Here is a 133,859-nt window from a genome sequence, read left to right on the forward strand (position 1 = left end):
ACACTGCAAGGACGCCAATTAGCTGCTCGTCGCCTGCGGCTAAGGCCTCCGGTAATCACTGAAGCTACTGAGAATTTCTGTTTAGTGTGTAATACAACGTGGCAATCAAGCTCAAGATAGAAGAAAAGGAAAATAAGTGACAGGACGACGTGAAGAATACATGGGATTTAATTTAAAAAAATTTCAGTACCATCCACGCCAAAATTAAGGGTGTGTTTAGTTGCACGTTAAAATTAAAAGTTTGAAAAAATTAAAACGATGTGATGAAAAAGTTAAAAGTTTACTCTCTCCGTCCCAAAAAAAGATAACCTAGTACTATGATGTGACACATACTAATACAATGAATTTGGATATAGAGTATGTCCAGATTCATTATACTATAATATATCACATCGTAGTATGAGATTGAGTTTTTTTATAGAGGGAAGGGAGTATGTGTGTAGAAAAGTTCGATGTGACGAAAAAGTTGGAAGTTTGAAAAAAAAATTAGAATCTAAACAGGAACTAACCCAAAAACTTACTCGCGCCTCCTCTCGTGCGGAGGCGGGAGCAGAGATGCCGCCGCCGCCGCCGTTCCCGTCGCTGGACGCCTTCTACCTCCACCTCCTCCGCGCCTGCACCTCGCTGCGCCACGCCGCCGCCGTCCATGCCCACATCGCCCGCGCCCACCCGGCCGCCTCCCTTTTCCTCCGCAACACCCTCCTCGCCGCCTACTGCCGCCTCGGGGGCCCACTCCCCGCGCGCCGCCTGCTCGACGAAATGCCCCGCCGCAACGCCGTCTCCTTCAACCTCCTCATCGACGCCTACTCCCGGGAAGGGCTCGCGCCCCTCTCTCTGGAGACCCTCGCGCGGGCGCGGCGCGCGGGGGTCGACGTCGACCGGTTCTCGTACGCGGCCGCGCTCGCCGCGTGCTCGCGGGCGGGGCACCTGAGGGCCGGCAGGGCCGTGCACGCGCTGGCCATTCTTGATGGTCTCTCCAGCGGGGTGTTCGTCTCCAATTCGCTTGTCAGCATGTACTCCAAGTGCGGCGAGATGGGCGAGGCGAGGCGTGTGTTCGACGTTGCCGAGGAGAGGGATGATGTCTCCTGGAACTCGTTGGTCTCAGGGTATGTGCGCGCCGGCGCGCGCGAGGAGATGGTAAGGGTGTTTGCTATGATGCGCCGCGGTGGAATGGGTCTGAATTCATTTGCTCTTGGGAGTGTCATCAAGTGTTGCTCTGGCCGTGGAGATGGAACAATGGACATCGCTGAGGCAGTTCATGGATGTGTTATAAAGGCTGGGCTTGACTCTGATGTGTTTCTTGTGAGCGCCATGATTGACATGTATGCCAAGAAAGGTGCCTTAGTGGAAGCTGCCGCGCTCTTTCGGTCGGTGCAAGAGCCCAATGTGGTCATGTTCAACACTATGATTGCCGGTTTTTGTCGTACTGAGACTGTAATTGGTAAGGAAGTTGCAAGTGAAGCGCTAACTCTGTATTCAGAGGTGCAGAGTCGTGGAATGCAGCCTACTGAGTTCACATTCTCTAGTGTGTTACGGGCTTGCAACCTTGCTGGTTACCTTGAATTTGGAAAACAAATACATGGCCAAGTGATCAAGTACACTTTCCAGGAAGATGATTTCATCGGGAGTGCGCTTATTGACTTGTACTTCAACTCTGGCTGTATGGAAGATGGGTTTAGGTGCTTCAGATCCAGCCCCAAGCATGATATTGTTACCTGGACAGCAATGGTTTCTGGGTGTGTTCAAAATGAACTTCATGAGAAGGCTCTGAGTTTGTTTCATGAATCTTTAGGTGCTGGATTGAAACCGGATCTTTTTACTATATCTAGTGTGATGAATGCATGCGCAAGTTTAGCTGTTGCAAGGGCTGGTGAGCAGATCCAGTGCTTTGCCACGAAATCTGGTTTTGACCGGTTCACTGTCATGGGGAACTCTTGCGTGCATATGTATGCTAGATCAGGGGATGTTGATGCTGCAACTCGGAGGTTTCAGGAAATGGAATCACACGATGTTGTCTCTTGGTCTGCAGTGATATCATGCCATGCACAGCATGGTTGTGCAAGGGATGCTTTACATTTTTTTGATGAAATGGTGGATGCAAAGGTGGTGCCAAATGAGATCACTTTTCTTGGTGTCCTTACTGCCTGTAGCCATGGAGGATTGGTTGATGAGGGACTCAGGTAAGCCAATTGTCGTTTCTTGTCAGTTCATTATTTTCATTAGCAATACAACTTTATTTATCAAAAAGAAACAATATGTTAATGCATTTTTCAAGTTTTTGTGTTTGTGGGGTGCATGTAACCTCCTTACCAATAGTTATACTTTCTTCTCATATGTCACTTCCTTTGACATTCTCATGCAGGTATTATGAAACTATGACTAAGGATTATGGGTTGAGTCCAACCATAAAGCATTGCACTTGTGTTGTTGATCTCCTTGGACGAGCTGGGAGACTAGCTGATGCTGAGGCTTTTATAAGCAATTCAATCTTCCATGCTGACCCAGTCATTTGGCGGTCTTTGCTGGCCTCATGTCGAATTCATAGAGACCTGGAGAGAGGTCAACTTGTCGCGAATCGGATAATGGAACTAGAACCCACTTCGTCAGCGTCCTATGTAATTCTTTACAACATGTACCTGGATGCTGGGGAGCTCTCGTTGGCTTCAAAAACTAGGGATCTGATGAAACAGCGAGGTGTGAAGAAAGAACCTGGCCTGAGTTGGATAGAACTGAAGTGTGGAGTTCACTCTTTTGTTGCTGGTGACAAGTCTCATCCAGAGAGCAGTGCAATATACACAAAACTGGAAGAGATGCTTTCCAGGATCGAGAAGTTGGCGACCACTGATACTGAAATCTCTAAAAGGGAGCAAAATCTGATGAATTGCCATAGTGAAAAACTAGCTGTGGCATTAGGAATGATTCACTTGCCTCAGTCAGCACCTATAAGAGTAATGAAGAATCTGAGAGTTTGTCGTGATTGCCACTCAACAATGAAACTGATATCAAAGAGTGAAAACAGAGAGATCATATTGAGAGATCCAATTCGCTTCCATCACTTTAGAGATGGTTCATGTTCTTGCGCTGATTATTGGTAGTGACCCATACAATGGTTTATAAAGGAATTATTGGATTTTGTACTTTTCAGGCTGCCCCAGTAAGGAAATGGGACACTTGGGAAGCGTTGAATATGTTCAGAAGAGATGCTAATTGGTATCTGTCTTGGTTTCTGGAAAGAGGGCAATCAGCATAAACAATTATTTCTTGGGATCTACTTGACAACATGGATCATGTTTCTGTAATTAGAGACACCGATGATATATACTGTATTTGATCTGCAGCATTCTTTTGTTGTTATCTGACTATAGCTTACTAGAGTGATTAGCTCAACTAATGAAGCTTAGAGTGCTTTTGTAGTTTTGTACAGGCGAATGATACCTCAATGTTCTCTTTTTCCTGACTTGATTGTAGTTGTCCTAACATGCCGACCGTCAGTTTGCAAATGTTGTACGAATTGAAAACAGAGTTCGTTCTATAAACTTTATACGCACTTAATTCCCCTTCCATTTACATTTCACAGGATAACGAAAACTGATTGTTCAATGTGTGGAGCAAATGTTCTCCAAAAATGAAAAAAGTGTGGAGCAAATCTTCCTATATCATTGATAATAAAATAAAATGGAAGCAATATATCAAATCAGGGGATGTAGCTCAAATGGTAGAGCGCTCGCTTTGCATGCGAGAGGCACGGGGTTCGATCCCCCGCATCTCCATTTTCTTCACTTTTTTTTTCTTTTTTGTATTTTTTGCCCTTTGCATGAGCATGAAGCAGGTGGTCAACCAGCATACTGTCTTTCGTTTTCAAAAAATTAAAGGAGAACTGATTGAATTGATCAAATCCTGGTCCATCGTTGCAAATGTCTGCAGCTCATCGCAGAAAGGTCATTAAGTCGCAATCGGGCGATTAACTATATCACACTCCCAGACTTGTCAATCCTACCAATGTTCACAGGTCACAACGGTTGTGTTTCAGATTAAAAACGAAACGTATAGATTTTATCTCGATTTTCATTAGCACGTTTCAAACCACAAAACGTATATTTCAGGAAAAGTTTTTGCATATAAAAAGTTACTTTAACTACTTTTAAAATTATAATGATTAAAACTTAATTAATTATACGGTAATGTTTTTCGTGTGTGTTTGTGCGCCCTAACTTCATCTTTATTTTCATTAGAAATAAAAAGCCACATAATAGTATTACGCAAGTTCCCAAGAGCTTCCACCCGGCTTCCGCCGGAAGAGATGATTGGCAGGGCTCTCTCAATCACGACGGAAGTAGTATAAAATTTCGCAATAACGACGAAAGTATTAAACGGACAGAAGAAGTTGTAAAAACCGGGAAGAAACTTGCTTTCCAAGGAAGCTCTCACTGCACTGTTCTGTTCAGTAATCGGTCAAATTAAGCCACAGCTTTCAGGACAATGTACCATACTCATCTTTTTCGTTTATGCTTATACCTATCAACTAAAATTTAAATTTTTAAATTTAAATTTAAATTTAATTTTGAGATTTCTTTTCATCGTAGTTTTTTCCCATACTTTTATTTTAGATCGTTAAGAACATGTATATAAAAATTTTATTTATAAATTATTTTTCATCTGTAAATATATCGTTTTGCTTATTACTCTGATTAGCCAAACAATGGGGCTGGAAACAACGAGTAAAATTAATCAGCCAGATACTTGCACCTGCTCCGCTCTATCTCCGACGAAAGCAAGATCACGTGGTCAGATTATTTATTCTTTTAAGAAGATACTCTTTCCGCTGGACCTGTCCTTTTTTTTTATATTAACAAGGGCTGTGTTTAGTTCACGCTAAAATTAGAAGTTTGGTTGAAATTAGAACGATGTGATGGAAAAGTTTGAAGTTTGTGTGTGTAGGAAAGTTTTGATGTGATGGAAAAGTCAAAAGTTTAAAGAAAAACTTTGGAACTAAACACGGCGAAGGATAGAATTGAATTGCAATCTTCCCCTGGAAGACTGGAGCCACTCTCCTAGTCTCCTTACCCTATAAAATGGCCGTGTGACACATCCCAAATGCTACCAGTCTACCACAAAGCTCAAGAGCAGACAGAGCTGCAGCAGCAGCAGCACAAAGTGTCAGTGAGCTCAACTAAACTCTGATTAAGGGTGAAAGCATGGGTTTGTTATGCTGCATGTCGTCGCACGCCGAGGTGGTCGTCCCCAAGAAGCCCGGCGACTGTGACGACGACGACGATTGCAGCAAGCAGGAGTAGCAGAAGAAGGTGAAGCAGCAGGGGAGCAGCAAGGAGGAGGAGGGGAAGACGACGACGAAGGCGAAGGAGAAGGAGAAGAAGAAGATGAGCAACCTTGATGGCGCCGGCCTCGTGACGCCTCACTTCCCCTTCCATTTCCGGCCCGGCCTACTGTAATTCTGTAAAGATTTCATCATGCAGATTATGTTTTTGTAGCTTCTGTGGCAGATTAGGTGATGGTTAATCATATGGTTATGCTTCCGTAGTGTGTAATCTCTTCTTCTCCAGAAATTTACTTCCGCATATATTAACTCTGAATTGGCAGTTGTGTACTTGTGTGGGAGTTCTTTGGTTTTGTTGCCTTAATTACTGCAGCGAAGCTTTGTTTATGCTCTGCACGGTTCTTGTTTCCAATGATTGTTTGTCCAATCTACCTTTTCTTTAGAAAATACTACATCTTGATCTTTTTATGAATTTCCAAGACAAACCGTAAAACACATGAGGATGGTTTATTATTTAAAATAAAATTTAGGTAACACATGGAGAATTATACCATGCATGTTTCTGTCAAACAGCCCAGTCAAAACATCAAAGAGGGTCACAAAAATCCCGAAAGAGACAACCAATTGGCAAGGGGATAAGGTGAATTTGTTGGGAAGCAACCCTTGCCTAGCTAGCTACCAAGGAATTGGTGAATTTGTTGTAATACGTTCAAGCTCTTTTCATCGGTCAACAAGTCAACAGTGACCACATGCCAAGGGCGATACTGTCCTACCATGCATTCTGGACCTATGACAATGCACCCAGTGGTGATCGGGCCCACCTGCCAGCAAGTCTCTCTCACAAAGACGTCTCCTCCAAAATAGGAATATCAGGCAATGCACTGTGTTCGTTATGTGTGGACGTGTGGTTGGGAACTTTTTCTGTCCGCAGTTGGGAGCCTTTTTCTCTCCGCATGGAGAAGCTTGTTAGACCATGATTACACATGATTAATTAAGTATTAGCTTTATAAAGTTAAAATATAGATTAATATAATTTTATAAAAATAATTATACTACTCCATCCGTCCCCTAATATAAAGGATTTTGACATTTTGCTTGTACTGTTTAACCACTTGTTTTATTCAAAAAAATTTGTACAAAATATAAAAAACGAAAAGTTGTGTTAAAATACTTTCGATAATAAAGTAAGTCAAAAAATAAATAATAATTCTAAACTTTTTTGAATAAGACGAATGGTTAAACAGTGCAAGCAAAATGTCAAAAAAATCCCTTATATTTTTTTATCTCTTATATTAAGGGACGGAGGGAGTATTTAGTAGTTTAGAAAACGTGTGCGTAAAAAATGAAGGATTAGAAGTTGGGAAAATTGGAGAGAACTGAAACGTCAAAATCTTCCACTGCAAGTTTGGATCCAGTAATAAAAATTGTGTGGTTTTGTAAACCCACTGCTTTTCCAACACAGGCAAGAAAAGGCTGAGATGATATCTGTTGCCGGTGATTAAACAGCTGAGTTGACAAAAGGTGGCATTAGCAGTGCTAAGCATCACTGAACACTGATTAACTGTAATCCTAACAAAGATACAGTGACTGTAAGGTATGGGGGACAAAAATTCAAACATGAATCGTGTCCCGATGTACATTTTCTTTACAGAATTCACAGAGTGGATCCAATCATCCAAACAAGAAGCCAACTATTAACACAACCTATTGAACTAACATAAGCATGGAAGCTGCTACTTTCAACCTTTCTTCGTGTCATCCTCGGAAAAAAAAAACTTTCTGCATGCAAAATATTGGCACATCATTCAAGCGAACATTTCTCTAGCTCTTGAGGTTGCAGATCTCTGTTCCTTGTGGAGACGCCCAGTCTCATGCCGACGGAGACGAGAGTTTCCAGTGATCTGGCACTATTGGCCAGAAGATCAGCGTCAAATTCTATTGCATCCTGTCATGAAAAGAATGATACAATTTGAGAAATAGATAAGGTGCATGGAATTTGGATGTGTAGTCGAATTCGGCTAGATGTTTTAGTCAGCAGAAGCGAGAAATAGAAACCTTCTCAAAGACGCATATTACTGTGCTCCCTCCAAAAGCGAAATATCCAAACTGGGAGAAAATATCATGCATTAGATAATCTGTGGACACAAGCGGTACAGCTGTTGCATGAAACAACAAATGCGTAAAGAAAACCTCATCTCCTTTGTGGACGTAGTCACCCTCTTCTTTCAAGAACTCGATGCTTCCAACCATTGTTGCTCCAATGGCCACGAATGCCACCTGAACCATGTTATAAGCAAAGCAGTGCACAGTGAGCGGCGGCAAAGTTAAAGGCAGTGTTGTGTAATAAGGATTATATTGGAAATGTAAATATGACAAGGCCCAAGGCTGCTTTCACTTCACAGTGCATGGTTATACTTGGTGTGTTCGTGTAATTCGAACATGCGGTAAAACATTGAAGCTTTCAGCCAGAATGAAGGGGACATCCTTTTCAGTTAGTTTGTTTCGAAAAACAATAAGTATTCCAAAATTTCAGCATTATAATATATAAATGCCCCTAATGAAGTAGTTTTTTTAAAAAAAAACCTTTTTTTTTTTGGAAATCAACCGCATACTGATGTTTGACAAAAGAAACAGAGGAAGCGAGAGGCACGCAAAGCAGTAAGCTGGTACCTGGTAGTCTAGGGGGAAAAGAATAGAAGTACAAACCTTTCCAAACTCTGAAGTTGAGATTATTGAAACAACTCGTTTGTTCTCGGTGAAAACATTACAATATTTGCTGTTCACAGCAATAGGATTGACCTATCAAATTTAAAGATATTTGTGTCAGTCATTTAATGACGAGGAAGTGAGGAATGATGAACAGATCACATGACACAAGACATGGTCTCCACGAAGAGGCACAAAAGCATGCTAAGATGAGTATACTATACCGTGTACAAGCATCCAGGAATTTCCACAAATTTCTCCAAAGTTCCTGAGACGGGAACATGAAACCTATGGTAATCCTGCAAAGCACAGAATTTGAGTAGCAAAACTACAGAATGTCTTTTACAAAAGCGTGAGTCTTTTGGAAGCAAATAGTTTGCTCCATATTACAAAATAGCCTCCATAAACATGGAATGGCAAGGATATTAAAAGCTTACCTGAGGCGCAAGCCGAAAGATTACCAATGATCCGTTGCACAAAGCATCAGAGTGTACATCCTTCCCAAGGAGACCCTCGATAGAAAATTTGCGACCCTAGGAACAGAAAAGAAAAACTGCAATAAGACTTCAGCTGAATAATCTACCATTAAAAGCAGAGATAATTTGTCACTAAAAACAAGATATTTTTACTACAACATTTTATAGTACAATAGTGCGAACAACAATGTCATTTCAAAGTCGATGTGGTCCTTCCATTTATAGTGTCTTATATGATTGACTATTGTTTCCTGGCAAATTATGTTATGTTCAGTGTGCTGTAACTTGTAAGCACCATTTCAGACGTGGCATTCTTCCAAATGGCTTAAATGCAATTTCCTATGACACTACTCAATTCACCTTGGGAATTGTAAAAAGTACAGGAAAGCTACCAACTGTTTGCTTGATTCAAAGTACGCAATAAGTCTATGAGTGCAGTTCACAAAAATTAGCGAAGGAATGCATTACCTTAATCCATAATCTTGTGCTTTCATCAACAGAACTGAAAGTCATTAAACGACTATCAGCAGCACAGGTAGCAATTGTGTCTTGCTCATAGCATGCAATTGGTCTGGCCCCAGGCTTCAGTTGTCTTACGAAGAATTCATTAAATGTCTGCAAAGAACAAGTAATTCAGTGCATATATACACTTTATGATAACTGGTGAGAATCAACTTCTAGTGAGGCTCAAAATCATTTCAGGTACCATTGGAAGTCTGAGAGTCAAGGGACCTATTTCAAAAATAATCAGTAAATATATGAACACAAGGTCACAAGCCTATAGCAAAAGAAAGTGACCTTACTTAAGTACTGTGTAAGTATAAACCAACAAGACTGCAAATGGGTAATACCAATCCAAAGTTCCTAAAAAATATTAGCAAGATTGCTGCTATATGGAAAATATGAACAGACACTTGTAAAAACAAGTAATAGTGCTAATGGCATTAGGAAAAGGAATTCAGTAACCACTAATGCTCATTTCAAAAAGCTGGTCTGCTGGTATGCTAGGTGATCTGCAATTGCATACTTTAAAAGTAATGACCAAAGGACCATGAGCATCACTTTGTGCGACAACTGTCTAATGCACAATAAAATTTGGTTCCTTGACAAACCAAGAGTTCATCAGAAACCTTCATAATATGCAATTAGAGAGATTCTGATTCTTTACAACCAAGTGTTAGCTTCCCATTCATATTTAAGATCTCAAATCATCATTGGAATTAGGCAATTAGTTATCACGAATCCCTTTTATTCTTTCATGTCAACCCCCCCCCCCCCCCTAAAAAAAAAAAACTGACGATTACAATATTGCCTGCACAGACGTAGAAAGCTGCAAAAGCAGGTTCTGGCCATTAGTGGATACAAGTGGAGGAGCCAGACATTGATACCATACCTTGAAACTTTCAAGAGGATCCTTGACTTCATCCAAATTAATTTGATCCTGCATTTTGTGCAAAGCATGGCATGGATTACATATAGTTATGTGCATAAAATATGCAAACATTTTTAGTGGAAGTAAAAAGGGCAGAAACATGCAGCTCCCAGACACTAAAAAAAGCCAGAAGCCTTCTATAACGGGTACAAAGTTCTAAACAGTTCTGGCGAGAACATGCCTGTAGCAAGGTGGTAAGTTCTCCAGTTGTGAGGTTACTAATCACGGTTCAAACCTTGGTTCTCACAAAAAAAAAGAGGGCCCTCACTGTGTGTTCCCCTAAAGTATGGGTTAAGACACGGCTGGGGGCAACGGAGTCCCCGTACGATAGTACAAGTAAGAGCCAGCTTTCAGGCCCTTTTCTTGACTTTGAATGCAATGCCTTCAGGATCTCTCCCGTTGGATGGATTTTTTTTTTTTAAAAAAAAAACAGTTCTGGCATTAAGACCCCTGTTTGGAGTTCTTTTTACTGAGATATTAAAAGTGAACTTCTTCATGTTTATGGACATAATCCATATGTGTACAAGAAAAAAAAGGGGCAGTCCATAATCCATACCTTAAACAACTCAAGGAACTTTGGAATATCTTTGGCAGATTCAGGTGAGCTCATCTTTTTTCCTTGCTTCTCAGATAGGTTCTTCAAGAGATCTTTGACACCTGCATGGCAAAAATTCAAAAGAACACAGGCATATCAATGTAAAATGTTTTCTTTGGCATTAGCGTCTATTGAGAAGTCCACATAGGTTAACACATTAAGTAATCATAAAGACCATCCATAGAAAGATTAAAAGAAATGCTTGTTAACACAGAACATTATAATATAGTTATTCATAAAAATAAACCATCACTCTTGTGTCAACATTTGTGTAAGGATGGGTTCTCAAAAACTAGCAGTAATTGTTGCTTTCTTGTTTCCAGCTGCATGCAAGCAAAGGTGCAGGGACCATAAGAATTTCAACAAGTGTGTAGTACGCAGCCCAGGAGAAGTTCAAGTCTGAACTCTAGCTCACAGAACAGTTAGCTTCTTGTTCATAAAATGGTAACTGCTAAACATAAACTCTAGAGACATTGTAAAGTTGTAATGCCCACGGTAGTTAGATTCATAAACCAACATTCTTGAAAATAAAGCATTATGACTTGTGTTGCATGTATGTACCAGTGAGGGAAAATCCAGAACATTTGAATGAACAATGTAATGTTTTTTGGCATTCTAGGTATATAAATGGCTAATGGGAAAATATGGGACAAACTGCTCTGCTTCTTATTCCAACATACCTGTGTCAATAAGAGTTAGCCCTACTTTTGATTGGTATAAAGCTCTCATAGACAACACAATCTTTCCGTCTATAACTTCTTCAACTAGTCTCTTAGTTCGCCGGTCGAAAACCTAATCCATGTATTGAGTAAATGAAAGAAAGGAGAGCAATTAAAATATGCAACTTTAAGGAGAAAAAACCTTAAAGCAGACCCAAAAGGACCAGAACAAGCTCTGTTAATAAGCCCACATAAATAGAGAATGGCAGTTAATCTAACTAATGGATTAGCTGAAACATACCAAGATATGAGAAGCAGTAGAGCCCGAGTGCAAACCAACATCATACGAGGAAAAATGAGCCCATTCGCTAAGCTTAAACATCCACCTACACATGGAAGATGTATGACTTGGAATATAGCTTACTAATTTCATATGAAGTTTCCAAAAGAACAGAAAAATATTGTTGTTGATAAGTGTAGAACTTTACCCATATGATGCTTGCTTATCTGTTAGAAATCCTCCAGTCATAATCTGATTACCAGTTCCCTCATCAAAACAAAGTGTCATGTGTATCATATCATTTATTTTGTCGTGTTTACCAAGAATTTCACCACAGACAGGACAGTTACTGATAAGTGGTTCTCTGAAGAAGAGGACAGAGATTAACTAGTTATACCATTACGTTTTAGAGCTAAAACAATGATTAACTTTGGAAACAAAACTAAATATGCTAAGGTAGGGGTTAGTTACTTCTCTTGTTGATTAGCTAGAAGGGCTGCCAGTTCATCCATGTCAACTATACCATCACCATTTTTATCAGCTTGACGGAAAAGCTCTTCAATCTGGTATATGAGAGAAACTAATATGATATACTAGGGAGAACTGCGGATAGACCTGATTACAACTACAACGAACAAAATATTAAAAAAGAATGGGAAATATGTCATACCTTTGCAACTGCTAATTTATTACCAAAAGCTTTCATCAGGTCTGAGAATTCAGATAATGATAGCTCTCCATCTTCATTGTAATCCTGTTGTAAAAATAGCACATTTATGCTCTGTAGACTGGAATACAAAGAAATGAAGGCAACACATGCAATGCAAATTGATAGGCAAGGGTTTTGAAAATAATGTAAATTATGTGCAGGTGACTAACGAGTGTTTCAAGAATAATATTAGGGCTAACTAATAGTGTAAATAAAGCAACCAGGGACGCTAAAAGGTAAATGATCCAAGCTGCCATATTCAACATGCTTCTTGAAAAATAGTGTTGGTCATATAGCCTAACAGCCCATGAGATGACCAGGGAAGTAATCATTATATCCAAACATTATAAATTCACAATCAATCGAAACAACGTGAAAACAATAACGTTAGTGTGCTCTATAGTTCAATAGAAGATTATCAGGTATTATTCAGAATTTCACATATGAAAAGAGCAAATGTTTAATCAGTATTGAGAAAGTACCACTATAGCCAAGACACGGCGTGCAAAACTTTGTTCTGTTTCAACGGGATCCTGCAACAGAAACAGTGGAGAACAGCTTTACTACTTGGAAGATGTTCCGTGAGTGCCACACTCAAGATAAAGGGGGAAAAGGTGATTACTTCAATGTAACATGAGATGGATATGCTGCCCACAATAGTAGCTGATGATGATGGGTCCAATAGAGAAAGGACCTCAGAGTGTTCATCCAGATCCTGTTATGGAATTTATTTTTGTCAAATTAATATTTATATACAAAGTTGTGAATATTTCTAGAAATTTGAAGGTATTGCTCATATTTCTGTTAAGCTCCAGTCTTAACTGCATCATCCAGCCATCCTCATATTAGGGCAGATATGATAGGGATATACATATAGATTTGAATCACGATATTTTACAGTGTGCCACATTCTTAAATAAAACATGTTCATAGGGTTTTCTCGTGCAAAAAAACATTCAATTATTAAAATGTAGAGAAAATATGACTTTTTCAAAAGAATCTATGAACCAAACTGAATAGAAAGGCACTGTACCTTAGTGAGCAATTCAAACAGATCAACTTCACAGTAACCAACCAAAGTATTCTTGGAGAATCGGTTAGTCTACAAAAAGAAAAATAATTAACATCATTAGGCGCGACATTGGTTTGACGAACACTTGCTATCAATTCAAGTTTCTTAAGTCACATATTTATAGTCGAAGGCCAACACAAAGGCAAAATACCTCAAAGACAGATATGCGTGCAATGTGAGGTCCATTTGTTTCTACCACAACCTTCTTTTCCTGCACATTTGTAAGCATTGTCAAACTAATGTTTACATTGGTGGAGCAGCAGTATGATACAACACAATACAGCTTCATGGGGACCAAAAAGGTAACAGCTTACTCACAGAGTTCCATACGGGCGTGGAAGTACTGTTGAAATGTAAGCAAAGACAGGGAAAAGAAAATAGCGTTAGATTCCAAATATGGACCTATGTAGGATAAACTTGATAACAGAAGTAAAAGGAAGTCAATTCACAAGATGAAGTTATTGTAGTAATTTGACTACCTGACTTTTTGATAGGTGGCTTTACAGGTGGAAAATTGGCAATTAAACATGGAATTAAATTTCAATAAAGGCCTGGTAAATAGGTTTGGGATTTAAACAGATTCCAATAGCAAAAGCATCAATCCAATTTCCTGTACTAATTCCTCGTTAACACAAATCGTACGGACTTTATAAGCTTTTAAATTTTGCTAACGCAAAAAAGCTGATCAGAGTATAATATTCAAAATCTACTGCATCGACAATGAACAAACCACGAGTATGTTCAAAAATGGGGAAAATGAAGCGAAAAATCTAACACAACAAAAGAAATATATTAGATGAAAAATATGCTCAACTTGTCAGACTTCTCGGTGCGGTACGTGCGCTCGCCCAGCGAGAGGCACGCGATGAACTTGTCCTTGAACTGCATATCCGCCTGTGGCCACCAACCAAATCAAAACAACGCGTACAAAACCACAGCAGCAGCGTACACAGACGGAATGAATCAAAACCACCGATCCCCAATTCCACCCCCCTCCGCTTCGCAGCCGCAAGCACACACACCCAACCCGGCCCCGTACCTTCACTATCCGGATGCGCGCGATGCCGGCGAACTCGTCGACGGCGATGGCCCTCCCCGTCCCCGACTCGGAGGCGTGGGCGTCGCCACCGGGACGCCCCGCGCGGTCGCGGTGGCGCAGGCGGAGGCGGCGGCGGAACCGCTCGAAGCGAGACGGCAGCGGCGAGGGCGGCGACTCGCCGTCGCCGCCGCCGCCGCCGCATGCATTGTGGCGCGAGGGCGAATGGCCCATCTGTCAGTGAGATGGAGTAGTTGGACTCGACGGCAACGCGCAGGCGCAGCGAGAGACTTGAAAGGCGATGACCTTTTAAACGCGAGGCAGAGTAGGAGGAAGGGTCATCGGGTGGTCCCCACATGTCATACAGATAATAATTAATGGCAGTTTCCACATGGCAGTTGTTATACATCTGGGAAAGGCAAAAGGCCGTACCCAAGCAGGAGTCGCCTGGGTGTTCGTTAGACTGACATGTGGGGCCAGGATATGCTCGGATCATTCACTACCTGGACATGCGGAAGAAGATTCATGATTTTTTTTTGCTTTTTTCCAGCGCAACCGTCGCAAGACAAAATAATGGTACGCGTGGGGCCGGTTTGATCGAATATTTTCGAAGGGTTGCTATGTTTTGCTAAAGTAGAGGTCAAATGGGATGGATCATGGATGGATGGGGACGTTGAAAACGCGGTGGATTCATTTGAGGAGGAAGGATCCTTGGCATCGGTCAATTGTGCATGTTACGACAAGTGCCACAAACCAGCAGAAGCAAAGGTAGAAGATGACCATTGCAAAAAAAAAAAAAAAGGGGGGGGGGGTGTCCTCCTAAGCTTAAGCTAGGCTTTGCATTGCTCTCAACGCTTTTCTCCCTTCCACTTGCCGCTGTTGTTTACTCTTTCCAAGCTAAATAGCGACATAAAACTAAAGCGGAATTCCTCATTTGCTCGCTCATTCGCTGAGGTCGAGCATACAACAATCTAAGACGGTGTCATGATCCATGACCTTGACTCCTCCAATTCTCCTTTATTTTTTCTGTCTATCTCTCTCTCTCTTTTCTTTTGCTAATTCATTCATATAATATAATCATCATATATGGGCCTTACCCAAATGAGGTGAGCTGGGCCTGAAGCTTTGTGACAGTTGGCCCAAAACTGAGAGCGCTAGCTCAGGCCCAGTGGTCACCTTATCTGCCGCGTGCAATTCATGTGGCACATATTTACGTGCACTTCGTCACTTTGCTTTTTGCCATTGCCATTGCCAAAGCTAAGCTTCTCGCCATGGAAGCTCTCCTCTCCTCGCCGCGCGCTCTCTTCTCCGTCACGCCAACCGCGTGCTGGCCGGCGTCAGCCAGGAGGAGGAGACGTGTTGCTTCTCCTGTCAAGGCGGCCGCCGCCGCCGCCGAGCCGGCCGGGGAGGAGAAAAAGCCCGCCACCGGCGGCGCCGCGGCGGCGGCGGGAGACGGCCAGGCGGCTGCGCCGGCGCCGAAGAAGATCCTCAAGAAGAAACCTGTCTACTCGAGTAATGAATACGCTTTGCAACTTTGCATTTCAGCTCTGAGTTCTGAACAAGCATCAAAGCCATTTAGCTTCTTGTTTGTTTTTTTGTTTATACTTGATTAACCAATCCATTTATTTTCATCCAATTGATTTGGTTGATGATGCGCCACAGTGAAGAAGGGCCAGATTGTGCGCGTCGACAAGGAGAAGTACTTGAACAGCATCAACGTAAGCACACTGATCGATGCTACTGCATAGATGCTTCATTCATTTCTACTCTTTGTGCTGTAATTTCAGTCTATGATTTCCTCCCCTGCACATGATTTTTTTTAAAAATTTGTTTCATTGATTCAGTATCTGTCAGTTGGACACCCGCCTTTCTTCAAGGGGCTAGACTACATATACGAGGACCGTGGCGAGGTAATTATTTAGCCCATCTTACTGAACCTGAAGTTAATTTCAGCTAATTAAACCTAGCAGTAAGAACATCTTCGTTCTAGCTACGGTCATAATCTTGTTCGTCATTACCGTGCAGGTTTTGGACATCAGAATCTTTGAAACAGGGGAGTATGCCCTGGTGAGTCACCTGCCACTTCATTTCTTCTGTATATTTTGTAGATTTGGACTTCTGAATCTCATTCATATGTTTGGACAGATCGCTTGGGTTGGAATCCCAACTCCACCGGCATGGCTGCCAACTTACATGCTCATCAAGGTAATTACAGTATCTCTAAGTCCATCACACATGCAGCATTGCCAAAATGCAGAATGTACCATCATTTGACCACTTAATCTTAACACTATTTTTACAGTCGGATAAACTCGACTACGAGAGAATATGATATGCACAGGATCGAAGGTTGCGTTCAAGCTAGCTCAGCAATCGGGTGGGAGATCGGTCCTTGGCCTGCCAGACTAGCGTTTTTTCAGTTGTTTTCTTCCCTGCATTGCAGATTCTTCCCCTATTTCGGTTCTTCCGACGATTAATCTGCAGATGTTTTCAGTCGGTTCGTGATATATGACAATGTGTTGTATATAGATGTCAATATGAGGCGATTTGCTGTTGCCTGTTGCTCCGCATCTAAATTAATTATACTGAACTGAAAAATTTAACAAAAGTTAAGTGATGATATTCAGAGCTATTCAGATTCATTTTTTGAGATGGCTAATTATCGTGCCATCTGATCGTATTCTGTAAGCTTCAAAAAAAAAATGTTAGAGATATACTGATATAGAATAGGCTAACGGATGCACATACCCATGAGAACGTCTCTTTTAAACACGTTCGTAATGCATGAAATAACTAAAAGTTCTACTGAAAGAATACTCATTGTACGTGTAACTGCGGATATCAGAATTTAAACTCTAATGAACATACTTCTTCTGTACGCACAAATCCATCACTAGGCCCCGTTTGAATCCTCTAGGAAGAGAGGATATTTTTTTTTTGATATTCGTGGCACGCTTTTCAAACTGTTAAACGGTGTGTTTCGTGCGAAAACTTTCTATACGAAAGTTGTTCTAAAATATTAGATTAATCTAGTTTTTAAATTTGTAATAATTAAAACTTAATTAATCACATGTTATTACCACCTTGTTTTGTTATGAAGCTCTTTTGGAACGCATGTTATTTTTACGAGTTAATCCCATGAAAATTTGAAATATGTATGGATGGTTCACAAGAAACACAGGGATTTGCTGGCTCGAAGTAAAATAAGATAGAAGTAGAGGGTAAAATGAATGATGCATTAGATTTGTTAGAAGGAAAAATAATAATGAAATGACAGTTGAGATCATACATGTTCTTTCTATTGAAATACGTTAAACGAAAGCAATTCATATAATTTTTCCAACCATAAAACCTTATGCTTTTCAAACAGTCATGCAGGGGGAATTTATAAATATTTGAATCTCTTAAGACTCGCACGAAATTTCCTTTTTGATCCAGCGGAACCCGGAGTATAATCAAGTGAATTTTCATCCACGTGCACAACCAACCATTTCTTTGTTGGGTTAATTAATACTCTCCGTTTCATATTATAAGGCGTTTGAACTTATTTTTAATTAACTTTAACTAAGTTTATAAAAAAGCGCAACAACGTTTTTTAACACAAAACAAATATGTCATAAAAGTGTATTTAATGATGGATTGTGAAATTAATTTGATGTGATAGATTTCTAGGTTTTCTTTGTAGTAAATTTCATAAACTCACCTATTCTGGTTCAAGTTATACAATACCATATGGATTTTAGCAGATGGACATAACCTCGGGTATTATAGTCCTGAAGTTTCATAAAACCACACCTTAATCAATTTACATACTCCTATATCAAAATTTTAAAAGGCTTTACTTACAAGCATGTATTATATGATAAATAAAAAAACTCATAAATTTAAGATGTGATTGAAGAACTCAAAAGCCTGTAATATCAAAATCAAAATGATCGATAGTGTTGTTTTATGAAACTTTATAGCTATAATACTGAGGGTTAAGTGGCACATGCTAAAATCTATATGATTTGTGCAATTTAGACCACAATACATAGGGTTAAGTGAAAATTACTCTCATTTTTATAAATTTGGTCAAACGAAATTTGATTTAGAAAAAAAAGTCAAAGCGTCTTCTAGTATGAAATGGGGTTCTTCAGTACGCGTACAATACAAAATACCAAGCAGGGTAAAATTAATTTGAAAGATTTTTAAGTTTATGTGACGTTTAATTTAAAATTATACTCCCTATAGATTTTTATGATTACGATTACGATGTACAGTAGATTTAGATTTAGAGGGGCACACAAACAAAAAGGAGAGAAGTAGCGCGGAAGGGGAGAAAAGAGGAAAAACAGTGATGGAGGCAAGGGTTGCCGGAGTGCCCGAAGACGAGGAATCCGGCCTCCTCCCCCGCCCGTCCGCCGCCGGCCGCCGCCCATCCGTCGCCGCCGCGCGCCGCGCGCCTCCGCCTCCAGTCTGGGCCACCGTGGACGGGCCCCTGGGGCTGCCGCTGGAGGAGGCGGAGGGCCACGCTCGCCGCTTCTTCCTCTGGGGGTTCGCCTGCCTCCCCTTCCTCTGGGCCATCAACTGCTGCTACTTCTGGCCCGTCCTCCGCTCGCCGGCGACCTTCCCCTCTTCCGCCGCCTTCTCCCGAATCCGCCCCTGTGAGCCGCCGCCTCCTAAGATCTCATCATCTATCACCTGTGCGATTTCGTTTGCGTGGTTTGAGTTGCTCTTGGATCTATCTAGGTCGTCTCGTAGGTTTTGTAGTAACCCATCTTGTGAATCTGTGATGCAATGAAGTCCTTATTATTTATTAATCAGAAGCTGTTAACTGATATATTGCCATTGTATCTAATTTTGTGCAAACATGGGAGTGCTACTCTGTAATTTAGCGATTCTTCAGAAATTAGCTGGTCTTAAGACTCTCCGTACGATCTTGATTGGTGTAGAATTTAGTGCTATAATCAGAGGCTGCTAACGGAGCCTTGGAGGGTGTTGCTCCCTACTTGTTAGTGGCAACTGATTACTAAAGATCGACTTGGTCATGTTAATGATTTGTTGTAGTTGTTTTGGGGCACATTCGGTGTCTGCTACTCCCTATCTTGGTTAGAATATACTGATAGGATATGGTTATTTCCACTCTGAGAAGGGGGTTTTGAACCATTTTAGTTAGTTAGTTATTATTATTCATCTAATGAATCTGACCACTAGGCTCTCTTTTGACCTTCAATTATTTGGTTGGCATTAAAAGAATTTCTTGTACACCAGAATAAACGTCACTCTGTTGTAAGCTGTTGATGCCTATAAATCTGAGCAGTGTGTGTACTTGGTAATTGAATTTAGGATTAAAGCTCACTGATCAAAGTCAGTAAAGACAAGATACACCAAAGGAACAATCTGCGATCCTTGAAATCTAATGTTGCTGTAATTTAATCTAGGGAAACATTTGCTTCATCTTGACACTTAGGAAAACAAGTTGGAGCATCAACATTTAATCAAAATCTGTCCAGTTTGTAGTAAACTAATTAGGTCGTGATAGTGCAAATGTGCAATGCTTTGAAATCGGGGATTGCTTGAAATAGCAGCATCATTCTTGTGCGATCATCATGTCGTTCATCACATTACCAGTTTGCAGAAATTTTTAGCTAATTTTTTAAACTAGAGTAAAGAAAAAGGATTATATAGTAATGAGAATTTTGTGGCATCTTAATCTGGACCAACTTCAACAGACTTTGAAGTAACTTTTCAGTGGCATTGCTGGGTTATTCCAGATGCTAGCAGTAAAGATGAGATATTTCACCATGATACTATTACTATCACATACTTTGTAGCGAGAAGAGATAATTCTATCAGTTTCTCTGTGCTGGCATTTGCTTTCTTACACTTCTAGAGGTTATAGATATATTTTCTTTTTGTAGTCATAGTATTCATTTGTTGATGAGGCATGCAGACTAGAAATTCGATGATTCCCTTTCAGACAATAAGGGATAAAATGCCTCAACTAATTGGGTATCCAGTATCACAATGTTTCAAAGTGATTGTTTTGGTTTAGTCAAATGCCATAGCCTTGGGGTAATTTCTGAACCCTGCAACCTGTAAATGAAATACAGCGTTATCCCAAACCCTTGCCAAGATGAGGAGCATATGTCTTTTCATCTCTTGAGTTTTCCATGTCTTGCAAGTTTTTCTACTGCATATGTTATCCTGACTAGCATAAGATGTTATGGAACTTCGTGGTAACCGTGTGGTCTACATTTTTCTTACACATTTTAGCTTCTTTTGCAGATGTTGTCCGGTCAGCAATTGGCTTTACCATTTTCTCGGTGGTTCTACTCACCTGGGCCACAACATTTATAATTGGTGGCGAGCGATTATTTGGGCCAGGGTGGAACGATCTAGTGATGTACAACGTTGCAGACAAGCTTGGTATCAGTGGGTTCATGGGATAGCTTCCATTTTATGCCTCGTTTTGAGCAGTCTTCATCTGACCATTTGTCTCAGTTCCTGTACTCTGTAAGACGATGTTTCCATCTGGTAAAGGTAGTAGCAGGTTTCACCCACATTGATAGACTTCCTGGTTCTTGATACAATTTGATGTAGTGTAATGTCAGCCATCAGTTCATCACTAGTGGTTAGACTGAAGATCGCTGTGACTTGAGTTTGTAGAGAAAACAGATTGTTCCTAAGTGCATATGTTTGTCACAAGATTATATGTCTATCTAACCTGAAACCTGTGCTAGCTTTGAGATAACAAACAGCCCAGACCTGACATGAATGTGCTTCGTCTTACTGTACTCTTTATTATGAGAGGAAATTATGTGTGAAAACAATGAGTTTTGTATTCGAAGTTTCGAACCCTTGTTCAGGCATATGTAGCAACTGGACTTATAACCAAGCCCAAACAGGAGCAGCAGATTGAGCCCAGCAACGGCCGATCAACCATTCAACCATCATGCCGTCATGGGCATGAGCTCATCGTGACGAGAGATAGAGAGAGATTCAATAGCGAAGAAGAAGCGCGGAAATACGCTGGAGAATTCACGTGTTTGGCCGCTGGGACTGGTCTGTTCACCGGTCAGCCACGCCGTCGACGACGATGACGAACAAGATAGCGGTGAATTCCAAACACGCTAGTGGTGGAAAGAACGGCGAATTCAAATCCGGTGAACTGAAATTTACATTAGTGACAGAAATGGGGAAAAAAACAGATAGATGGCAAAAGACATTAAAAATTCAAATGCGGTGAGCGTGGATCGAACACGCGACCTTCAGATCTTCAGTCTGACGCTCTCCCAACTGAGCTATCCCCGCACAGTGATTAAGTTATCTGGTTTGTTCACTACAGCGAGAGAAAACACACAATGACACTACGACTCGTTCCCAAAATGCCAAGATGCAATTGCCGATGATAATCTTTGTCAGCTACAAATCGTCGTGATTAGTGGTTCAAGTTGCTAACTAACTAAGCCAGCAACGTACACACATGTACAGCCAGCCACAAACCAACCGCTGGTCAAGTCATGCTCATGCCGTGTGTCTTCGATCCACTTCTACTGTTCTACAACTACTAGTAGTTTTTTTTTTAATACTTGAGGTATAGAATTAACCGCGTTAACTTGCAACTTACTCCAGTGATTTTCAAGCAGTAATTATATCTTATTGGTCCCAAACTGCCACATGCCAAGAGTCTAGAACTAGCTAAACGCCACACAAGGGCCATCCTTTTTGTAGGAGTTGCTAGCTAGCTTTGGGCAGATAAACAAGAAAGAGCCCAACAAGTAGGAGCTCCCCAGCAAATAGGTTCAGTTCAATTATCATGTTTTAAATTGGGTCCTAGTATTATAAGTAGAAAGTGAAAACAAAATAATCTAAACTTTTTGATCGGTTAAATACTTAACTTAGTTGACTCTATAAATGGCTGACCATTTTATAATTTTCTTTATTCCTGGATTGACAATACTAATTATTTGCTCCTAGATAACTATAATTATAATCCGTTCGAGAAAATTTCTTTTTAAAAAAAGTCAGACTCGTCGATGTAAAGTTAAAATATAAAGTCAAAGGCTAATATTGTTAAGGTCAACTAGCTAGTATAGGCAGTTGGATCCACGTAGATGCAGTTATGATGCGATAATGCTTGACTTCTTCGTCATTGGCTCTTTGGCCTGCGAAGAAACTCTGTAACCACCAGATATATTTGAGGAAAAATTAGAGAAGCACGAACTAGCCTAATTCACTGGCAAACTCTAGCTAGACCAAGTTTGATTCAATTAGAGTGAGAAAAGGCTCGGGGTGGGGTTCTTCCGGCTAAAACCATAAGGTGTGAGATAGCCGATCCCCATCGGTCCTAATAAGCCAAAGCAGAAGTTAAAATTTGAATTTTCAAATTTAATTTTAAAATTAATTTTAAGATATTTTTAACGTATTTTTTTAACATTGGTCTTCAAGTCGCAACAAACAAATATATAAAAATTTTACTTACAAATTAATTTTTATTCTCTAATAAACCGTTTTGACTTTTCAGGGAATATGGACAACTAATGAGCTCCTAGGTTCAGATCTCACCCCCTCTATTTTGATATGCATATATCTCATATTTAGCATTTTTTTAAATTCAAACAGGAAGCCTTAAACCATTCTTTTTCGAAATCCACAATAATTATTCCTTCCTAACTAGCCAGAGTAGACCAAATTATTAACTTGTGTTCCATATCATTGCGACGGAGTTGGCCTGCATCATTAAGCATCACTAATCCAGCTCCACAGCTTCACGTGCACCAACACAGAAACACCGTGATAGCTAATCTTCGATTGCATATATGATGCTCTGTTTTGCGCATGTCGGAAGTAACGTATGATAATATATAATTTATTCCGCCTTTTGCTTAGAAGTTACAACTAATTATACAAATATTGCAAGATAGACGACTGCAAACTACAAAATAACAACTTAATTACTCCTTAAAGACAGAGATAAGATCTATTGCTAAACCTTTAATTATGGTTGGCAATAATATGCATAACCATTGTTTCTTCCAAGAGTGGTTTATAAGTTGTATGTACTCCTTGTCTTAAAAAAAAATACAATCTTTCAAAATCAACGACCGATCACCTGTGTGTCGATCGAATTTCGCTGGGCTTAAATATTGTACACGTGTTTATTTCTTTAACTTGATTTATGTTGTACTAGATATATATCCTAATAGCCTAATCAGAATGAGTAGCATGAAATTAATTATTTGATCATACGTGTATAATGTGCACTCACTTTCAAGCTGTATATCAGTCGATCGAGATCCAGCCGGACTGAGGGGTAGATAGTACATTAGTACTGTACTTGTACGATAGTTGAGCAGGGATTACTCCTAACCATCACCCAACACAATCTGGGAGTAGTTCACTTCATTATCAGTGAACTACTCATCAAATAAACAACCGGTACATCTATCAGTCACACCTATACAAAAAAAAAACACATTGATCATTAGTTATCCGTTAATTAATATAGTCGCTACGTGTATTGAATTCATGTCTTGATCGATCGATGGTGATAGTAGATCAAATGTGTCAATAATGCAAATTGCTGGACTGGATTTTCTGGTATGTGTTATATATATACTACCAATTTTGGATTTGCACGGCTGTTTCAAGAACACATTGAGAAACGCTCGAGGGTCTTCCATCTAGCTCCACAAGATGGTGAGGTAGCTGCCTAAGTTTGAAGCATCACATCTTCTGTTTATTTGATATTAGATCATTTCCTAATTTTTTTTTCAATAACATACCGTGATGTTTTCTACTCCCTCCTCCGTTTTATTAAAAGTCACTTTAGATTTACCCTAATTTAAAACTCTTCAAGTTTAACCAAATTTATAAGAAAATGTAGAAACAATTAATTATAGGATTGATCAAATTTGTATAGTGTATTTAGTTATTTTTTAAAAACTTGGTTAAACCTAAAGAGGTTTGACTTAAGACAAACCTAACATGACTTATAATATGAACTGAAACTAATGGAGTATTATTTTAGAGTGATATTCGATGACGTTTTGTCCGTTTTTCCATGATAATTGAGAGATCGAGACTGATTAGCAATTTGTTCTTCAAATATAGAAGACTTGAGAGACCGAGTGATTGATTCATATGATTAAGTGGGATTAACTGACAATTGATCAGATTTGATGATCTGAAGCAGACAAGCGAGCCATTTAGGGATTGTGTGATTGAGATGATTAATAACAACACAAACACACAAAAAAAGAGACATATAGGCCCCGAGCCAAAAAGAAACTTGTGGGTTGGTGACCTAACTCTCTAACTGATGAGACACCAATTAAGGCCAATAACAGCCAGCATATGTACTCCCTCCGTCAGAAATAAGATTGTTTTTTTTTCCTTTTATTTGTCCAAAACAAGATCATCTTTAAGTAGTCATTTTATTGTTTATGGAGTTTTAAAAAGTAGGATAATTATAGTGGAAGGGGTAATCAACTGAGAGACAATTATATTAAGATTTGATAAAGTGGAAGGTATTATAGTTTTTATTATTATTTTCTATTGGTGTGTGGGTTGCATAAAAGATTAAGTTATTTTGGAAATGCATAATCCCTACATGTGTGATGTCACTTGGACCTGGGGTAATTAGTTTTGAGTTTGACAGGTAGGCCACCATGCATCCATCACATCTACCCCTCCGTCCCAAAAAACTTAACCTAGAAAGGGAGGTTGAGTTTTTTTAAAGAAAAAACGGAGGGAGTACCAATAAAGGATAGGATCCGCACGAAGGCTGGTCGACTTGAGATTTGGGTTTAATTTGATCGAAATTAATGGTCCTACAATTGCATGACATGTTTTAAAATACTCCATTCATGGTGCAATTATGAGTTTTTTTCTCCAATGTTTGATCATCCATCTTATTTAAAATTTTCTTATTTAATATCTGATAAAACATGAATAATAATCTATGCTTGACTTATTATTTTTATTTTTTTATAAATTTTTAAATAAGGAGGATGGTCAAACGTTGGATATAAAAACTTATAATTGCATTTAAAGTGGTACAGATGAAGTACAATTTACAACTGATATAGTAGTACTGCTTCCTCTGTTTCACAATGTAAGACTTTTTAGCATTGCTAATATTCATTTAGATGTTAATGAATCTAGATATATGTTTATGTCTAGATTTATTAATATTTATATGTATGTGGTCAATGTTAGAAAATTTTACATTGTGAATCAGGGGGAGTACTAACTAATTAATGGTGAAGCAAGCCGACGCCGGCGCCGCATATATAATCGCACTATCTAGCCTTTTTCCATTTGGTCAATCGATCGTCAGATAGAGCTGGGCTGTCGTGCAGTAATTCGTTGGATGATCTTATATATCGATCTGGTTCTGATGGGTGCCCTTTTTGGCTGGATTCCACACACTGCTAGCTGCCGTACGTGTACACCGACGTGTGTTTTGTGCGATGCATACCCCGTCGCCGTGTACTTGCTTTTGCGTTGCATGAGCGTGAGACGATGGCGATCGATGGAGCACTGCCCTTCACACCAGGACGATTCTCTGATCCTCTTAAGTCTTAATCCTATGGCTACAATCGTAAAAGCGTGTGGTAGTAGTAGATTAATTGTGGTTGTGTGATTTATTGGAGTTTAAATCCTAATGCACGTAAATATAGTTGCGTACATATTTAACGTATAGGTCCAAAGTAATACATACCTTTTATTTTATAATATTATAAGACATTTTGATTTTTTTTAGTTAAACTTATTTTAAGTTTCATCAAATTTATAAAAGATATAACACTATTTTCAACACCAAACAAATATATTATCAAAATATATTTAAGTTTAAGGAAACTAATTTCATACTTCCTCCGTTTCACAATGTAAAACTTTCTAACATTGCTCACATTCATATAGATTTTCATAAATCTGGACATATATGTGTGTGTCTAGATTCATCTATATGAATGTACACAATGCTAGAAAGCCTTACATTATGAAATGAAGGGAGTACTATAGAGTTGTTATATTCCTCTACAAACTTAGTCAAACTTATAAAAATTTGACTTAGAGGCTGCGTTAGCTGTTGCAAAACAACTGAGCTATTAAGTTGCATGGAAACTGGAGCAATCAATTAGCGTATGATCAATTAATTATTGATTTTTTATAAACTTAAAATAAATTTATTTGTCTTTTAAAGAAACTTTTATATAAAAAGTTAATGACATTCCATTTAATAGTTTAGTGAGCATGCTTATAATAAATGAGGAAGTTACAAAAGTGAAACAAGAAAAGAACACAATCTTAGAAAAAGTAAAAATGACTTATAATACGAAATAGGAAGAGTACTTCCTTTATTAAAAAGAATAATAATAAAAACACACTCAGGTAACAAGCAAAGCACAGTGTGCCACAAGGGATACCATATCAACCTCATACCTTTTAAGAGATCCCATATCCTTTTCTTGCTACGGATTTTTCAAGTCCGTACAAATCAATAATACTAGGACATGTCAATTAACAAAAACTTTAATAAGTACTACTACTAGTAGTAGTATATAGTACAGTATATACCAGCAAAATTGAGGCAATGCCCTCATAATTTATTTAACAAGTGTATGCCTTTTTTTATATATCATTTTTCTCGTTTTCCATTTTCTTCCCAAAAAATGAAGGGATTGCACTTCTTGTTCTTGTTCTTAAGAATAGCAGTAGGTGTAGGCAAGCTTTAATTCCCATTATCGTCATCAGCAGCACAACTAACACCAAATCTTATTTCCTTTTTAGTATGTCCAATTGTTCTTGATTATTACTCCAACTGATGTCAGGTTCAACTCACTAACAGATCGATCGAAGGAGAGATGACTTCAGATCATGCGTCAAAGTCTTCTCAGTAATTCACTTCGATTGATTAGCTCTCTTTTTTTTCTCGCGTAACGAATTCTATATTGTTCATATATACCTTTCATATGTTGAGTTTCTACTTCTTGATGTGGCTTGTTTGGCCTCTAATCTGTTGACTGAACTTGTCTGACCTGGACAAACTAGATCCATTTGGAGGTTTATACAGAAGACATCGCATTTATTTTTTATACCTTGTTGTAGCACAGTTGTTCTAAACCGTTAAAGATTTAATAATGTTTAATTAGCACTAACTAGGTGTAGGCATAGCTGTTATACTAAGTTGTCAACACGAGCAAGAACGAGAGAGGAGTCAAAACACCTTTGCCATGAATTGTTCCTTCGTTTCAAAGCAAGGACGACGAAGAATTGGCTCTGAAATTCTCCATCTGTTTTTGAAGAGGAGTTCAAATCTGTTTCGAAGAACATGTCTGAAAAGCAAGAACACACGTACTGCAGCATCTAGACGACGCAGCCTGGTCCAATGGATGGAAGAAATTGCGTAATTTTCGCTGTTGATTTCGGCGGCGGCGTACACGAAAATCTTGAGGTTTCCGCGTCCATGCGAGTGATCGATCGATCGCGGAAGGAAAAAAAAGTACACCTGCTACAATAAATTTTGCATATGCATCCTCCCATTGTTATGTAACCTTAAAAAGGGCCCTCACTTTTATAGTTTTATATATATCTAAAAAATACTACTTTTTTTTTGAAACACATTAGAGATGTACTAACATAAAATGTATTTTTCCAGGCAAAAATGTATACTACTCTTGTTTCACTACCACATTCTGCTAAAACTTGGACACATTGGACAAGCCATGGAACCAAATGTTTGTAATCAAAACGGTGGTTGCGAAGTGTCATGTCTTTTTTTTAAGCTATGCTTATACTTATTAGCTTTTTTTTTGCGTAAGTGGGGTTATCGATTCGTTAGTCACAAGTTAAGATTCGAGAAGAAGGTGTATACGGCAGTGTTTAAAAATAAAAACAACGTGCCTAAACACATGATACGGTGGAAAACTTTTCATGATATCAATTTATGAGCATCAAAAGATTACCATGCAACTATTACACAAAATTTTGCTACTACGTACTCCCTCCGTTTCGAAATGTTTGACGCCGTTGACTTTTTAGCATATGTTTGACCGCTCGTCTTATTCAAAAAAATCTAAGTAATTATTAATTCTTTTCCTATCATTTGATTCATCGTTAAATATATTTTTATGTAGGCATATAATTTTACATATTTCATAAAAGTTTTTGAATAAGACGAACGGTCAAACATGTGCTAAAAAGTTAACGGTGTCAAACATTTCGAAACGGAGGGAGTATTTGTCTTGTATCATTCCAATTGATAGAGGGCTAACCACATTCCAAACATGTCCTAATATGTAAAGGCAACCCTTTTACTCTCGCCGATCATTTAATGTATGTTCTTTTGAACGTCGATATAGCCTCCAAATAGTATCACTTTGATTAATTACTAACCCTACTAGTATCTCTATGCAGCTTGGAACATGCACAATCAATTTCGTATATTTTTCAAATCCATATTTCCCTAATCAAACTATTTCATCAAATTTTGTCGGTGCAATCTGGGCAATTTCAGTACTTTGCGAGCATTTATACTTATACAAGAAATACTCCGTATGAAAGAAATCTCAGTGGTCAACCCTAAATTAAATGAAACACAAGGGGGTGAAAGCGAAAGGAGATGAACATAAAACATGAAAACCAAGGGAGAGAAAAAAAAAAAGGTTCAACTACTCTTTCCATTCTCGCTCGCGGCGCCTCCTCCTCCTCTCCCAATTCCGCCGCCAATTTCCGGTGCCGACGAGGAGTCGGAGTCGGAGTCCGCCTCGCCGGCGGCGTCCGAGTGTGTGTGTGTATGTAATGGACGCCGACGAGCCGCCGGAGCACAGCACCGACCCGCTCACGCGCCGCGCCTGCAGCTGCTGCTGCAGGTAGGGTGTTCGACGCATGGGCTGCACCACCTCGCACGACGCGTTCGCCGCAGCGAGGGCGCGGGCGCGGGCGTCGTCGTCTTCGTTGGAGCGGCCGCGGCGGGCGCAGGCCGACCCGGCCGCGCTGTGCCGCGAGCGCGCGGCGCTGATCCGCGCCGCGGCCGACCGGCGCTACGCGCTGGCGTCCGCGCACGCCGCGTACTTCCGCTCGCTCGCCGCCGTCGGGGGCGCGCTGCGGCGGTTTGCGGCGGCCGCGCTCGCGCCGGGCACCCCGCCGTCCGGTTCCTCCCCGGTGCTCACCCTCCCGCCGTCCCCGGCGAAGCCGGTCGACGCCTCGGCCGCCGCGGCCAGGTCGAGCCTCCCGCCGTCGCCGTCCTCGTCCTCCACCGTCTCGCCTCTCTCGCACACCCTCTCCGACGAGGACCTGGACGCGCACGGCGCCGCCAAACACGCCACCGCCGCCGCCGCGTCATCGACGAGGTATCACTACCACTACATGAGGAACTCTCCCACCGTGCCCACCACGGTGTACGAGGACCCCAATGGCGAGGCCAGCTATGGTGGCTACGGTGGCTACGGGTACACGTATTCGTACGGGCCCTACGGCGAGGTGGTTGCGGAGGAGAGGCCGGAGACGGCGACGCCGCCGCCAACCGCGGAGGTCGCGGCGTGGGACTTCTTCGACCCCTTCACCTCCTACGATCAATTCATAGAGGATTACAAGGGCCACGACGGCGGCAACTTGCCTTCCAATAGCCCGAATTACTCGGAGCTGAGGAGGGTGGAGGGGATCCCGGAGCTGGAGGACGAGGCGGAGCTCGAGGCGGCGGAGGCGAAGGCGAAGGCATCCAAACCATCAACCTCCGTCGTTGCTGATCAAGGTGGGAAAGGGAAGAGACCAATTTCTTCAGACGTCAGCTCGAAGGGGGAGGCTTCTGATGGGAAGCTGCTGCAGAGGAAGGGATCCGGTGGCAATGGCGAGCCAGAGAATGCCAGCTTGAAGGGCAGTGGTAGTGGTGACAACAATGGCAGCTCCACCAGCAAGAAGAAAGGTATAGCCTTCGATGGCATTGAGCAACCGATTGCTGCTGCTCAGGGGGAAGGTGGGAGTGGCAAGTCTGTGCAGTCGACTGCTGTGAGCAGTGAGTCGTTCTCGCCGCTTCACCAGGGGAACAGGAGTGTCATGGAGGCCATGGACGAGATCAAGGAGAGGTTCGATGAGGCGCTGAACTGCGGCGAAGAAGTTTCCAAGCTTCTTGAGGTGGGGAAGGTTCCCCCCCAGAGTTCCACGCCCCGAGTTCTTAGATGTGGGTAATGCATTTGCATTGTGTTTCTTACTAGCTACCAGTATCATTTTGATGCAACTAGGTAATGTGTGCTAGAGCATTTATAGATTTTCTCGTGTTGTCTCTGCAGATTTGTCTTCCAGAGTGATGGATCCTCTATCTCTGACCGTGCCTTCATCTTCGTGCCTGCCGAAGCCACGTAGAAAGTCAAGAACATTGAGCGGAAAGGCCAGCACTTCATCAAATCCATCAGTAGCTGGTAGAAGAAACAGTGCTGGAAGTCTCTCATCAACTCTGGAGAAGCTATGTGCTTGGGAAAAGAAGCTTTACCAGGAGATTAAGGTACACACATAATCTCTGCACCAGTTATCGCATCATAGAACAAAGCATAGGTGTTAATTCATATGCTATATGATTTACCGCCGAACACGTGTTTGATGGTTAGGTGGTTGTTCTAGGATGAAGAGAAGCTGAGGATTCTTTATGAAAAGAAGTACAGGAGGCTAAAATCTCTGGACGAACGAGGATTAGATTCAACTACGATCGACGCCACCAGGTTATCAGTAAGGAACTTGCAATCCAGGATTACCATCAATATTAGAACAGCCAATGCCTTCTCATCGAAGATACAGAATATTCGAGATGAAGAGCTATATCCTCAACTCGTTGATCTCATCATTGGGTATGAAACTTCATGATTTCTAATTGTACTACTATTCTTCAACACTTCACCCTGATGACAGTTTCATCTAATGAATACAATTTGTTGTCTTGAGTGCAGATTGAGAAGAATGTGGAAAGCTGTTCTATTGTGTCACGAGAAGCAGCTATCGGCCATTCAGGACAGCAAAATGCACCTGATCAAGGCAGTGACCATTAGCCAATCCAATGCTGCTGCAGTAGCCACAGTAGAATTAGAGAGGGAGCTTGCAAAATGGTACCGCTGCTTCAACAAGTGGATCAGCTCACAGAGGTCTTATGCTGAAGCACTGAACGGATGGCTGAGGAAATGGCTCACTGAGCCTGAGGTGCAGGAGGAAAACACACCGGATGGCGCCCCGCCTTTCTCCCCAGGCAAGCTAGGCGCCCCGCCTGTGTTTGTCATATCAAATGATTGGCTCCAAGTGATTGAGATGGTTTCCAAGAATGAAGTGTTGAAGACAATTGACCAATTCTCCAAGCTTGTGCATGAGTACAAGAAGACCCAGGAAAAGGAGCACAGGCAGAAACGAAAAGCTGATCATGCTTCCCGAGATTATAACAAAAGGCGCAAAGTTCTGCAGAGGGAACTTGGGTTGAGTACCAGTCTTGATATGGTTGCAGTCATGGAGAACACTCACCACAGCCATGACAACCGTGTAATCGAGCTAGAGAAGATGAGTAGAAAGAAGGATGAGGAGAAGACCAAGCATGATGAGATTGTAAAACATGCCCATCTTGCAGCTTCAGCTACTCTACCAGTCGGGTTGGTCCCTGTGCTGCACCAGATCGTCAGCTTCTCCCAGGAAAATGTGCAAAAGTACACAAGCATCAGAACCCGAGGTGCCCGGGTCCACTGACTGCCGAGAAATGGGTTTTACACAGAAGTGTGTGATAGATGATCAAAGGTTCAACAGCTTGTTGCATGCACAAAGGAGAATTTTTTGGTTGCTGTCCTGAATGAGGACAGTGCTGGGATTCTTTTTGTAGAGTAATTGGTTTAATTTGGGGTTTAGGCATTCAGTTCTTACAGTGGACGGTGGTAGATAGAAAGTTAGTGTTATCCATAGATTCTTACTGATATCCAACTTACCTATGATGTTAATGTTATCGATAGACCATATATTCTTACTGTTGTCTGACTCTTTGCTAAATTGCTGAAAGCTGAGTACAGAGAGTAGACTAATGATGTATTATTGAGAAGTTTCAGATGTTACTCATTTATTCTGTACATAACACTTGCCTCATTAAGTGACTTGTTCATTCTAGCTTCAATCTGTTTTACGTTCTGTTTTGTGTTTACCCTGTCAATTTGATTTGAAATAAAGCTTGCGAACTGGAAAAGGTGATTTACTGACTCTTTGCTCATTTCATGGTATAATTGATTACTTAGTGTATCCATGTGTTTGTTATTCAGAAGTTCCAGCATTTTACTCATTCTGCACATTCCACTTGCAAACTAGTAGCGTTTTGTTCAGTTCAGCAATGGTCAATTGACACAAAGACACTGCAACCTCTTCTGTGATAGGACACAGTGATACTGCAACCTCTTTATACTCATTCTGTTTACAGATTACATACACCATTCACTTCTCTGTAAATGACATTGCTCCCTTGCATTCGCGAATTAGATGTATATATACATAAACATTGCTACTCTGCTCTACCACTTTCATTTTTGTCGCTCTTTACATTCTTATCCACTATAAAGATATAGTAAATCCTACCAATACGATCCGACATTCTAAAACCACATCAGCAATTCAGCGTCGTAGGGGAGAAACACCATAACTGACAGAGGCCACCACCAACTTCCTTCAAGTAGCAAAAGGTGCCTTGATGCATGTCCTGTATAACTCTTCCACAGGCGTCTGGAAATTATCTTCAGAGAGTACACATTTTTGGCTCAGAAAAGTCCAGTGGTCCAATTCAGTTGGTTGATATAGTCGGGGGGCGCTCAATTATGCATTGGTGGCACTGGCATGAACCACTTCGTCTGAAGAATCATCTGCCTTGGTCGCAGCAGATCTCAACGTGCTTTGCTGTCTCTTGTAGTTAGCCATGCGACGGTTGCTCTCCATCCAAATGAGAAGAACAGTCATATCAGCTGGGCTCACCCCGCCAATTCTGCTAGCCTGGCCTATTGTTTGTGGCCTTACCTAAACATACCACATAATATAAATTGCATTGCACGGTGAAAAAAATTAGTTGTATTAAATGCAAATCTAGCAGCTTGAATTTCTTACAGATCATGAATGATATTCAGTTGCCAAATTGTAAAACTTAGATAACGTGTGCACGACACAATTTCAGGCAAGATATGATCACCAGAACCTTCAGCAGCTGATATATTGAGAATTCTAAAGCATTTTAAAAACAAATTATCTCAGATGACTGAGGTGTAGATAACATGTGTCAACAAATAGAGAACCGTATAATGCATTTCATTTATATATGTTGACAGGTCATCTGCTATATAAGGTTCTTAACATGAAGAAGATCACACACCTTTGAAAGTTTCTCACGAGCTTCAAGTGACAGGTTTGTCATTGAATGATAATCTAAGTCTTCAGGAAGCTTCTTGTGCTCCTGATTTACAATCTGATGAAGAGAAAAAAATAAAACGAGGGGTCAGCATATCTTCTAGGTAGAAAAAACAAGAGGTGTTAAACAAAGGAATATGAAACAACATCAGAATTCTATATTACATTGCTGAATATAAATAATCAACTACATCTCTCAAGTTAGGAGGCCCAACAGAACACAGCTACACAAAAGCTGATAAATAATCAACTAGTGCTCCCAATTTGGGAAGCCCAACAGAATACAGCTACCAAAGAGCTAAACAAGTTCCTCAATATGCATTGAATTACATCTTAAATGTTTATGCACATTTTTTCTTTCAGTTCAAAGAGCCTCCCTTATAAGTGCATCTTAGGAAGTAGGACAAATGCACATGATCCACAAAGCAAATTACCTGCTGCAATTGACTTTGCTGCCGTGCTATAAAACCTTCGTACTTAATATCAATCTCCACACATTCTTTCTCAATTCGAGACAAATGTTCATTTCCATATCCATGTTTGTCAAGAAGTTTATACTGTACATGTGGCTTCTTCAGTATGGCTTCAAGTGTAGATGATTCTTTTACAGGTTGGTTGGATACAGAGGTAACCGCAGCAGCAAATTCACCTCCTGAGAACGGAAATACCGAGTTAGAGCATCTGAATTCATGCTAGTGACTATACTGAGCAAGTGCATGTTGGTACTAGCATTTTAAAACTTGGCATGAATTCATGAAGCATTTCAAAAAAGATAGAATTTACCTGGGATTTTTGTAGATTTCAATCGTTCTTTTTCCTCTTTAATCCGGGCTTGCTTTGATTGATAAAGCTCCCATCGTCTATCATCTATCAAACCAATATCTCGTCCCAAAGGAGTCAACCGACTATCAGCATTATCAGCTCGAAGCAATAGACGGTGTTCTGAACGGCTGAATGTATGTATGTAGCAACAAAAAAAAAAAAAGGTCAACAAAGTTATGATTCAAGAAATCATAATGCTACCAGTACCTACTGGTAAAGCCACTTACCGGCTGACTGTTTTTCCCTGATCATATTGAACTAGTAATGTGTTAAGTTTCTAGTTTCTAATGAATTACACAATGTACAAAGCATAGCATGTTTCTGATATTTAGCCGAAGAGAGTATCAAAAATTAACATCCTATTGCAACACATCTCTAATCAGGTTACCATTGGCCCCTCCATTTAAATAGTTCATTTGATTACACATTATCTAATGAGAATTATGACCATTATTCTATGGCAAATTGGCGCCCACAGACTCTTAGCTTCTCAGAGTAACACATAATCTAGTACTAATTAGGATACACAGTTATATCACCAATTGCTTCAGCTTAATACAACCATCATTGGCCGTGCGTCACCTTGTGTGATGTTTTTGTGGGTGTGTTTGGGTGGAGGGCTTGTGAGCCCTGATTGTATGGGTGTTTGTTTTTTCCTTCTTAATGAAATGAAACACACCTCTCCTGCATTTTCTAAAAAAGAAAAATACAACCATCATACTAATAGCATTCGTACAGAAAAAAAAACATACCTTGTTAACATGCGATAAGGCTCCCTAAGATCTTTTGTGACAAGATCATCAATCAGAGTCCCAATATAACTGCTTTCTCTCTCAAGAATGATAAGTGGCTTTCCATCAGAATGCCTAGCTGCATTTATTCCGGAAATTATACCCTGTAAACAAAAGTAAGCAAGCTTAGGATTCAAAAAAACTTGTTGAACAACCATATAAACACAGCAAAGAAAATAAATTAACCTGAGCTGCAGCTTCTTCATATCCTGTTGTTCCGTTAATCTGGCCAGAGAAGAATAAGCCCTCAAACTTCTTGGTCATAAGTGATCTTGAGCACTGGTAAGCTGGCAAGTAATCATATTCAACAGCATAAGCCGGCCTTAGCATCACACAATTCTCCAGTCCCGGTAGTGTTCTCACAAGTGATAATTGCAATCGCTCAGGAAGCCCAGTGGAAAACCCCTGCTTACGATGTACAAATGATCTTGAGTGGTCGGAATTGGGATAAACAACAGTGCAGAAGACATTATTTTCAATAAAATGGGGGATAGAATATTGGAGAACCACAATAGATGATTAATAAATATGACTAGAGAGTGCAAAACAGTGCAGAAGGCATTATTTTTAAAAAATAGGGGACAAGAGAACCATAATAGATGATTAATAAATACAACCATGATATAAAATATGTTGAATGGATAGAGGGAGTTCTGGATGTAGATTGACCTGCAGATAAAGCTCAGGAACATCTCTGCCCTCTGGTTCAAGAAATACCTGATGGGACTCTTTGTCTTTGAACCTTACAATCTGAAGCAAAGATAGTCTGGTTATCCTCATGATTGTGCCATAACGTGAACAACCTCTTCCTTAGCAATAATAAGTTTGATTACACGTACTAAAATAGAATAATCTGCCATTTAACAAACTAAAAAACTCAGATGGTAGAATTATACCTTGTCTTCAATTGCTGGACAGTATCTTGGTCCCTTTGCTTCTACCCAACCACCATAAGTTGGTGTTTCATCCAAGTTATCTCTAACAATTTGATGTGTCTCTTTTGTAGTCCTTGTTAAATAGCAGCACATTTGGTCCCTCTCAATATGGAATTCAGGATCAAAACTAAACCAGCCAACCTGTTTAAAGAGAAACCATCTTTTGAACATTTACATATATGGTCAAAGCAAACTTGAACTGCAAACTTAAGCAGCTGATAAGTCATAGATTCATAAACGCAACTAAGTGCACAAAGTATGCAGCAGATACTACAGGTGCAGGAAATGTTGTTCAAAGTCTATCGGAGAAAATACCACATACATTTGGAAATATTTGAACAAGAAGGTTCAAATTGTGCAAAGTCCATTCAATCTATTTTCTGTGCCAGATCGATAGCAAAAGAATCAATTATCCACAAGGGTTCACAACTTTGATCAATCATTACATAAAACGAACACTGTATTCAAGGGGTGCTTTTGAAATTTTGACTTCTAATCAGAGAGAAACCAAATTAACTGTCACAACAGAAGCACAGTGCTTCTAGATCTTACTAATAAGAGTACAAAAGGCGTTGCTTTAACAATGAAATGTAAAGTGGCAAATGAAAGAGAGAAGCAAAAGTATATAAGAATGACGGAATTTGCATTTTCAGATACAAGTGGAAGATGACACTTGTATATAACGAATAACAAAAAACTTCACTCATACATATTGTCAGATGTTCCATACCTCTTCATCACCATGCTGGGGTTCCAATCCAGAAAAGTTAACAGTCCTGCGATCAATTCGTGGTGGTGTGCCAGTTTTTAAGCGGTCAGTTTCAAAACCCAACTGCTGCAAGTTTTCAGTGAGTCCATGTGAAGCTGACTCTCCAGCTCGCCCGGCAGGCATTGAAGTCCTACCTACCCAAATCTTACCACTCATGAATGTTCCAGTGGTAAGTACAACAGATGGTGCATAAAAGTCCATGCCGAAGAAAGTGCGGACACCCTCAACATTGTCGTTCTGGCCTATCATAACCTCTGTAGCCATTGCCTCTCTAATGAAAAGATTTTGTGTGCTGAAAAATAGCATATGCAATAATCAGTAAATAACATGAAAGATATTACACTAAAGTACCTGCATTCAACAACAACATATTTCTAGATATCACAAGAACACATCAACTATATTTGTTGAATTTATAGGTAAAAGATATGCAGAAACAGATTCACCTCTACTCAAGAAATTAGAATTAACATCTAGTCAATAGTCTTTGGTCAGGACCAATCAAAACACATGTCAAATGAATGAAGTTGTCTTCATAGGTTAAACTAATAAAACACAAGCCTTGTGACTCTGTGGATAACCATGTACAACTTAAGAATATCTGAAACGCGTGAATAACTCCAGCCAATTCAGAATTTACACAGCACGCTCGCTCTTATTCAGAAATCAGGAGGGAGTAGTTTGGTGTCTTTTGATTTACCTAAAAGGCAAACAAATTCGAATATAGTTTGTAAATTCTGATAAAAGACGAGAGTGCATATTGACCTTTCAACAACTTTCTTCATCTCTACTGCATACTCCCTCTTGTCAGTCTGAGCACGCAGTGCACGTACAGCAGGGCCTTTTGAGCTGTTTAGCACACGCTTTTGTAGGTAGCACCTAAGAGATGAAGTAATCAGTATGACAATAGATCTTTGAGGATTTCGGTGCAGGTTTCATCTCTCAGACCTACACACCAACTAAAAGTCCAAAAAGTAGGGGAAAAGAAAATCTATCTATCTAAAATAATGAACCAATTAAATGTACCTGTCTGCAATTTTCCCCATTTCACCACCAAGGGCATCTACCTCATGAACAAGTTGAGACTTTGCAGGCCCTCCCACGGCAGGGTTGCAAGGCTATGCAACATAAGGAATAAAAGAAGAGTTAGGACAGGTAGCCATATTACAATAGTAACACAATGTTCCCTTTGTTAAAAAGGTTGATTTGCTAAGATCCTTATAGCCTAGACTGAGGACATACCACGTTGGAAACTATCCTTGTACTATGAGTTCCAAAAATGTATGTATGTAAGCATTTCATCCACTATACATGCCATATCATAATTTTCTAAGAAAAATCCGTGGATTTGACATGCACTTATACAAGTCTTATGAAACATGGTTCAATTGCTTGCTTCATGTTGTATGGGGTATATGATTGCAGATTTTAACTAACTATGCCACAAGGAATCAATGACCACATATTTTTAGCATATGATCTTTTACTACCTAACTTTGCTTTTGTAACCAAGATACAGGAATCATAAAGAAAGTACAATTTGGTCTAATGGAAGGATATGGTAGTACACAAATGAAGAAATCTAGTAAGTGAAAAATTGCAATGGAGCTCAGTGTTAGACCTGCCACGCAATCCGATCAATGTTAAGCGTAAGGAGGAGGGTGCGCGCACCAAGACGAGCCGACGCAAGCGCGGCCTCACATCCGGCATGGCCTCCTCCAACCACAATCACATCGTATCGCTCCTCAAGACTTGTCGAGACTAATGCCAGAATAGCAGAAACCCATCCATCAATTAGAATCGTTTTCGCTTGTTTCATGTGGTCGCGAATACTCAGATCCCCATCGACCACTACGAGGTGAGCAGCGTTACCTTTGGAGGAGGAGGAGGAGGAGGCGACGGCAGTGGAGAGGAGGCGGTGGCGGCGCGGAGGAGGAGGAGGAGGAGGGCGCCAGGACGGCGAGTGGAGGAAGCGCCTGAAGGGGGAGAAGGGGAGGAAGGATGCGAGGCTGGCGGCCGGCTGCGGCGGCGGACGGAGGCGGAGCAGCATGGCCGCCGATGAGGTCGACGAAACGGCGGCGGCGGAATTTTTCGCGGCTCGCTGTGGCTCAGGATGAGGCTGGAACGGAAAGTCGCAATCCCATTCTTGGGCCGCACGTGAATGAAATCCAGATACGGCCCAGAAAATATGGGCCAAATCGGGTATAACGTATCCCACATCTTTGAAAACCGGTGTAAAGTTCATGTGTATAAAATTGGTATATTCATACCAAAGTTTTATGTACAAAGTTTACATGTATAAAGTTTCGTATATGAGGTTGTATGTATAATTTTTTTCCAGGGCAAACAAAGTTCTGTTTGTTGCCAAAAAAGAAAGGCCCATAAACGGTTTAAGAACAAATGCACAAGGCACTAAGGCAGACAACATTTGGACCGGACGAGCACCACACATATGCCCGATGTGAGGAGGTCAAAGCCATTCGTACGTCTAGCTATCACAAGAGCAAAGTAGTATATTGTACAGGGAGTATTATCGATCGTACAAGTACAAACTTGACACCATCTACAAAACTAATTTTTAACTTATAAACTTCTCATACACTATATAGAGTTTGTAGCAACAAAATTATAACATATGAAAATATATTGAAATACCAATCCAATGATATTATTTTCAGCAAATAAAATTCGATTTACATTACACTACTTGTTAGTCAGATGTTTTTAAAGTTAAATCTTTAAATACATGCGTGTCTTACACTATGGAGTATATAACAAATAATGTTCAGCGAGGATTGATGCTAGGTACAACACCGCTGAGGAGGTTACTGCCGGAGACATCGGATGATGACATGTTGTAGTGATGGTGATCATCATTTCCAACCCCAGATGACGATGAAACCATCATCCTGGATCCCGACGATGGGGTGGCTGTGTTGCTAGGTTCCAAGGATAGTGAGGACATGCTCCCGGTGTCCGGTGTCATTTGCCATATCTTCTCCAGCTCCCTCATCACCTCCACTATGGACGGCCTTGCGTCCGTCTCGTCTCGGCAGCATCTCAGTGCCAGTGCAGCAAACTTCTCCACGCATTCTGCTGGGTACGATCCCATCCGGCTGTCAACCACTGACAATATCATCCCACTCTGATTGGCCGCAACAACCTACACGCACAAACATTTATATATGTAATTAGTTTCAGGGCATCAAATCAATTTACTACTTCTAGTGCATACTCCCTCCGTCCCATAAAAAACGAATCTAGTACTGAATGTGACATATCCTAGTACAACGAATATATATAGTAGTAATAGGACTATTCAACCTCTTCAAGAATTATGTTAGGAGTATGATCCCAAAACACTACACACTTGATTCTTGTAGTTTACATAAATAATACTCCCTCAGTCCCTAAATATTTGACGCAGTTGATCTTTTTTAACATGTTTGACCGTTCGTCTTATTCAAAAAATTTAAGTAATTATTAATTATTTTCCTATCATTTGATTCATTGTTACATATACTACTACTACTCAAGTTTTTGAATAATATTCACAAAAGTTTTTGAATAAAACGAACGGTCAAACATGTTTAAAAAAGTCAACGGCGTCAAATATTTAGGGACGGAGGGAGTATAAATTAAGTATATTGCACATTGGGTTACTTATTTTTACCTGTGTTTCACTTTGGACCAACCCTCAACCAAACTTTTCACTTTAGACTACTATTTCTTGCCTTTTTGTTTTATTTTGGACCCTGTTCTCATCTAGCTCTCCTCCTATATCTTTCTTCTCATAGAGCTAGAGCAACTAATGGTAGCATGCCTTCAATCTCTCCACCACATGCACTGTTGACCTCTCCACCACTCGCCTATAGCAGACCCTAACATAGCGGAGTTGGAGAAGAAAGATAGGTGTCCAAGATGAAAACAAAAGGAAAAGAAAGATGATCTAAAGTGAAAAGATTGGTTAAGGGGTAGCCCAAATTGAAACGTAGGTAAAACTAGGTGCCCCGTTATGCAATTCACTCTAAATTAAGCATATTGCACTTCCAAGAAATAGCCAAATATTGTGAAACGGAGAGAGCATAACATTTGGCCGGCCATGTCTTCAGCCGACCCGGCAAAGAAAAAAAAAAGAAACAGAGGGAGCACTTCAGTCTCTTTCATGTGCACCGCATGTGATTTTCCAATGAAATATAAGCAAAATTGTATGCAAGGAAGCATGAAATCTATACCTCTCTAACTATATTTCTTCCATGAGAAATAGGTTGCATCCCTGTCAGCAGTTCCAGAAAAACAACACCAAGGCTGTACACGTCACTTTTGTCTGTCAGCTTATGAGTAAGGAAATACTCCGGATCAAGATAACCCTGCGATTGTAAAGAAAGGAATATATACCATCAACACCATTGCAGAACACTGTGCTTTAAACAATTTATTATTAGCTGGAAACTTAAAACAAGGCAAAATAGTTGCTTTTGCTTGTGCTAATCCTTATCAATTGGTAATAGTAAGAAATTTCGCTCAAGAATCCCTTAATTAATCAAGCTTTGCAATGACATTTAACTTATAGTTCTCTTTCCATTAATCAAATTAACCTAAGTTGAACAAGTTTCTGGTCACATTCACCATATGCGGTTGCACACAACACCGGGATCAGACATCAGAATATGAACTGAAGTAAAAACTGATAAAAGTGCTGGCAAATGTGGCAGACTTCTGCTCAACTAGTTGCTCACAGAGCATGTACAAACAGATGGCATAGCTACTCACCGGGGTACCCTTTATAACAGTTGACACATGACCAGGAGCAATCCCCTCTGATTCTGGCTCTGGGGCAAGCCGAGAGAGACCAAAATCAGCAACTTTTGCGACAAACTTTGAGTCCAGTAAAATATTGCTTGCTTTGATGTCACGGTGAAATATTGGAGGGTCTGCTTCTGTGTGTAAATAGAGGATGCCTCGCGACGACCCCAGCGCAATTCGTAACCTCGTGGGAAAATTTAGGGGCTCTTTTGATCGAGCTGCTACATGAGACAATTGTTAGGGCAACTAGGTACACAGAAATAACAGCAACATAACTTCAGAAGTAACGATATATAGCACTGCCATGGAGCTTAGCACAAGATGCTAATATTCTTCTACTAGTAATTAAGAACGTGCTAGCTAACAAAGAAACTGCGGGTTTATGATATTTTTATCTGTTGACTTCTGTTTAATGAATATTTAAAATTTTATGAAGAGCAGCTTTGTCAGTAGGTACAGAAATAAAGTTCTAACCTGAAAGATGATCACGTAGAGTACCATTAGGCATAAACTCATATACCAGCATCTGCAATACATGCTTAACAGTATGAGTTTATATCATAATTAATGTTGAACCAAATGTGAGGTACTATCTATTCACAACCAACTCCGCAACAGAAGTTGATAGGCAGCTGTTCAGTTTCTACCGTTAAAATTGGTCAAATATGAACTTTCAAAAATAATATACTAGCCAACAAAAATAATGCACTGAACTGCTCTACCATTTTCCAGCACACCTATCTGAAATAGGCTGAACTATGTTCTGTTTGGCTTTCTCCCAAAGCCAGGTAACGAAAAGTTACCTGTTCTCCAAAATAAAATCTGATAGCGGCTGAGAACATGTGCATGCATATTTATGTACTTCAACGCAGCGAATGTATTTCAATGAATTTTGATATCAGCCTTTTATAATCCATTTGAAAACAAGAAAGAACTTGAATATTTCAACGCTCGACAAAACTAATGCCCTGGACTTCTATTGAAAAAAAAAAGTACCAGGAACAACCTGCTCATCTTCTTCATCACAATAACCAAGCAATGAAACAAGGTTCCGGTGATGCAGCCTGGACAGCAATTCTATCTCTGTGAAGAACTCCTTCGAACCCTGAAGAGATCCCTGCTGCGCACGTTTTATTGCTACTATTGTTCCATCAGAGAGAATACCTCTGTACACTTTCCCATACCCTCCTTGACCAATTAGTGCTGAGTCACTAAAGTCGTTTGTACCATGTGACAGTTCTTGAAAACTGAAGTCTTTTACACCATCAATCTTCATTGGAATTCTTTTTGCTGCAAATGCGATAAAAAAATGACATATTGAAGATTGAACAGAAGATAACTGATAAAATATGGAAAACATAACAATAAAAAAAGAAACTGTTTCATTGAAGATAGCGGAAATGGAGGGTTTACCAGAGCGTCTTTTTGAAGAATATCTTGAACGTCTTCTCAGTATAATGAGAGTAATGAGGGATGAAAGAAATGCTGCTGCAGCAAACGCTGCCACGACAATACCAACAATGGCACCTGTACTTAGGCTGGACTTTGCACGATCTGGAAATACTGGATAGCATAAGAAAATATAAGATTACTCTCTTGAAAAATTGTTAACAATTATGGAATTAAACTTGAACTGCATGGTACTGTAACTGAATCATTAGACTCACTATATCTTGACCATACACAAGTGCTTTTTGTTTAGTAGTAAATGTGCACAGTGTATTTTTCCTGTAGTGTAGGACTGTAAGGTGTTTTCTGTTAATTCATCTCTAGTATATCCAGAAACCACCCATGCATGCTTCTTGTTAAGTAGTATATGTGCAGAGTGTATTCCCTGTAGTATAGGGGCTTTCTTTCTGTAAAGCCATCTCTTGTATATCCAGGGATCCAGCCCCTATGGGTACATTGAAACACAAGTTACAAGTAATTGAAACTTCTGGATGATGGAAGAAATCAAGAAATCAATCCCAGCTACAGGCAACAACCAGCAAGTGTGGCGGTGTGGCCTGGCATGTCGTGATGCAAGAGTATACCACCTTCTGATGCAGTGATGCTTACATCTTACTCCCCTGATTCCAAATGTAAGATGTTATAGGACTTAGAGGCACTTTTCAATGTATAATAGTTCCTCTTATTCCAAATTCCTCTTATGCTAATTAAGTTCTACCACTCATGTACAAATGAGGTATCATTTTAAATGTATAATAGTTGCAGGGCAACAAGGTCATTTGAACAGCTTTCTTAATTCATGTCAACCACTCTAAAACGACCTGACTTTGGAAACAGAGGGTTGATACAAATTATTAGGGAATAGGGTATCTGACACATCAGTAAGCATCTACTATTAATGGGGACAAATGTCCTCCTCAAGCTATGTGTAAATGGTGAATTTGGTTTCTCTACATTATAAGGTCCAAATCAGCCATCCTAGTCTGAAAACTTATTATTCAGTTTACCTCATCCCTTATATCGCCCACTGTCCCAATGGCATCTGGACCAGGAGCAACCTTGTCATTAGGAGTTTGGGACAATGAGAAATTTTGTAAACTTTTTGTGGCATATAAGAAATAAAACTTTCTTTTAGATGGATGGATAAAAAAGAAAGTAAAAGAATTGTCATGATTCACCACTCCTTTGGGTGGTCCTTCAGGATTTGTATGAGAACCTCGTTGAAATGTGAATACTAAACCAAATGTACAATGATATGGGAAATCCTGAAATGCCAATGAATGAATGGAAATTCATTGACTCTCTGAATTGAATTTTGTGAGTCCCTAAACTTAGATTAGCTAGGCAGGGTATTAAATTTCATTGGTTGTTCCTGTTAAGTTCTGACTAGACATTACACAGTGGAAATAGTGCACCCATTACAACCGACATCATTTTTCATAACTTGGTTACTTAGATCAAACCAACTGTTTTCACATACTTATTCTCACAGTTACTGGTCATTTGCATGTTAACTACCATAGACATCCTAATCCTGGTGAGATCCAGAACTATACTTGAAATCAAATATTGAATATTTAAAACCCCTACAAATCAGATAAATGCCAATACAAGAATAAGAAGGAAATGTATAGAGTCAATATAGCATACAATTGTTATACCACCCTGGATTGAAGTTGAGGAGCTCATAGGGCCCGAATATATCAGAGTCTGGAATCAGCCAGCCTGTGAACATTCCTCTCAGTCTTAACACCTCGCTCTTATTAAAATAAGCAGTGTTATTTGGAAACAGTTTCAGATTCATCTTCACCCGTGGGCCTTCTTCCCACATAAATTGAGAAACTTCTAATTGGTAAGAAGACAATGAAAGTCCAGATGACAAGTACTGTTGAAACTGTCCTTCATATGGAACAAAATCCCAAAATCCAGGACTCTTTAGCCGGTAATCAACATAAAGTGGAATAGCACATATACATCGTATTGGTGACATCAGTATGTTTTCAAACGGAAGGTCAGTAGAGCATGGCGGACAAACTGTGGCATTACTTGCAGAACCGTCAGGCACAATAACTGGCACTGATTGACAGTACTGAGTAATGTTCAGTTGATTTGGAGATGTGCAGATGGGGTTTCCAGATAACCTATACATGAGATGTTAAGAAAATATAAGGTACTAGAAATATATCTGAATGATATCAAAACTCCAACAGCAAATGCATACATGCTATCATTTTCTTATGTGACTTACATGTTCTGTTTCATATCAACCTTGGCCAAAGTATCCATTAGTTTATTTAGAAAGAGCAAAGTTGCAGAGTACATCACAATACCATCAATACAAAAAAAATCCTTTAATTATCACATCAGTCATGTCCCCAATGTTACTACTATGTTGATTCTTTTCTCCCAGACTTTCACCTCACCAAATTGCAACAAGTGTATTCAAATTTTGATAATAAAGGTTTAGTTGGTCATTCATATTTTATTGTTTCGGGTGGAACACCAACCAATGATCACCAGATTTGAAATAAATATAGATGAGAAGTAGACTTCTGATTTGCTTAATAAGCATTTGAATTAGTGCGACCATGCTATCCCAAGGAGCATTTGCACGTCTCTATCAAATCACCTATTGAGTTTTCTTAAGACTTCTCCAGCATGCATTTGCTACTTCACCAGGTTACCGATCAACCTTATTTTTCTGACTCTCACATAGCAGGATGGACATTTCTCCTCCATGAAAGAAGACTTGAGAAAGCCATTCTCGGTTCTTCTGATAGATGGTTTAAAGCACTAGTAACAGGCCCATGCATTGCAACAGCCCATACCACTTGAAATGGGCTGGCAGTTTCTTTACCAGTTTGGCCATTTTTTCCTCACGCTGTGCACGTGCGGTGGGAGGAAGGGACGGAAGGAGGACAAGTCTGCTTTTACAGTAGTAGATAAAAGCTTCCCCACAGCTGAACACCGTGTTAACCCTATTGCATGTATGACTTTGTAAATTGTAATTGTCACAGCGGGCATAACTCTCTTTAAAGAGTAGCACATTAATCTTTACCCACTCCATAGCATCGCCTCCATCTTCAACCATGTTAACATTAACTAAAATAACTCCAGTTGAGCATTACGTCAAGGCTTGAAATTACACCTATTCATTTATCAGTTCGCATCACTTTTCTATGATACTGGCTTAGAAGGGTCTTATAATACCTACAGGCTCGTGCAACTATCCAATTTCACAATCCTAAAGAGTCATGGCATTAGTAAAGATATTCACAACGAAAACCAGGGAGATGATTCCTTTGTTGCATTCATTTAGTTATACAGATCATTTATCCAATAAGCTAAGGTTTGTGGTTACAAGGTAGTCTACTTTTAAGTTCCCAAATACAAACAAGAATAGTCTTCAGTTGTGCTTTCCAAACAGTATGAAGAAGGTAAACTACAATTAAAAAAAAAGATAGGCCTTAGATCAGGGCCCTTTGTTTCCTCTACTAAACAAAGATCATCAGACCAATCTCTGACTGCCAGCATAGCATATTTCCAATAATGAAATTAATGGATTTGGTACTTTGCATTTTAATTAACAAGGAAACTAATGAAATAGAAGTACATACAGGATGGTAACATTGGCAGGTGGTGAAAGAGGATTTGATAGATTGGTTAGAGAATTGTTCTGGAAATCCCTACAAAATATTGACAGAGAATTAGATTATCAATTAACTAATTCCAGAGAAAGTGAAAAGAACGGTAGATTATGCATGGTCTTACAATATAAGACTTCTATTTCCACTGAAATCAATATTCCGCCAGACATCTGATGGAACAGAACCATCCAAATTGTTATTGTCCAATGACCTGAGCAAAGAAGGTACAATATCACGCAGCTATTGTTTAAGACAGAAAGATGAAACCAAGTTTTACCTGTTGGGTGTCATATCAGTTTGGCTAATATTATGCATAATTATCATAATATTGTAATCGTCACTACTGAAAAGTTATGAAGTAAAAAAGTGCTAGTCTTTTCTCCCCTGTAAAGTTATTCCCTTTTACTCTAGAGATCTATCCTATTATTCTGCTTCTACCAATGATACTCATATACCTATTGTACTCACCGAACTTGAAATAGAATAAAGAAAGATATACTATCATACTTACAGTCTTTGTAGATTGGGAAGGCCAGAGAAACTTCCAGGAATTGATCCATTTAGAAGATTGTGGGAAAGATCTCTGCACAAATTGTACGAGCATGCATATAAATGATAGCTTGTTTGCCAAATACTTAGTAAAATAGAATAAACAAAAATGACAAGTTGTTAGTAAGGGCTCTATTTTTATACATTGTGGTTATGTTGCTTGCTGGTCGGCCAGATGGTATTGAACCCCTTAACTGATTCCAACTAAGATCCCTGAACACAAATAAGACAAGGATCAAAGCTGCCACACATGATATAATTTTTGCTAACTACGAATATGGTAATTTTCTGTTCCCAAAAAGGTGAAGTTGCAGTGTTGGAATTCGACACATACAGATAGCCAAGTTGGGGTATTCCACTGACATCAGGAACAGGTCCTTCCAAGCTGCAGTTCCTCAAACTCCTGATGAAGATCATATCCAATAGATTAGTCTCTAACTTTCATAATTACTTCCTATCTTAATTTCATTGAATGACCTCCTTCGGTCATTCCGGCAAAAAAAACTTTCATAATTACAGAGAGAGTAGAAGTCTGAATTAAACCTGTATTCTTGAAATGCAACTTTACCACTTGATTTGCAAAGCATTCAAAATGCAACCTTTCTAAGATGCCAGCCATTTGTGAACAAGGGAAGCTATTTTTGGATGTGTCTATCGAGCAGGTTCCCATGGATAATTATAATATCAAGTAATGATAGTGACTTGGATGCATTTCTAAAATAAGTAAAAACATGCTAACATGGTCATACTTTTGCACAGCAGAGCTGGCCTTTGTGTAGATTGAAATGGCAAAAAAAAAACATATACTTAAACACCTTTCTACTGCCATAATATGCACACTGATACAGGTTTGCTTCTGCAAATATGTTTTGTTATGAATAAGCCAGGTCAACCAATGTTAGCCAAACCATTACCTAAAAATATTCAAGAGAAAAAAAAAGGCGAATATTAGGGAATGATCTAATATCAAATAAATAGAAGGGGTGAGACCCGGCTAGCCCACCACCTTGTGGAGCTAGCCGGAAGACCCCTGGGCGGTTCTCCTAAAAATATTCAAGAGACCAGACAATGCGTAAACATCCAAGATTGACATCAAAGTTCATCTCAGCACTATGCTCAGAATGTGGAATCGCAGACATAGGTAAAGCGTACTTTCAGAAGTATAGTAATTTCTCTTAGATAATAGAAGATTTATTGAACTCGGTCAATTACATGATACGATTACACTGAGAACACTCAGCCTCTGCATGACTAGGATCCACACAGCCAAGAAGTAACTACACTGAGAGGTGGAATTGCAGATAGAGGTAAGAAAATACTTACAGTTTCAGAAGTGTGGTGATATTGCCATAAGATGAAGGAATTGAGGTTCCTGAGAAATTATTGTTGTCAAGCTGGCTGAAATTATTTTGAACAGATATTATTAGAGAGTGCTGTATATGTGTGTAATTCTAATATCAGAGACTATCCTTTAAAAGAAAGTGAAGAAAATGATTGAATAAAATCACAATGGTCAAGAGACACACCAGTAGCTACTTTTCAGTAAATGAGAGCAGCACAGCGAAGAGCCGAAAGACTCTTTCTCTAAGCTGCTAAATTTCTAGTTAAATTTTAGTAAAGCAACACATATAGGCAAAGGTCTGCTTGTAAACTTCATGCAATAACAAGACACAATCTAGTTCTTGGTTAAAGACTGACATTGAACCCAACCAAAGTAACCAAAAGAAAGAAAGAAAGAAAGAGCTATCGCAACACAGAAGTTTACGTACATGATAAGTAGTTTTGGTAACTTCGATAACTCTGGAGGAAGATAGCCCGACAAGTTATTGTTATCCAACAATCTGTAAATTAATTACATTGTAAGTAGAGTTTAAATAAAGAATACCGATATGGTAGACGCAGTTGTCAGAAACTTACAAGTGAACAAGTGAAGGTAATCTGGATAGTTCAGGTGGAATTTGACCACTTAATGAATTGTTGTTCATATGACTGGATGAAAATTGGAAAACTATTAGGGTAAGGATAATAATTCCCTGATGCTTGGCATAGATGTAAAACCAGATGCTACTCACAAGTGCTTTGTTTTGTTCAGATTAGCAAATGATTTAGGTATGGGTCCAGATATGTAGTTCTGGTCGATCTGAATCCTATCCAGATTAGGAAGGAAACCAATCTCCTCTGGTAGAGAACCAGTAAGCTGGTTTCCATTTAAGAGCCTGCAAAAATAGGATGGGCACATCCGCACATACTTACCTATAAGTGACAAGAAAACACAGATTCCATTCCAGATAACAGAGGATACAACAACAATCACACCTCACCTACCAACAATTTATCTCAAAGAAATAATTGTTTTCAAAAAATATATATATTATGAAGGACATGTTACAATGGAAACATATATATTCAGTCAATTACAGCTGTATCATAAAAAAATAATCTGAACAAACAACTCATGAAAAATGCTAACATCACCATCCAACCAGAAGGACATGAAGATACTGATTCAGTTAAACTACAGTTTTATAGCAAACAAAACTAAGTTGAACAAGAAGCCCCAGAAAGAAGATAGGCTCAATTCTAACCAAAAAGATGTGAAGGAAACCCGTATTGGTGAAATTGAAGTAATACGGGTTTCAACTTACAGTAATTTCAGAGAAGTGATGTTGCCAACCTCCTTAGGTATGCTGCCACTGATGTTATTCCACATAAAATCCCTTCAGTGGAAAGAACAAAAAGAAAAAAAAAAGTTAGCGCCCTTGTGAGTGGGCATCCAACCACCTAAAAGCTAACCCATTAACAAATCAATGATCCAGTTACTTGTCCAACTTACATTATTTGCATGTGAGATAGCCGACCAAGCTCAGCAGCTAAAGATCCAGATAAATTCAATTTTAGAAGTTGCCTATAATCACATAAATGCATCACGGCAATTAGATCCACTTGGGAAAAAAAAAAGAGATGGGATCTTTAGAGAGAAAATTCGAGCAAAGTTTATCTTTTTGTACTGCACTAATTGCCCCATCAAGGCAATCAATATTCAAATAGCATGGCATTTTTTTTCACAAGGCAAAAAAATAAGAACATAAAGAACACAGTAACATTATTCTACTTCTAAAAAGGAGAAGCTATCAGCAGCAGTGGAAAGTATCTGGTTACATCTCGAAAAAATGCAGAATATATGAAGGCGGAATGTGATCTATTATGTTATGACATTCAACAAATTCATCACCAAAAGCACGCCTAACATAAGCTAAACACCAAAAGCAAACCATAAGATAAGCAACGGAAAAATGTGGTATAATAAGGACACAGTTAACAAGGAGATCACTTATGCTCATACAATTCTAATACATGGAGATATCCATCACTTGCTGTTTCATTGTAACAGTGAACATAAGACCAATTTCCCATGCACGGATCTCCACGGTTCCAGTTGTTTAGACGTCCTTGCGGATCTATCAGATTGCCTTTGATAGCTTTCAGAGCATCAACTGCAGACCAAATGTACCGATGTTACACCTAGTTAGCTTCATAATGCAAGGTAAAAATCAATAACACTCAATAACGTAACCATAACAACTAATATATTTAGAACCATGGCTTGTGCTCTCCTATGCGTCTCAAGTGAGCAGGCCACGCTTATGACACAAAGATTGAAAGAGATATGTGCATGTAGACTGTAGAGATCAGTCTCAATAAGAGGAGTGGAGGTAAAGTATGGCTAGAATGATGGATATTACCTTCCCAAGGTGCAGTGATCTGTGCTTCTGTTCTTTGCACCAAGTAGAACATGAAGATAATGGAGCAAAGATAGAAGAGTCGAGACTGCCGCATGATGCTACTACACAGAAAATTTGCTCAGTTTGGCAGGATATTGAGAATTCACCGATGTAGTTTCCCTTTGATAGCATAATCCAGTCCCTGAAATGGAACAAAGGGGCAACGGTTACTTGTCCAGACCCAAAAGTGCACAGAGGACCATATAAAGTCAGGGATGCACCAGATTACTGCTTAAATTTTGAGCAAAGTAAAGTTGTAAAAAAAAAGTTAAGCATAAATTTTCACCAGTGTAGCTAGGAATTTTTGAAAACTCAGAGGAGCATCTTTTTTTTCTTATTATTTTTAAACAGCAGCTGAGAAGCGACTGCCGACCACCAACACCAATAAAACATAAATTTCAACCTTTTCAATTAGAGATCAATAAAGAAGAGATGTTATGAGATGAAAGCTAAAATTTCAACGAAGTACGTGTTTGCTGATGAATCCCTTGCAATCATGCTGCGATAGCATATCATACCATGAATGAAGGGAAGAATTGAAGAAAGCCTGCTGTACTATCTTGTTTATTATGGAAAAAGAACATGTGTGCATAACGTCGATTGAAACACCGATGCAGGGAAGGAATCGATAGATACAACAAGCATACCACTCAGCAGAAAATTAAAGAGAGAAAGAAGGATGAACTCACCAGCTGGTAGGAGGCAGCAGAAAGAAAGAATCAATCGATCCGCCACACCAATGGAGGATTGTTGTAGAAAAGGACAAACCTGAGTAGTATTAGTCAAGCAGAGATAATAATCAACCGAATATTAACTATATAATGGGGATTAAGTTGGGCTTGGCCGCTTGGGTGTGAAAATGAGCGAGCAAAGTACAGTATAATATTATAAATAAAGCCATGAAGAGGTAGGAAAGGGATAGGGGGAAGTAGTACACTACATCGAACTGAATCGATTGACCTCTTCCAGTTTCCTACCAGCTGCCACAACGCAAACTCTTAAATCTCAAATCCCAAATCCTGAATAATTTCTGCTTTTCGCCACGGCCCACGGGTGACACGAGCAGTGATGACAAGAACATTGAAAAGGTGATGGAAAATGTCGTAGTAAATTCGGGGTTTGGTGATGGTGGACTTGGCAACGCCCCTCTCCATCCATCCATCCATCAACCAATCTGTCTCCCTCTGACCTCAGCAGCGCACGCAAATTCATTGAATTCGACTTCGCCACCCCACCTATCTATACGGAAATATCTATCGATCTATATCAACAATATTAAAGGCAGACGACTTCCAGATTGGATTCTTGGACCAAGTAAAACAACAGCAAGAATTGAGGCAGACGGAGGAGGAAGAAGAAGAAAGGGTCAAGCCTTCTGTAGCCAAGGAGGCCATCCTCTTCCTGTAGCCACCAGCCGCCATCCCCATGCTTCGCAAGCTGCCGCAACCATATCAGATTTCTCCCCGCGCTGTAGCGTCGCCGCGACGCTTCCGATCCCCCAATTATTTTCTTCTCTCCGCTCAACACAAAACCGCGTGTTTATATTTTCTGCATTGAATGAATGTGCTACAGTGATTTGCCGTTAATGTTGATGGTTTCGATTTAAAACTGATTTTAACGGAATTTTGTTTGGCTTATATAGGTGGGGGGAGAAATGAACTTTATATACTTCGACAGTAGAGCGGGCGTTTCAGTGCGGATGGGCTAGGCCCATACTGTCCTCGGGCCGAGGAAAGCAATCCCATCCACCCAAACCAGCTAGGGTCGGGGCTGCTCCAAGTCGGCTGCCGCGGCATGTCAGCCCACGGTGAGGAAGCCACACGGCCCACGGATCTTGGGATGAGCCCACGGACATGAAATTTCTACACAGATACCATGTTGTCTGTTATTTGCATGCAACTTAAATAGTTATAGAAAAATTTAAAAAATAGTAACATCAATTGAGATGATATAAGACTATAAACAAACATGCAAGATTATATTTGATCTATAACTAGAGAAACAAAAAAAATGAAATTAGGCGGTGAATAGTAACTGTACAACGCAGAACAAAATGTTATTCTTGTTTCATTATGTGTGGATCAAATTTAGACTTGCATATTTGTATAGTGTCTTACATCATCATAATCTATCTTATCAAATTTTATAAATTGTTTATATAATTGTTTAAACTATGTAGTCTATATTCATACACTGTCTATGACCCCATGAGACTACTGTCTACGATGTATAAAGCGGCCCACCTATGATGTCGTTGGCCTCGTGGTTGCAGCGCCGGCGATCGATGAGGGTCTCCTCCACAGGTACTCTCATGAGTGCGGCGATGGTGGCGGCGGCATGGACAATACCGTACGAGGAGTGAGAGACCCGGCAGATGTCGTGGAGTGGAAAGCCAAGTACGAGAAGACCTACAAAGACGTCGGCGAGGAGGGGTGCCGGTACTTTTTTACTTTTGGTATATAGGTTTGCCGGTGCATTGTCACGGAACTAAGGGCCTCATCTTTTCGCTTATACTTATGCTTATCAATCAAATTTTGAATTTTCAACTTTGAATTTGAAGCTCATTTTGAGGGTTTTTTCATCGAAATTTATTTTTCAGCCTTTGCATTTAGATCATTAAGAACACCTATATAAAAGTTTTATTCACAAAATACTATTCGTTTGTAAATATGACGTATCGCTTATTCCACGAATAAGCGAAAAGGTGGGTCTCTGAAACAAAGTAGAGAGAGTCTGGAGGTAGCGCCATCCCTGGAGATGAAGCAAACATGTGGGTACTCACTTGTGTTTTTTGCCGGAGAATTTTACAACAAATAAAAATGTTGCTAATGTAATATGGTAAATTTTAGATGAGAATGTAATCATTTCCAACCTATGATAAAGAAAGATTGTCTTCTCATGTGTGTGTGTTTTCGGCTATTTTGCTTTGTCCAATTGGTCAAACGTCCCGTTACCGGGAAAAATATGTTGCGTACCATATATGTACCGTTCGATTGGAAAATAGACGTCTGAGATTCGTTCACGTCACCATGAGTAAAAATTAGAGGCCCTAAAAATTAAGGACCAAAAACTAGGGAGTAGAAATTGAAAAGATGAAGTAAATAACACAATCAGCTGCTAAAATAGATTACAACGAGCTGAGCACGTAACGTAGCTGATCCATTCAGATCGACCTCCATTACGAGTTTCAGAATAAGATGACTGGTACCGTGTGTTTCTCCCATTGTTTCACACTTTTATATCCCTGCAATTAGAACAGGTCGATTGCAGTCACAGGGAATTTGATCTGCAAGACAAAAGGAAAGGATGTATTGGTACTTCACTACTTGAAATCGTCCCAATTAGGATTGTCTCTGAAGATCAACAATGCAGCAGCAAAGCCATCTCCGCAACTGCCTTCGGTAAGTTCTTTGGGCCAAGCATCACAGGTCAGCTTATTCCTACTACATACAAGAAAAAGAAACAAATACAATATCCCAAAGGATATACCTGTCCTTTGAAACTGAAACTAATCCAGCATAGTTTAATTTAGCCTTTTTTTTCACATAGTTTTCACGCCATCCGCATCTTGGCATGAATTGAGAGTCCTTGTGCTTCCGAGTTCTTCATCTCCTTACTGTTCGACACCATATACACTATACTGATTGAATTGAGTCCTTTGTTCCTGCATTCTAGAAGGTCAGATGACCTCACGAGTAGAGCCTTACACGCATCGTAATTGGCACGCGGCATAAGGGGCATGTTGATAGAGTTGGGCCACATTCCTTGCATGTCTTGAACAAACAGAAGTAAAGAAGATCTGTTAATCCCTCAAACTACTACTGATTTAATCATTTCAAATTTTGGAAAAAAAATACGATTCCACTATGTTCACCTACAGTTTCACTAGAAATATAGTTATACATATGCCAGCATAGATTTCATAATTTGATTTCACCAACAGAACTCATGCCACAGCATAGAAAACCTTACCAGGTGACCGCATTGAAAAGCCATGTCCTTTGGATTGGTTAAGCAGATTGGGCAAACCTTGATGATGCCATAAAAGAAAATAATAAGAGTTATGCCACAGTTCTGGAGAAAAAAAAATGTTTAAACTCATCAAGAGCTACTTGCCCAAATTGTGCCTACCTGCTCATCAGTGGTATTCTTTCCGAAGCCAGTTGACTGGGAGCTTGCAGTTGGAGGACGTGAGGCTGCAGCGTTGTCGTTCTCAAGAACTTTGTTTGGAGGAGGAAGAATCCTCAGATGACTGGCCACATGACCCGCATGCTTCCTGTTAATAAAAATGAAGAAACAAAGTGTGTGATAAGGATGCTATGAAACTAATGCAGGGCTGCAATGAACTGAGAAGAGCAAGTACTCCAGTGGTCGGAGGCCTTGAGTTGCTTTATATTGAGAAGGTATTTCCATAAGGGCTGCAAGGGCAAATGCAGCCTCTTTCTTTGGCATATCCTTACTTGTTGACATAATCTCTGTGAAGTTCACAAACTGCAGTAGTTTATTAGTAAGGTTCTAACTTCTAGCTAAATAAATAGATATGAAATCACTATACAAGTCTCTTCTAGTCAGAAAGTAGATTATTTACATTCAACGTAGTATGATTTCTCACTGGAATCATCAGTTTGCTCATGCATAAGTGGAGCAATGTTGAAATTTCGGAATTGAAATGACAAAATAGTAGTATTATAATCACCTGAAAATTGTCAAAAGCTCTGTCAGGAATACAGTCATCGAAGTGTTGCATCGCATCCCATGGCCCATCTCCCACCCCAACCATCACAATTGAAAGAGGATAGTAGCTGAGCAACCAAATGGGTTTCAGTAAAACTTTAACACCAAGTTCTAACCAAGGACGAATTTAATTTACCTTGCATCAACAATTGCTTGTATAGTTGCTTGCTCTTGCGGACTTAATTTTCCATCCTTTGTATTTGAGGTGGTCACCTACAGTTTTTGCTTAGGTAAGTCACATGCTGGCAATGCTATATAAGTAATTTTCAGTGGCTGTAAACAATTACCTGTCCATCAGCTATGATGACGAGGACATGGTATTGCAAGTTACTATTTTCGACAACAGAAATTGCTGCGTAGATAAGAGGAGCAAAAGAAGTCGGTCCTGCACACACCGGTCGAACAAAATAATGAACCAGGCAAAAAGCACAAAACAGCAGTGCTAGTGGAGTTACCTACTACTTACAAACAGCTTATTGAGTTATTATTATTCGGTGAAACACAGCAAATGAGCTACATTAGACAATACCTTTCATTTACAGGAGTTATTCAAAATTCAATGAAATCAAGACCAAATAATAGAACAACGAAGTATATAATCATGATGCCGTGAATAATGAGCAAATAAAGCTGCAAAAGTGATGACTGAAAACTAGTTTCCAAATTGCTGAGCATTCTCAAGGACAACTCTGTGTGTACTATGCTATAACAATTTGATAGAAGAAATATTGAATATTTTTAAAAACAACTTGTACAAATAAAATGGCACACCAAAACATTGGTTACTCTAAATCATAATCCATGCTAGAAGAAAGAACAGCTAAATATTCCCCGCAAAAAAAAAAGAACAGCTAAATATTGACTGAACTGTTCTTTGGTGGTTACTGAAATAAAATAGTAAGTGAAAATCATAACCTGTTATCATTCTACAATCTGAACTGAATAAAGGGGGATGATGCCCTTCTTACCTGAAAGGTTCAAATGTGGGACAATTTGCCTATATCTTTCAAGAACCTCTTCAAAACCACAGCAAGAACGACTGTCTTGGTAGAAGCTGAAGACGGACTGATCATGCGTAGAAGCTACATAATGAATTAGATAGTAGCAGTTCATACAGGAAGTATACTAGTGAAAACAAATTTGTAAGGGGAAAAGAGGAAATCCAGATATAACTTACCATCACCAAATCCAAAACATGGTATCAAGTTGTCATCATCAAAAGGAGACAGTGTTCGCCCAATTATAGAAATTGCTTGCTCATATGGATTAGGGGTGGCACTAATGGCATGCAGAGATTTTCTTCCAAAGGAATATCTGCCTACAGAAATTCAGCAGGGAAAAAAATGTTTGTTTAAACCAAAACGGATCCTCGAGTAAAATTGATAGCAAGGCTTAAAGGAAACAGCCAATGTATGTAACATCAATACAGAAGTAGCATCACCTGACCATTCATTGCTTTTGGTGAAGTCAATACCAAGAATCAGATTTGATGACTCAAGACCAGCGTCTCTCAACGCAGCAGTAACCTTCAAAATCAAAACAGGTAACAGGTTACGTACAAGCAGATGCTGCAGGCATCATTTTCCTGTAGTGAAGAATATTCGAGCTTGAAAAATATTGGTAAGAAATTTTGGAGAATAAACTTATATCTAAAGGAGAGATCAAAGGTAGCAGATTAATTTGTTTAGACTTGAGACATGAACACAAGAATACTAATTAAAAGATTTGCTGGTAAGTTGGTCACCTCATCCACTGAACTGTAATTGTCAGGAATAAACTTCGGTTGCCCTTTGGCCTGGAATTTGTCCTTAGAAGTTCCAGAGGGAACATGAGCTTGATTCCAGTGCTTGTGATGAGTCCGATCGCCCCACATGACCAGTAATGAATGATCTGCAAGCATATCCACAAGTAATTATCGATGTCAGAAGAAACTAGGAGTACATTTTTCAGCTAAATTTGCAGACATTTAGTAGTAATTTGGATGGAAACAGAGAGAAAAATCGATTCGAGAGAGAGAACCGTTCTGGATTGACCACTTGAAATATGGTGCGCTACAAATTAAAGGCCAAATCAAAAGGGGGACAGGAGAGGCACTTGTACATAAGCAAACGTTGTAATAAATTTATAAGCTGCTTAACCCTAATTTAACAACAATTATGATGGGTAGAAATCGATAAGGCGCGGCGAGACATGTTGGAACACAGATGGAATGAAACTATATATAAAATTCATGTTGAAATCATTCAGCTAGTAGTATTACTCGTCCAGTTACGAGCTCTAAAAGCATGATTTACATAGGCCCAAATTGAATTGGCGCAGAACAGAGCAGAAAATAATTCCTAAATAATTAAGGAACAGAAACAAGGAATCCCGAAGAAAGGGAAAGACGCATATGTTAGCACTTACCAGGGAAACACAGACAGAGACGAGACCCGCGGGAGCAAGAGATGGATGGAATGGAAATCGGATCCCCGAACCAAAGCAAAGAACAGCAAAGCACGGAGAGGCCGGAGAAGGGCGCCGCTGCTAGCTGCTGCTGGTGAGGAAGATGGCAGCGGCTGGACGGCACAGCCACCACCACTACCAGCGAAGCTAAGCTAAGCTTTGCCCTTGCTTGTGCGGTGGCAGTGGAAGGAGAATTTTCAGAATATAACACCCAATACGTACGTTGGGGGACACTCGAATTAAGCTTGCTTTGCCCTTTGCCCTTTGCCCTTGCTTTGCCCACCACCACAGCCACCACCACAGCCAAGCAGAAGGAAGAGCAAGGAAAAGATACTACTGTACTACATGGGGGACACTCGAATTAAGTGGTGTGAAAATTAAGTGGTGTGAAAATTAAGTGGTGGGAGAATTTTCAGAATATAACACCCAATACGCACTACTTTCAGGATTTATCACCCAATTCGCACTACTTTCAGAATACACCACTAGAGTGCGAATTTTCTTCGTTCCGTAACACTCCGTCCTCCCAACGACGCCCGTCGTCAGTTCATCCATCTCGCGCCGTTTGCCCGCACAAATCTGGCCGCCGGCGAGCTCATCCTCTCCCACGCCGGCGAGCTCGTCCTCCCCCACGCCGGCGAGCTCGTCCTCCCCCACCGGCGAGCTCGTACTCCCCCCACCGGCGAGCTCGTCCTCCCCCACGCCGGCGAGCTCGTCCTTCCCCACGCCAGCGAGCTCGTCCCCGAGCTCAGCCGCCGCCGCACCGGGCTGCCGCCACCGCGCCCCGAGCCGGCGCCGGTCCAACCTCCGCCGCTGGAGCTCGACGCCCTCCGCCCTCCACCGCTGCTCCCCTCTCCGCCGGCCCTCCACCGCGTGCGCCGATGGTGGCGACGGACGAGCGACGGCGGGGCTGACGCGGGCGACGACGGCGGGCTGACGCGGGCGGCGACGGACCGGCGACGACGGGGCTGACGCGGGCGGCGATGGACCGGTGATGGCGGGGCTGACGCGGGCGCGAGCGGCGGCGAACTGACGACGAACGGCACCGGGAGGACGGAGGACGACAGGCCGACTGACGCTAGGGGACGGAGTGTTACGGAAAGAAGAAAATTCGCATTCCAGTGGTGTATTCTGAAAGCAGTGCGAATTGGGTGATAAATCCTAGAAGTAGTGCGTATTGGGTGTTATATTCTGAAAATTAAGTGGTGGAAGGAACCCACGAGGGCTGGAGTCTGAACTGGAGAGAGAGAGAGGAGCTGGATTAGCGAATGGTCAACGAACAAGGCTGCTTATGTGGTACTCCTCCCTCCGTCCCATAAACCCTAGGTTTCTAACCGTCCGTTATATTTAAAAAAATTAACAAGATAAGTAATGTATAAAGTATTAATCATGTTTTATCATCTAACAACAATGAAAATATTAATTATAAAAAATTTTCATATAAGATGGACAGTCAAACGTTGGACACGAAAACCTAGTTTTTTTTTTCGGAGGGAGTACTCCCTTGTTTATAAATCTATATTTTTGTTAGTTAAACATCTTTAATTTTAATTAAATTCATGTAAAAATGTAATTGTAATTTAATACAAAACAAATATTTTCAATTTTAGATTAATAAAATTAATTTAATATTTTAGATGTTGCTAAATTAGTTTGATTGAGATACTCCTAGGTGAACATTGCGTGAAAGCAACCATCACGAGAGCGATGATGACATATTAGACGACGCCGCACGTCGCAAGATGATGGCAAAGACGACACACTCGTCGTGTCATCGTATTAATCTTCTTACCCGAAAAAAGTAGTTCAAGAAATTCGCTTTTTTTGTGGTACACTCAACCCGCCCCTACCGTCATCTTTAATTACATTCTCTTTTTTTGCTAGATGGTACTACTAAGTAATGATGATGTTTCGGGAGCACAAAAAAAAAGTAGAGAATATTAGTATCAAACCCACAAAAAATACACGCCCTCGATTTGAAAAAAAAAGAAATAAAAAACACCTCGATTTAAAAAAAAAGAAATAAAAAACATTCAAACCCACAAAAAATACACGCCCTCGATTTAAAAAAAAAAGAAATAAAAAACACGCCCGGTGGGACTCGAACCCACAATCGCCTGATTAGAAGTCAGACGCCTTATCCATTAGGCCACGGGCGCTTATATGACTGAAGGCGAACAAAAATCATCTACAACTAACTATTGCGGCCTCATCTTTCCTCCCCCTTAAATTTGAGTTGATTATATTGTTCTTTCGTCCAAAATTATTTTTCAGCCTTTACTTTTAAATTATTAATATATATATATATATATATGTGTGTGTTTTATTCATAATTTATTTTTAGCTCGTAGATATGTCGTTTCGCTTGGTGACCATAACTGCTGGATCGTGATGTGTAGTTAAATGATTGCATCTCATGCAGGAAACCACCACGCCAGGAGCACCCCTAGTGATCAGGGCTCGTTCAGAATGGAGGAAATGTGTACGAAAAATAGAGGATTGATGATTTCTTTGAATTAGGTACTGCAGATGCATTCATTTCGAAGAATTGGCTACCTTCAATTCCAGAGGAACACTATTCCTTGCCCATGTTTTCACATGAAAAAAGGAATCCACTCTAAAGTTTTTTTGTTGTAAAAATCCTGTGCACGAGGAATATATTGGTTTACACATATATTCCTATCATATTTTTATGCCTTTTCTGTTCTTACGTTTTTCCTATCCTACATCGTGAAGAAGCCCTGAAATTATAATTACTGTTCAATTGGTGGATACATTGGATCACACTACATTTGCACCTGATTCTCCATGTCAAAGGCAGGAATTAAGCACCACGATGTGTATCGTGTCAAGTGCTAAGTGAACCACGTCCCGGCATATAACCAATTAATTTATAACACACCGGCAGATTGATCAATTTGGTACCCCAGATCTTAAAATGCAAGCTAATCTACCGAGACCTCAGCTAATACAGCTCCCATAGTCCCATTCTTAGCATTCCAGATTTCCAGTGACATATGGCCAATGCATAAATTTCAATTTACATCGGGATGTAATATAGTTGCAGAGTGTAACAATGGATAAAACTACAGATAATAAACCGTAGCATCAATATCCTTTTTCTTCTTAGTACTAAAGAAAATAGTTTTTCGGCCATCTTTTTTTTCGCGAACACAGCAAAAGAATTGCACTTTCGGCCACCTTTTGCTTAGTTGTCCATGGCAAGCTTTGCTTCACTATTGTCTCCCCTGTTTTGTGCAGTGACCTCTAGGATCTTGGCTCTAGTCCTGTGTACCTACAAGTAAATAATACAAGAAAAATTAGAATCCACAGATTTGTCCCCATTATAAAGATGTATATAAATCATGTCCCACTGTTGAGAAGTGTATGCGTACTTTTGGTGATCAAACCGATATCTTGTGCGATTTGCAACTTGTTCCTGGCGTAATCCAAATAAGTCTCTGGTTTTCGATTCTGAAGATAAAGTTCGCCTCAGAATTAGCAAAATAGGACCGATTCGGAGAAGGCACTCAACACCATAATCAATTAGGAAAATTATCAACTACTACCCAGGATAGGTTTGCTTGATAGGGAAATAAATCCACTAACCATTTTTATGACGGCCTCTTTGATCAATTGACGAGCTTCATTTTCTGGCACCTACACATAGATGTTCCATCAGTGTGATTTATGTGAAGAACATATTCCAGTTGAGGGATGAATCTCATGCAAATGCAGGCTTACCGTTTCGTCAATGCAAGCCACGTAGATGTCGTACTGGACAACAGAGAAACAAAATTGTGATAAGGATGGATGGATTGACGAAATGATTTGACGAGTTCAAAATCATCCTGATGTAACAAAACTGAGAAGAGGAACCTACATTTTCCTTCATCGAATGGAATCCCGCTCTCACTCGAATGTTGTCAAGCTCATCCTTAATATCAACATTGCGCAAGGGAAACATATCTTCTCTATAGAGTTCCGACAGAGCATCAGTGAATTCCATCTGATAGAAGATGAAATAGCATAATTATACGTCACTAAGTAAGAATATAAAGCAAATGACGGACAGAAAAAGAAGCACCATAAGTTGCATGGTTGTGCACATTGAAGTAATCTAACCTTTTGCTTAGCAACCCGCTTCCAAACCTCAAAATACACACCATCAAAATCCCTGTAGTTACAACAATCAAACCGCATGCTCCATATATATTCCTAAATTAGAAGATAGTACTATTGTTAAATACCATCACCACTTATGCTTGCCAATTAAAATTAACAGGAGGCATTACCTGGAAACCAGCCATAATTTGCATTAGAGAAACAACACGAATGCGTAGTGCGATCTTCAGTGCTTGAAGGTAAACTATATTTTTAACTTTGTCCCACTAAACAATGGAAACAGTTGCCATCAATTGACGCATTATAACATAAATATACATTGCACAACAGTTTATTAGGCACAAATGGCTTTTGGGATGGTTACCTGACCAATGGTTACCTTATCCTTAACAGCAATGAGTACCAAATAATCTTCAAACCACTGCCATGTGAATAAATGACATCAGACAAGGATGATTAGATGGCATATGGCCAGTATTTTCACCTTGAGTCAGTCATACCTTAGTCTCATTTGCTAGCTCTTCACAGAATTTGACATATGCTAGATCACTCTCGTAGGTACTATAATTTGAGTGGTATTGATCCCAGTCCATGTACAAACCCTACACAAAGAATAATACATGGTCCATTAATTGCACAAGCGGCCATCTACTATGGCATCGTCCATTATAGCAACACAGTTGGTTGTACCAAGAACTGACAGAAATAAGCAAGCATTAATTTCTGTAGTTGTCATGGAGGAATCAAAATTTTGACACGACGATACCTACATTATCACAAAGCACTAGCCTCTGGTAGTCATCAAGGCTAGTCAACATGCATCTTTCAGGATCGAAGTACCATTCAAGACTATCCTCATAGTACTGGAAATACCCCTTGTTATAAAGCATTTCAGGAGAGTACTTCTCCTTCAGTTTTGCAATGTCCAGTTCGTCAATCTTGCCACCCATTGATAACTGCAACAGAAGACAGATCATCATAGAGTAATTTTAACACAAAGAAGAGAAGATGCATCGAACAAAAAACACATACACAGGATTTGGCTCATCATATCTACATATAATGATGATTAAGAGTAAGGGATAGTTAGATACACACACTACCTGATAACCTATGATGCGGTAGAAGGCTAGCCGCTCCTGCAACTGAGATCGATCCTCTTGCTCATTGTGTTCAGACCAATGGTCATCATCATCATCATCAACATCAAGATGGTTCTGGAGAGAGTACAGCTGATGGAAGTGGTCGGACACTAGCTCAGAGACGGCATCCTTGTCCATGTCGAGGAGCTCTTGTACGGTCTTGCCGCCGAGATCGCCTGAAGAAGAAGAAGAGGAAGGTTCTGGATTCTTCTTGCTCCCTGCCGCCATTGCGATTGCTGTCCGTCGTCAAGCTCCCGACGCAAATCGAATCGAGGCCTAAAAGGCGAGGAATTGGCGGAGACGCTTGCGTGTCAGGACCGAGAGGATCGCGACTCGCGAGGGGAGGGGAAACCTAAAAAGTTGGACGTGGCGATGTGCGAGTCGGAGAAGGGGAAGGAGACGCCTCGGCTTGGGCCGGGCCGAGGAGCCTGTATAATTTTTGGCCCAATCAATCTTTGGCACTTTAATTTGGTGGTTTTAAAAAGGTTATTATAATATATTTTTTCCATGAAATATAATCCCTCTGTCCCTAATGCCTATATTTTTTTACACGGTTTTAAATAACATACTTTGTCCAGTATTGTATTCCATTCTATGATCCCAACAAATATGAAATTATTAGCATTACATGAGAGTACTTTAAAATATGAATTTAGTGATATAACATGCATAATATAGTTAGTATGATTATTAGTCAAAAGTTACCGAGTTTGATTTTCCTTTAAAAAAAAGGATGCCCTATAATTTGGGACGGAGGGAGTACTAATGTTACAGTTTGGAACTTGAGTTTTCAGTGAGTTTCAAACCCCAAACAGAAGCTCGAAATCTGAAAAATTCAAGTCTCAGTATTCACGTATTCGTGGATGCAAGTCTGCTTGTTAGGCTGCTGACGATGGCAGCAATTAGCCTTTGCTTAAAAATACCAAAAAGAAAATAATAATAATAATAATAATAATGACACGCTGAAGTGGTTGGGGGCATCAGTAGTAGTATGTGGCATGGACGAAGCAAGCATGAGCGCAGATAGCTGCTGGATCAAACAATTACAAGTGGCCATAAGACCATTACATCATGAAACGCAGTCATGATTCATCCATTATATATTCCAACCTAAGAGAACCACAAAAGGTACAGCGGATGGAAATCGGTGGAACTTGTGTTCTTTTTTTTGTCGAACAGTACTTATTGCCAAGTTAAGTGACATCCCGTTACAACCAATTAACAATAATCGCGATCTTCAGCCACACTGGCAGGTTGATCAATTAGATAGATCTCAAACGCTTCAAATGCAAGCTACTCGACCTCAGCTAGGTACGTCGGGCTTTTGATATACAGCTTCTAGACATTCTTTAGCCCGATGAACTTTCGACTGGAGATAGAAGCTCCCATTCTTAGCATTCCTCTCAAACATAGTATCGTATTTCTGCAAAGTATTTCAACAAGACAGAAATTCAATGCTAGTTTCTGGCTAGAGCAAATGACTGCCATGTGCTTTTAACAGTCTTAATTGGTAGAAAATTGATTTGCTGGAATGTATCAAGTTAATGAAAGCACATTGTCACAAACCTGGACGATCTCTTCCCAAGTCGACTTTTCGCTGATACCTAGTATTTGCCGGGCTTCTTGCTCAGTCATGGCCTTGCTGGCCCTTCGAATACCATTTATAGCTTCCTGGGCAGCTCCAGTTTTGTTTGCATCTACAGGACAAAGGTAGAATTTATTATTAATTTCATTAGGGAATGCGTGGCATGGATGGTATAGTCAAAAGAGATGCAAAGGAAGCAAATGCTTCCATATAAATTGGAAGCATATAAAGTAGGCTACTTAAGCTATGTTGAGCAACATTTAGAATGGACCGCAAAATCATTGATTGCCTTTCAGAAAAAAATGTGTGCCATGGAACATTTAGCAATGCAGTCACAAATTCACAGATGTCGCTTTAGATAATAATAAAAGAATTAGATGTTTTAGCATGAATATTGGTAGAAGGTTATGGCAGGAAAAAGCTATGTTCAACAATATCTGTACTGGAAAATTATCAGACAGTTCACAATCATATGCAATCAACAGTCTGCTAATCTTCAAGCAAACTATTTGGAACAGTATATGCAATATCCCATTAACTCAGTCATGATCGAGAATCATCAAAAGTTACAGGTTAAAAGCACAGCCTAAAATTGTTGTATGATCCACATAGGCATAACAAGGATGTGAACTGAACTACTAAAGAACCATGATGCAAAAGCTGAATCAAGTTGAAGGCATCATTTTGATTTTATCAAATGGTTATTTAAATCATCAGATGACTTCAATAATCAATACACAACATAACACATATTTGTAGTACAAGCAGTTAGTGATAAATATATGAAAGAAACTAACAGACTGGAAATAGCACATGCTTGTTACAGATGCCAACAAGAAAAATAACACAGGTCAGGATCAAGTTAGGTGCTTATTTCTTGTCCATTAATTTGACAGTAAGTTATTTTTTGGTATCCTCAATTTGACTGGCAAAAAAATCGTGTTTAATAGTGCCCAGCACCACCATACTAGCATCCAAACCGTGCTAACAAAGAAACCACAAGGAACAGTGCAACATGCCGCGTATGTTCAGAGTACTCAAAATACCATTTGCGCTGCACAACAATGAGTAGGTCACAACGAATCCAATTAACAACAACTATTACTGTGGCCATCAATCACGATTTGTAAAACAGCATGTTAAGGGGTACCAGCAGCAAGATTGAGATTGAGTAAGAACAGCTCATGAGAGGAAGAGATGGGATACTCACTGACGATGGCTTGGCGATACGCCTGGACCGCGGCCCTGCCCAGCACGGTGCCGCCGATGACGAGGAGATTCGCGAGAAGCCTAGCAGCCTGACAAATTAGGAGTTTCAAAAAAGGGTAAATTAGAAGCACGGCGACATTGGGGCTAAGTTCTAAAAGGGGAAGGATTAACAAGAACAAAACACTAGCAAAAAACAAATCCGAAAAAAGAAAATCCATTATCAGCATACCATCTCGCTGTATCCTCCTCTTCCTTCGCTGGCGGCAGCGGCGGCGGCGATGGAACCCTAGGTGTGACCTCGACGTGGGAGCTCGCGGTGAGGGCGGCGAATCCCAATGGGCGAGGCGTGGCGGGGAGGGGAGAGCGCGCTGGCGGTGTTGCTCCCGCAGAAGCTGGAGATGACGGCGGCGAATCGCTGGCTGGTCCTCTCTCTCTCTCGGCGGCGGAGGCGGAGGCGGCGGTGGCTTGGTGTTTGTGTCGGGCTTGGCTTTGTGAATCGGGGTTGCGAGGAGGAGGAGCGCTCGGGTTTGGCTTTGTGGATTCGGACTCGTCTTGGGAAGCACGAAAGACGAGTGGGTAGTGGAACCCGCACTAGGTTCGGCCCAAAGGTACAATCTATTACTGGGCCTAAATTAGGCCCATTACATGCTATGGACTAAGTATTTCTTACATCCAGGCCCATTACATCTTATGGACTGTAAGTATTTCTTACATTCAGGCCCATTACATGTCATGGACTGTAAGTATTTCTTTCTTTTTGTTTTTTGATTTTGAAGAGTGCTTTATTTGTATTGTGCTATCAGATCAGATTCAATTCAAATAACAATTGAGCTTCAATTCATATCCAGTTCATCATTGCCGTGCTATCGCACACAATTCATATATGTACAGATTAAGGTATATATATCTCGCAAAACACCTTGACTAAAGATAAGTCAAACAGTCAGTCATGAAACGTCGTCAGTCTGTGTCTGGGCCTTCACATTGCCATCGTCACCACCGTAATTGTTGTACTTGTACGTGGTGGCGCACAAAAGGAAGTAGCCCAAGTTGACGGCGGCGAGCACGGCGAGCGTCCAGTACACGCAGTCCAGCCGCGACGCGTTCAGGTCGTCGGGCAGCCACGTCGTGCCCCTCTTCACCGCGTCCACCGCCGCCGCGCTCAGGTACGACCCCGCCGCGATGAACAGCGGCGGCATCGCCGTCGCCGTGCCGCGCAGCGACGCCGGCAGCTCGCCGTAGAACAGCGCCGTGTTCCCCGGCAGGTGCAGCGCCTCCTCCGCGCCGGTCAGCGCCAGCTGCGGCACCAGCCACAGCACCGACATCGGCACGACCGCCGCCGCCGCCGCGGCGCGGCCGCGCGCGGCGCCGATCCGCCTCCGCTCGACGAGGGCCGCGACCGCCATGCTGGCGACGTTGAGGGCGTGGCCGAGCCCGACGCGGCGTAGCGGGGTGATCGCGAGCTTGCCGGCGGCGGCGCAGAGCGGCGCGGCGACGCGGTCGAAGAGCGCGGCGGCGAGGACGAAGGCGGCGAGCACGGTGACCGTGATGGAGGCCGCCGGGACGGCGAAGCGCGGGCCGACGGCGCGGTCCATGGTGAGCGCCTGGAGGACGGTGAGGCTCACCTGCGCGTTCACCGTCACGCTGACGAGGATCCCCGACGACCAGAGCGGCAGCACGCGCACCACCGACTTCACGTCCTCCACCTGCTGCACTGTGCACAGCCGCCACGGCTTCGCCACCGACCCGTCCTCCTCCCTCGTCTCCCCCGCCACCACCATGGCCGCTCGGTTCAAAAACCTAACAAATTTCTTCAAAATTCGTTCATGTACATACGTTTTTGAACAATCTGAATTTGATTATTTGCATACCTGAATCTGTCACTTGGAGCTTGGTCAGCTCGTGGCACTGCGTCGTCACGATTGCATCCATGGTAATATTGGACTCGTGAACCCAAATCCACCGTTGCTTTCCTCGCCGCGGCGACGGCGACCCTGGCCATGGCCGTGAACGGACTGCCCTTGGGGACGGGCCGGCGGTAATGGCGGGAGCCGAGGAGCAGCGCGGCGAGGGCGAGCCCGGTGGTGGCGACGCAGACGCCGAAGCCGAGGGCCCAGCTGACGCCGTCCTGCACGTAGACGAGGACCGTGTCGCCGGTCGCGTAGGAGGCGTACAGGAACGCGAAGTAGCAACTGAAGAACCCGCCGCCCTGCCGCCGCCGCCGCGGCTGCCCCTCGCCGGCGAACTGGTCGGCGCCCAGCGCCGCCATGTTGTACCGCGTGCCGCCGTTGCCCGCGGCCAGGAGGCACAGCGCCGCGTAGAGGACGGCGGATTGCGCGGCGTTCGGCGGTTCGCACGACGTCGCGGTGGCGCCCCCGCCGCCGGCGCCACGCTGGCACGGCGGCGGGAGTAGCGACGGGAGCGCGGCCGTCAACGTGAACAGTACAAATGACTGCATGCGCATTTTTGCATCACGACATTATTGATTCCACAGACATATTTTCTCAGGTGGATTTACTCGTTTTCAAAGGTGGTTTACGATCTGGGACAGCTCAAACATTTTTGCAGTGATATTTACGCGCAGGTTAACCGCCTAGCCCCTTAGTACTATTGATGACAAGACATAATAGAACACAGAAGATAGGTTTTCGCTGGTGATATAATGGTTTATGATTTGAGACAACCTCAAACATTTACGTTGCGATATTAGTTTTATTGATGACGAGACACAATAGAACGTGTAAATGTAGGTTTTCAGTTTTTCACTAGTGGTTTAATGGTATATGATTTGAGACAGCCTCAAACATTCTCACTACGATATTATTTTGGACCGCCCGTGAAGAATAAATTAAGGATGGCACTAAAAAAATTGATATATGTACTTAGTATGTTATAATTGGTTATTATTAACCCACGAACCACACGCAGGTTAACTATTTACTCCATCCGTCTCATAATATAATGGATTTTGACTTTTTGCTTACGCTGTTTGACCATTCGTCTTATTCAAAAAATTCTAGAATTATTATTTATTTTATTTGTGACTTACTTTATTATCTAAAGTACTTTAAGCACAACTTTTCTTTTTTATATTTGCATAAATTTTTTAATAAAACAAGTGGTCAAACAGTGCAAGTAAAAGTTAAAATCACTTATATTATGAGACGGAGGGAGTAAATCCTTAATTATTTGGTGTCGACGATGATTACATATACTCCCTCCGTTTCGAAACGTTTGACACCGTTGACTTTTTAGCACATGTTTGACCGTTCGTCTTATTCAAAAACTTTTGTGAAATATATAAAATTATATGCTACATAAAAATATATTTAATAATGAATCAAATGATAGGAAAAAAAATTAATAATTACTTAAATTTTTTGAATAAAACGAACGGTCAAACATGTTTTAAAAAGTCAACGGCGTCAAACATTTTGAAACGGAGGGAGTATAAAAAAACGATGAGGTTGCATGCTTACAAGGAGGGAGAAGACGAGGCCGGCGACGGCGATGGGATAGGGGCCGAAGAAGGCGTCGGAGAGGGCGGCGGCGAGGACGGGGGCGAGCTGCATGCAGCCGCGGACGACGTTGGAGATCTGGGCGGCGTGGATGGCCTTCACGTTGTACTTGTGCACCAGGTACACGATGAGGTTGCTGCTCGTCGCGCTCATCGCCATCCCCAACCCTACCACGCTTCCTGCACACATACATTAAGTCGTAGTAACATTTTATTAAAACACCTACAAAAGCACAAATTTTTGTACGACGAAACTTAATTAACGTGTCAAGCCATGTAGTGCATGTGTATACTCTAATGTGTAGCTATAATAACTAGCTAATTACTCAAAATGAAATTAATGCAAGTGCATGGGAGATGGTATATAGACCTGCGAGAAACGGAATAGTAGTGATCCAGCCTCCTTTCTTCGTGTGGTTTTCATGGTCGGATGCCATATATTATACTGGCCTGGTACCGGTAATTAAGCTAGCTTGATATAACTGGATTGTGACTAATAATCAATTAATTATAATTATAAGTAGCAGAGATTAATTAACCGATTGAGCTACTTGGTCATGGTACTGAGATGGACGTATGCATATATTGAAATATATAGGCATGCACACACATGATGAATGGAATATCATATCTATCGATCGATCGAAGGTAGTGCACGTACAATGATGAAGGGAATAATTTCACATGGCGGCTAGCTGACCCTAAGCTATACAGATCTACCTATATAAAAACAGCAGCAGTATATTTACTGTTCATCCATTGCCTACCGGTGATTTGGAGTATCATATACTGTATCTATCTGCAGCCATGGAGCTAAAGCATAGGTCTGCCACTAACTGGCTGGTGATCACTGAGATGATGAGAGGATATATACCTTCATTTTGTCTCACAAGATTTATTAAACTAACGACGATTATATTCGATCGAGCTGCTCTGTGTTATTGTCACCAATCGATGCAATGCATCTGTCGATCTATAGCTACTTAATTAGTAGTAGCAAATTAATCGAAATAAACAAAGTTGAGCAAGCAAATTAAAGAATGCAGCCAGATGTGTGTGCACTGATGGACCCGGCATGTCGTGTCGTCTATATATCGATCGAATATAACGGTACGACGACTTCCGGCAAACGACGATCGATATATATGATGATCAATTCGATCGTCGATGGTTATTAAAAAAAAAAGAAAAAAAATCGTCGATCGATGGATCGTGATGGCGCCATGTATGTCGACACCCCCTTGATCGCTGATTCGTTGGTTCGTTGTTGGTCGTTGGTTAGTCCGGGCGGAGCGGGGCCTCGAGATGCGTGCCACCGCGCGAGGAACGCGGGATGAGCACATGGCTGTCCTCATCCACTGCTGCTGGGCCCCACCAGGTACTGTGTGCATGCATACGCTAATTAACGGCATGTCTAGTCCAAAACAAAAATTTGCACGCTTTCACCTTGAATGTTTGAAACATTGTAGTATTAAATATAGAAAACAAATTAATTACATAGTTCGCCATGAAACATATAAGCCAGCTATAAACATATTTTAAGGAAATAAATGATGAGAGAGAAGGACAGCGGGCTACAGATTGTAGCCAGCTGTAGCACAGACTCAGTGTGTGTATGACAGGTGGGACTAAATATTAATAGTGTAATATGTAACTATTGTATGAATGAGCTATTAGATTAGCTATAGATGAATTGGAGCTAATAGTTGGCTATACTATCGAACTTGCTCTTACAGTAAACATTACTAATTATGGATTAATTAAGCTTAATAAATTCATCTCGCAGTTTTCTAACAGAATCTGTAATTTATTTTATTATTAGATTATATTTTATACTTTAAATATGTATCCGTATTTCCGATGTGACATGCTGGTTAATTATTTTTTTCAACTAAACAAAGCCTAAAGCCAATGTCTGTCTGCTTAATTCTCGCCGACACGCCGTCGATGAACTTCCGACCATATATATTTTGCCAATGATCGTCACATGATAAGCTATAGTAAGTTCATCACGCGTGGTTCCCGTTTAGCGACAAATTAAAGAGACATAAAATTATTCTACATAAATATTTAAAACATATTTTATTGAATTTTGTTTAGATACTCCGCGGGAAACTCGTACGAATTTTAGAGGAGAAATATCATTAGACTAATTGAGCAGATAGATAAAGACATGGTGCCTCCGATTTCTTAAAGGAATTTAAACCATGCATGAGATTTGAGATCATGCTAAAAATCCACCAAAAAAGTGAAGGAAAAGAAGGATTCCCGTAGAATTTTTTCAACAAAATCTTATTTGCCAAATTTTAAATTGCTTGGGTTTTCCTCCTAATTAAGAACCTAATTGACTGAAATGTTTGAATTCCCGTATATCAGAACCAGTATCGCGTATAAAATTTGAATTATAAAAATGTTTATATAGGGATCGTATATGCGAAGAATATAGTACAAATTATCTGGTGATGTTTTTAAGTACTGATAAGCATATTCTTATCAGTACTTGTGAGAAAAAAGATTGAGAAATCATTCTTTTAGTACAGGTCATACCTAAATCGTTACAAATTCAGCAACTTTGCTTAACAAATTACTAATTTACTACCAGTAGTCTACAGAAAAAGAAAGATACAGTACAGCCGGGGTACAACCACATGGGTATGAGCTCATCATGTGTCCCAAATGTCCAATTCACACTGCCACCGGTGACCGTCGATTAAAGCTACCTCCTGTGCAGCATGTATTCATAGCCGTCCTTTTATTTGGTGTATGCAATTTTCTACAGCGCTGCTATAGCTACTTGTCAGCTGATGTATAATGCTTAGCTGTTTCTTTTTCGGTTTGTCGTGATTTCATGCATCTCATGAGGTCCCAACTAGCTCAATGTATCCTTTTTATTTCAAACTACCCCATTGCTACAACTTGAAAAATATCATTCATATTTGTATATATCCTTAGTCATCCAAAAAATTGCATCGTATCGATAATATAAGACACGTCCAAATCACATTATATCAGTTCCTGTTTGTAACCGCCTGTTGCTATCAGCCAAGTTATTATTGAATTATTATTGCATTATTATTATTGGATGGTTAGATGACAAATCCAACCTCACCTTCTGCCATCGCTTGGCAAGAAGCTAAGCTAGCTACCCTTCCAAACAAGAGAGAGAGAGAGCTTGAATTGAAGTAACCCAAAGGGCAATTTTTTCCCCTGCTAGCTAGCTAGCTGTAGATCCAGGCTCAGATCAGCTAGCCTAGCTAGCTAGCTACCGGTGTTCGAGACGACGGCTGGCCGCCGGCCGGCCGGCGGCGGGGGCGGCGGCGGCGTCCATGGACTGCGCAGTGGTCCAGATCGTGATGCAGGTGGTCCTGAGGAGGAGCATCTGCAGGCTGCAGGAAGTCTTCCGCGTGGCGGTGGAGCTCGGCGCGGCGATCCTCGCGGCGGTGCGGTTGTCCGGCATGGCTTCCCACCGGCCGACGACGCCGACGTCTTCGCCGGCGGCCGCATCAAGGACGACGACGACGACGTACTACTACTCGCCGGTGGTGGCCTCCATGATCGGCATGTCCAGGCTTGACAGGCACTAGCTAGGGTGAGCTACACAGATCGATCATGCTTTGCCTTTGTTAAATAATCATCACATCGTTAATTTGTCTGAGAATCAAATTGAGTTGAGTACTGTTTATACAATTAGAGGCATGTATATGGATATGTCAATTGATTGTTTAATGAGAAATGGTAAAGATTAAAATTGCGTGGCGACATACAAATGATTATTTCATTGAGATTCAAGATATTTTTTCGCGAATGCATTGAGGTTCAAGATATGTTTCTTAAATCTTAAGAGACATATATTGAGATTAATTCAAGATATGTTTCTTACTGGTTACCCCTTAATATTTTCTTGTGCGTTCATTTGATTTTTTTTATTTCAGTTTGCTGATCTTGATTTATCTGTATGTAATCGTATTCAACCTTAACTACCAAAATGGTTAAGAATACACTATATATTGGCACTTTGGCAGATCTCTGAACTTCGAATTCAGAGGTTAACAAAAACAGGAAGGGGTGAATTATGCATAGATCGAGCAAATTAACTAAAGATCATTTCCTCTGAATTTAGAGATTAATTAGGGTCCTCCTTGAGAGAAGTGGATTAAAAATACGAGACAAATCACTATATATTGTGGCAGCATATATGCACGGACTGTTTTATCGTGGGATTCGATTTGTTTAACTCCATCGTGTTTCAAAATATATGTATCGAACATATTTGTTTCATTAAGATAAACTTTGACCAATAAATACTCTATTTGGATATTCTATCTTCGTACTAAAATATAGCTACCTAGTACATGATTGGACACTAATTATCCAGATTTACAGTAATAGGTAAGAGATGTCTAATCGTCCACTAGTTAGATACATTTTGGGACGTATGTAATACTTTTCTTATATAAAACTGAAATATATTAAATTTGTATTGAAACACACTTACTTAATCATGATTATTTGTATAAAAAATAATATCCTAATGGATAATGTTGGTCATCAAAACCTTCTCTTAACGAAATAAAATAGACTTATATTTTTAATTGAGGGAGTATTATGTATTCCATCTTTCCCTACATATAATCCATATATGTCCAGGTCTAGCCGAAATGATTGCTATCTTATGACTACTTGAGTAATAATATATATGAGTGTTAGGTACATACGTACGTATGCAATACTAATGCTATTGAGATCAAGATTCATGATTTAGGAATTAATTAATTAAGGTCACAACACAAATTGTTTATGACTAATTAAGTAATAATATATATGAGTATTAGGTACATATATACGTACGTATGCAATACGAATGCTATTGAGATCAAGATTCACGATTTAGGAATTAATTAAGGTCGCAACACAAATTGTGTCCACTAATAATAAAGCATCTGAAAACAATGCCGTAATTAACTATACATGTCAGCAAAAAATATGCAGAAAAGAGGAGCAAAATGAATTATTGCTCTGAGTATGTATAGTGGACATGGACACATGGTGGTCTTCCCTTGAGAATACGATCTTGTAGCTGATCGATCGCATGTTTGTCTGGAGGTCCCAATGCAAATTAATTTGTCGTCCATGCATCCATATCATGCATGGATAGCTCTATTGATTTAGATCTCTCCTTCTATATGCAAATGATATATTTCATCGAGATTCAAAAAGATACGTTTTTCACTACGTACCAGCTAGCTGTTAGTTTCTTATGTGTTCCCCTTTACAGTTTTCCAAACTATGATTAATTTATGTGTGTGTAATCGTATGCGTCAACCTTAACTACCAAAAAGATTCAAAATACAGTACTGGCAGGTCTCTGAACGATATAAGCTGAATAGTGAATACAGAGGTTAACAAAAACAAGGGACTATTCACAGTACAAACTAATTAAAGATCGATCGATCCTCTGAATTTAGAGATTAATTTAAGAGAAAATCCATGAAATGCCATTGACAAACACTCTAATCCCATAAATGTCATCGACAAAGTCAACTTCCCAAAAATGCCATTGCACAAGCCATTTTCTCCCAAAAATGCCATCACCGTCAAACTGCCCTTAGCATCTTTCCGTTAAGTTGCATGAAAAGACAATCTTACCCCTAGACAACCATTTACTCACACATCATCATTTTGCATTGCTTGCTCACAATAAATTATATTTCTGTTAGTTTATAAATTCACAAACATCATTATTTTACTATCAATCAAGTTATTTCATAATTAAATCCACTGAAATCAAATCAAACAAAGTCTTCAAATAAAATCAAACAAAAGGGAAAATTTCAACATCAGAGTTGCAACACCTGCTAGGACTACAGCTTCCTCCTTCACGGACCTCAGCGACTGCGGCTGCAGGCCTCTTCTCCCCCTCCTCGCCGGCGTCTACGGCCCCCGCGCCACATCCTGCAATAGCCGCGCCGCCGTGGACATCCTCACCGCACCCTGCCGTGCCACCGCCGCCATGGACCTCCTCACCGCGCCCTGCTGCGGCGCCACCGCCGTGGTCCTCCTCGCTGCATCCTGCCACGCCCTCGCCGCGTCCTATCGCGTCGCCGCCATGGTCTTCCTCGCTGCGCCGCCGCAGCAAGGGACCGCCGCCGAGCCATAGCCACCGTCGAGGACCGCCATCGAGCCACCGTCGGGGACCGCCGCCGCCGTGAACCTCCTCGCCGCGTCCTGCCGCGCCGCCGCCGTCCTGGTCCTCGCCGTGTCCTGTCGCGTCCTTGCTGCGGTCCTCCTCGCCGTGCCCTTGCCGCATCGCCGCCGCGCTGGTCTTCCTCGCCGCATCCTGTCGCGTCGCCGCCATGGTCCTCCTCGCCACGCCCTTGCCGCGCCGCCGCAGCAGGGGATCGCCGCCGAGCCGCTGTCGCCGAGACGCCGCCGGGGAGAGCGCTAGATCGGGATCGGGATCGGTAGTGGTAGGGTTAGGGTTAGAAATTTTATTTTTTTTCTTTGACAGTAAAAACTAGGTATATTTTGCACTGAGGGCAAAATAGTCATTATTAAAAAAATAACGGTTGTAACGGTGTGGAGTTGACAGTGATGGCATTTTTGGGAGAAAGTGGCTTGTGCAATGGCATTTTTGGAAAGTTGTCTTTGTCGATGGCATTTCTGGGATTAGGGTGCTTGTTGATGGCATTTTATGGATTTTCTCTTAATTTAATTAGGATCTTCCTTCAGAGAAATAGATTAAATTCCAGGCAAATCACTATTGTGACATGATACAGTGATGGCCTGTTTTATCCTGAGGCTCAATTTATTTTAACGTCTACTCTCTCTATGTTTTATATTATAAGAGGCTTTGATTTTTTAAAACTAAACTTTCTCTAAATTTTAAGCAAGTTTCTAGAAAAATGTATCAACATTTTTTTTTAAAAAAATAATTCATATCACATTCAATGAAACTAATTTCATGCTAAGTTTGTCTGTGAACATGGTTAACTATATTTAAAAAAAACTGGCTTAGAAAAAAAACAATGCATCTATAATATCAAACGGAGGTTATAAAATCCCATCCTTCTATATATATAATCCTTCATATATATCCTGATCTTGCCGAGATGGCTAGCTGATATATTATGACTAATTAAGTAATGAGTGTTAGGTATGTACAAATATTTATGTACAATAATAATAATATTGAACAAATTCATGATTAAAAATTAAGGTCGCAATTGAAAATTGTGTCCACTAATAATAAGTATCTGAAAACAATTGCTTAACTATATATGTCAGCAAAAAAAAATGAAAAAAAAGATAGAGAGAAATGAATTAATTATTGCGCCGAGAGTACGTACGTGTACACGTATAGTGGACATGGACACACACATGGTGGCCGGTGGCTCGATCGATCTTCCTTGAGAAGGAACCTCGATATATTGTAGCCGATCGTATGTTTGTCTCGATGAATGATGAGGTCTCAAATTTCTCTATCCATGGAAATATTTCTTTATTGATTTCTCTCTGGATATATTTTTTCCTTGGTTGTAATAAATCCCTCTCTCTATTAATTCCTCACACAAAACAAAGAAAAACATTCCATGCCCATGCATTTGTCTATATGTTGCTGGCTAATTAAGAAGTAGGTATACAAAGCAAATCTAGCTCTAGGTTAATTATGATGGGAAAATATTGTCATTATTAACAAGACAAATGAAGTATACTTAGGAGATCAAATTTAACAGACTGATAAGAAATAGCACCTCCCGATTCCCATTTAAAAGTAAAATTTCTTTTCTTCATTGGAAGATATATAATCGGTTTCACTTGATTGGAAGTTCAAATTCCCGCGATAAAAGCCTTATATGTACATTGCTTTAGGATGTACAAACTGTCTTCTGTTGTAAATCCATTAATTTTTAACCATATTTTACTTGAGCAAAAGCCAAAGAGAAGCAATTAATGAATGTACGTATGAAATGCCGGAAGAAAAACAGATTAAGAGGAGGTAGACAAGGAGCATGAGGTTCTCGTTGAAATGAATCCAGAGGGCCTGAAGGAGTGAAGGGCCCTAATTCCCTGATGATAATTAAGAAAGAGATTCTCAGACAGATGCCGAATAGGCAAATATTGCTATGCAGGATTAATATATGGGCTTTCGTGCAGTACAAGCTAGTGTAGCCCGTCAAAATGTCAGCCCATATATAATCAGAGAACTGGCCCAACATTCCTTTTGGATTTGGTACACTCAAACGTGCCGTTGTTTGCAAAAACCTGTAGCTCAGGTCAAATTTCCGGATTTCCGTTTGCAACAGTTCTGTGTTTTAACATTTTCGGTCATCGATTGAAAAAACCAATACGCTGACCAAAACTTATGTCGCCAACACTCATATATCATTAACTGACATTGTCAAACAAATCAAAATATAAGCCTTTTCTTTCTTTGTTTGTTTTTTTGCGATAGGCATGCGTGCGTTTCAAAAGAGATCAGGACATTTCTCTGTTTCTTTCTGCAACGAAGATTAAGTCGTGCATTTGTCCGACATGAAACCATGTGCTGTAGCCTGTAATTCTCCTTTTATATACTCGAATTGTTGTGGTTCTGAACTGGAAAAGGACAGCCTTTTGAGTTTCGGATATATTACCATCTTAATTAATTAATTTGATGGAGAATCATGCTCAAGGCAAAGTACCACAGAATGGGTCTTAGGTGATGACAGTTTCTTGTCACGTCTGGTCAATCAGGCTTCATCTCCCTTCCCTCTTCTAGAAATCCAGCAACATGTGCTTAACTAGAATAATTTATATTTTTTAACCAGCACTTTATTTATTTATTTTTTTTAAAATGTCCTATGTATTCTTCAGGCTTTACATGACTTGAAGCAAATGCATTGTGCTACATTGCAAAAGTTCAGAATCATATGTCGAAGTTGCTTTCCAGCTTAGCGTCAGCGTGTTTTCTGTGGAGAAAAATAGCTTCCTCAGCATCTCAACACATGACTTCCCTTCTCTCTGTTGCCACTTTCTCCACTTCATTTTGATTCTTTGTGGACCGTGGGTAATGCGTGTGCTTTTGTGTTGGTGGATGATTTGGAGAACAGAGTGTATCCATTGGGGTTAGTTACTAAAGAATGAGATTTATTTTAATTTTTTTAAAAAAATTTGAGCATGTTGAGGATTAAACACATGATCTCAGAGTTAAAACCATATACCCTTTACCTTTGAACTATCCAGTGTATATCAGACTAGCTACCAATCGATTGTACAATTAGCTATACGTGTCTTCGATCAAGAGAGGAAACTTAACTCATGAGCAATATGACTATGCTATGTACTATTTTGCTAACCAACTTTAGTAGTACAAGTATGGGACAACATATATATATGTACGCTGTACCATTTTCTTTTGCGATAGTACGTGCCATGTATATTAAGAGATATATTGTGTTAGTAGATCTCTTGGTAGACTAAGTTTTTTGTCATATTATTTTCAGCTTATTCATTGGATTATTGAAATAGATTATTTGCTACACACATTGAAAAATATTTTTCTTAAATTCTTCTATTGCATTAATTAGTTAGACCACTTATTTTGAACTATCTATTAAGTTTATTTATTAAATTATTTAATTTATCCATATACACGTAAATAATCCATAACAATCATACGTTCAATAATGTAAATCAACATTGCCTAAATAAAATATTATTCCATGATACATTCCTCTAACCACATGAGCAAGTAGTTATAATCATATTCATTTCCTACAACCTAGTCTATTAATAGAATAATATGTACAAGTTATATTTTAATAATAAAAGGTTTTCAATCCATAATTTCCAAACTGATTTCTCTACCATCTAGTTTTACTTTGCAGAATGTTACCGAGCCTACTTTCATTGTTAACTTTATTGTATCAGCAATCAAGTTATCAAGACAACATGCTCTTTTGTGAATGAAGCTACTGGCGATGGCTTTATCAAAGTCTCATCGGATGGCTGTTTGGGTTGAAGTTTTACAGCCAAAGTCCATCGTCTCGCTTATTGGGCTGAGAGCTTTCAGCCGAACATAGGTAGGGCCTGCAAGGGAGTTGGAGAAAAAAAATCCTCATCAAGCCATTTAAGTCAAATAAGCCAATCAACGGATTTTCTTTAGTTGAATTGAAGAAGCCAACTTTAACTAATTAGCCAAAGCTTTTGGCTTACCGATGAGGACCTCAATGTACTACAAGTATACAACACTAATATCATGTATTCAGAGTCTGTTCGAAAGAACAAAAAAACGAAATTAAGGAGATTACTGGAACCCAACTAGTAGTAATAATCAAAATAGTCACAGATGATCCGGAAGGACACAACGTGTAGACCGTCCGTGCCAACCAGTTCCTCCTCCTATGACCCGCTTGGCGCGCACTACCCGTCTAGTCGAGGTGGGTCCCACCGTCCCACGGAGCCACTGACAGGTCGGCCCCACACCTACCCTGGCCCACCAACCGTCGCCTCCTCCCCTCCCGCTGCCGCACGCAACGAGCCTTTTTCCTCCTCCTCCTCCTCCTCCTCCTCTGCAGCTTGCCTTGGACTCCACCATTTCAAATCCCCTGCCTCCTCCGCCTCCGCTTCCCCCCTCACCTTCTCCGGCGATCGCCGCCGCGTCCGTACACGGCTGAGGCCTGAGGCGATGGCCGCCGCCGCCGCCTCCCAGCCTCGCAGCCACCAGCCCACCTCGCTCCGCCGCGCGCCGCCACCTTCTTCGGCCGCGGCCAAGCCAGAGCCCAATGAGAAGGCCTCCAACTCCAAGCCCGCCTCGCCCGTCCAGGCACCGTAAGCGCCGCCGCCCCTCCCCTCGCGATCGCGATGGCTTCCGCCGCAAGGAAGGGCGTTCCTGGCTCCTACCTACCTTCGCCCCGTGCTGATTCATTTGGAGCTTGCGTTTTTGTGCTTGTTAATTTGGCGCGCAGGTCGCCGGAGAGGACGGTGAAGAAGCTGAGGTTGGCCAAGGCGCTCACGCTTCCGGAGGCCACCTCGGTGTCGGAGGCGTGCCGGAGGATGGCGCTCAAGCGAGTGGATGCCGCGTTGCTCACTGATTCCAACGGGATGCTCTCCGGCATACTCACAGCAGAGGTCTGAATCACTTATTTGCCTGCCTTGTCGTCGTGAACTGATCAATGCCAAATGCAATTTATTTTGTGTTCAATCAGTTTTGAGTTACAGAGAAATTCATCAGTCATTCAGATTTAGCGGTGACGATTATGCAACCTGAGCTTGATTGGGTACTGTAGCTCATTGTCATGTCACATGAGACAAATTAGATTTTATTTTCAGGGATATTGGGCTTTAAGACTTGATAACATAAAACGGATAAGTTTTGAAGGTTTTACTGTAGAACAAGATGTGCTTAACATTTTAATGCTGTTAATGATGACGATCAAGTTTACGGAAGGATTTTTTGTATTTTTGTTTTGTAGGACATATCAGGACGGGTGATAGCAGAGGGACTCAGGCCTGACGAAACAAATGTGGCCAAAGCGATGACGCGTAACCCAGTTTTTGTTATGTCCAACTCACCAGCCATTGAAGCATTACAAAAGATGGTCAAAGGTATTGATACCATTTTTGCTTCTCAACATCATCATTTGTTCTTCGCTTTACTGTTGTTTATGGAGTATAATTTACTTTTTTCTTATCAAATACGGCCTATGAACCATGTTGAAACTCAGGCACTCAGCAGCTATATAGGCTAAGGGATCATATGTCTGATAAAAATGTTTCTTGCAAAATTACAAATGTTAGGCTCTTTTGGGAGAAAGTAAGATTCTTTTTTTCCTGATAATTGCAAAGTTAGATAGATTCTTTCTTATGTTCTTCTGAGTGAATTATTTTCCTTTTCTTTTTGGGTCTGAATGCTCTCTTGTGGCAACATGGCATTCATTAACAGGAAAGTTCAGACATCTTCCTGTAGTGGAACACGGTGAGGTAATTGCCATGCTGGACATTACCAAGTTCCTTTATGATGCAATTTCAAGAATGGAAAAGGCTGCAGAACAAGGCAGTGCAATAGCAGCTGCTATGGAAGGAGTTGAACGACAGTGGGGAAATGACTTTCCAGGTTAATTTGTTTTAGTTTTATTTGAATATGGTATTATCTATTTTCTACATAACAATCATGGTGCATTCCACTCAATTTTCTTTTGATTAAACGATGTTACACTTTGGGCTACTTCAGGTCCACATTCATTTATCGAAAATCTGCGAGACCAGCTGTTCAAGCCTTCCTTATCAACCATCATAACAGAAAATAACAGGTACTAGTTCTATATTCCCAGGAAGACTTATGTTTTGAACTATTTCTCATTGAATTTTCACACCGCTCTTTTTTCTAGTGTTCCAGTAGTATCTCCTTCAGATCCTGTAATAGCAGCTGCCAAAAAAATGAGAGAATACCGAGTCAACTCAGTGGTTGTCATGACAGGGAACATGTTGCTAGGAATTCTTACGTATGTTTTTCTTTACATAAAACTTCTTTTTCTTAACACAGTTATCTGCTCAATGGTAACACTAGGATAGTGTAGACTGCTTTCTATGATATAATTCTATTTAAGTGATTAATGGAATCTGTGCTGGATATACTGTAGTTCCAAGGATTTGGTATTGCGATTAGTGGCCCAAAGTTTATCCCCAGATGTGACTCTTGTAGAAAAGGTACCTTTACAAAGTTGAAACCTCTGCATTTTAAATCATGTTGCTTTCATGTCTTATTTTTATTATTTTCACAATTTGATTCAATATGCTGGTACATTTCTGAAGGTTATGACTACAAACCCTGATTGTGCGACATTGGATACATCGATCCTTGAGGCCCTGCATTCAATGCAAGACGGGAAATATCTGCATATTCCTGTTGCCGACAAAAGCAAGTACCGAATTCTAACAACAGGGAAATCTTTTTTCGATGTGCATATCTAACTTAACTTTTGAATAGATGGACAGATCATCGCATGTTTGGATGCTCTACAATTAACCCATGCAGCTATTTCAATGGTAGGGGACAGTTTTGTTTTCGTTACCAGATCATGCCAGTGTACATTTTTTTTCGGTGTTCCATCATGCTAAGAAAACAGTATTTTTCCGGCAAGATAAATGATCCATTCTGAATGAAAAGAAGTAACACTTTAGTCCCTGTGGCTGCATTTATTTTTAGTACTTTGGAGTTTGGATGTACTAAAGGTCACTTTGTTTGTGTTAGGTTGAGGGAGCTTCTGAAGCGAACAGTATGGCAAATACTATGATGCAGAAGTTCTGGGATTCAGCTCTTGCCCTGCAGCCTGCAGAGGAATCGGATGCCCGTAGGTTTGTTCTTTTCTTTTTTTACTTGCTTAGTTGAATAGTTTGCGATTCATTTTCAATAGCCTCATGGTTAGTCTTCTGTTATAGCGCAGTGAAGAATCTCGAATGGCAACATCAGATAATGCTGAAGGGAAACATATACCCCCTCATGTTGGCAATTCATTCTCCTTTAAACTACAAGATAGAAAAGGGCGTATGCACAGATTCAGTTGTGGTTGGTCTATTCTCATCGTTATTTCCTGATTGCAGTTTGTTGATACAGTAGTATAAAATTATGATTTTCTACTTGATTGCGCCCTTCCTTTATACAGTTTCAGAAAGCTTAGATGAGCTTGTTTCTGCCGTATCGTACAGACTGGGAATGGAAAAAGAGAAGATTAATCTTCTGGTAAGAGCAGAACTGCGTTGTACTTATACACGCGATTTAGGTACAGTAATATGTAGTGCTTAAGATATACAAGATCGAACATGTTAAAACCAAGCCCATTCTGTTTTGTTGATTGGCACTTCATTTTCCCTGTTCATTCAGAATATATTTTTCAGTAGTTTTAAAGGAAACTTTTACTACAAAACGGCTTTTAAACCGAGCTTGTTTATGCAATGTTACTCCAAGTGAACAAGAAGCCAAGCAAGCATGTGGTTGGAATCTGTTTATCGGACCTCTCTAGCTTTTACATCTTACCGTCTTGGAATCTGAATCTTAGCCCTTGTTTAGTTCCCAACTTTTTCTTCAAACTTTCAACTTTTCCATCACATCAAAACTTTTCTACATACATAAGCTTTCAACATTTTCCTTCAAACTTTCAATTTTAGTCAAACTTACAATTTTGACGTGGAACTAAACACACCCTTACTTGAATCGCATTGAGCAGTATGATGACGATGAAGGTGACAGGGTGGTTCTGACCACCGACGGTGACCTCAGTGCGGCAATTCAGCATGCGAGATCAGCTGGATGGAAGGTCACAACTGAGCATTCCTTTATTAGTTTGTTACTGTTCTTGCAGCCTCCTAGCTGCGGCATTCCGCTAATTTTTGGAGGTTGTTTTTCCTGTTCAGGTTCTGAGGCTGCATATGGATGAGCCCTGGAGCAATGGGGAGCACACCACATCGCTTGTAAATACTTCACCGGTGAAAACAGGGCGGTCATTTCTCCGGCTAGGCATCGCAGCTGGTGCAGTTGCGGTTGCCAGCATGGGGGTAATCTTCTACTTGAAACGTTCTGAACTATAATTAATTCCCACACATACATCAACACATCAACATTGTAAAGATTACTTCTTCTCCGGAAGGTGAGATGTGTTGTATACGTAGGAGACAAACACGTCAAACATCAGCAATAAGGCGTGGACTATGGTTAGAAAGAATTTCCACGTGCTAAAGCTTGTAAGATTGGATGGTGTTTCATTCAATTTTAGATTGGTTTATTTTGAGACAGATGGAGCAAAGATTTTTTTGAGGTTTTTTTTCTTGAGTTTTCTTGTTTCAGCCTTCCTACCCTTTTTGCAACCTTGTGTGATATAAATAAGGGATTCAACCAGCTTGGAAAATTTTCTTGTACACGGAAATTGTATTCCAGTCAAAATCCGTTTATCAAGCATGTGGGACTACTGAATTTTTTGAACCAATCTTCGTATCAGTCTCCACTGCATGTTTGTATTCGTGAAACTTCTCCATTTGATGCGCCTCCTCCAAAGCATCACTTCAATCTCTGAAATTTCCATAACAAAGTTGAGAGGTTTCAAAATTCAGGTTGAAAAGTGAAAACTAGACTTTTGGAAAAACGCTAACAAGTGTAAATTATACTCTTTCTATAGGGCAGAGAAACAACAGTCAACAGCATATGTTTTTTTGATAAGAGAGAGAGAGAGAGAGAGCGCGCGCGCATACATAGTGGTTGATCAATCAAAACAATCTGTTTTGCAATTTCAATCTTCCTCGCAGCATACTTCCACATGGTCATCATTAAGAAAATTCAAGAAATATCGTTGATAAACATCCAATTTCAATAAATATCATTGATAAGTACTAGTTTTATAAAATGCTATCGTACGTGAGTTTTTTTTTTTAAAAAAAAACCTCTACATCGAGTGCATGCGCGGCGGCACGATCACCACCTGTTGTGAATCTGTGATCGAGTTGTAAAAGCGTATAATGAGAGAGAGAGAGAGAGAGAGAGAGAGAGCGCGCGTGGATTGATTATGCTCATGAGCATCTGGAATTCGGTACACAGATAAAATATAGTGAAAAAGTGCCCTACATAAAAACTGATCCTATCTACTATAGAAAACAGATTTATATTCGTTAAAAAAACTAGATTCATAATAATATCCTAACCATAGTAGTATAACAAGCTCCACCGCTAGATTGATGTATACTAAATCAAAAATATATGTGGGATGTGGGATTTAAACTCAAGATCTCTCACCTCAGTCCTCACACATGTTACCATCCCACCTACTACACATATATGACTTGGATAGAGATGCTTTCTTTTTAACTAACCTTGAAAACATGTTTAGTACCGGTTGGTAACATTAACCGGGACTAAGTTTTAGTCCCGGTTAATGTTACCAACCGGTACTAAACATGTATTTTTAGTATCGGTTGGTAACATTAACCGGGACTAAAAATGTTTATAAGGACTTGTACTCTTAGAACCGGTAATAAAGCATTTTTAGGCTGTGTTCGTTACTTATGTAGGGGAGCAAATCCCTCTCGCACGGAAAACAGAGCGGTTTATTAGCACGTGATTTATTAAGTATTAGCTATTTTTTTTAAAAAATGGATAATATGATTTTCTTAAGCAACTTCGTATAGAAACTTTTTTTTTAAAAAAACATACCGTTTATTAGTTTGAAAAACGTGCGCGCGGAATACGAGAGAGAGGGGTTGGGAACATGGAGCAAAGTACTGGTTTTTAATCTAGCTGAAATATTTTTGTTTTTGGTACCACAAAGAAAGATCAGTTCTCCAGTAGTGATTACACACACTGTAACAGGGAAAAATATATAAATATGATAAACTAAAATTAGAATTATTTGGGGGAAAAATTATTTTCACTCTGGATCCACTCGTCTCAGTTCTTTACCTCGTTAAGAGAAAGAAAACTCAAATGATTGAGAAAATATAATAGCTCGTAATAGTTAATTTTGAAGAAATCGTGACATAGAGCGGTGTAGGCTCGGTATGAACACCAGCGACTACTTGTTGACATTGCTGTCAAGTGTCAACTTATTTATTATTTCTTATTTTTGAAACCGAGCCTGCAATTGCTGGTGCATGGCCTCGTCGAGAACCTATGGGAGCATTTTCTCCTTCACGCGCACGACGTTATCTGCTCAAGGATGACATGCGGCGATTTTGATGGTTTTGCCCAAGACTAACAGACACATAAACACATCTAGTAAAGATAAACATAAACACAAAACACACTTGTATAGAAGGAACTCTGCTAACTCAGCTCAACTCAAATTCTCATTCATATTTACAAAGCCTGACATATATATAGGTTAGTTGCAGCTAGTGCATCATGTAATTAATTAGGACCAGTACTATAATATCCCATATATTGCCTCTAAAAATGTCACATTAGATTGAGTGACGAGGTGGAGAAAAGAAGTGAGGAGAGAGATGATGAGCCACCCCTAAATCAAGATTCAAGAGGCAACCTAGCTCCACACAAATTTTAAGAAATGTGTGAAAATATTAGAGATATTTGTATTTGTATACTAGGGGTGATACATTGTATGGGTTGTCTCTTAGTTCATGAGTAAATAAAATAGATAAATTTGGAGATGGTAGTTACATCTAACATAGCACTTGCCCTTAGAGCAAGTTTAATAGTATAGCCCATTATTGCCTCCAATTCATCTATAGCCAATCTAATAGCCAATTCATACAATAGTTGCTTACTATACTATTAATATATGGTCCCACTTGTCATACACACATTGCGCCTTGAAGTCCGTGCTACAGCTGGCTAAGATCTGTAGCACGCTGCTATTCTCTCTCATCTCTTATCTCATGAAAATATGTTTGCAGCTAGGTAATAATCTGCTATTGTACCTGCTATAGCAGGCTATAAGCCAGCTATAACCACGTATTGAGAAGAAAAGAGAAGAGAGAGAAGAAAGCAGCTATAACCACGTATCGAGAAGAAAAGAGAAGAGAGAGAAGAAAGCGGACTACAGATTTGTAGCCAACTGCAACACGGACTCCAAAATATTATGTGTCTATGAGAGGTGGGACCGGATATTAATGGTGTATTATATTTTTATAGTTAACTATTGTGTGAATAGGTTATTAGATTAGCTATAGATGATTTGGAGCTAATAGTTGGCTATAATATTAAACTTGCTCTGGGCCTGTTTGGCACAGCTCCAGCCAAACAGTTTCAGCTACACCAAAACTGGGAGTGAAGTTTGGTGGAGCTCTCTCACAAAATGTACTAGAGTTGTGGAGCTGGGTTTAGGCAGCTCCACAACTCCACTCCAGACTTAATTCCTGAAGTTATATTTAGGAGTTGGAGTTGTACCAAGCAGACCCTTAGCGTGTCTTGGCTTTGTTGCTCTCTGCACACACAAGAACGGCTCCTCGGTTCCCTTGCATGCATGCAAGCAAGCAATCAATGACATACACACGATACTAGCCAGAAACTATTCTAAACTGAGAGAATACTGAGAGAATGTTTACTCGTTGTTTATATGTGACTTAAATGATTATCAAACTTTTTTAAAATAAAAATCAACAAGATAGTTTAATAGGAGTATGTGATAGATCGCTCCATAAACATGCAATATATCAATTTTAACTTTTACATATTGCAAAAAAAATAAATTTAGTTGTGAACATATATTAACTAGCTGTAGTTTAATTTGTTTTTTTTTCGTTGTGACTTATTTTAACTTGTATATTTGCGGAGCTTTAAACTATCTTTAAGAGTTTAAAATCCTCTCTGATACTAGCGCTTCGATTGACACACTTTGACTACTTAGCTTCCCTATACATGTGTGTTCACCATCATTTTTCTATATGCAGGTCATTTTCAGGACAGCTTATTGGCTCCGGTTTTGGGCACAACTACAGAGGTGTGATGAAGATGAAGAGTTTCTGAAAGTTGTATGCCGAAAATTGGAGAGCACGGTTATACAACTTTTTGCCAATTATGATTGGAGATTTACAAGTAGACTTCAATAATCGTGATCTCCGTACGTTAGGTTGGTTTCTTTGTTTTTCTCTTATATTTACACTATATTCATCATGAAAACTAATATGTAATAATTGGCTGTAGCTTTTTTGAGTAAAGGCTGGGATATTATATTTTATTATCTTAAAAAAAAATACATGTGTGTTCACAGCTGGCACATACATACCGCACGCCCACCCTCCCTCAGGAGGGCTCTGGTGGCGTTTCCCATTCCGCGCGCACCACACTGCCGGTCTCGTCGACATCGATCATTCTCGCTCCGCCCAGCCACCGCCTCCATCTCGACCTCGAGCCAGCCCCACGCCGGGAGAAACCGACAAGAAATGAGAAGGAGCAGGGAGGCTGACCAGGGGTCCCACGCCTTAATCACGCGCACCGTGGCTTGACAGTTGGCAAAAGGATAGGAGGGTCATTTCGGCGACGCGACCGAGACCGAGACCGAGTCTAGGGTTTTACTAGTACTCTTCATCCGCTTGCCGGTCGCCGCCGGTGAGCGTCCGACTCCTCGTCTCGCCGTGGTACAGCAGCGACTTCCAATTCTTGATGCTGAACCGCGCCGCTTCCGGTGAGATTTTGCAGGCTCGTCGACGGTTGCGGAGCGTTCTGCGGCGGAGCTTGGCGGGGCGATTTGGGGGCGAGGTTTTGCGGGTTCTTCGACGGTTGCGGGCGTTGAGCGGCGGAGCTGTGGGTGAGTGTAATTCTACGTTTTTCTTGCCAAGATTTCTGCTTCGCAGCCTGAATTGTATGGCAGTTTGCCTGAATTGTATAGATGGGCTTGTTTAATTTACGTGTTCCAGACCTCTTGAAGGTGAGCTGATAACCCGGTGTCTGGGTGGTTAACTATCGTATATATGTAATGACGGGATAGTGAAAATACATCATAAGCTGATGCGTGCAATTACTTCGTATTGACAGGACAGCCACATGGAGAAAAGTCGGGACAAGGTCAACATTACCCCAGATCTGAACAAAGGAAAAGAAACGGTATATGCACTATTGCAGTTTTTTTTTAATATGAACTGCATGCCCACCCCCTCCCCTTTCCTTTTTTTTTTGTTTTGTAATATGGGATCTAATAGTAGGTACATCAACAGGTGATTCCATTGCATATCACCCGATTAGATATGAGGGAGGTGGATCAATCTAGTTATGTGGCTAGACTAAAGCTCAAGAAGCCTTCTAATATTCCACCTTCCACTTTACCTCTGCACTTGCCAGTGATAGGTTTGGATGTGAATAAACCAGATAACCTACACTGTCTGATGATTATGCAAAATGTTAAGCACAGGAACGTTTTGCAAATGGAGGCAGTGAAACAAATAGTAATTGGAGAGGCAAAAACACCAGTACTAGCTATGTTTGTTGAATCTTTTACTGGGCGTTTGCCAGCACTGCTTCGAAAAATGAAACTGGGCGGCATGTCTGACATTCTTCCTTCGGTTGAGCTTGCTGACGTAGTCAGATAAAACTTACTTACTTTTCTTTAAAACTGTGCCTAATGCTCTCAATGTTTGTAATGTAATTTATGTGTATATGCACTAAAATATAAATCATTGCAGGCAAATCATTGAGGGGTGGGAGGAGCTTCGAGTAAATGGGCTTTATCATGGAAATATCTGCTTGGAAAATGTATATTATTGCAAAGATAATGAAAAGATCACCATCAAACTTGCAAACTTCCAAAGCAAAGGTGAACCTATTAACAAGTATAGGGTATGTTAGCGAGATAGTTTGACATACAGATATAATAAAACTTGCATTTCCAGGTGCAATGAGTAAAGAGGCAGCACAATTGGAAGATATCAATGCAATTGGTAGGATGCTTAAGTCTATTTCCGCTCTGGCAAAGATAGGCGTACCCCATCAAGCAGAACGATACATGTTAGTTGATCACCTGGCAATGAATTTGGAGTTTCTTGCAAACACGTAAGTACGTTGCGTTCATTGAATCAGTATTGTCTGCCTAGTCTTTGCATGTTAGCCTTATACACACATTTTTTTTTCAGCCAGCAAATAGGAACAATCAAAGACGTGATTCTAGATCATGTTTTTTTCTGGTTTAAAGAAAGGAGGAAGAGATTCTTCATCTATGATATCCCAAAGGCCTTAAAAGATGCTGCATTCTGTAACAATGTCCGCAGAGGACAAACATGTGTTCTGGAATGGGACAAAAAGCCACATCACGGACTTCTAGGCTCAATGAACAGGTATAGGAAAACAAATTTGAATTTGCCTGCTTATGATGGAAATGACCCAATTCAGAATGTGAAATTTGTGAGTGGAGCATACACGCATGAAGAGGAGGTGCAGGTATATTTGTTCACACAAATATAAATTGGTCTGATACAATCACAAAAGGAAGTTATGGTATATTATGAAAATTTTGTTATTATAGGATGATCTTACATTTAATGGGATGTCCTCAACTGTTGATGAAGCTGTTCAATCTGAGCAACCAATGTTATGCCTCAACCTATACAAATGCCTGTCACCCGAGGTATGTGGACTCCATTTCTATCTTTGGTTTAGTTTATTATGTCATAAAAATGTATATATGAATATTTATCAAATGCTCTGTTTGTTAAAGAGTTCTAGTAGTATATAATAAATTGAGTGACACATATGGCACATGACAGTTACTGATGAATAAGGAAGTTTATTGCCATCAAATGACATTTTTGTAGTTTCCTCTCAACATGGACAAGTATTATCGTTTGTTTGTTTGCTTGAACAGCTTGAGTTTAGTGGATGCGCTCAGCTTTCTCATGTTATTGTGGTTTTCAATCTGGATTCACTTATTCTGTTATGTTTTGATCATACTGCCCTTGTGACCAATTGTTGCAGACCATTTGGACTTATGCATCCCTTTATACCTCCTATCTCCTTATAAGACTCGTGTTTATTAAGTTCCTTTTTTGTAATAATAACATCTCCTTATTGAATAACTGAACTCATAAATTAGGTATATATGGATGTTGAGTAAAGAACTATTTGAAGTCAGATGGAAATATGTAATTATGAGAATGTTGTATTGTCATGTAGGGGCCTTTAGCCAATCAAAGTTAGGATTCACTTTTTTTTTTTGTTGTTTGCCTGATGATAAATCTGTTTTTTTTTTTTTGGAATATCCATTGACCAGGTATACCTTAGTGTATTACTTAGGTTATGTACCATCATTTTTCAGTAAATACATAATTACCATCACTTGTATTGAATACATAACTATTGCCGATGCTCTCCTAATGGTCTTGTTGATATTACTATGAGAAAATTGGCAGTAAGAAGATTGAAGGAACTCAGGTGCCGCTCAGGAACCTCGAGCTGGTGTTGGTTAACAAGTCCTGTGTTTAGTGGAAACGCCAGTATTTTTGTTCAGTAAAATAGATGTTGGCAGTGGTCGCGAAAAGACAATCAGATGATGTAATCAGTACATGCCTTCCATGCTGGTCTCCCCAGCATGAACACCTTTTCTGCGAAAAAGGAAACGATATCCTTTTTTTTGTTTTATCCCTTTTTTGACTGCCGTGTACGGAGTAGTATTACTGTTACACATGCTCCAAATCCAGTCCACAATATTATACTAGCTGTCTTTTTAGGTTTTTCCTTTGGACGTCGTGTCCTAGTGAAGTGAAGGAAGAAATGAGTAGTTATGAGGTTTATCGCTTCTTTTTTTTTGAAAACCAAGCTTTTATATTAACTAGAAGCATAGTACATGCTTGATAACACAGTTTGCTCCCTTAAAATTGTTCTTGAGAGCTGAAGCAAAGCACATTCGATTGGGATAAGCAAGGTGAGAAATGTTTTGGCAATCAAAGATCGGATTTGCCCTTTCTAAAAGTCTAGCTTCTTTTGTTAATTTGTCAAGCATTTTGTTAATCTCTCTTGGAATCCAGTAAACCTTCATAAAATCCTGTGGAAAGTCAATTATCATTTGGGACCATAACGGTCGTAGGCTCCAATGTCCTGAGTCTGGTTCGAAATCCTTCTTCTTGATGGTATCTGCAATCGTTGCATTGTCCATGAGGAAAACCGTACCTGCAAAGTCAAGACATTTTGCTACCTCCAAAGCAAACTGTAAAGCTATTAATTCAGCTTGCAAGGGCGAGCTAGCAGAAGTGCTGAAGGCCTTAATAAAGATTGCATTATGATTAGTTGGCATATGAAAGAAAACACCAACTCCTGTCAAACCCTCTCCCCAAGCAGCATCAATGCAGCATCCATTCCCTTGTGGAATTGGCTCTTTTTTCCTGCTCTGTTCTCCTGGGGGCTCTTCATCCTGTAAACAATCATTAGATAGAAATTTGTGGTAGCTATTCGCCATAGCCTCAGCTTAAAAACACACTTGAGAGGGCTCTCTGAATTTTGCTTGAAATTTGAAGTCATTCCTGGCTTTCCAGATATGCCACATAAGGGCTAGAATCCTGCAAAGACCTATATTGCCATTGCCATTATTTATCATGAAAGAAATGATGTGAGCCATCGGTGCATTATCAGGAAATCTATCAATAAAGCAATTCAGGTCAGATATCATTCAAACCAGTTTCAACCTGTCCACATCTGCAACAATTTTCAGAAATGTCATTGATCCTGTGACGGAGTCTGCCAGCTCTGGGAAGTGCTTCCCTGATGAGCCTCCAAGCAAAAATTTTTACTTTTGGAGGGATTATCTTGTGTTTCCAAATTTGTTTAATCACAGCAATAACCTGCCTACTTACCTGGTGGGTGATAGGGTTATCTCTCTTCATGAATTCCTTATAAGCACTCTTTGTGTTGCAGTCACCAATCCTACTGTGCTTCCAGTATAATCTGTCTTCGCTGTCACCTGGCATGATTTGAACCTGCAAGATTTTATTGGCAGCCTCCTCCTCCTCCTCCTCCATTTCTTTTTGTTTGACGACCAACGTCATGAGATGGAGGTAATATAGTAGTAGTATATGTGTTTTGTATGTATGGCAGTAAGGGCGGCAGCGGGAGGAGAGGCCATGATTGTCTTCGTGGTCGCCTTTCTCCATTGTTTTTTTCTTTCACTGGAACACCGCCCGAGGAAATTCCTTTGGTTTTTGTTTTTCCATTTCTCGTCACTTGGTTGTTTAATTTGTTTGTTTGCTCCCTTGGGTTTGTTAATGGCGTTGCGGCGATGTGTTGACATCTCTGCTCGCTCTGCTCCCCGCCATTAATTGCTCCTGCTGCTTGCTACTAGCGAGACAACGAAGAAATCGGAGGATTTGGGTTTGAATTCAAATCGGTGTGTCTTTTTTGACTGCTCGTGGTTGGTTTCTTGTTTAGCTGGATTTGGTGCAAAAGCGGAGATATTTTTCTTACTACGTTTTAGCCTCCTTTTGGTGAATCTTTGTTTGGTTCAAGAAGAAAATCAAGAAATCGCCATGGTGGCCGGTTAGCTGGTGCACAAGGTATTGTCCATGGCGACGTCGTCGTCTAGGAAGATGAAGCCAGTGACGAGCAGCGGCAAGGGCGGTGCGTGCGGCGGCGGAGGGGGTGGATGACGGAAGGTCGACATCCTGTCGTTCGAGGTGGCCAACGCCATGTCGCGCGCCGCCAACCTGTACTGCTCGCTGTCGGACGCCGAGGCGGCGCGGCTGCGTGCCGGGCGATGACGCGTGGCTCCTGGCGCTCACGCTCCTGCCTCGGCAGGTGGTGCATGCTCTAGGCGCTCCTCGGGTTTGACCACGTCTACGCCGGCTGCTCCGACGCCGCCGCGATCTCCTCCCGCTGACGCCCTCTCCGCCTCGACGGCGGCGGCGGCCTCGCTCCGGGCGCCGTCACCGCGTTGCTCGCCGCCCACCCGGGCCCAGTCACCTCGGCGCGCACCTTGGCCTCCCTAGAGGGAATAGGAAAGAAGAGTGGAGTGAGACGAGGAAGAAGAAAGAGAGGGCAGAGCGAACAAGGGAGGAGTGTGGCTGACATATGAGGCCCACATGGCCCCACCATTTTTAAAATTATTTTGTGTGTGCAGCTGATGTGGGCCTATGTTTTTTTATTATTTTTGCGATATCGAATTGCTACGTAAGCATCACATATCTGCCACGTGATACGAACGAAGACGTAGGCGTCACGTGTTCCAAACCATTGGCATAAAAAGGGACCTCAAATGAACTTATTCCTTGTCACAGTGACTTGAACTCAATAGCAGGCCAGGCCAGGCCAGGCCAGCTAGCTAGTGTTTACATGGCGGAATAAGTTCACCGGAGGTCCGTCAACTTAACAGCGAGATTTTTTGAGGTCCCTTAACCACAAAACCAGAAATGTGTACCCCTAAACTCACTCAAACCGTTCACCGGAGGTCCCTCGGCAGTATTTTTGCCCGGTTTTGCTGACGTGGCATCCTAGTCAGCAAAAAAAATATTAAAAAAACACGTGAGGCCCACATGTCAGCTTCACATCTTTTTTCTCCTCTTTTCTTCTCCTTCTCTCCTCTTCTCTTCTCCTTCAGGCTGCGGGCGGAGCAGCCGCGCGCCGTGGCCGCCGTCGTCGTCGGCTCTCCGCCGTCGTCGTCGCCGTGGGCGAGGCTACGCGGCGCGGCCGTCCAGCGGCGGAGCGGAGGCAGCGGGCGGAGCGGCGAGCATGGATGCGGCCGGCGTAGCGGAGGGCGAGCGCAGCAACGGAGCAGCGGAAGGTGCGAGCGCGGCGGCAGGCCGAGCAGTGGAGCGCGAGCAGGCCGTGGACAGAGTAGCGGAGCGCGAGCGCGGTGGCCAGCGAGTTTGGGAGGGAGGGGGAGGCGGCCGGCGACCAAGAAACAATCGCTTCCTCTGCCTCTTCCCCTTCTCCCGCCGGTGGTGCCTCTCCTAGCATCGTCGGCCACCCGCGGGGGCACGGCGGTGGCGGCGGCCTAGCACGGGGGAGCTCCTCGTCCCATCCACTCTCTTCCGCTTCGCCTTGATGAAGTGGTACTTATCAAATCACTACTCATGCCTCTTATTATTTGTGTACATTAGTATACCAAACGTATTACTAAAATAGTATATCATATTCAAAATTTGCAGGGCAATAGCATTCATGTTCAGATGTATCGAGGCGCAATTGAAGTTCTGAAACCTCTCATCCATGAAGGGAAGATCTACTACATTGAGTCGTTCACTGTCAAAGATGCAAACAGGACTTATAGACCAGTTTCAAATGACTTCATGATTTTATTCAGTAAATGGACAACCTTAGAAGAATGCATTGACATCCCAGCTGATTTCCCTACCATAACATTTTCATTGACACATTTCCAAGAAATCCCCTCTCTTGTTGGTAAAAACATATTCTATGTTGGTATGATATATTACTATAATATTTTCATTTATGTATCTGTACATTGCCTTATAAGACTGATTTATTCTATTTTCATGTGCAAACAGATATTATGGGCGTCATTACTGAGATCAGTTCCACATCTATCGTGCGTCCAAGGTCAAGGGATGCTGATAGTTTAAAAAGAACATTGCAGATCTGTGATGCAAGGTTAGTTATGTAAAACAGAATAATTTTCATTTAAATAAGCTTTGCATTATGTTATAAACTAATATTTACACTAATTTTCATTTAAATAGCAGTTCGATGAAGTGTCAATCTTTTATTTTATATTCCAATTATAGCTACACTAATTTTACTGTTAATGCAAAACACAGCAACTCAACACTGCCTGTCACACTGTGGGGAGATCGATCAACTGCTTTTGATGCAGAGAAAATATATAAGGATGGCCAAACTAAACCCCAGGTTGTCGTGTTTGTTGGAACACTTGTCAGAGATTATGCAGGGATAGGTAAATTTCCCTATGCATACTAAATTGCTAATTACTATATATTGCATGCAATGACTACAATCTGAATCTCTAGCTCATTGTATACAGGCTTAACAATAACTGGTAGCTCACCATGCAAATGGTATATCAATCTGGACATACCTGACGTGCTCAAATTGAAAGAAAGGTACTATTATCACCTATTTTTTTCATATATCAGGTTCATTTGCAGTGCTTTAATTCTCGCTGGCTCTAAAACATAGATTAAAAACTAGCCATTGCTTTTCTTTACAGCTTCAGTGTCAACTTCCAGCCAATCAAATGGGTTGAAAATGCTGCTCCTGCATTCAACCAAGACACTCCAGAGGAAAAAACCATTAAAGAAATTCTAAAACTAAATCCGCACAAATATAAGGTCTATTCTACTCCATGATTTTTTATATGCATTTCATACTTTTGCTTTGTTTTGTATAACCGACAATTCTCTTTCTCTACAGCGAGCACGTTTTATTGTCAATGTTACTATCAAGAGCATACATGATGAAAACTGCTGGTGGTACAATTCATGTGACCGATGCTGCAGAACTTCAAAGCCATATGGTTCTACCTATAGATGCTCTAGCTGTTGTTATATAGGAATGCCAGTGCCAAGGTTAGAAAAACACCGCACACAATATTCTACACATTTATGAATTCCCAATACAAATTGTAATGACCATATATATTGTACACATACAGATACAAAGTTGTGCTCACTACCGCAGACAACACTTCTGAAGCTGCATTTGTCCTCTTCGGACGAATTGCACATCGCCTAATACACAGACCAGTGGAGTCTCTAATCGAAGAAAATCCACCTGACTTTATCCCAGCTGAGATCCAAGCTCTTGTAGATCAAGCCTTTGTATGGAATGTCAGCTTCACTGAACACACAGTTAAACGGAATCAAGAATCCTTACAGGTCAATAGCATTGTATCATCTGGTGCCCCAAAACAGCACTTCCTGCCTATCTCACCGTCTGCTTCAGGACGCACCTCAACTATCGTACCACTGAGCCCTGGCACTTCACTCCAAACACCACCCGCAGCAAGCGAAAGCAGTATTGAATCACAGTCATCAACCAGAGGAAAGCAAAGTGCATCTCTACAGCCAAGTCTATCAACACCAACAAAATATGTTGTTAGCGCTGCAGCAGATGACACACCAACTAGCAAGTCCAACCCCTCAGGATCCACCAAAAAGAAATATGTTGTCTTAGCATATCCTATGCAATCTCAAACAATGCAGCCTTCCATTGATGATAAGGTTAGTATTCCACCAGTTATACTAATATTCAGCCTATTTTCAGCACTACCTTACAAGCAATCTAATCTCCTACTTAATTTTGCAAGGCCACAAAGCCAAAGAGTGGACAGAAAACTTTGGAACATCCATCTCTTCCTGCAGCTGGACCATCTGAATCTGAATCTGAACATAAGGTACTGTCACATCTCTTTGCTTCCATATAACATATTAGATACTAACACATTTATCTATCTTATAAGATCAAAGGAACTTTTGTCAATACACCTGATGATCCACCTATTAGCCCTTCTGTGCCTAGCAAAAGTGCAAGCAAAAAAAGGTACCTATGGACTGCTTGCCTACAGCGCATCAGTGATAGATGCTTACAATATTGGTAATTTAACTGACTGTTATAACCTAATATTACACAGGACCAACACTATAGCTTCAGTTCCAGCTCCACCTGCTAAGAAGCTATTCAAAGAACATTCCCAGCACACAAAGGATCAAAGGTAATCCTCCTATTTCTTGACAGTACCTAAGCATTTTGACAGCCATAATACAAAAGCAATATATAGCTATAGACAAGCTTTAGGCTCTAATTTTTTTTTCCATGCAGTGAATGAGATGCTTGTGTCCAGCCATCCAACAGATATTTTGGGTGTTTGTACAAAGCCTATGTACATGCTAGAAGAAAGGAGGCATCCAAAATAAAGCTACAAAGTTAAAAGCAAGACTCTTTTGCTGAAGACCTACATCCTAATATTAATGTATATAAGTGGTCATGCTGCTATCACCTTTGCTAGAACATATGCTATGTATTTACTAATAGAAGTACTGCGTCCTACATGGAACATTAGGCAACTATGACACATATCTAGCTATCAACCCTCTATCCTGCCAGCTACATAATTGCAATGAAATCAGGTTTGCAGGCCACTGCTATATGAAATTTAGCATGCACTTCTGCCATCATGCTTGCTTCTTAAAATTTGGTGTGCATCTTCATTTATCTAGACACATAAATTTCATTGTTTCATGCCCACCTGTGTTTACTTTTAATCCATGATCTACAGTTCATCCGTGCTCAATACCAGAAGAAGATAAGGAAGCGAAAGTAAATGTTCCATCTTTATGTTTTAGTGCTATGTTCCCCCAAATTTGCACTGCTCATGATTTCATACTTTTACTATTGAAATTTGGTTCTGTTGATCAATATGATGTATTGTTGATATTCTGCAAAAAATTCAATTTTCATTTTATATGTACATCATAGATAGAACAAGATATATGCCAGTGATCTAATGTACAAATATTTAGTTAAAAACTTCATAATGCATCTCAGTTAGCATTTTAAATTTTAATAGGATTGATCTTCTGTTGTTGAATGTTCTTTCTTTCTTCTCTGGCAAATCTGAAACAATTATTGCAATGCATCAACCTAATAAGTCTTTCGTACAACAAAATAGCATGCTGAAATTAGTGTATTATAGGATGGTCGGGCCTAGAAACTTGGAATCTTTATTCCCGCTTATAACGCTTTTTATTTTTCATACTACTTCATTTCATGATGTAAATTGGCCCCTCATACCTTGCAGAACTATTGACTTATATACATCACAACAGAACACTTCTTTCCTCACTACACTAAAAAAAATAATTACAATAGCAAATTCTCCCAATCATATTAGTCAAAACTAATCACAGACTGCCATTTTTAATGCCACGGGTGCAGCGCGCGTCCCACGCTAGTAGCATTAACTTTATAAGAAATTGAGAATAACATACCAGCTAGACCAAACCAATCTTTTTCGCCATATCCATCTTCTTCGCCGCATACCCACACATGGTCTGAGTGTGATGAAACTGAAAACAAAATCAATTAGAACTGTGCAGGGTGTAGAATAAGAAACATTTTTAGCTTAAGTGTTTCACTGATTACTTCTCTGTAAACTGCCTTTGTAATCAAATCTAGAGCTTTACCCTCTTCAACCTAAAATAACAATATATTATATTATATGACATTATCGTCATAAAAAATGTATTTCAACTACACATATATGCTATACGACATTGTACTTACATCACCAGAAATATCCTTAGAGCACATAGAGAACTAGACGTGGAGAAAAAAAAATTAAATATTAGCAAGATGAGCAAAATAATTATTAATCGGATCTTAAAAGATGAGCTTGCAGAATAGCCAAAATAAAAGTTACCCTATATTCCAATCCAAACAATTTGTCCCCATTTAGTTCAGCCTCCACTGCAAATTTGAAACTATGAAACATATCCATTTCATAGACTACCTTCAAAGCATCATTGAAATTCATCTGAAATGTTCATATAAAGGAAACAAACAATAATATATAACCAGCTGATAGACACCCATTAGTGATTTATTTATAAATAACAATGGATTAAACTAGGATGCTAACCTTTTGCTTAGCAACTAGCTTCCAAATCTCATGTAAGAAATAAGGCCATTCCTTAAGGCGACTAATTTCACGCAGGTCCCATACATACTCCTGAATTGAAAGGATATAATTGTTAAAACCAGCCATGAAAACCAAAACTAAATAGAACAGAAAAATTCTTACCATGTATGCAAATTGGGCTAAACCAACAGTCATATGGCAAAAGTTTGTTGCAATCTTTAACGCTTGGAAAAACGTAGTGTTGTCCATTTTTGACCACTAAAGAGCAAAGTTAATCATCCTGATATGCACTATGTATGGACAAATACACCTATAAATCATAATTTTCTATAGGCCAGCTTTATATTAGTACCTCCTGAGAAGACCGATCCAAATCTACATAGTCTCCAATCCACTGTCCAAGGATAAAAGATTATTAGCACAAAAACAAATCCATGTTACTGGCTAAGTTTACCAACTATTAATAACTTGATCACATGGTTGATACCTTGATTTTCTTTGGTAGTTCTTCACAATATTTGACATAATCCTCATCAACTTCATATGTATTAAAACATGAGTGGTAGTCATCCCTGGCAAGGAATTCAGTGCTATCATCCTGCATTCAGAAGGGGAAAAGACATAGATGATAATAATAGAAAATGCTAACAAGTTTCAACAGAGCAGTGTCCATCACCACGCAGCTGATAATAATTTTTCTAATTAATAAACTCCAAAAGAGCAAGGCATGTGCTGAAGAACATGTTGGACCACAACTTCTAGCAAAAAGATCTTGATCTTATCAAATGGTCTGAGGTATGCAACTTAAGCTGAGTTCGTAAAAAATACAACAGTTTAATATCACAAGGGTACTTTCTGCTTGCACCCCACAGTAAGAAAAACCTCCTGTCTAAACTTCTCATGGTATGCGACATGACCTAGCCATGTTCATAAAAAATAACAGTTTAATGTAATATCATAATGATGCTCTGTGTGCCAAGTGCCAACTCTTATCATATCATATGATTGCAATATAACCAATCCGAACATCTAGATTCTAGAAAGATGCACCAAAATGATAAAATGTTTGACCACCCATCTCCGATGGTAAAAGCATTTTTTGTTAGGGGAGAAAGACATGGAGTTCATCAGTAGCTGTCCTGCTTCTATAATATTTCTGCAAGTAAAGATATGACAAAACTACATTTGGAACTGAACTAGGTCAGTGTCTGACATAGGAGACCAGAGCCTGGTTATCTTAAGGACTATTTGGGCAAAAAGAAAGAGAAAAAAGAGAAAGTCTGTTTTGTTCAACTTACAGCAAGAGGATTCAAAGCTTAAACCACAACCTTGTGAAAACAAAGAGGTCTACACAACTCAGCAACACTTAAAATGGAATCAGTATATGAACTAAGCCATGTTAGATCCATTCCAATGTGTTTTAGTGACTTGTAACGTTTCTTTCACCTACAAGGGTAGAATATAAGGGGCCACCAAAGTAAAATGCAAGTTGAGGGTGCCAGGTGAGACAACCTTGCAGGTTTTGAGGGGGGAGGGCTATATTGCAATTTACCCTAAGGGCCTGATTGGAAGGCTAGTATTTGGCCCAATACAGGTGTAAAATACAAGCCCAAAAAGTTTTATGGACTGGGCCAGAAAAAATGCGCTTGGATGGGTTGGAAATCAAATAACTTTACACTGGTTTTGGCCCATTCCACGAAGAAAAAATAACCATCTGCAGAGGCCACAATTTTTTTACGACACTTATCGGGTTCGTCTACAAGGTCCAAGCACGTTGAGTCGACTTCTTCCTTCTTCACAGCGCCATCGCCGTTCTTCTCACAACATCCCGACCTTCCTCCAAGCCACCAACGTCTCTTCGGGTCTCCGACCTCCCTTTGAGCAACCACAACAATATTCCGGCACCGGCCTCTCTAGCTGGCATGTTGCGGCCACAGTCCAAGAAGTTGGCACCATCCTGGACATGATTGGTTTCAGATCCACGACGCACAAGATTGGTTTCAAAGCCATGCCCTTGCTGTCAATGTGGCTATGCTTTCAAATCTATGTCGTTGCTGTTGTTCTAGACATGATCTCTTCTCATTATGCCCTCAAATCTCCCTTGGATGCTGAATCGTCCCCCTCCAATATCTACTTCTGATCTATCCGTCCAGGTGACATACTGATGTTCTTATGTTGACTGCCATTCTGATGTTGTTGTTAAAAAATTATATTTTAGATCTGTTGTTGAATCACAATTGTTGGACCAATTTTGATGATGGGGAACTTGTTTTGATTATTTGATCTGATTTTACCTGTCAGTTTCCCCAGTTTTTGGTCCCGACTCTCAAATTGATGTTCAGATATGAAATTGTTATTCAAATCATAGGCTTTGCCATTGTTTTCTCCCAAACAGCCAGCATGAGGGTTTTGATTTTCACCGGTATTTTTGGTAACCGAAAGTTACAGGGGTCTTTCTTTACAAGGGAGAAAAAAAAGTCTGTAACTCCCAAGCAGGCCCTAAATGAAAAATGAACATGTTTAATCTAAAACATATTTAGTTGATTTGAATCAGACCAGCTTTCCAACAGTAAGGCATTAGTTAAGTCCCTTAGCACATAATCGTAAACACCACAGAAGAGGCTAAAGATGGCAGCTAGAAAGAAAAACTGTGCTTTGAGGATAGGGTGCATGGCGGAGAAAGGAGATGTATGATGGGTAGAATCTGGACGAGCATACGCGCACGAGAGAGAGAAAGAGAGGGAGGGAGAGAGTTGAAGATTTGTTAATTCTTCTTGCTTAATTTCAGCAAGGAATACTCCGCTGATCTTTATTAGGCACCAGGTATTCAGGTAACTAGCAGACTTCAAATCCAAAACGTTAACAGACTGAAATACATGTTTCTGTCACTCATCTGTCCAGGATTTATTGTACTATGGTTGTACGCTTCCCATCATTTTCTTTAAGAGCACTCAGCACTGGGTTGCTGTTTCAGTGCAAAGATCAAGTAAAACGCGGTGGGGAAGGCATTAAATTGTTCACATTTGGAGTACTTGAAGTACTTCAATCCAAAATAATATATGTAGATTAGCTAAATGTTTTCGTGCACAATTCAGACCCAAGAACTATCTTACTATTTAAGCAGCCATACAGCCAGTTTGTGGGTGCTACGGTGCGCACAGCTATGAACAATGAACTCTAGTTACTTACAAGAATTTTTATTAAATCCAATCAGATTTGTAAATTTGCATACATGGCAAGCACTTACATGATTTACGAGGACGAGCTTCTGGTAGTCATTCAAGCCTGCAAGCCAGGTGTGGACAGGATGGAAGTACCAACCAAGAGTTTCATCCCGCTCATATCGCAAAAAGTAATTCTCCTTCAACAGTTCGCCTCGAGAGTACTCTGCTGGATCCTTCATCGTATCCTCAAATTCTTTGTTTAGCATCTGGAAATAGAAAGTAGAAAAAAATATTAACACAAATTAAACAGAGGATGGAATTAGCTAACAAAAAAGCATTAAACCTTGCAAAATCTGATGCGATAGCGTGCATGCCGCTCCTTAACCTCAATCATTTCGTCATGACTCAGCAAGGACCATTTGTCTATGCGACGACTGTTGGGAGACAACTGCTTGACGTAATCAAAGTAGTCGTCCTGGCTAGTTTGCACGTTTGGGCCCCAAAGCTCTTGTTCATCTTTGTGTTGATTGATATCTTCTTCTGAGGCTTTCAGCGGATCATCTTGCCTTGTAACTACGCCCATGTCCATAGCATGCACAGTATTGTTGGTAGATTCTTCAAGAACCTGATGCACAGCTGTCAATGAGGTGCAGGCATGTGCATTCTCATTGGTGTCACCGGAAACACAAGGGTCTAGGGCCAGCTTGTCCTTCTGTCCTGTCCACATGTTCGTTCCATTTCCATCATCATCACTGCCCGGAGGATCAGATGGCAGCATCCCTTCCATCAGCGGCGATTTTCAAATCGGTGATCTGCGATAATTCATATTAGTTCTATATTCCTCAGGGTTGTGCTCCAGGGCACATATTTGCATACTTGTAGATACGCTGCAAACCAAAGTATGTCTATGTCTATCAGGGGCGGATCTAACATGGGAACCCCTAAACTTTTTGGGAACAAACAAACTGTTATTAGTATTAAGGTTAAGGCAGAAGCTAGGGTTAACGCAAATTCGACAAAAAGTGCGCGGGTACAGAGAGATGGGAAAGAGGATGTGCTCACCAGGATGCGGCGGAAGCAGCAGCAGGGCGAACGACGGCGTCCCTGCTCGCTCGCGGGATGGATGGGGATCGGCGCAGGCGGCGGCGGCGGCCGAGGATGTGCTCACCAGGATGCGGCGGAAGCAGCAGGACGAACAACAGCGCCCCTGCTCGCTCGCGGGATGGATGGGGATCGGCGCAGACGGCGGTGGAGGCAGAGGATGTGCCCACCAGGATGCCGCGGAAGCAGCAGGACGAACGACGGCGCCCATGCCCGCTCGCGGGATGGATGGGGGATGGCGGCGGCGGCGGGCGAACTCACGACTAGGTCACCGGGTCAGGAAACCCTGGAATTGACTATTTGCCACTTGTAGATTTGGCATTTAATTATTTGCCACCCCTATCTCAATGACATGTGGACCCACATGTGTCTATGACATGTGGGTCTAATAGCAATAGTTATTTGCCCCCATTTATAAGTGGCAAATAGTTAAATATCTTGGAGTGGCTATATTGTGTCGGCAGAATTTTTTTTTTCAAAAAAAGAATTCTTCATACCATTTGATCTGTCTTATGATTCGTGCTAGAGATTACTATAAATGTGCCCATACTAACTAGTTGAAACCCCACGCGTTGCTACGGGACTTTGTATCAATACTTTGGAGAAATAAAAATACCATATTAAAAGAGAGAGAATGATATGATGGTTGATACTTACAAATATTGAGCAAACACTTGTAAGTAAAACTTCAACCGAACCAATATAGTCAAAAGAGTAAAATACACAGCCGGTCCTTAAAGTTGGAGTGAGGTGTCACTTAGATCCATGATCTTGAAAAAAAATCAACATTAGGGTCCCTGATCTTATTTAAGTGACTCATTTAGGTCCAAATGACCTCTAACCGGGTTGACGGGCTTACGTGGCGGTCCAGCGTGGCAACATATTTGCATTTTGCCCCCTCCCCCCTTTTGCTTCCCAGTGTTCGGTCCAACGGGAGCACCGGCGAGCCTGGGAGGCTGGCGGCAGGGAGCACGGTTGCCGTCGGCGGGCGGTGGGCGGCGGGCGCAGCGGCGGTGGGCAGCGTGGCAGCGGGTTGCGGGCGGAGCGGCAATGGGCAAAGCAGCGGGTGCAGAGGCCGGCAGCCGAATCAAGAGAGAGGAGGAGGCGACGCTGCGACGGCGGTCGACGGCTGCAGTGGGGAAGCACGGCGGCGGCCAAAGATGGGCCCGAGGAGGCTACAGACGGGTGGAGAGGAGACAAGTATGGGCGAGGGGCGAGGGGCGAGGCAGGAGAGGAGGTCCGGCGACGCGGCGGTGGCGACGACGCAGGAGAAGGGGAGGGCGGCGATGACGGTAGCACAGGGGAGAGCGAAGAGGATGGGGGAGCACGGCGGCTCGAACGTGGCGACGGCGTGGCTGGGCGAGGGCCGCCCGTGGTCGAAGTAGCCGCTGCTGGAGCCATGCAAGCAGCGCCTCCGCCGGGAGCGGGAGCAAGCGGAGCGGCGGCGTCGGCGGGCGAGGGCGGCGGCGTCGGCGGGCGAGGGCGGCGGCGGAGCGGCGACGGCGGGCGAGCAGCGGCTCCGGACGCGGGCGGAGCAGAGGAGCGGGCAAGCGGGTGGGAGGGGCCACGTGCGTACTGGGAGCGAGGCCGACGGCGAGCGCGCGCGAAGAAGGAGGAGGAGGGTGGCCGGTGGCGAACGCACGCGGAGAGGGAGGAGGCGAAGAGGCTAGCGGCACTGCGTTTTGGTCAGCCTCGTCGTCTCCCGTGCGCCACCGCTGCCGCCACTCACGCGTGTGTGTCGTGCTAGTGTGCTGCTTGCTACTGGCGCCCACGGCGCCATTGGTAGTGGCGGCGACGCGGCATGACTACGGCGACGCGCTGGCGTTCACCGCCACGACTATGGATGCGCCAGTAGACCTGGGATGCCGGGGCAGGCGAGCACAGTAGCCGTCGACGGGGTACCGCAGGTGTGCGTGCTGGTGCACGCTGCTGTCAGCGCATTCCTGCGTGCGCCACGCGATGAAGGGGTTGGATCGAACACGGGGAAGCAAAACGCGGGGGGGGGGGGGGGGGCGGAATGCAAATACATTGCCACGCTGGACCGCCACGTAAGCCAGTCAATTCGGACAGAGGTCCTTTGGACCTCAATGAGTCACTTAAACAAGATCGGGGATCGTAATGTCGATTTTTCAAGATCATGGACCTAAGTGACACCTCGCTCCAACTTTAAGGACCGGCCGTGTATTTTACTCTAGTCAAAAAAAATAAAATAGGCCATGCAACATTAGAAACTGAATTGCAGCGTCTTCCTTACTCTCCAAAAGAAATAGTCATTTAGTTATTTAATCCTAAAAAATGTTGCATACGGAGTATTTACTTGGTTAAGTGTTGTGCTTGTTCTAAACTCCTTTTTAAGTACCATACATAACATAATCTTGCTACCAACTGCAGTGATTACTTGATTAGTGAAGGAGCATTGACGACTTCATATATAAAAGTATGAACAGATAGTTCCAGACCATAGAGGTAACGGATACTATGTAATTATGAGTTCAGAGGATGGTGGAAGGTATTTGTGGTCTGTTATAAATGCTGAAGGGATGTTTGGATGCTAAGAGACTCGTTAAAGCTCCTCGTGGTCTAATTAATTGTGTTAGTTTTCGCTCTAATTTCTCAAGCAGAAACGGAAAGGAGAGGAAATGGATAGGGGCAAGGTGATGAGATGGCAATCTGTGCCATCAATAATCAATCCTATGGTGAGAAAAGAAATCGATGATGTGGCTTCTTCTAAGCAGAACTAATCGTCTTGACTTTCTAGAAGATGGGATATAAAAAGCACCAGTTTCCTCTTCAGTACACCCACCTATTTCTAATCGTCAGATCCTCTCATCCAACGATCCACATCGCGAGTTGGATTAACACAGGGATTAGCACTCGGATTAGCATTAGATTAACGCTCCCACGTCTCTTCCCCGCCCACGTCGTCAAATCCTGCGCTGCCCCTTCCCTCTTGCTCCAAACCGCCACCGGGCGGCCACCCACCCTCCCAACGCCCCTCCCCGTCAGCGCCCCACCTCCCGACGCCCCTCCCCACACGGCGCCCCTCCCTCCCAACGCGCCCCACCCTCCTGATGCCCCTCCCCACCGGCACCGCCAGCGCCGCCTCCCGCTCGGCCCCGCCCGGCGAGTCGCGTAGGAGGGAAGCGCCACCGGCAGTGGCCGCGGCGAGATGAGTGGCGGGGGAGGCGGCTGCGGCGGCGCTCAGCCGCGAGCGCGGTGTTCTACACGTAGAAGAACCAGCCACGGGCAAGCAGGGAGGGAATCGCTTCTCCTCGCCGACCGTCTCCCGCGCCTCCTTCCATCGCCTATGCGCCTCACCGGTCTCTGCCCTCCCCTTCACCGTTGCGGCACCTCACCGGACGTGGCCGAACCCGGACCAGATCCACTCGTCGCGGAAGGAGGGCTGGCACGACCACCCGACCTGGCGTCGGCGTAAGATAAAATCATGGTGTTGCATTTCCATGGAATTGGAGTTAATTCTGTTTATGTGTTTGCTCTTGATTTGGGGACGTTTGCTAGCCATGGCATTCAGCCTTCTCTGTCCATCACGCTCGCAGGACTACCTTCTCAGTCGTATGCTACAGGTAATTGTTGATGGCTCCCCTGAACCCCTTGCTCATATCTTTGGATCATTGTTTTACCTGGCTAAATTATGTTATATTGAATGGAACATCATATTTTGTTCTTTCTATTGGTGATATCATCTCTTTTTCTGTTATTGGTTTGGTGCTTCATCCGATTATATATGTTTTTCTGTCTGAAGGCTCAATAGGGATAATTGAAAAAGGAGCTCCAGCCTCCAGGCAATGGCGTTCTATGGCGGTGTGTGCAATATTCTAATTGCTAAGGTCAATATTCTAATTGCTAGGGTCAATATTCCGACGGACCTAAGCCACACCGCTCGCCTCACCTCACCGGCGCCGCCATCTCCATAGCCCTCCCCACGCCGCCGTGCCGCCCGCCTCACCTCACCGCTGAGCCGCCCTCCCCATGCCCCGCCTTGCTCCCCTCTGCCCTACTCCTCCCCCAAACCGCATCTTCTCCCCGACTCTCCCAAGCTCCCAACAACTGCATCGGCACTTCGTCACCGCGCGCCGCTGGTTTCTCCGCCGCCGCCCACCCCAGTTCCTAGCCAACGTCGTCGCCGACATCGTGCGCACTCCAACCGTTGTCTCCCCCGCTTGTGCATGCCTCGCCGCCGATCCCGCCTACACACGTCGCTGTCGACGGGGGATACCCGTAGACCGGAGTATTGGGGTCCGTTGGTACGAGGATCTACGTAGGACGACATCAAGCAAACAAAATACAAGGATTATACTGGTTCAGGCCCCTTGGTAGGTAATAGCCCTAATCCAGTTGGTATGGGATTATATGATGGAAACCACATATTACAAAGGGAATAACAGAACTCAATGATACCGACGAGACCGTAGTCGAGTTGGTCCGACTAGATCTCCCGGCGACTTGGCTCCTGCATGCTCCGGCTCTGTAGGCTATGGTGGGTGTGTTGGCGATGATATTTGGTGCCTTAGGTCTTGCCCAGAGGGTCCCTTATATACCGCGGGTCCGTTGATCTCCAAGTAGAACTCGGAGATATCGGACCCCTCACGATATGGTAAAGACCCAGTCTTGTCCGAGTAGAACTCCTTCCATCCGTAGATATCATATCTATCACGTGATAGATTTCCTTAATGTATACGGAAACTATCCGTATACGCGCGGGTATACCGTATCAGTATACAACGTACATCCAAGGATAGAGGGTATACCTTATCCGTAACCCTGACAGTAGCCCCCGACTTCTGCTTAAATGAGCTCATGCTATCGATCGCGACTTCTGATGTCGGAATTGTTATCGCTCTCATCCGGTCGATCTCGGTGTGAAAACCGTAGAGACAAAGAGCCATCGACAACACCGCGTGAAGTTCAACGGTCATGAGTGAATTTAAATTGAAGTCTGAAAAACTACCACATGCAACGGACCCAAAATTTTCTGGCGGCAATCTCTCTCCTTTCCTTGGAATACGCACCATTGGAAGTGCGTTTATTTAAAGGGATTTTGGGGATCCATTTGAAGTCCGTTTGCCAGAAAACTCTCCTGCCTTCTAGCGCTCTTCGTCTTCTCCGCTCCTCGCAAAGAAAACCCTAGCTCACTTCCTTCATCCTGTTCTCCGGCGATCCTCCGGCGGCAATGGACCTTGAGAAGTCTTCCTCGAACACCGTGTCCATGAAGAAGCTGCAGGACGACGGTGCCCTCCCCGGCCACGGGACCATGCAGAGGGAGGCTGGAGATACAAAACCTGAACCCATCTTGGGCCGCATGGTTGTAGTCGAAGATTATGTTTCTTGCGGTTTACTTCCTCCGCCTTCCGAGTTTCTTCTTCTTGTCTTGAATTTCTACGGCCTTTCTTTGCTTCACTTGAAACCCAACTCCATCGCTTTTCTGGGCATCTTCCCTCGTCTTTGCAAGGCCTACATTTGGGGTAGTGCCCTTCCTTGACCTCTTCCGTTTTTATTACGAGCTGCGTTGGATGGAATCCAACAGGGTATCTGGATACGTCGGGTTCCGACTTCGGGATGGCCTGAAGTCGCGTTACATCCCCTTCCAGTGCCCCTCTTCTCGCAGCAAGTGGCGGACGAGATGGTTCTATCTCCAGATAGAGAACTCGGACCCCGCCCTAGTTATTCCTGAGGACCAGCCAGAAAAGATCCCAGAGTGGACTGCTAAACATGCCCTCACCCTCCTCACCTCTGCATCCGCTTTTGTCGCCCCTCTCCCTCTTGTATCCGTTAACTACAAAATTGATTTCGATTTGATTGCTCCTAAACGTTACTCCCTCGCGCGCCATAAAATCCCACCTACAGGACAAGACAGAAACATACATCTGAAGCTCTGCTCTGTACCTCCTCTCGTTGGTTCCTCTCCGTTATGTTCCTGTGCTAGCTTCTGCCTCTCTGGTTCTGATCATCTGTGCGTACGGGTGCTCGGGGCGAGAAGGCCTCCCTTTTTGTTTTGTTCCTGCGCTAGCTTCTGCTTCCCCTGTTCTGATCACCTGCGCACACGGGTGCTCAGGATGAGCAAGCCTCTGAAACTCCACTCGCTTGTGTACCTGTACGGGTAGGGGGGTGATCAAGTTTTTGGGTAGTGCTTTTGCGCGCTTTCTCTTGGCTGCAACAACTACTTCCTGCAACGCCACTCGCCACTGCATCCTCTTCGACAATGCTCTGCACTGCGACATCTTCTTCCTCTACATCAATTTCCAGCATGTCGACCGGAGGAGGCATCAACGGAGGATGGACTAGAGGAGATGAGAACGACAACACCAACGGAGGCAACAACACCGACAAAGCCTCATTCAGTACCAGAGCGTTCTCCGGGTATGTGATGTTCTTCATATTTGTGTTATACATGGTTTTTGATGATGCTTTTCTAGCTATTAGCATGTTCATGTTTATCACTAGTATTAGATCCTCCAACTATGCAAATGTCATGTTTAGTATAATATTCTTCTGGATTAAAATATGTCGAATAACATCCATATTTCCAACAGCAGATAAACTAATAAATCTAAATCAACTTCAGTGTCAGAAAACGATGAGGAGGTGCAGGTAGAGCCATCCTCTTTGTTCATCTAATCATCTTGTGCTTCTTCTGTCCAGTCCACACGCCTTCTGCATTTCCATCATCATCGACCATGTCAGACCTTGTTCTGCAACATCTCTTCCATCAAGTCAAGCCCTAATAATTCAGATTAGTTTCAGGTTCTTCTGGGGAGATGTTTACCTGTATGATGTATTGCTGTGTACTTGTAAAAACGATGCAATGTAAATCTGTGGTAAAGTTATGTTCGATTTCACTCGAAACAAACAAACAAAAAAGTTCGGTTAGTGATACTATCAGTTGCAAAATTGACCCCGTTTGTCCAAATTAGACATGAAGGAAAGGAAAGGAAAGGAGGTCGTCTGCAGATCGGGGGCTCACCTCGGATTATCTCAGGTTTGCCGGCGAGCGGAGTCGAACTCGATCGAACCCTAGACTGATGATGAATTGATGAGTGAGGAAGAAGAGGGGGGGAGGGAAATCCACAGCTGCAAGCCTGCCTTTAATTCGGATCTGATCGGGCTCGCCGACATGCGCGCCCAAACTGTTACTACTACTTCAATTTGCGTTTACCTGAAACTAATTTTTGAAATGTGAGACTGATTGGAGCTTGTTCAAAATTCAAACTCGTCCAGTGCTTGAAACTAGCGATCCTGGATTCTGAAAGTTCACACATTTCTTGGGCATAGACAGACTGAAACAAGTGGAAAAGGTTTTCTTTGTCTCATGGGTTCTTTCCATTTTTTTTTTATCATCAAACACCACCTTTTTATTTAGACGTTTGGCTCAGCAATGTCACGAGTCACCAGGTGGTTTACAAAAACTGGGAGGGGGTCGATCCAAACATCAGACTGACCCGGGTCCCTACTCACCCTACTGGGCAAGATCATGGGCACAACGATTACATCTCCGAGGAACATAAGAGAGAACAACTTTAACAAAATCTGCTTAACTCCAGTGCAGGTCCAAAACTTGCCTTTGGGTGTATGAGCGTGCCAGTTGATTTGATCTTGCAATCAACAAAAAAGAAAGACAAAGAAACCGCGGTTAAACCCATAAACGATAACCGACCGGCTAGGTGCCGATGACATATCATTTATCTTTGAGCCGATGTTATATATGCATCGATCGGCAGCCATTAATAAGTAAGAAAGAACCAAATCTACTCGATCGGCTGTAGATATTAACGATATACAATCTTTATATCGATATATACTTGAATCAAGTGATTGGGATAGATCGGTCGCCATGCCGAGACAGTATAAATCACTTAGATCGAAATATATACTAACGAGAAGATTATATATGTTCATAGCATAGCCGATCAGATAGATCTAGCATATATCGGCTAATACTCCGATACCACTCTATGTTAATATATTAAAGCTAGTAAAATATACCAAACAAAAGCCTAATATATTTAAATGCAACAAGATCTTAACATAAATGACAGATTTAACATGTCAATAAAGCATATGAAGAAAATATGGTTAAATCAGGTAAGATCGGCTGAAACCCCGATACTACCCTAATCGACAACCAAGAAGCAGGCTAGAGATTGAGATTCTAATTACGACTCATAAGATCAAACTCAACTGATACAGCTATAAGTATGAAAAGAAGGACAATATCTAGACAATCAAACCATTGAAAGTGTCATAGAATGGTAGATACCTTATATAATCTAAGCCAACATCGGTATTTAACCTAATCGGCTGTCCTCTATTGGCAGATGTTAGCCGACTGTAGGTTAGATAACGATATTGCCGAAGATTATGTAAGATATATGATAACTTGACGAATTACATAAACGAGATTAGAGTATCATAAAGATGGAAGCACTAATCCCGATAACGCAAGCCGCCATAACAAGTTTTATCTCTTGTTGAAGATCGAAACCGATGCAGCTCAACCCGAAAGCAAGAACTCGTCGAAATAAAACAAAAGCAAAAAGGGTGGCGATGCGCCGAGATTGTATTGAACGTGTGTTAGTTTGATTACATGAGGCTCAAGTCTATTTATACCCGAGAATTACAAGATATGTCCATCTCGGACACGACTCTTATCTCTAACAAACTCTAAGATACCATAAGTCTTTGCGGCAGACTTTTGCCCAAATATATCTCTAAGGAAATTACATAAAATATCCTAATTAATAGATACAATTGCCTTCTTAGGATTCAATCCGCGTGTGGCAATTCACGTGAAGCACATTAACTCAACCCGATGATGTACACCGAGTTGTATTGTCGGAATCGGCTGTATCGGCTTATCCAGTCTGACTTGAACTCAACCAACCCTGGTCATAGCCGATTTGGACTCCAGCCGATTCTTACTCTGTTTCCGAAACGATCTTCATCTTCGATTCCGCTTCGATCTAATCTTTATCCCCGATACTCATATTACCAAATTTGGTCGTTAACACTACCTCCTTTATCTCCTTGAACAAAATACCTCCCGTCGCTTGATCGTGAGAGTTCGACTGGACAGCACTCACCAGAATTTTTGAATCAGTCTCCACTTCCACCTTAGGCACCCCAAACTCAGCTACTGCTTTCAGAGCGAACAGGCAAGCTTTCGCTTCAGCGCAAAGAGCATCATGAACTGAACATAAACTCCCTGCTCCTGCTAACAGCCCCTCTCCTTCATGATTTCGCAGGACGAATCCCCAGCCACCTGTCCGTACAACCCGAGGCTCGTATGAAGAATATGAAAGAGAAAAATATTGATACATGATACTATCTAGTTCGAATTCGAATCCGTAAAAAAAAATATATGTTAAGATACAGAAAGACTTATATCCGTCCATATGTCCCATAATATAAAACATATAAAATCTATTAAAAATTCACCTATAAATATGATAAAAGATTAGTTAATCACTATTTTACGAGTTCATATGTAATATTGTATAATTTTTTTCTCGATGTATCTCTTTAACACTTTAATTGCCTCTTATATTTAATATATATGAATTAGAGATGCAAATAGATATCCATTACTGAATCTGATTCATAGGAAATAATTTGACAGGATACATGATGAGTGATATATTATCCGACATTACCCGTATCCAACTTCAAATTTAAAAAAAAATATATGTTAGGATATAAAAATGCCATAATCCGATGTACCCGTCCGTTTTCACTTAGCATTACTATCAACTTCGATCTAAAATGTTGCTAGAATACATACTGAAATATTTTTTTAGTACTGTAGATTTTGGACAAGTAAAAAATATCACATCCTCTATTAGTAGATAGTAAGGTTGTGTTTAGTTCCACGCTAAAATTGAAAGTTTAAAGAAATTGGAACGATTTGATGGAAAAGTTGGAAGTTTGTGTACTACTATGTCCCATAAAAAAGCCAATCCTGGCTATGAATGTGTCTAGGTTCGTTGGTAGGATTAGGTTTTTTATGTGATGGAGGGGATATGTAGGAAAGTTCAATGTAACGAAAAAGTTTAGACCCCTTTGATTCAAAGGAAATTCATAGGAATTTTAGAGGATTTCATTCCTATAGGAATTTTTCCTATATAGTCCTTTGAATCAAAGAAATTGATCTTATGGAATCCTATGAAATTCATATGGAATGCCTAATGCCATGCAAGTTTTGGAGGAATTCTAACATGAGGTACAACCTCATGAAAACTTTCCTTTGAATCTTTATCTCTCCTCTAATTTTTATGTTTTTCCTGCGGTCCAATCAAACGGCCATTCATGTGTTTTTCCTGTGTTTTGCAATCTCTGTTTTACACTTACATTCCTATCAAAATCCTATCTTTTTTCTATTCCTATCTTTTTTTCTATTCCATTGTTTTCTCATTCATACGATTCAAAGGAGCTCTTAAAATTTAAAGAAAAAAAGTTGAAATTTAAACAGTTCTAAACCTTTGGACGGAGATCGTACATTGTACCAACTGTGAGGTGGTTCAGACGTTGAGAAGACAGAATGGGCCGTGTCACTGTGAGTCGACAGATTTGCAAGAAAGAAAGAAAAAAAAGGAGGATCTTGTCCACATCGGATGCAGGGCAGGATAGAGAAGAAGCCATAAAGAAAGTGCATCATCGGTCGCAATGGATAGGAGGATAGGATCGCAGCAATAGCAATACCAACAACGACTGACGAGTCGACGGGAAACGGTGACGCGGCGGCCTGAGACGCCCTCTACGCTGCGGCTCAACGTGTCACCTGATCAACACGCCACCTCGCTAACCGTACGGTCACTAAGCTTCCCCAATCTGGAACATATCCTCTCTCCAATCACGCCCATTTCCATTTCCAGCTGCTGCATCCACCTCACTGCCGTCGCCGCCGCCGCCGCCGCCGCCGCCGCAGCAGCAGCAGCAGCAGCAGCTAAGCTATGAGTCCAACCTGGTCGATCTAGTCGTACATAAGGGTGGCTAGAGATCAACCGATGGTGATGGTTGGCTGCTTGATCGCCATCTTGGCGCGTTCTTGCTGGCACCTCGCCGTCGCCGCCGTCAAGCTCCCGGCGCTGCTCTGCTGCGACGCCATGCTCTCCACCGTCGCCTTCCTCACCTTCCCGCTCCGCCTCCTCGCCGCCGTCGACAGAGAGCGCAAGGCAAAACTCGCACTGGTCTTCTTGGAGATTTTTAGTTGCTGCTTTTGTGGTTCCTGAATCCTTTCTTGATTTGTTTTAGCTGGATCGGCTGGTGGGGGAGATGCAGAGGCAGATGGAGAGGTTGGTGTGGGAGAACAGGGAGCTGGAGGAGAAACTGGGCATGGCGCTCAAGGAGAGCAGGGCCATGGAGGAGATTCTTGACGAGATGGAGGAGGAGCACGACGACGCCTTTGCCAGGATCACTCTCCTCGAGACCCAGGTAATAAATTTTAATAGTATTAGTGTTAAGCTGCTTAGAGTGAGTTCATAATGGCGGCGAACTGATGAGCATTGTGCGGCGCCATAGCTGAAGGCCCTCAAGCTGGAGAACATGCGGCTCATCGAGCACAGGGGGAAATCCATGTGGGACAAGAAGCCGCCGGCGACGGCGGTGCACGGCGGCGAGAGCTTACCGGCGTCCACGAGCCGCCCGTCGAACACGAGGAAGAGGAAGGACCGAGAAGACGAAGCAGAGGAAGCCGCCGCCGCTCAGGAGGAGGAGGGCGGCGGCGGCGTCGCGACGGAGGAGGATTCCGAGATGTCCGTGCAGATGCGGCGGGGCAAGGCGGTGGCGCGGCGGCGGAGCCTGGTCAGCGTGGGCATGGCGGCGGCGGTGGGGGCGGTGGTGTGGGCGGCGGACGCGCCGTGCCTGCCGCTGCTGGCGGGGCTGCTCGCCACGGTGGGCGTGTCCATGTGCAGCGTCGCGCGCTTCTTCCTCCTCCGCGAGGAGGCCGCCGCCGCGCTCCGGGGTGGCAGCGGCAGGCCGGCCTCCTCCTCCTCCGACGCCGTCGTTCTACTCAGCCTCAACTGGTTCCTCCTCGGCGTTCTCACCTCCCCCATGCTCCCCGGCGCCGCCCACGCCGTCTTCCCGCGCGCCGCCCGCCTCGTCGCCCCGGCCGTCGCCTGGTTCACTGCCACTGCGCCACTCTCAAGCTAGCTATACCCCTTGTATTGTACACGTCTCCTGTTCCCGTATGCTACTACTAGTAGAATATACTGACTAAAATACACTTTGTATTTGTTTTTTTTTCTCCTACCAAGAGATGCCTGGTTAATCATACGGATTAACAAGCCCTTAGACTTGTCTCGTGTGATACTTTCGCAATGCACAAATCCCTCCGTTACGTAATATAACGCAATATAAAGCCCATAATATAAGGAATTTTGAAGCTTCTGTACAGATTCGTAGTTTCGTAGTAACAAATGTGTCACATCTCTCATATTATTACGGTACGGAGGGAGTATGATCGAGAACACCTGGCCAGCCAAAGATATGTATTGAATGAGACCATTAGAGGCGAAACTACGCGTGGATATCGTTTTGAGCAAGAATAATATGCACAAGATTTATTTATGAAGGGTTATCATACAACATCACCATGACACCATCACGTTCTGATTAGCAGCGATGACGCGTCTCGTATTGTAATGTACACTGATCGATCTAGTTTCTATGCTGGCCGGTGCCATTTCTCTTACATGTGTACAGAAATTAAAGTCATGAAAAATAATAACAATACATCTATGGTTCAGGTGTAGTGGAAACTGCAATATAGTTGTAGTCGACTGTATTCCTGTCCTTGTTGAATCGAGTCTCTCTCACTGCAACCAACTTGACCTTCCACCGCTGGAATAAACTTACCCTGCATTCCAGAAAAAAAAATATCATGAGACACGGGGTAGAGTTATGCAAGACTTCATAAATTTAATCATGATATTAACAGAGCTAAAAAAAAGGCTGACAAATCAATCAACAGACAACAGATATCGTTTGCAATGGAGGGGATAAAATTATTTGAAATATGCTCATCCTAAGAAGCAAAGATATGGGACTATGGGAGAACCACCATGGAATTACTGGCGAAACAAACAACACACTAATTCAAAAGTTACAACGGCATTTATGAATTTATTCTAACCGAAGGAAAACAAACTTCATTCTTTTCCCAAAAACAAATAGTGATTGCATTTGCAAAATTAATAGAACAGATAGCTCAATAATTTATGATGGAATAATTCCTTAAGACAAAGTAACAATGCCAACGCAAGTATATCTTCTGAATTCTGACCAAGGTCCATTCAACAGCTTAAATAGAAGAACAGTTCAAGAGTTGAACCCAATGATGCACTTATCGAAGTAAAGACGTGGTTCTTAAAACGCCAGTATATAAAGCATACCTTTCTGGTTCAACAGTCCTTTTGGCCAGCATGAGTGCCAAGAACACAGGCACCATTGCAGCAGCTAGATGCTTAAGAGTATGACCGCTAACAATTTGATGGGTCCATTTATATATAGGTTTATCTGCGGCCTCTTCTACCTTAGCAAGGAGGTAAAATCCTGGAATTGTTTTGAGAAATCAGAAAACAGAAAAATATGGTGAGGTGCTGATTGTGTATGAATTTCCAGAAAACCAATCAATTAACTTGGTCACTGCGAATCAATTTATGATATGTAGAAATAGATTAAAATGAAAACCATTTAAGTATCATCAACAGTTATTAGGTGCAGAGAAATGATCAATTGAATGATTCATAATATATAGGTGAACCACAAATACCACATTTTTCAACCTAAATGCTAATGAAGGTACATAGATCAAATACTATTGATCAAGAATAACACTAACCTGCTGCCCACAGCCAATAGCTCGAATGTGTATACATTGGTGGAATTACAATAGCCATCACAGGTATTGCAATGCATGGAACAAACTGAATTACTGCATATGGGCGAAGATCGTCAAAGAACCTACATAAGAGTTAAGGCAGCAAAATGGAAGGTGTGAAAGAAGTACAGAAAATATTTCTGAGGAAGGATGGTTAAACAATTGGAGAAGCTTGCCTCCAATACATGATGCTTAGTGCACCAGCAATAACAAGAGGTGCTAGGGACTTTGTTCCTGCCCTATCATCAACCCTCTCAATAATGAAAATGGCCATGACAGATGTGAAAGCAATTGTCATCTACATAGAACAAGCAAATATGCCATCCTTTAACATATTAAATATTGATAAAAGCAAGGGTGAAAATTATGAACTGATGACATGCTTTATGTCTCTGACAGGCAATTCTGAAGAAAACAAGCCAAATATACTAGAGCGTATCAGGCAAAAGATCCAAGTGGATTAGTTACCCTGTTTTGATTCAAGCAGATCACACCCAACAGAACAACACTATCTAAACAGGGCCATAGCATATTCAGATTATACTACACAAGGATCTGAGTTGAATTCTATCCCACCAAAAAAAATGTATGCATTGACATTCTGAGACAGCTTCAACATAATGGGGTGTGTACAAATCCTAGAGCAAGGCAATGTAAGTCTAGAAACAACTCACCGGCAATCTGTCCCAAACTAGTGTGGCATCATTCGGTTTGAGATGATAATAGGATGAACCAAAAGCAACAGCAGTCACACCAGCAAAGAACAGTGTCCAACTCCAGAGCTCCCCTTGCGAGCTGCCAGGAAGGGGAAGGTTAACAACAGAGTGCATCAAAATCTTAACTAGAATTAGAAGATGAACCAGTAATGGTCTAACTTTAGCCTGAAGTAGTTTTTGTAATGGCACAAGACGAGCCCAACGACACCCACAAAAAAGAAGGGGATGTTTGAAATCACATTCAGCGTATTGGGGATCCCTGCAAAACAAAAAAAAAATCCACATGATTTTGCAAACTTAGTGCATCAAGTAGTGATTACAAGCATTGCAACCCTCTTATTGAACATATAAGCAAAATTTAAACTCTATTCGTTTGCGCCTCAAATTCCCCCTCAATTATACTATATTCATGTTTATTTTGGGTTCGTGAAATAAACAGGAAACTGGTATAGCCTGCAAAATCCTTCCTAACAAGCTAATCTTGCTGAACCCAGCGCAAACAAAGGGCAATCAATTTTTGTAGTGAATACAAAGGGGATCGATTTAGGCGATGCAAGCGACCTCGAATTCGCGATTTCGAGTCAACTCGTCACTCAACGTTGGCCATTGCGCCGTCAGGGACAAGCACTGGCACAATCGCTGCTCTCCTGCTCGCGGATCGTCTTGCCGGCGCCGGGTGGAGGCTACCCCGAGAGCTCAATAGCTCGGAGAGACGGGAGCTCAATACCGCGGACGGCGAGCTATGGCGGCCGCAAGGGAAGGTCCGCCCTAGGTTTGCGGCGGGGAGGGAGGGTTGGTTTGTGGCATACCGAGGAAGAGGCGGCGCTGGTCGGCGAAGTCGTGGTACTCCTCGTTCTGCGGGATGGCCGGGGTGACGAGCATGAGCACGACGAAGATGGTGACCGCCGCCACCCACGCCACCCACTTCTTCCTCCTGCTCACATCCATCGCCGCCCGCTGCCGCCGCCGCCGCCGCCGCTTCTCCTCGTCGCCTCCTCCCTGTCGCGATGGATCGGTGGTGGAATTGGAATTGGAATCGGGGCGAAGGCGTAAACCCGGCGTACGCTTTGTCATTGGGGTTGTTTGTTTTTGACTTTTTCCGAGTTGGGTGTTCGCTTCACGCCTTCACCCTGCTCGCCTTGACTCTTCATCGCAAACTCTTCTTCCTCCTTGAGTTCGAAGCGAGAAGACGAAGACGAAGCAATCCTCCTCCTCCTCCTCCTCCTCCATGGCTACGTCTCGAGCTCAAGTGGTGACGTGTCCATGTCGTCCCTGCATGAGGTGCACGTGGCCATACACGTATATGGCTCTGCACAGTTGATCCAGCAGGTTTATTTTATTGATTTCTTTTTCGTTCATTAGCAGAGTTGATCAGATTTCGTTATCTGATCAAGTGCTCGAGTTCATTTCATGGGCTAGTGACCCTGGAAGATTATGGCATTGGGATAATCATGAGAGATCAGCGAGCAGGTTTCATTGCATTTGCAGTTCATGACAGTTTCAGATAAATTAAGCTCTCATGTCAGACAGTCAGCGGCTGAAGCTTTGTGAACGGTTAAACGGGTACTGAAGACTGCGAATCTGCAACTAGATAAACAAAGGAAGAACATGTGTAGCCTACTAATTTATGCCATTTTGTTGTGGCTCTTCGTGATATGATGGAGCTGACGCATCAGTTTCAGAAACTGTTGCGTCAAAAGAAAAGGTTTCAGACACTGGTGTATCTGCATTCTGTTGTGCTGACGCTCAATACTATTTCTCACTGGAATGTTATATACTTCTGGAATATTCTGTTGTGCTGACGCTCAATATTATTTCTCACTGGAATGTTATATACTTCTGGAATTTTGGTCTAGTTTTAATTTCCCTCTACAGAAGATATGATGCTTATTAGTATTAGCAGTATCTGTAAAAGTTTCAACTTAGAACAAAACGGGTCCTTCTGTCCAACGGGGACGTCTCCGAAACTAATCATAAATCCTGATGACGGTAGTACTCAAAACTAGTAGTGCCTAATAACGAGAGTCGTAAATCAACAAAACTCCAAATGCAATTCATACATTGTCACTGGATATATTGGATTCAATGCCGATCCGGGTGTGAGAGCCCACAGAGGCATCGTGATCGATCATAATTCGTAATGAACTCTGATATTTAACCAAGATCATATGGACGCTGCAGATGCACCTCCTTGACGCAAATATCTCTCCCTCCCTCATCGATCGATCCATCGCCGGCGAAGAGCTACCTTAGCTATTAGTATCATCGATCATCTCCGGCGAGAAGACATGTCTTCCACGTTCAACGGCGACGAGTTCGCCCCGTTCTTGGGCTTCATCGGCGCCGCCCTCGCCCTCGTCTTCTCATGTAAGCATCCATCCACAAAAATACGAACACTAGCCAGCTCGATCAATCGATCGTAGCTGGCAATTGGCATTGCTAATTTTAGAGTTTTCTTAGGAGGGTGTAGTTGCTCTGTTCCTTTCCGCTATTTAGAGTTGAGTTGAGCCGTCTTTTGTTTTTCTTATGCAGGAGTCACAGTAATCTTTTCTTTTGTTTTTCTTATGCCAAGAGTCACAGTAATATTTTCTTTTAGTTTTTTTCTTTCTTGACATAAGTTGGTCTGGCTGATTGTGTCGTGTAACAAATACTTTTTTTCTGATGTATTGATGTGCAATCTTTTTACACGTTAGAGAAAAAAAGATCGTAAAAAGCTCGATCAAACGATCGATCTGCAAGTTTCTGCATTACGAATTACGAATTGATGGATGAAATTTGGTTATAATTTTGCAGGCATGGGGGCGGCGTACGGGACGGCTCGGAGCGGCGTCGGGGTGGCGCACATGGGGGTGATGCGGCCGGAGCTGGTGATGAAGTCGATCGTGCCGGTGGTGATGGCCGGAGTGCTGGGGATCTACGGCCTCATCATCGCTGTCATCATCACCACCGGCATCAACCCGACGGCGATGCCGTACTACCACTTCGACGGCTCCGTCCACCTCGCCGCGGGGCTCGCCACGGGGCTCTGCGCCCTCGCCGCCGGCCTCGCCATCGGCGTCGTCGGCGACGCCGGCGTCAGGGCCAACGCGCAGCAGCCCAAGCTGTTCGTCGGCATGATCCTCATCCTCATCTTCGCCGAGGCGCTTGGCCTCTACGGCCTCATCGTCGGCATCATCCTCTCCTCCCGCGCCGGCCAGTCGCGCGCCCACTAATCCATTACATCGCATCTCTAATTTTATTTATTTTTACAGTATAAGTGCTACTACCTCTGTTTCAAATTATAAAACTTTCTAGCATTACTCATATTTATATACGTATATGTTAATGAATTTAGACATATATATCTCTAGATTTATTAACATTTATATGAATATGGACAATATTAGAAAGTTGTATAACCTAAAACAGAGGAAGTATTAATTTTTTTACTATCGGTACAGAAACTACAGATACATTAATTAGTTGTATTGCAATGTACAACGCTCATATCATGGATGCATGATCATATTGTACTCTGCAGTCTACAGTATTTTATTTACTTAGATTAATTATCCCAATCAACTCTACAAAACATTCTAGTTTTTGTGTTGTGATTATACGCAGCGACGATAGAACAGATAAACAAAGAGAAGCGAGTTAATATGAATTTTCTCGAATTAGTTTCTTATAAGAGAAGTGTAAATACCATTTGCAACGAGTTTCCACACATGCTGATCTTGGACATCTTGAATCAACACCACCTCTTCTACTAAATCCTAAATGGATCCAGGTATTCAACAAGAACCAGGACCGAAAGCCCCTTGGATGTCAGCAACCCAACTCCTATTTGTCAAAGCTTGTGCCACTCGGTGTAAAACATTCGACTATTCAAGCAACCATTAACCATATAACAGCCGGCAAACATGTTGAAAATACCAGGTAAACTGTCGATAAATTATCATCAACTTGTCACATTATACAAGCAAGCAAGCACCCAACATCGACTTTATTCTGTTAAGTTTCTCAATTATAACTATAGAATCTAGAAAGGCGCAGCCAATGCTCCAACTCTATCGCGGGGAATGAGGCGCAACTCTGAGCCATGCTTTAGAAACACATTGCCTGAACGAAAGAAAGCAGCTCACATCAGCGAGTAGAAAAGAGAATGTGTAAAACTTAAGTTTAAAAAATTCATGGTACTGCATATGCTTAAGATAGATCTTTCTTATGTTACTGAAACCTAATTTGAGAAATAAGATTACTGCACGACTGCATTTTAGGCTCATCCATAACCCAGCAAAAAGGACATGCATGTTTGGGTAAAGTATCTGCAATTGTGTTTGCTTTGTGCCACAGCCCATATCAAACTCAAGTAGTTCTTTTACAATTGCGCTGATACAACTGTAAAATTCTAGTTACTACAATGTCAGCACAAATCAAATGGACAATTCAAGTGCATCAATAAGCAATGTAATCTTCTACAGTCTACTAAACTATGCTGGGAGCCTGGGACAGCGAAGCAGGTTGTTCTCTAAAACAAAATAATGTTTCAAATTTAAAGAATTGATAGCCTTATACATAGTAGTAGAAAACAGAATCCGGAAACTGTACCTGCACTTTGCTGTGGGTTGATGCCAACTCCATCTGCAAAAGAAGGGACACAACATTATTTTCAATATATGGCATTCAGAATCACTGCTTCACTATGAGAAAACCATAAGGCTTAAGGATCAGCCATCCATCACTCAGGTCAATAATATGTTATGAGGATGGCTAGCCTAATAAGTTCAAGGATAATCCATCAATCACTGTAGTATAACACAGCATAAATGTATCGTCTAAATTACAACTTGCAAAGTAAATGCAACCAACAAGAGAAATCTATTAGGGCAATGAGAAAATTACAAGCTGCAACATTGCCATTGGCAGCCGTCCATACATCACTAATGGTGCAAGCCTTCCACACAAATCATCAAGTCACTCTTGGAACCCCCAAATCAGATTGACACAGCACCAATAAATCAGTACACCTTTTTACTAGAGATGCAATCCTTGGCATTGAAGTTCAACATGGCATACTGTATGTTTAAATCAAATATCATGTAGTAATGAATATTGAATGCAGGTTTGAACGAACCTAAATTTCGAACTGAATTCCACACCAATTTTCCCTTCCAATCACTAGACCATATACTTAGCAGACTCGATTCATGAGAAGCAGCCCAGAAAAGCTATGAATTATCATTGCGCGACGCATCAAATCACCAGGCAACAGAACATAACATCGAGACATAGATCCTCTTCCCAATCGCGGTAGCGGAAACAAAAATTATGGTTCGGCGAAACGAGAGAAAACTCATGACAGAGGCCGCAGCACGGAACGGAGGGGGAACACGCGAACACGGACTCACCGTTGGTGATGATGGCGCTGGTCTGGGGCGGGACCTTGAACTCCTCGGCGGCGAACTTGAGCACCGCGGTGAACGGCGCCGCCTCGGGCACGCTAAACCTGCAGGAGACAGGGCAAACCAACCCCGCAGATCAGAACAAGCAGAGACGGCCACCGCAAACACCCCTATCAATCGAGAGCGAGAGAGAGATCTGATCTGAGATCGCGGGGGTGCTGCTACTCACACTTTGAAGGGGAGCTTGGGGTCGGAGGTGAGGATGATCTTGAACGACACCTTCCCGCCTCCGGCCGCCCCCGCGCCGCCGCCGCCCGCCGCCGCCATGGGTAGGGGTTGCGTTGGTGGTGTTGGGATCGACGCGCCGCGTGTGGTTTCGCTCGCTTCGACGAGACGAGATGCGCGGTTCGAATGAGTCGCAGCCCTTCTTTTTTCTTCTTCTGGGAAAAGAGGATTCGCGAGTTTGCGTTGCGTGTTTTCTCCGGGCCGCTTTTTACGAGCCAGCAACTGTGTGCCGTGCCGTCTGGATTTTTTTTTCCCTTCTTATTATTATTTTTATATTACTTATATTTTTTCCTAAAATTTTTGATCATGTAGTATGGTTATCTGCATGTCTACTCCTATGAGATATTTTTGGCTGTGTATCAGGATTTCACAGCAGTTGTTTGCCTTGTTTGAACTAGCACAATTGTGAACAATCAGGATGCAGGGTCAGGATGGTTGGGCTCTGATATTCAGGTTCCAAAAACACGTCTCCCATCAGCAACAAACTGACATGTTTTCACATCCATTAACATTGTTCATTGATTCCATTCCGAAAGATAGCAACAACAAGGTTACACCCCCAAAATTACTGCAGCTATCAAAAAAGGCACCTTTGGCTTGAAGAACACCAGGCACCCTATGCTGCAGTGCAAGGCGCAAAAGAACAAAGAAACTTGGACAAAACTTCTGACGAATAATACATCAAGAAAAAGGCTAACAGATGAATCTGATTGCCTCTAGAGAAAAAGAACTCCTGTCCTGCAAAGCTCATTTGCTAGACTGGCTTAAGATCATCCCACAGTCACAATGATCAAGCGGTTGGAATCTCCCCTTCCTCCAAATCATCCCACAGCTTAAGTGGCGACGTTATCCCTGCCAATTCATCTTCATCCATCATTTCAAGATCAAAGTTGAGGAAATCATCAGGATTTATGTCCCCAAACAAATCTGAATAAGCATTTCCGATTTCTTGCTCAAAGCCCAAGTTGGGAACCTCTGAAAATAACCCCAGATTTTTCTCGGTGTCCAGTGGGTAAACTTTCATGCAAGACTTCCTTTTCAGAGCTTCAGGAGTTGAATTTGGCGTCAGCCTGCTTTGTTGATTATGTTCAACCTGAGGACAACTGAAGCCATCAGATGCTAGAATACTGATGGAAGACGGCACTAAAGAATCTGTGTTGCTATCTATCTTAGATACGGTTGTACCTTCCACAGGTGTAAGATTACCAGGATGCGAAGCTGCCTGGTTCTTACATTCTATGCCCTGCCTCTCCGAGATCACCCCAGCATCCCCACTTTCCTCCATGTCCATCGGATAGACTTTCATGCAATTTTTAGTCTTGGAAGCCCCAGATGTTGTATTTGGTGCCATCTTGCTTCGTTCAGTTAGTGCTTTTTGTTGACCATCTAATCCAAGACTGCGTATATATGACAGCACAGAAGAATCTCTCTTGGTGTCTACCTTAGATCCACTTGTATCCTTCGCTGAAGCTAGGTTAGAGGCATGTGAAGCTCCACATTCCTTGAGGTCTATAACTTGTGTTTCTGGTGCCAATTCTCCTTCTTCTATTTCTTCCTCATGAAACTCAGTGCCTTCTAGATCTGGGCTATCGGTCGAGCTGCCAGGGGGCTTCTCACTTGCAGGAAGCTTGTTGACAAACTTTTCTACTTCGAAATCACAACTGTCTGATGGAAGAAAGACATTAATAGTTGGGTACTCGACAATTTTAATGCTCCTCAGTTGTGGACCCAATGGTTCTTCTATGTTGAGTTGGCGATATGGTGAAGTTGATTCCTGCAGCAAGTTATAAGAAGCTCTTTAAAGAAACAGAGGACATATCAATAACTACAACGGATGCAAGGTAAATTGGCTGCAGTACTATACCTTGGCAGACTTTTGAATGAACAGTTTGAGATCACGCAAATCTGTATTGCGATATGGTGTGAGCTGATTTTTCCAAGGTCCAGGACTCAGATGTTTTTCCAATGATGATAGCAAGCTGGTATGCTCATCTATGCTGCGAAAGAGGGCATAAAATCAGCACAGAAAAGAGTGTGTGTGGTGCACACAGCTTCTGGTGTCGTGATTCATTTACATGAAGGTCACAGAGGTAACTCTTGCAAAATGTAATAACTTTGACAACTTTCTACTCTGCTTCCAGTTCTTTGTAGAACCAATTAAGCACATTAAAAAATATGTGCTAACAAGAAGTGTGATAACGTTGTATATATACTATAATAAAAGTTGAAAAAAAATGCAGAAACCATTTCAGAAATTCTAACAGTTAATGTACATGTGGTGTCATAATGTCATCTTGAATCAGTTCCAAACACATACTATTGGAACAGGAAAAAACAGGCGTAAATGGTCCGTAATCTGTACTGATTGATAATCACAAACTTACTTGTGGTCAGTCAGGACAACATCTGTTGAATTAAATTTCCATTCAAGCGTCCAGTATATGCAATCCTTTCTGCAAAACGATATTCATATGCAAATCAGCATTATATGGTACGTACAAGGTAGGAAAGGAAAATATGGAGCTTGACACTGCCAACACAGTTCACTGGGATTAATTTAGGACAGAATGGCTCAGAAAGGTGAAACGTATTGAAAAATTCCTTGCAACAGATAAAGATCCCGACCCAATACAGCATTAACTAATGAATCCATTTGGCCAAAAGCGTTCAGGATGGTTTCATCTTAGCAAATATACATTTCGTTAACAGAGTACAAGCACAAATCATTGTACTGATGTGAACGAGGAGACCAAATACATTTGTCCAGCACAAATCATTTTTCTTTCAATAAAAAAATTCAAACGCCTCCAGTGTTACTTATATATAAATTTAAGAGCATTTGCAAAAATCCATCTGATGGCATCATATGTCAGTATGAAATAAGGAAATAGTAAGAAATGATACCTGTGGTTGTGCCTTGAACGGTTCTGCTCCCTCCTGGCCATGCCCCTGGGAAGGAACTGGAGCCAGATACCACGCCGCTGCGCCGCCTTGCGGAGGTAAAAGAGCCACTTCGGAAGCTGCGCACCGCCGAATCCACCGTAGTTGCGGCCGAAGGCGCCGATGAGGCGATGCGCGGACTCCGCCACCTGCTTCGTCTCCTCCAGAAAGCTGTAATCTTAAACACGAGACAAAACGAACGAACATTACATTGTTGGTCTTGGCCAATCGTTGAGCGAAAATCCATCAAAAAGAGGAGAGAAGGGGATTGAACAAGTAAGAGTTACTACCGGAGAGGAGCTGGTGGTCGTCGAAGTTGGCGAGCGGGACGGGGTCGGTGCGGGGGCGCTTGCCGGTGCAGGCGGTGCGGCGCTTGTGGGATTGGACGCAGGGGAGGCTGCAGGTGAGGCGGGAGCAGCCCGGGCACCGGTACTTCCATGGCTGCTCGCCGCACTCCTCGCACGGGCTCCCCTTCTTGCTCTCCCCTCCCCCGCCGCCGCCGCCGGCATCCGGAGCGGGTGGCTTCCCTCCTTGATCCTCCTCCATCTCTCGCTCGCTCAAGTCGAGAGGGGGTTTGCGGCGCCGCGATTTCTAGGGTTTATGGATGGATTAATATGAGGGGTTTTGCTGCGGGCGGCGCCGGCGACCGTTGCCTTATTAAGGCGAGCGGGTGGCGGAGTGCGGCGAACGGCGCGACGCGGCGGGGAAAGAAGAGGGGAGTATTTCGTGGATTTTTTTTTACTTGCCAATTTGATCTGAAATCTCGCGTCACATCGGATTTTCGCAAAAACTTTTAAATTCAATTTTCTAATATTTCATTCACTTGTTCAGTCGTTTAAGACCACATGAATAAATTGTCAAAAACTCCCATCCCTCTTTATTCGGCTTCGGCTGTGCAAAAAACCAAGACTTGCACTTAACACAGGTCGAGGTCGGACAAGCACTGGATCGAGTTTCACGAGGAACCAAAACAAATCATCCAGTAATTCTACACAGCACAACTGTGATAATCATCAGGCATGAAAATGAGATGAATTTTTGATTAAATGGCAGCTTGCTCATAACATTCTAAAAGATTCTCGGTCAAACCAACAGATTCATTTCGAGAGTGATATCTAACAGAACAAAAGGCATAACACAGCCATGTCTAGAACAACCTCAGCTACAATTTCATAAACAAAAATTCTCATTGTTCCCACAATTCAAAGACCAACAGTGAAGACGACCCCCGCGCATTGCATCTCATAAGCCATTGGGCAAAACAATATGCTCCGTCCCGATCAAGCTTTACTCCATGGAAGATGCGCCACCACCGAATGCGCCACCACCGCCACGACCAAAGCCAGGTCTGCTACCCTGAACATCCAAGATTTACAAGGGGTATCAAGTTAGTCTACAAGCAGCTACTTTTATGAATATCACTGCTGTCAACACAAGGGTTCCTGAACATGCTATATGTTTACATGTCCTAACATAAAATCTATTAACACAGCCTAAGATGGATACTCAACCTATACAAGCAAGGACACAACAGTTTGAACAAATACAAGGATGGAAACATGACGTGCTAAAGTTCAAGGCAAACAGAAGAAAATGCATGGTCTAAACCCATTCAAATGTTCCAAATTATTAAGCCAATAAATTATCTATGAGCAGTCTGGATGAACCTAGCAATGGCATATAGGTATGCAGATGGTCATTAGAGCTCTTACCCTAAAAGATGGCTGGAACTCAGCTGGAGCACCACCCTTCTCGCCACCAAAATCACCTGGAGCACCACGTGGGCCACCCCTGTAACCATCCCTGTCACCAAACCTGGGCCTGTCACCCTCAAAGCGAGGCGGGCCTCTGCCACACGAACAGAAAAGGATAATATCAGTGTCTCCACTAGAGTTTTCAGGCAATACATTCATAAACAAAAGCAGCCAGATTATATCATTTGAGTACATGTTAGGAAGATTAGATACGGTATGTGTAAAAAATTGAAATCCCAACCAAAAGAACAGGTCTCTGTTCAGTTCGAGGAGAAGACTTGCAACACAGTTAAATGGTTTCAACTAATTACATCAATGAATCTAAATTTGTTGCCACAAATCAGCCCCACTCAACAATTCAGAGTCAATAACATTTTTTATCAACAAACTAATAAATGACTATTGCAAGGTTCCTATAAACTAATCTGATGTCCATTCAACAATTTTTACATGGTCGCTACACAATTTGCATATTTGAAAACAGGACCACCACCTAAAGAATATCCATCACAGCAATAGCATCCAATTTCCGTATTCGCATATGCAGATGATAAACCCAAAAGGAATAAATGCTCACCTGGGGCGGTCACCAGGAGGGCCAGAGCCGAATGGGCGAGACGGGGGCTTGGCAGACTTCTTGAGGGTGTTAGGCACAACCTCAGATGGCAGGTTGAGGTAGCTGCGGAGGTGCTCAATGCCATCATTGGTCAGGTACCAGTAGTAGTGCTGCCACGAGAAGGTCTCCCTCACATACTCCTTTGACTTGAAGCTCTGCATGAGCTTAATCACCTCCAAGTTGGGCACATCAACCTTTGGGTGCTTGGCCAGGTTGTAGTCCTTCTTGGCATACAAGACTCCCTCTGCATATAGTTGAATTAAATTAGCACTTCAACTCATAACAAATAAAGGTACCATCATTCAGGCCTTCAGCAAATACATGACCAATCAAATAAAACATGTTTCAACATAATATTTGGAGTAAATCTGGGAGCAATGTAACTGAATTCGTCAAACCTATAAACCTCAGACAGCCATAGTGAATGAACAATTGCAGACAATGCAATCAAAATCTGCCCTATTGGAATCAAGCGAATGCAACCACCTAAACCCTACTGCAACACCACATCAAGTCGAAGCTTGCAATCACGATCAGCACATACACAATGTACAGAGTCGGCGTATAGAGGAGAAGAAAGGGGGAGAATCTCACCATGGAAGAGGTACTTGCAGATCTCGCGGCGGTTCTTCTTGGAGATGATCTGCGACACAAAAAAAAAACAAAGCGCGGCATCGCGTCAGACAACGGAACGGGTAGAGCATAGCGGAGCAAACGAATGTGGCTCGGTTTCGGAGGTCGCTACTCACCATGGTGGCGGAGAGCTCGAACCGGAGGAGGGCGGCGGCGCCGGCGGCTTCGGGGCCTTGGGGAACGAGAGGCGAAGCAGCGAGGCGGGGAGAAAAACCCTAGCTTTGTGATGGGTTGATATATAGAGGCCACCACATGGGCCTCCATTGTGGGCTCTGTTTCGCCTTCCATGTGTTCTGGGCCTCAATTGACTACACGGGCCTCTTTTTTTTTCTTTTCCTTTTTTTCTCTTTCTGCAAAAGTTTCTCCTTTCTGAAAAAGATTTCAGTCGCCTAGGTAGATTTTCCAATGAAACACTCTGCAGCTAATCAGAATATTTTCCATTTTACGAAGTGAGCACAGCTCCACTAGTTAGTTTCTTGTAGTAGAATCCGCCCACCTCGATCAAGTTCTAAACTTGGTACACGTGCTCAACATTTACAGCTTTCTTTTAGTGGTAGCCGATGTATACGTCGACAACGAAACATCCGTGCTGACTTCGTCAATCTTAAGATTTGCTAGTACAGTTTTTAGAGATGCTCATAGGGGTAAGGTGTGTGTGTATATTTATAGGGACGACCGTGCGCGTGTTGTGAACGTATGTTTGTCATATGCTTTTTTTTAAGAAAAAAACCAATTTGCAAAGTTCTGTGGTACATTTTGATAACGGACTAGTCTCTCTTGGTTGAGTACGCATGTGATCCGATGTCCTTTTTTTCAAAAACAAAAAAGAGAAAAACTCATATATGATGTCAAGATAATTGAAAACTGCTGAAACTCAAAGGCCCCAGCGTACGGAGCCCATATTGTTTCATTATTTTCCAAGGAGCAGGAACCCTTCATTTTCTTACGCATTTATAGTAGAGATAGAGATCTTTATAGGGTACGCAGTCCAACTAAATTTGTGAGTGAATAATGATAAAGTTCACTCTGACAAAAACAGTGGGGAAAAGGAAAATTTGAGGCGGTGCAAGCCCAGCAATTAACATATACATAGCGTGACGCAATCCAGTGTTTAAATTTGCTTTTTTTAAGACCTTATCTTAAGATGTCGACAATAGTCGCAGCAGAACAGTTTAAAAAGAGGCTAATTTGAGTTGGTTGGGATGCTAATACTTTAATTTTACACATGATTTAGCCGGCCGGGCCCTCTCTTTCCGGCGGCTTTGATATCTAAACATGAATCTCACTGTCAAGAAAGTTGCAATTTGCCAACCTCCCAGAGACTCAGAGTAACAGGTAAGCTGAATTTGCTGGGGTGCTATCTCTAATCGTGGGAAGAAAAGGTGAGGCCGGTGACGAAAAGGATGGAATAATGGCTGGGGAAAAAAAAAAGCAGTACTATCAAGTTGGTTAAAAAGAAGGTACATAGATGGTGACTACACAGCTATAGCCAAGCCAAAGACTGGTTAATTAGTCAATGGGTGACTGCTTAATTGCTCAGGGATATCTGTTCTTTGATTAATCCTGGAATCTGACTGCTTAGTGTGACCTTTTTTTTTCTCAGTGGATGCATAGTGCCATGTGTGATATATACTCACTAGGCTGTGTTTAGATCCAAAGTTTGGATTCAAACTTCAGTCCTTTTCCATCACATCAACCTGTCATACACACACAACTTTTCAGTCATATCATCTCCAATTTCAACTAAAATCCGAACTTTGGATCCAACTAAACACAGCCCTATATAGAATAGCACCGTGCTCTTCTGTCGCAAGCGAAGTTACTTAGAAATTGTCCTGAAAGCTCTGTGACCGAACCAATGTCTTTGGATCTTTTATTCTGTGGTGTTTCAGGAAAAGAAAATTAAGCTAGAAAGAGGATTGCTCACTTCCACATACGTGCCGCTTTCACAGGGAGACGACATGGATAAAAATCATCAGTGACAACACAAGGATGAACTGAAGAGACTGAACTAGAGAGACAGAGAACGTGATTAAATCAATAAATAGCAAAGCTAGTGAAAAGTCCAAAATAAAACACCGGTAGTTTCTACATGTAGGAAAAGGAACTGCTACGAGAGTGGAAGTGTGGTGTCCTACTTTAATTTAATTTGTTAGTATATCGATAGAGTTGGTGACTGAAATATTACATAAACATTTGATCATCATTAAGGGCATATTCTTTGGTAGCTTAATTAAACCCGCTTGTTTGTTTCCGCGCAAGTTGCAGTGTCACTCACTGATCGATCATCTCACATTCTCACTGTACAGTGCCGAACAACGATGGCTATAAATGAGGACACCGGCTGGCGCAAGTTCTCCACAAGCCACCTCGATCGATCTCCATTGAAATCAAGGCACCTTAATAATTTCTAGTACCATATTAAGCTAAGAACAGTAGTGTACATGGCTTCTCGTAGAAGTGCAGCAGCTAGTCCGGCCATGGCAGCAGCAGCTGCGGTAGTAGCTGTATCTGTATACTTGCTGGTGTGCAGTGCTCCGGCGGCGGCGACGGCGGCGGCGGTGGCGAAGAAGCCGTCGTACCCGCCGGTGGCGAAGGGGCTATCGTTCGACCACTACAAGAAGAGTTGCCCGCAGGCGGAGGCCATCGTGTTCAGCTTCCTGCGCGACGCCATCGGCAAGGACGTCGGCCTCGCCGCGGCGCTGATCCGGCTCCACTTCCACGACTGCTTCGTCCAGGGCTGCGACGCCTCCATCCTCCTCACCAAGACGCCCGGCGGGCCCGACGGCGAGCAGCAGGCGATACCCAACGAGTCGCTGCGGCCGGCGGCGTTCAAGGCCGTCAACGACATCCGCGCCCTGCTCGACAGGGCGTGCGGCCGCGTCGTCTCCTGCTCCGACATCGTCACCCTCGCCGCCCGCGATTCCGTCAAACTGGTAACTAACTAAGTTAATTGATTAATTAATATTTTTTTCACTTACTTACTGCCACTGGAAAAGTTTTTCATGGAAGAGGAGATGGATTAAACACTACTGCTATCTAAAAAGTGGAGTTCATGAATAGAGGATAGGAAAATTAACTTAAGTAATGTGGGTTAGGATTCAAAATTTCCGAATGAAATTTTGGTCATATTAGACCATCCGATACCATACTATTTTAGCTAAATTTTTAATTTTTAATTTTTTTCATGAATTTTGGTAATATTTATTTAAATTTGAATAACATATTTTTAAAATTTCAAAAAATTTGAACCGAAATTTCGAAAATATCATCATATCGGCACCCGATACAGATACCGGAAACAAAAAGTCTGAACCCTGATGTGGGCACTGGCGCACTGCACGATGCTGCCGATGCACGAACTGTGTTTCATCCATCCATGATCCATGCATCTTGTTTCTCCAATTTTCTAGTATATCTCGATC

At 41.7% G+C, this 133,859-nt stretch overlaps 23 protein-coding genes, 1 long non-coding RNA gene and 3 other non-coding genes across 50 annotated transcripts in view; 13 read left to right on the plus strand and 14 right to left on the minus strand.

The window, feature by feature from the left end:
• The first annotated feature begins 506 nt into the window (after nt 1-506).
• On the plus strand, nt 507-3,552 carry LOC9267950 (pentatricopeptide repeat-containing protein At3g13880). Its single transcript, XM_015778240.3, has 2 exons — nt 507-2,180; nt 2,363-3,552. The coding sequence occupies exons 1-2, from the start codon at nt 556-558 to the stop codon at nt 3,093-3,095; spliced, it is 2,358 nt and encodes a 785-aa protein (XP_015633726.2). The 5' UTR covers nt 507-555; the 3' UTR covers nt 3,096-3,552.
• A 145-nt stretch (nt 3,553-3,697) lies between these two features.
• Nucleotides 3,698-3,770, plus strand: TRNAA-UGC (transfer RNA alanine (anticodon UGC)). Its single transcript has one exon. It is a non-coding gene; the product is annotated as a tRNA-Ala (tRNA).
• Nucleotides 3,771-6,752: 2,982 nt separating this feature from the next.
• LOC4325237 (phosphatidylserine decarboxylase proenzyme 2-like) lies at nt 6,753-14,530 on the minus strand. Its single transcript, NM_001409421.1, has 21 exons — nt 14,244-14,530; nt 14,019-14,098; nt 13,523-13,547; nt 13,356-13,415; nt 13,166-13,234; nt 12,755-12,847; nt 12,615-12,665; nt 12,094-12,177; nt 11,895-11,986; nt 11,632-11,787; nt 11,445-11,529; nt 11,165-11,276; nt 10,446-10,546; nt 9,851-9,898; nt 8,926-9,072; nt 8,419-8,514; nt 8,206-8,280; nt 7,982-8,074; nt 7,466-7,552; nt 7,331-7,381; nt 6,753-7,220 (listed from the first exon to the last, which is right to left on the minus strand). Exons 1-21 carry the CDS (start codon nt 14,472-14,474, stop codon nt 7,077-7,079), a joined length of 1,980 nt encoding a protein of 659 aa, NP_001396350.1. The 5' UTR covers nt 14,475-14,530; the 3' UTR covers nt 6,753-7,076.
• A 916-nt stretch (nt 14,531-15,446) lies between these two features.
• On the plus strand, nt 15,447-16,875 carry LOC4325238 (NAD(P)H-quinone oxidoreductase subunit O, chloroplastic). Of its 2 annotated transcripts, XM_015793620.2 has the most exons (7): nt 15,479-15,615; nt 15,682-15,752; nt 15,903-15,958; nt 16,085-16,150; nt 16,266-16,307; nt 16,386-16,445; nt 16,543-16,872. In XM_015793620.2, the coding sequence occupies exons 1-7, from the start codon at nt 15,512-15,514 to the stop codon at nt 16,570-16,572; spliced, it is 429 nt and encodes a 142-aa protein (XP_015649106.1). In that variant the 5' UTR covers nt 15,479-15,511; the 3' UTR covers nt 16,573-16,872. The 2 variants fall into 2 exon arrangements, with proteins under 2 accessions (NP_001396349.1, XP_015649106.1); NM_001409420.1 differs by having other exon boundaries at nt 15,447-15,752; nt 16,543-16,875.
• A 1,685-nt stretch (nt 16,876-18,560) lies between these two features.
• Nucleotides 18,561-20,930, plus strand: LOC4325239 (probable gamma-secretase subunit PEN-2). Its single transcript, XM_015793630.3, has 2 exons — nt 18,561-18,886; nt 20,511-20,930. The coding sequence occupies exons 1-2, from the start codon at nt 18,580-18,582 to the stop codon at nt 20,672-20,674; spliced, it is 471 nt and encodes a 156-aa protein (XP_015649116.1). The 5' UTR covers nt 18,561-18,579; the 3' UTR covers nt 20,675-20,930.
• A 533-nt stretch (nt 20,931-21,463) lies between these two features.
• On the minus strand, nt 21,464-21,536 carry TRNAF-GAA (transfer RNA phenylalanine (anticodon GAA)). Its single transcript has one exon. It is a non-coding gene; the product is annotated as a tRNA-Phe (tRNA).
• A 7,365-nt stretch (nt 21,537-28,901) lies between these two features.
• Nucleotides 28,902-32,364, plus strand: LOC4325241 (nitrate regulatory gene2 protein). Its single transcript, XM_015793638.3, has 4 exons — nt 28,902-30,411; nt 30,521-30,732; nt 30,849-31,072; nt 31,172-32,364. The coding sequence occupies exons 1-4, from the start codon at nt 29,121-29,123 to the stop codon at nt 31,947-31,949; spliced, it is 2,505 nt and encodes an 834-aa protein (XP_015649124.1). The 5' UTR covers nt 28,902-29,120; the 3' UTR covers nt 31,950-32,364.
• Nucleotides 32,365-32,606: 242 nt separating this feature from the next.
• On the minus strand, nt 32,607-39,085 carry LOC4325242 (uncharacterized). 2 transcript variants are annotated; one of them, XM_015793659.3, is made up of 13 exons: nt 38,822-39,085; nt 38,621-38,710; nt 37,976-38,067; nt 37,715-37,828; nt 36,911-37,241; nt 36,142-36,321; nt 35,915-35,995; nt 35,432-35,650; nt 35,207-35,349; nt 34,416-34,582; nt 34,067-34,284; nt 33,598-33,690; nt 32,607-33,248 (listed from the first exon to the last, which is right to left on the minus strand). In XM_015793659.3, exons 2-13 carry the CDS (start codon nt 38,657-38,659, stop codon nt 33,051-33,053), a joined length of 1,875 nt encoding a protein of 624 aa, XP_015649145.1. In that variant the 5' UTR covers nt 38,660-38,710; nt 38,822-39,085; the 3' UTR covers nt 32,607-33,050. The 2 variants fall into 2 exon arrangements, with proteins under 2 accessions (XP_015649145.1, XP_015649137.1); XM_015793651.3 differs by having other exon boundaries at nt 38,571-38,710.
• Nucleotides 39,086-39,593: 508 nt separating this feature from the next.
• Nucleotides 39,594-52,697, minus strand: LOC4325243 (probable LRR receptor-like serine/threonine-protein kinase At1g06840). Of its 6 annotated transcripts, none has more exons than XM_026022490.2 (22): nt 52,123-52,193; nt 51,872-51,950; nt 51,144-51,324; nt 50,744-50,894; nt 50,234-50,305; nt 50,046-50,117; nt 49,473-49,616; nt 49,318-49,389; nt 49,170-49,241; nt 48,724-48,798; nt 47,735-47,803; nt 47,545-47,613; nt 47,363-47,434; nt 46,976-47,062; nt 46,822-46,890; nt 44,855-45,345; nt 43,169-43,318; nt 42,762-43,045; nt 42,230-42,281; nt 41,723-41,976; nt 41,185-41,319; nt 39,594-40,112 (listed from the first exon to the last, which is right to left on the minus strand). In XM_026022490.2, the coding sequence occupies exons 3-22, from the start codon at nt 51,235-51,237 to the stop codon at nt 39,735-39,737; spliced, it is 2,862 nt and encodes a 953-aa protein (XP_025878275.1). In that variant the 5' UTR covers nt 51,238-51,324; nt 51,872-51,950; nt 52,123-52,193; the 3' UTR covers nt 39,594-39,734. The 6 variants fall into 6 exon arrangements, with proteins under 6 accessions (XP_025878275.1, XP_066162912.1, XP_015649172.1 ...); XM_066306815.1 differs by having other exon boundaries at nt 41,723-41,973; nt 52,123-52,192; XM_015793686.3 differs by having other exon boundaries at nt 41,723-41,973; nt 51,872-52,697.
• A 1,569-nt stretch (nt 52,698-54,266) lies between these two features.
• On the minus strand, nt 54,267-58,608 carry LOC4325244 (E3 ubiquitin-protein ligase RGLG3). Of its 3 annotated transcripts, XR_001542670.3 has the most exons (13): nt 58,323-58,608; nt 57,661-57,806; nt 57,358-57,442; nt 57,094-57,234; nt 56,885-56,998; nt 56,204-56,301; nt 56,053-56,129; nt 55,879-55,984; nt 55,546-55,673; nt 55,314-55,458; nt 55,155-55,211; nt 54,672-54,955; nt 54,267-54,468 (listed from the first exon to the last, which is right to left on the minus strand). XR_001542670.3 is itself a non-coding variant. In XM_015766729.3 (12 exons), exons 2-12 carry the CDS (start codon nt 57,787-57,789, stop codon nt 54,872-54,874), a joined length of 1,164 nt encoding a protein of 387 aa, XP_015622215.1. In that variant the 5' UTR covers nt 57,790-57,806; nt 58,323-58,608; the 3' UTR covers nt 54,267-54,871. The 3 variants fall into 3 exon arrangements, 2 of the variants coding, with proteins under 2 accessions (XP_015622215.1, XP_015622217.1); XM_015766729.3 differs by having other exon boundaries at nt 54,267-54,955; XM_015766731.3 differs by lacking the exon at nt 58,323-58,608 and having other exon boundaries at nt 54,267-54,955; nt 57,363-57,442; nt 57,661-57,739.
• A 1,839-nt stretch (nt 58,609-60,447) lies between these two features.
• TRNAR-UCU (transfer RNA arginine (anticodon UCU)) lies at nt 60,448-60,520 on the minus strand. The gene has a single exon. It is a non-coding gene; the product is annotated as a tRNA-Arg (tRNA).
• Nucleotides 60,521-61,349: 829 nt separating this feature from the next.
• LOC9271196 (uncharacterized) lies at nt 61,350-63,994 on the minus strand. The gene is made up of 11 exons (XM_015787109.3): nt 63,590-63,994; nt 63,257-63,442; nt 62,987-63,088; nt 62,851-62,907; nt 62,657-62,752; nt 62,487-62,579; nt 62,245-62,370; nt 62,106-62,138; nt 61,971-62,021; nt 61,757-61,835; nt 61,350-61,656 (listed from the first exon to the last, which is right to left on the minus strand). Exons 1-11 carry the CDS (start codon nt 63,854-63,856, stop codon nt 61,643-61,645), a joined length of 1,104 nt encoding a protein of 367 aa, XP_015642595.1. The 5' UTR covers nt 63,857-63,994; the 3' UTR covers nt 61,350-61,642.
• A 703-nt stretch (nt 63,995-64,697) lies between these two features.
• Nucleotides 64,698-66,928, minus strand: LOC9268634 (mitochondrial import inner membrane translocase subunit PAM16 like 2). The gene is made up of 4 exons (XM_015772478.3): nt 66,652-66,928; nt 66,424-66,511; nt 65,195-65,325; nt 64,698-65,051 (listed from the first exon to the last, which is right to left on the minus strand). Exons 1-4 carry the CDS (start codon nt 66,652-66,654, stop codon nt 64,932-64,934), a joined length of 342 nt encoding a protein of 113 aa, XP_015627964.1. The 5' UTR covers nt 66,655-66,928; the 3' UTR covers nt 64,698-64,931.
• A 303-nt stretch (nt 66,929-67,231) lies between these two features.
• LOC107277144 (protein NRT1/ PTR FAMILY 2.3) lies at nt 67,232-70,506 on the minus strand. The gene is made up of 4 exons (XM_015779852.3): nt 70,310-70,506; nt 69,902-70,119; nt 68,294-68,874; nt 67,232-68,222 (listed from the first exon to the last, which is right to left on the minus strand). The coding sequence occupies exons 1-4, from the start codon at nt 70,374-70,376 to the stop codon at nt 67,370-67,372; spliced, it is 1,719 nt and encodes a 572-aa protein (XP_015635338.1). The 5' UTR covers nt 70,377-70,506; the 3' UTR covers nt 67,232-67,369.
• Nucleotides 70,507-80,491: 9,985 nt separating this feature from the next.
• LOC4325249 (CBS domain-containing protein CBSCBSPB3) lies at nt 80,492-84,708 on the plus strand. Its single transcript, XM_015767023.2, has 14 exons — nt 80,492-80,748; nt 80,886-81,048; nt 81,393-81,525; nt 81,863-82,033; nt 82,151-82,229; nt 82,308-82,421; nt 82,560-82,626; nt 82,732-82,837; nt 82,907-82,965; nt 83,171-83,274; nt 83,364-83,485; nt 83,583-83,659; nt 84,144-84,233; nt 84,331-84,708. The coding sequence occupies exons 1-14, from the start codon at nt 80,606-80,608 to the stop codon at nt 84,502-84,504; spliced, it is 1,602 nt and encodes a 533-aa protein (XP_015622509.1). The 5' UTR covers nt 80,492-80,605; the 3' UTR covers nt 84,505-84,708.
• A 4,196-nt stretch (nt 84,709-88,904) lies between these two features.
• On the plus strand, nt 88,905-92,139 carry LOC4325250 (uncharacterized). 6 transcript variants are annotated; one of them, XM_066306827.1, is made up of 9 exons: nt 88,905-88,969; nt 89,060-89,168; nt 89,396-89,464; nt 89,575-89,934; nt 90,040-90,170; nt 90,247-90,406; nt 90,487-90,790; nt 90,876-90,977; nt 91,759-92,139. In XM_066306827.1, the coding sequence occupies exons 6-9, from the start codon at nt 90,252-90,254 to the stop codon at nt 91,759-91,761; spliced, it is 564 nt and encodes a 187-aa protein (XP_066162924.1). In that variant the 5' UTR covers nt 88,905-88,969; nt 89,060-89,168; nt 89,396-89,464; nt 89,575-89,934; nt 90,040-90,170; nt 90,247-90,251; the 3' UTR covers nt 91,762-92,139. The 6 variants fall into 6 exon arrangements, with proteins under 6 accessions (XP_066162924.1, XP_066162925.1, XP_066162922.1 ...); XM_066306828.1 differs by having other exon boundaries at nt 89,575-89,704; XM_066306825.1 differs by having other exon boundaries at nt 89,575-90,170.
• Nucleotides 92,140-94,926: 2,787 nt separating this feature from the next.
• On the plus strand, nt 94,927-98,471 carry LOC107279348 (uncharacterized). 4 transcript variants are annotated; one of them, XM_015760696.3, is made up of 12 exons: nt 94,927-95,385; nt 95,482-95,755; nt 95,842-95,944; nt 96,112-96,248; nt 96,336-96,414; nt 96,522-96,642; nt 96,725-96,879; nt 96,966-97,533; nt 97,620-97,706; nt 97,773-97,852; nt 97,944-98,024; nt 98,132-98,471. In XM_015760696.3, exons 2-12 carry the CDS (start codon nt 95,503-95,505, stop codon nt 98,136-98,138), a joined length of 1,671 nt encoding a protein of 556 aa, XP_015616182.1. In that variant the 5' UTR covers nt 94,927-95,385; nt 95,482-95,502; the 3' UTR covers nt 98,139-98,471. The 4 variants fall into 4 exon arrangements, with proteins under 4 accessions (XP_015616182.1, XP_066162919.1, XP_066162917.1 ...); XM_066306822.1 differs by having other exon boundaries at nt 95,482-95,734; XM_066306820.1 differs by having other exon boundaries at nt 96,966-98,024.
• Nucleotides 96,881-104,493, minus strand: LOC4324546 (uncharacterized). 6 transcript variants are annotated; one of them, XM_015760710.3, is made up of 12 exons: nt 104,177-104,493; nt 103,458-103,926; nt 103,198-103,380; nt 100,438-100,548; nt 100,303-100,344; nt 100,113-100,208; nt 99,951-100,040; nt 99,732-99,845; nt 99,596-99,628; nt 99,455-99,505; nt 99,301-99,378; nt 96,881-97,383 (listed from the first exon to the last, which is right to left on the minus strand). In XM_015760710.3, the coding sequence occupies exons 2-11, from the start codon at nt 103,899-103,901 to the stop codon at nt 99,304-99,306; spliced, it is 1,239 nt and encodes a 412-aa protein (XP_015616196.1). In that variant the 5' UTR covers nt 103,902-103,926; nt 104,177-104,493; the 3' UTR covers nt 96,881-97,383; nt 99,301-99,303. The 6 variants fall into 6 exon arrangements, with proteins under 6 accessions (XP_015616196.1, XP_066162920.1, XP_015616213.1 ...); XM_066306823.1 differs by having other exon boundaries at nt 96,881-97,695; XM_015760727.3 differs by having other exon boundaries at nt 96,881-99,378; nt 103,500-103,926.
• On the plus strand, nt 104,155-105,600 carry LOC136355525 (uncharacterized). The gene is made up of 2 exons (XM_066308219.1): nt 104,155-104,426; nt 105,135-105,600. Exons 1-2 carry the CDS (start codon nt 104,155-104,157, stop codon nt 105,598-105,600), a joined length of 738 nt encoding a protein of 245 aa, XP_066164316.1.
• Nucleotides 105,601-107,145: 1,545 nt separating this feature from the next.
• LOC9269867 (uncharacterized) lies at nt 107,146-111,109 on the plus strand. Of its 2 annotated transcripts, none has more exons than XR_010738825.1 (3): nt 107,146-107,799; nt 107,979-110,593; nt 110,876-111,109. It is a non-coding gene; the product is annotated as an uncharacterized lncRNA (long non-coding RNA). The 2 variants fall into 2 exon arrangements; XR_010738826.1 differs by having other exon boundaries at nt 107,184-107,799; nt 110,799-111,109.
• A 3,830-nt stretch (nt 111,110-114,939) lies between these two features.
• On the plus strand, nt 114,940-116,518 carry LOC4324548 (uncharacterized). The gene is made up of 3 exons (XM_015766890.3): nt 114,940-115,401; nt 115,481-115,660; nt 115,748-116,518. The coding sequence occupies exons 1-3, from the start codon at nt 115,234-115,236 to the stop codon at nt 116,375-116,377; spliced, it is 978 nt and encodes a 325-aa protein (XP_015622376.1). The 5' UTR covers nt 114,940-115,233; the 3' UTR covers nt 116,378-116,518.
• A 241-nt stretch (nt 116,519-116,759) lies between these two features.
• LOC4324549 (uncharacterized) lies at nt 116,760-119,860 on the minus strand. Its single transcript, XM_015766888.3, has 7 exons — nt 119,632-119,860; nt 118,982-119,081; nt 118,781-118,901; nt 118,283-118,404; nt 118,068-118,189; nt 117,619-117,778; nt 116,760-117,083 (listed from the first exon to the last, which is right to left on the minus strand). The coding sequence occupies exons 1-7, from the start codon at nt 119,768-119,770 to the stop codon at nt 116,963-116,965; spliced, it is 885 nt and encodes a 294-aa protein (XP_015622374.2). The 5' UTR covers nt 119,771-119,860; the 3' UTR covers nt 116,760-116,962.
• A 1,115-nt stretch (nt 119,861-120,975) lies between these two features.
• LOC4324550 (V-type proton ATPase 16 kDa proteolipid subunit) lies at nt 120,976-122,341 on the plus strand. The gene is made up of 2 exons (XM_026022494.2): nt 120,976-121,189; nt 121,616-122,341. Exons 1-2 carry the CDS (start codon nt 121,111-121,113, stop codon nt 122,032-122,034), a joined length of 498 nt encoding a protein of 165 aa, XP_025878279.1. The 5' UTR covers nt 120,976-121,110; the 3' UTR covers nt 122,035-122,341.
• A 346-nt stretch (nt 122,342-122,687) lies between these two features.
• Nucleotides 122,688-124,671, minus strand: LOC4324551 (ubiquitin-fold modifier 1-like). Its single transcript, NM_001406162.1, has 4 exons — nt 124,436-124,671; nt 124,213-124,310; nt 123,413-123,445; nt 122,688-122,923 (listed from the first exon to the last, which is right to left on the minus strand). Exons 1-4 carry the CDS (start codon nt 124,531-124,533, stop codon nt 122,844-122,846), a joined length of 309 nt encoding a protein of 102 aa, NP_001393091.1. The 5' UTR covers nt 124,534-124,671; the 3' UTR covers nt 122,688-122,843.
• Nucleotides 124,672-124,966: 295 nt separating this feature from the next.
• Nucleotides 124,967-128,159, minus strand: LOC4324552 (putative box C/D snoRNA protein SPCC613.07). Its single transcript, NM_001406116.1, has 5 exons — nt 127,722-128,159; nt 127,396-127,609; nt 126,876-126,944; nt 126,356-126,488; nt 124,967-126,265 (listed from the first exon to the last, which is right to left on the minus strand). The coding sequence occupies exons 1-5, from the start codon at nt 127,975-127,977 to the stop codon at nt 125,282-125,284; spliced, it is 1,656 nt and encodes a 551-aa protein (NP_001393045.1). The 5' UTR covers nt 127,978-128,159; the 3' UTR covers nt 124,967-125,281.
• Nucleotides 128,160-128,447: 288 nt separating this feature from the next.
• On the minus strand, nt 128,448-130,636 carry LOC4324553 (small ribosomal subunit protein eS10z-like). Its single transcript, XM_015768162.3, has 5 exons — nt 130,551-130,636; nt 130,396-130,444; nt 129,763-130,045; nt 129,144-129,279; nt 128,448-128,787 (listed from the first exon to the last, which is right to left on the minus strand). Exons 1-5 carry the CDS (start codon nt 130,551-130,553, stop codon nt 128,719-128,721), a joined length of 540 nt encoding a protein of 179 aa, XP_015623648.1. The 5' UTR covers nt 130,554-130,636; the 3' UTR covers nt 128,448-128,718.
• A 2,025-nt stretch (nt 130,637-132,661) lies between these two features.
• Nucleotides 132,662-133,859, plus strand: part of LOC4324554 (cationic peroxidase SPC4) — a 3,182-nt gene continuing 1,984 nt past the window's right edge. Inside the window, exon 1 of the mRNA XM_015766597.3 lies at nt 132,662-133,370. Within this exon, the coding sequence (XP_015622083.1) occupies nt 132,879-133,370 (492 nt within the window). The 5' untranslated portion in view covers nt 132,662-132,878. The remainder of the gene's footprint in view (nt 133,371-133,859) is intronic.

The sequence above is a fragment of the Oryza sativa genome, chromosome 1 (genome assembly GCF_034140825.1).
Source record: "Oryza sativa Japonica Group chromosome 1, ASM3414082v1".
In the NCBI taxonomy this organism is placed as follows: Eukaryota; Viridiplantae; Streptophyta; class Magnoliopsida; order Poales; family Poaceae; genus Oryza; species Oryza sativa.

Coding starts and splice junctions, on each gene's coding strand:
- LOC9267950 (XM_015778240.3), top strand. CDS start 556: ATGCCGCCGCCGCCGCCGTTCCCGTCGCTGGACGCCTTCTACCTCCAC. Junction 2,181..2,362: donor TTGGTTGATGAGGGACTCAG/GTAAGCCAATTG, acceptor ATTCTCATGCAG/GTATTATGAAACTATGACTA.
- LOC4325237 (NM_001409421.1), bottom strand. CDS start 14,474: ATGGGCCATTCGCCCTCGCGCCACAATGCATGCGGCGGCGGCGGCGGC. Junction 14,099..14,243: donor CGCGCATCCGGATAGTGAAG/GTACGGGGCCGG, acceptor TGGTGGCCACAG/GCGGATATGCAGTTCAAGGA. Junction 13,548..14,018: donor CGCACCGAGAAGTCTGACAA/GTTGAGCATATT, acceptor ACATTTCAACAG/TACTTCCACGCCCGTATGGA.
- LOC4325238 (NM_001409420.1), top strand. CDS start 15,512: ATGGAAGCTCTCCTCTCCTCGCCGCGCGCTCTCTTCTCCGTCACGCCA. Junction 15,959..16,084: donor AGTACTTGAACAGCATCAAC/GTAAGCACACTG, acceptor TCATTGATTCAG/TATCTGTCAGTTGGACACCC. Junction 16,446..16,542: donor CAACTTACATGCTCATCAAG/GTAATTACAGTA, acceptor CTATTTTTACAG/TCGGATAAACTCGACTACGA.
- LOC4325239 (XM_015793630.3), top strand. CDS start 18,580: ATGGAGGCAAGGGTTGCCGGAGTGCCCGAAGACGAGGAATCCGGCCTC. Junction 18,887..20,510: donor CTTCTCCCGAATCCGCCCCT/GTGAGCCGCCGC, acceptor CTTCTTTTGCAG/ATGTTGTCCGGTCAGCAATT.
- LOC4325241 (XM_015793638.3), top strand. CDS start 29,121: ATGGGCTGCACCACCTCGCACGACGCGTTCGCCGCAGCGAGGGCGCGG. Junction 30,733..30,848: donor AGCTTTACCAGGAGATTAAG/GTACACACATAA, acceptor TGGTTGTTCTAG/GATGAAGAGAAGCTGAGGAT. Junction 31,073..31,171: donor CTCGTTGATCTCATCATTGG/GTATGAAACTTC, acceptor TCTTGAGTGCAG/ATTGAGAAGAATGTGGAAAG.
- LOC4325242 (XM_015793651.3), bottom strand. CDS start 38,999: ATGCTGCTCCGCCTCCGTCCGCCGCCGCAGCCGGCCGCCAGCCTCGCA. Junction 36,322..36,910: donor CCCAGCATGGTGATGAAGAG/GTATGGAACATC, acceptor CTCTTTAAACAG/GTTGGCTGGTTTAGTTTTGA. Junction 33,249..33,597: donor CTCGTGAGAAACTTTCAAAG/GTGTGTGATCTT, acceptor TGGTATGTTTAG/GTAAGGCCACAAACAATAGG.
- LOC4325243 (XM_066306814.1), bottom strand. CDS start 51,237: ATGCGGCAGTCTCGACTCTTCTATCTTTGCTCCATTATCTTCATGTTC. Junction 49,390..49,472: donor CTGAACAAAACAAAGCACTT/GTGAGTAGCATC, acceptor ATTTTCATCCAG/TCATATGAACAACAATTCAT. Junction 43,319..44,854: donor TCCAGGGTGGTATAACAATT/GTATGCTATATT, acceptor TATGCTATCCAG/TATTTCCAGATCGTGCAAAG.
- LOC4325244 (XM_015766729.3), bottom strand. CDS start 57,789: ATGTGGGGCGATCGGACTCATCACAAGCACTGGAATCAAGCTCATGTT. Junction 56,999..57,093: donor ATGTTTTGGATTTGGTGATG/GTAAGTTATATC, acceptor TTCATTATGTAG/CTTCTACGCATGATCAGTCC. Junction 54,956..55,154: donor CTTTTCAATGCGGTCACCTG/GTAAGGTTTTCT, acceptor TGTTTGTTCAAG/ACATGCAAGGAATGTGGCCC.
- LOC9271196 (XM_015787109.3), bottom strand. CDS start 63,856: ATGGCGGCAGGGAGCAAGAAGAATCCAGAACCTTCCTCTTCTTCTTCT. Junction 63,443..63,589: donor ACCGCATCATAGGTTATCAG/GTAGTGTGTGTA, acceptor CTTCTGTTGCAG/TTATCAATGGGTGGCAAGAT. Junction 62,580..62,656: donor AAATTATGGCTGGTTTCCAG/GTAATGCCTCCT, acceptor CTTCTAATTTAG/GAATATATATGGAGCATGCG.
- LOC9268634 (XM_015772478.3), bottom strand. Junction 65,326..66,423: donor GTATCGCCAAGCCATCGTCA/GTGAGTATCCCA, acceptor TTTGTCCTGTAG/ATGCAAACAAAACTGGAGCT. Junction 65,052..65,194: donor CTTGGGAAGAGATCGTCCAG/GTTTGTGACAAT, acceptor AATACTTTGCAG/AAATACGATACTATGTTTGA.
- LOC107277144 (XM_015779852.3), bottom strand. CDS start 70,376: ATGGCATCCGACCATGAAAACCACACGAAGAAAGGAGGCTGGATCACT. Junction 68,875..69,901: donor GCCTCGTCTTCTCCCTCCTT/GTAAGCATGCAA, acceptor ATGCGCATGCAG/TCATTTGTACTGTTCACGTT. Junction 68,223..68,293: donor GCTCCAAGTGACAGATTCAG/GTATGCAAATAA, acceptor GAAATTTGTTAG/GTTTTTGAACCGAGCGGCCA.
- LOC4325249 (XM_015767023.2), top strand. CDS start 80,606: ATGGCCGCCGCCGCCGCCTCCCAGCCTCGCAGCCACCAGCCCACCTCG. Junction 81,526..81,862: donor ATTACAAAAGATGGTCAAAG/GTATTGATACCA, acceptor ATTCATTAACAG/GAAAGTTCAGACATCTTCCT. Junction 83,660..84,143: donor AAGAGAAGATTAATCTTCTG/GTAAGAGCAGAA, acceptor CGCATTGAGCAG/TATGATGACGATGAAGGTGA.
- LOC4325250 (XM_066306825.1), top strand. CDS start 90,252: ATGAGTAAAGAGGCAGCACAATTGGAAGATATCAATGCAATTGGTAGG. Junction 90,407..90,486: donor TTGGAGTTTCTTGCAAACAC/GTAAGTACGTTG, acceptor TTTTTTTTTCAG/CCAGCAAATAGGAACAATCA. Junction 90,791..90,875: donor CGCATGAAGAGGAGGTGCAG/GTATATTTGTTC, acceptor TTGTTATTATAG/GATGATCTTACATTTAATGG.
- LOC107279348 (XM_066306820.1), top strand. CDS start 95,503: ATGTATCGAGGCGCAATTGAAGTTCTGAAACCTCTCATCCATGAAGGG. Junction 95,756..95,841: donor TAAAAACATATTCTATGTTG/GTATGATATATT, acceptor ATGTGCAAACAG/ATATTATGGGCGTCATTACT. Junction 96,415..96,521: donor GTGCTCAAATTGAAAGAAAG/GTACTATTATCA, acceptor TTTTCTTTACAG/CTTCAGTGTCAACTTCCAGC.
- LOC4324546 (XM_015760710.3), bottom strand. CDS start 103,901: ATGGAAGGGATGCTGCCATCTGATCCTCCGGGCAGTGATGATGATGGA. Junction 103,381..103,457: donor ATCGCATCAGATTTTGCAAG/GTTTAATGCTTT, acceptor TTCTATTTCCAG/ATGCTAAACAAAGAATTTGA. Junction 100,209..100,302: donor TGGATCGGTCTTCTCAGGAG/GTACTAATATAA, acceptor TTTGCTCTTTAG/TGGTCAAAAATGGACAACAC.
- LOC136355525 (XM_066308219.1), top strand. CDS start 104,155: ATGGGAAAGAGGATGTGCTCACCAGGATGCGGCGGAAGCAGCAGCAGG. Junction 104,427..105,134: donor GGACGAACGACGGCGCCCAT/GCCCGCTCGCGG, acceptor TTTGCTTCCCAG/TGTTCGGTCCAACGGGAGCA.
- LOC4324548 (XM_015766890.3), top strand. CDS start 115,234: ATGGTGATGGTTGGCTGCTTGATCGCCATCTTGGCGCGTTCTTGCTGG. Junction 115,402..115,480: donor CCGTCGACAGAGAGCGCAAG/GCAAAACTCGCA, acceptor GATTTGTTTTAG/CTGGATCGGCTGGTGGGGGA. Junction 115,661..115,747: donor TCACTCTCCTCGAGACCCAG/GTAATAAATTTT, acceptor GCGGCGCCATAG/CTGAAGGCCCTCAAGCTGGA.
- LOC4324549 (XM_015766888.3), bottom strand. CDS start 119,770: ATGGATGTGAGCAGGAGGAAGAAGTGGGTGGCGTGGGTGGCGGCGGTC. Junction 119,082..119,631: donor CCAGCGCCGCCTCTTCCTCG/GTATGCCACAAA, acceptor TTTGTTTTGCAG/GGATCCCCAATACGCTGAAT. Junction 118,405..118,780: donor TAGTTTGGGACAGATTGCCG/GTGAGTTGTTTC, acceptor TGTTCTATGTAG/ATGACAATTGCTTTCACATC.
- LOC4324550 (XM_026022494.2), top strand. CDS start 121,111: ATGTCTTCCACGTTCAACGGCGACGAGTTCGCCCCGTTCTTGGGCTTC. Junction 121,190..121,615: donor CCTCGCCCTCGTCTTCTCAT/GTAAGCATCCAT, acceptor ATAATTTTGCAG/GCATGGGGGCGGCGTACGGG.
- LOC4324551 (NM_001406162.1), bottom strand. CDS start 124,533: ATGGCGGCGGCGGGCGGCGGCGGCGCGGGGGCGGCCGGAGGCGGGAAG. Junction 124,311..124,435: donor CCCAAGCTCCCCTTCAAAGT/GTGAGTAGCAGC, acceptor TGTCTCCTGCAG/GTTTAGCGTGCCCGAGGCGG. Junction 122,924..123,412: donor CAACCCACAGCAAAGTGCAG/GTACAGTTTCCG, acceptor TCTTTCGTTCAG/GCAATGTGTTTCTAAAGCAT.
- LOC4324552 (NM_001406116.1), bottom strand. CDS start 127,977: ATGGAGGAGGATCAAGGAGGGAAGCCACCCGCTCCGGATGCCGGCGGC. Junction 127,610..127,721: donor CGACCACCAGCTCCTCTCCG/GTAGTAACTCTT, acceptor CTCGTGTTTAAG/ATTACAGCTTTCTGGAGGAG. Junction 126,489..126,875: donor GTTGTCCTGACTGACCACAA/GTAAGTTTGTGA, acceptor CCTCTTTCGCAG/CATAGATGAGCATACCAGCT.
- LOC4324553 (XM_015768162.3), bottom strand. Junction 130,046..130,395: donor CTGCAAGTACCTCTTCCATG/GTGAGATTCTCC, acceptor AACTATATGCAG/AGGGAGTCTTGTATGCCAAG. Junction 128,788..129,143: donor AGTTCCAGCCATCTTTTAGG/GTAAGAGCTCTA, acceptor TTGGATGTTCAG/GGTAGCAGACCTGGCTTTGG.